Source organism: Myzus persicae, unplaced genomic scaffold, assembly GCF_001856785.1.
Source record: "Myzus persicae strain clone G006 unplaced genomic scaffold, MPER_G0061.0, whole genome shotgun sequence".
Taxonomy (NCBI): domain Eukaryota; kingdom Metazoa; phylum Arthropoda; class Insecta; order Hemiptera; family Aphididae; genus Myzus; species Myzus persicae.
In genome coordinates this window covers 276,872-402,556 of record NW_019100692.1, presented here as the reverse complement: position 1 = coordinate 402,556, position 125,685 = coordinate 276,872, and the positions used below count along the sequence as shown (strand labels likewise).

The window sequence follows — 125,685 nt, the reverse complement described above, 5'->3', positions numbered from 1 at the left end:
GCGACATCTTAAATTCGAATGTGGAGTACAACCAAAATTTAAATGTTATATTTGTGAAAGACAATTTACGTATAATAAAACATTGAAGGAACATTTAGGTTTAGTTCATAACATGATTAATGTACCTATGTATTAATTAAATACATATTTTTAAATTGATATTTTATATGTTTTACTAAAAATCTCAATATATTGGTTTTTTAATGATTATTATCCTAAATATATGTAATTCCTTCGCATATTGATTATCTAATCAAATATTCAAATTTAATATTTGTTTTTATACGATGTTTGAATTAATTGTTTAACAATATCGCTATTTATAAAGTACCTACCTAGTCAACCTTTAAACTTTTAACTGAACTCAATAGACAATCTTAGATCTGCTGACTTCTATATACGAACATATTCAGTTACTTTGGTATGTTTAAAATCTTGGCTCTTAGTAATATATAAAAAATGAAGGAATTTTCTAATTGAAATGTGTAGGATAATCGAAAAGTAAGTAGTGTAACGTAAGCAATGCTTATAAACATGTAACATGCAAATTGCATTACATCTGTGATCTGTACCTATATTATTTTTATGTTAATACAAAAACGATGGCAGCTCTGTGGACGTAGTAAGCAGGTAGTTCCGGCAGCGTTGTCTATAACGCGGAAAAAATGTATTAAATCAGCACCTAAATTGATATTTTTTTAACAATTTGTTATATTAAATTGAAAAACAAATAATCTGATTTTCTGACTTAATTGTGTGATTCAAATTTCCATTTGTATTTCTTTCGATAAGTTTATATAATGTGTGTGTGTTTTGTGTGTGTATGTAATATGTATACACGATAAGTAGTCGAAACAATTGTTTGATCGCCAACTTTAGTATCTTTTCTGGCGGGAAAATGAATCTAGTTTGTACTTTAAAAAGGTCAAAATTGAAAATTCTGAAGTAGTTTTCAAAGGGGTTGAGAAAAACAAAAACAAATTAAGGAAAAACTGGAATTTTTTAGTTTTTTAAAATTATTGTCGATTAAAATATTTGTGTTCTGTCAAATAACTTGAAATTATCTTTCTGGAGGCTGGCTTTAGAATTTAATTTTTGTAATATTATATTTTGTTTTGTATTCTTTCTCGTTTATTGTATTTGTATCTTCTATTAATTGTTGAGCTATAATTGTATTTACAAAAAGCTAAAAAAAAAAAAAAAAAAAAACTTGAAATTATATATATAATGTTCTTATTGTTCATAATACGTGTTGAAATACCAGATTAAAAATATTAATCAAGATAAATATTCCCATTTTTTTTTTATACACATTTAAATTTAAAGTTCAATTTTCACAAAATCCATCAAAATCATGAACATTTGCAAATTACTTTGTAGCTAACAAAACATAGAACGTTTTATTTTTGTAATGAAGAATAAAACATTTTAAACAAGGTTTCTCATAAGTAGTTCTAACTGTAATCCACAGCATATTTTAGTTAATATTTAGTGGGTGGCACGTATATGTAAAAGTGTCTACTAGAGATAATATTATACTCGTAGGTCACCGGTAAAGATGAAACCAACCCTTCAGTCTCAACGTTTTTTTTTCATTGGGGGGGGGGGGCACTTGTACCACGTACTTAGTATGATAAAATATGCCCTGCTGTAACCATACATTAAAAAAAATGTATAAATACAGTTATTTCTGTATAAATATATTGAAGAATTTATTTTAGTTTTTTTTTTGTATATATATTGTATGCGTTTGTATAGCATTGCGCTATTAGTTTACTATTTTATATTATTATTGTAACCTATGCTAGCAAACTATTTTAATTTTAAAAATATACAAACCTAGTATTAATGATATTTTTTTCAGACCAAAATGAATCAAGATTTTTTTGCTCCAACTACTGTGGAAGATCATACAAAAATAAACGCTCGCTTTGGCGACATCTTAAATTTGAATGTGGAGTACAACCAAAATTTAAATGTCTTATTTGCAACAAAAAATTTACTGATAATCAATCGATGAAGAGACATATGATACTGGTTCATAGACATTTGATAGGATAAATAATAATTATCTATAGAATTATAAACTAAATTATCGTTTCACGTTTGTCAGTTATTGAAAATGTTTATAGAATTTAACAATTGTATACTCCAGTAATCATAAAATCAGTGCTTCGGTGCTTGAATTGATGGTGGCTGAAATCACGTTCTTTTTAAAAATATACTTAGAGTAGGCACTCCTTTAAATTAATGTATAAGACATTTCAATCTTCCGGTACGCACATTTATTTTTTATACTTTTGGATAATCGTTCTAAGTTTATTCCAAGCTCAATAACTGATCATATTAAAAGACTTTAAAATACATTAAAACACATGATTTTTTAAATAATATTATATATTAGTACAATTAGTATCTATAAACTGTTTTTACTTTAAAGCAGCAGTTTCCAACCTCAGGTCGTGACCCAAATTATTATGCGGAGGTTTTTATATAGTAGGTTGCGAGCGCATAAATAATTATTCACGTATTTTTTCAGAAAAAAAATTTTAACAAAATAATTGAATACTTAATACAAAAAAATCGTGGAAGAAATTCTTATGAATATTATAAATAATCAGTAAACTTATATGACGTGTTATTTATTTTTTTCATTATTTTTTTATTATAATTTAGTTTTAATATAAAGGAGTTTTTTTTACAATTATTATAATTCTTTTAAGCGTTGCAAAAAGTTGAATTTAAAATGTTATTTTCACGCTCATAAAATGTTGGGAACCACTGCTCTAAAGTAAATTATAATATATGTAGGTACTTGCAATTACAATAAATAATAATAATATATTGTATTGCTATCATAGGAGCCAAGATCTCAATAAATTATTGGGTACTCTATTATATGTGAATAACCCTCTCCGACATTAAAAAAAATAGTATATAAGGCTTTAATATCATCCATTGTTCATAGTTAATAACAGAAATGTTGCCACTCTTATGCTAATTTATATTTTCAGTACCGTCATAACATTGACCATGGACACTACGGCAGTTTATTATTGGTACTTGGCAGTTTCAACTGAGTTAGAATCAGTAATCAAGAAAAAAACTAAGGCAGATAATAATTAGTCAATACTTAATCCTGTATCAAAAACTCCTTACATCTAAATTATCATTGACAATATTTAATCATATTATTAACTTAAACATGAATATTATCTGTTGTTTCATTCATAATATTATCCATAAATCTATGTATTATATAGATACATACAATTGAACATATCCTGACTAACTGACTGATCAAGAACGAAATGAGCCTACGCTATGATAGCTTGAGACTTTAAATTTGTATAATACCTTTTTACCACCATGTAAAGGTGCACTAAGAAAGAATTTTCCAAAATTCCTATTTTAGAGAGGAGCTTCCTCGAAGATTTTGAGATTCATGAATAAAATTGAACATTTTTTGTTTATAAATGTTCGCCGTTATAGTTACTCGGGCAGATGAGGTAAAAGCATGCATCAAATCGTCATGTTTATGGCCTCAAAACAAATATGAAAATGGATTTATAAAATGATTATTCTATAAGTTTATTGCCTATAGGCTATGGTAGTATTGACTCAAAAATAACTGTAGCAATTTTGACGAAAATTTGAGGGATTGCTCATGATTCTTGGATATACTTACCTGGGAAATTTAGAGAGTACTTTAAATTCAGAAATTTACCAAGAGCTTTAACATCTAAACTGAAGTACACTAAAACTGAAATTTCCCGATATAATGCATTTTTCAAATATTAATTCTCATTTTTTCCCGGTCGAAGACAGGTTATACAGCAGCTAGTGTATTATATTTATTCGTTAAAATAAAAACATTTTCGAATTAATTTTTCTTACTTTATATTTTTTACAATATTTGAATCAGTTTTTATGGATTTTTAAACAAATATCAATGGGTGCTCGAGGACTTAGCCACCCTTATTTACATTGCATCTATGGTTGCTAGCTCATTCAACAATCATGATGCATATTGCATAATTGTAATTTGTTTGTACACAGATGATGTCATTGAGCTTAGTTCATAGAATTGAATTATAACAAAACTATGAAGCTAAATGTGAATATTAAATTTATATTTTAAATAAGTATTATAAAATTTTTAAATAAATATAATACGTGTCATCTATACTGAAATTTACAATTGGAAAGCAGTTAAATGAAAAACAAATGTATACATATGTTTCATAACAACATTTTCACGTTTTTATGTCGTAAAAAATTCAAGTGCGGGTGAATACCCCCTCTCCAGTATGCGTGTACACCACTATATAAAATATATTATTATTATTATTATTATAATTGAAAGTCTCAATAAAATTGGTGTATTGGTATTTAATTATTATTTAGATATATTACCTATGTAATTACTAATTATGTATATTTTAAATGTATTATGAAAACTTTACAATTGTATGTATATGTTTTAGACCTTTAACTAAACAAATTGTACAAATAATTTGTAATTTATACGTGATAAAGAGATGGATATAAAATATATTTTTGAAACAATTTAATTATAAAAATAATACATATACATATGTTTCAATTTTGCACCCCACTGCACTCGCTCCCTTATAGCCCTGCCTAGTCGACGGTAAAACATTGTACAGCACTCGAGAATAGCAGCAGGCGCGCGTTTTCTTTGCCGTTTCGCAAACCGTACGGGCAAACGTCGCGAACGCCGAGTGCAGCTCTATAGACTATAATCGAAACACTGCGCCGCGGGAAACCGTTGCCAACGTTGGGACGGATACGGCCGCTTGCGCGCGCGCGCGCGCCCGACCCCAACATCCGTTCGGTTGCACGAATCCATTATGGCGTATTACGCACACACACACACACACACACACACGCACGACGGGCCGCCGACGCTATCCGCGCGCGTGGTGAAACAGCGAACCTGGCGCGCGGAAAGCCGTAAAACAGCGAACCTGGTGTGCTCCGACGCGCGCGCGCGCGCTTGTGCGTCGAGTTCGGTCTCCGTTTTTGTTTTTTTCCACAGCTCCCTCTCCCGTCCGCACCCCTCCCTAACCCGTCGTCGACGCGTTGTTCTTCGCCGCGTGCCCGCGTTACGCACACGCACACAACACACGCGAGCGCGTATTTCCATCGTACGGGTTCCGAATCGGTTTTAAGGTGTGCGTGTGCGTGTGCCTCTGCGAGTGCGCGCGCGTGTGTGTGTGTGTGCGTGTGCTGTCCGTGCGAGAGTGGATTCGCGTGCGTGCGCGTGTGTACGTGTTGTGTTGCCCAAACGGACGAAAATAATAATATCGTCGGCCGTCGTGTAGATCTGCCGCTGTGGTGGTGTCGTAGTAGTCGAAAAAGAAACGCGTCCGTCTCGCCGTCCGCGTACCACACCGGGCGTTTTCGAAAAACGGGTCCGGGCAACAACGGCGACGATAACAACACGACCGACGTTTAATATCTGAACATTGTTATTATTATCATTATTACAATTAAATATAACAATACATATATATATATATATATATATTTAATATTTATATCAGCATTTTAATCGAGCCGACCAGCAGCAGCGCAGCGTACACACACGTCGCGTGTGATAATAACCAATATCATTGTGTGTGTGTGTGTGTGTGTATATAGTATATATATAATAATATTATACACGGTAGGATAATAATAATAATAATAGTAACGATCACAATAATAATATAAATAATATCAACTCGTTTGTACATGCCGCCGCTGTACGCGCAATAAAAAATAGCCGACTTCATAAAATATTTTGTCATTGTGATATTAGATATTTTTTATTCTTTCCTGCACCGAGAACGACGACCGCGACCGACCGACCGACCGACCGACCGACCGAGAACCGTTGTGTGTGGTGTGCATATCGCTATCGGCGCCGCCGTCGAATTTTTCCACTCGTCGCGATGCCGCGGATCCAGTAGAACGGCGCATCGGACGCGTAGATCCAACGCCAGTACAACAGTATCCGGCGTACCGAGTTTCGCGTAGCGGACCGATCGTCGTCGTAGTCACTCCCCGGCGCGGTGCACCCGTACCCATATCATTATCAGTATCACCGCCGTCATCGTCGTCATCATCATCATCACCGCCGCCGACGTCCGATCCCGGCGCCCCGCCGCCCGTCCGTGAAAACGTGTGAAAGACCAAAGGCCGCGGCGCGCACAAACCACCGCCACTACACGTCGTCATGTCCGTCAGCCAACAGTTTTGCCTGCGATGGAACAACCACCAGAGGACACTGATTTCGGTGTTCGACAGTCTCCTGGAAAGCGGCACGCTTGTGGATTGCACGCTGGCCGCCGAGGGACGATACCTGAAAGCTCACAAAGTCGTGTTGTCCGCCTGCAGTCCGTACTTGGGGGTAAGTGCAATATTATGCCTGTGCAATATTCGACGACAGCGATAAAAATGACAATAATAATATGTAATGGCAATAACAATAGCCAGCCCCCCCGGTGTAGCCGGATTACGTGATTTTTAGGCCGATATTTAGGCAATACGGTTGCGACGTGTTATTATTTTTATAATATTGTAAGTCTGCGTTTTTTCCGGCGTTTCCCCTCGATTTTCCCTCGACACTCGAGTCGTATCGTTCGTGAGACGATAAAATTCCGTCCATTTTATTATGATATTATTCATGTATTGATTAGTAATCGCTACCAGGATCTTACGACGGTCGGATTTTAATTATTTTGTGTGTATATATAAAATTTTTTTAGGGCATTTCCGTTTTGTTTTGGCCTACTTACGCGCGTGTGTTTGTAGTACGGTGTCTGCACATGATTTTCACCAAGCGGTATGAAAACCAGTTCCACACCCCTTCACTTTTTTTTCATTCCTTTTTCCTGTCCCGTTATTCGCGCACACAATGCAATGACAAAGGAAATTTCTCTTTTTTTTTCTCTCTTCTTTCGCATAGATCGAATTCTCTACAATTGGCAAATATTTTATTGCCAACGGACTACTACGGCGACGGCGATGATGATAATAATAATAATAATAATAATAATAATAATAACGACGAATTAATACACGCGCGCGCACGCATGTATATATTAATAATTTAAAATCCAATTAATTGAGTATAGGCATGCACAAAATGTATATTTATTTTGTCTAGTAGGCAGGTAGCATACTTTTTTTCATTAATATTCAATTGACACCTTAGAATCGAATGTGGAATAGACACATAAGTAGGTACCTACTTTGTTTTATAGATAATAGGTATGTCTTTACTTTGACTCTAGGTATTGCAGAATTGATAACAAGTCGGTAACTGAGTACTCGCTTGGGGAAAACATTAAATACGGACGTATTGAGATAAAATTTAACATGATTTCCATCAAATTTCATAGCCCTATTGAAAATTGTTCATATTACTATGTATGCAACATAATTTTATCTAGGTTGGTATTGTATGGGGTATTGTATGATAATATACACATTTTTGATGCCTTAACCCTTGCCTAAACCTATTATTATTATATAGGTACATAGGTAATTTAAAATGTACTATCAAAATGTATTTAGTCACGTACAACTTTGAAACATGGTAATTGTATCAATTCAATTAGTTAAGTTTACTTATGCAAATTAGTTGATTGCTCGATACAAGTTAATTAGGTATACCTACTAAATTTGGTATCCATTTAAAATATTTAGGTTGGTTCAATATATTTTTAATGTAAAAGTATCAAATTATTTAAAATAGCTTAAATACTTGTTAACATTCATAATTATTTTTGTAATAAAAATTAAATGATTCAAGTCATATATTGATACTATAGATTTTCTACTATCGAGTTATTTTATTTCCTTGTTGAACATAATATGGTTGATAGTCTTTAATATGTCATAACATTTAAAACGTACCTAATTACATTAAATTGGTTAATATATATTTTGCATAAATTCTTGACAATATGCAATTTTTTTTATATTATATTACATAATCTATTAATACACTACCTATTTGTTCTTATTTTAATTGAATTATCCTCCTTAAAGTATTTTAGAAAATTAATAATTTTAAATTGTTACCTATAGACAGGTAGGTAGTGGAAATGTAAATATAAAAACATTTAAATTAATAAAAAAAAATCATTATTGATCTTTCTTTTTTTAATTCCTCCATAAAATTCCTTTCTCCTTTTTTTAAACTTGCTTCCTAAAATATTTTCAGCAGAGCCCTACCCTTCTAGACATACCTTTCTGATTTCACTTTCTTGAAAGCCCTCCACCATTTCTGCTTTCATATTCATACTAGTACATTCTCTTTGAATAGTTTTATTAAGCGCCTAGTTAAATTTTCCATATGAACCTTCTAAATGTAGTAGTGTACCTATTATTTAAGTAGGATTTTGTATCTTAACGAGTTATAACATTTGGTTATAATTTTTGAGTCATTCAATGTTTATTGGGTTATCTCAACTACAATAATATCATAAATCAGTACCTACTTCCATAATTTTTATAATTTATTAATATAGGTGCCTACATAATCTTATATCTGCATTACCTAACTTAATTTAAAAGATTTTAAGAACCAAATTGTTGACTTAAGTCGAATATATAAGATAATTATAAAATATTATTCTATTAAATCGAAAGTTTTGTATTAATTAAGTATTAGAATAATACCTAATCTAAACAAATAAACATTACCTTAAAATTGAGGTTAGATTAGTATTTATTTATACATAAAATGATTTATGATGATAAATGTGGTAAAAGAAAAACATCTGATATTAAGGCACCCAATCGGTAACCTAACAGAAACACTAAAAAAATAGTCATGTTGCCTTGGTGTGATTATTGCATTAGTTACGATACTCCGGATGAATATCACATGGAAATTAAAATAGTCGTGCTAAGGTTAACCTTGAAGTACCCAATAAATATATCACAATATTTATAAAATAGAATTGCACTTGACTGATTAATTTAAGATCTACACTAAGATTTTTACATTAAATTAATTATTTAGTTCATTTCTATACAATAATTTGAGGCATATAGGTACCTACATTATTACAAATGTTGTTGATTAACTAATTTGACTATATTGTTATCCTAACATAGGTAGACATTTCATTCTATATAAATACACAAAGTGAAAGTTATTCCGAAATAATTAATGATGTACAATTTTAAGTATTAGAAATTCCACAAACACTCAAACTACCTAGCTAAAAAATAATAATGAATTTTTTATTATGATTTCTTAACCAGAGTAAATTAAATTGGAAAACTCTTCAAAATACCTACTCTTTGTTCCTAATAGTTTAGCATAGTTCAGTCTTTACTATTAACTACTGGCATTTTATAAATATTAAATAATATAGATAGCCTAATAATATTGTTTTTTTTTTTAAGGAAATAACTGAAATAATAAGATTTTTGTTCATTAGATTCTCTGTTTAGGTACTTGTTTAAATAATATTTTTCTATTAAAGTTATAACATTTTTAGTTTAAAAGTATATTTCCAAATTACTAATTTTTTTAACTTCTACCTACCTACCTATTGCATTTTCATTATTTGTTTAAAAACATTTGAGCTATCATCTAGGTAACCTGTGTTGTGATCAATTGATTCTAAATATTTCTAATGGCTATCAATTATTTTAGTACCTAATACATTTGTTGATATTACCAAATAGAAAAAATTGTAGATTCTGTATAAAATATTTACTCTATTACCTAGTTGTACATATTTGCCTATGTTGGTTATTACTAGTGGTTAGTTATTATAATATATATTTATCCACTTGATATGAAATTTGTGTCAATACATTTTATTAGTGTGATATAAAAACTATTCTTTTTTATTAGGTACTTTTATAAAAAAATTATTTGATTTTCCAAGGTTTTTGAAACCTCTAACAATATTTATTAGACTTATTTATAAATACTTGTTGTAAATTGTATTTACATAGTATATACCTAAAGTTCCTACCCAATAAATGTTAACATTATTTTTAATTTTTTTTGTTTAAGGTTTTATTAAGTCAACATCAAGAAAAGCATCCAATCTTAATTTTGAAAGATATCAAATTTCAAGAATTAAAGTCAATGTTAGATTATATGTATCGAGGTGAAGTCAATATTTCTCAAGAAGAACTCGGTACATTTTTGAAAGCTGCTGAATCTCTTCAAATCAAAGGTTTGACAGAAAGTGCTGGTATCGGGGTTCGTGATAATTCAGATTTTGAAGACCCAGTATCTAAACGTTTTGACCATAGAAAACAACCACCTTCTTTATCATCAGTTAGTTCTAACTCGCCCACTATTTGGAGCCAAAATGAAACTGTACGTACATATTCAAGACCAAGAGAGGGTAGTTTATCTCCAACCAGCAAGAAACGGAAATTACAACGAACAAATGGATCAGATGATCATCATCCGGATAATGGTGATGATAGTATGACTGAATCTGAACCACAGGGAGTAGAAAAATCGCCAACTAATAATAATAACATCCCTTCTTCAGTGAGTAAGGTAATTAAAGCAGAACCTTACCGTAAATCGTGTTCACCTGACAAAGAAGTGCTTAAGACAACTGAAAATCAGACAATTAAACCAAAAGTAGAATCAATTTCTGGTGACCGACAAGAGTGTTTGACAGAAATGTCATATGACGATAGTGTTGAAGATATGGCTTTAGAAGAGGAGGAAGAAGAATTTGATGAAAATGAATTATCACAGCCTGGAACTTCACAAGGGGACACCAATCACACCGGTAAATAATTTAAAATAAATGATATTTAACTAAAATAATGTATTGAAAACATTTTTTTACTATACATAAGTGATAACTTTATTTGTTTATACGAAACATATAAGATATTGTTACTCTAATTTCTATTAAAATGTATCTGAAGGATACAATTAAGATACATAATTTTGTCTAAGGGTATATTACTCATGTAATTAAATGTACCCATACATTTTTAAATAATAACCTTGTCAGTTTATTTTATACTTACTTATCTTCTGTTGTTTTTATTTATATTTTAGCAGTGCCTCAAACAAATTCGTGGCAATTAGACACAACAAATCAAGATAGCACCAGTACTGTTAATACACCAATGGATTGTAAAGGTAAGATTTGTATTTATATTAATTGTAAAAATAGGCGTACAATAAATAATTAAAATTCAAATGGATAAAATTAAATAATTAATTTTAAAATTAAATGTGTATCCATTATGCATGAATAAGGGACAAAGAAAATGTTTTTGTGGATGAGGTACATGTAAATTTGTATTTTTTTCAAAAGTATCCATTAACAAAAAAATATAAATTTATATAATATACCTAACTCTTAATATAATGACAAAACATTTCTTTGTATTATTTAAAAGTATTTACATTGATTTGAAATTTAATTTAATAAACATTAAATACCTACCTACTTAAAAAAAATATATAAATAATACATTTTAATAGTTATATAATTAAGTTAAGATATTTTTACAAATTGAAAATTAAATTAATTGATTGTAATTTTATATAAAATATCACAAAAAATATTTATACATAAGTATGTTCCCAATAAATTTTTGTTTAGTTTTGTATGTACCCATACTAAAGTAATATTTCATGACCAAAGTATAAGTTTATGTATTTTTGAGAATTTTACATTATACTTTCCAAGTTGGTTAACAAAAAATTTTTCTACTAACACTGTATTACAATTTGCATGATTTTATGAGTACCTATGGTTTATTTTATTTGCATGTATCCAAGCTTGGTTTTGTGGTTGCTTTTTTATATAGAAATATATATATTTGCTTCAATTTATTTATTATTTCTTAGATCATTGTATTTTAGCAAAAAATGAAATTACAGGTAAACATAAGTAAGTTTTTTTTAAAATAATTATATTATATCTTGCGTTCTTCACCATTATATGATAAATGAAGGTTATCTAGCTCGATTATGTATACTACATTAAAATCTGACAATTTATTTTAATAACGATGTGAAGATTTCCTCTGAGAATTTGACCAGATTACTAGCATTTCTTATCTTATACACTGTTTAAATATAGACAAGATTATGATTTAAATTGTATTACAAACAGATCTACTATGTGTGATTAAAGTCCAACTAAATATTAACGACTGATGGATAATAGGTAATAATATCTACTAATGTGTTTTATTTGTTTTATTATTATATAAGATTTAATTTTAGTCACGTGGACTAAAAGTTATAAGATATAATATATTATAAATTGTATTGTTTAATATTACTGTGACTTGTAATGTGAATTTAAAAATACACACTCTATTTTAAACTAAATATGTTTTAATGTATTGGAGCATTTTTTATTCACAACAAACAAACCTATAGCATAATGGAATAATCTTATTCTTTGTAAATTCTATCTAGTTAAAATACAAAAAAAGTCAGAAATCAATATTAAATAATTCTAGATAAAAATTTGTTAAATAGAATTCTTTGTTTTTGTATATATTTTTTTTAATGAGCAACAATGTTTTTTTTCTGACACCACTTGCTGTACAGGATATAATAAAACATTTCTTATCTTTGGCCTTTCTTAGATATCTTTTACAGGTTTATCATTGACCATTTGACTTGCACAAAGTTTGTTTCTTATGACCAATATAAATGTTAGGTACTTAGTGAAATATATTTTACTGCTATTATTACTTGTAGTTTTGAAAAATAAAAATATCTATAGACATCCATGATGAATTATCAGTTCTAATATTTGGAAAGATGATGTAATACATATTCAACATAATTAATTATTATTTTAACGTATTTCTTAATTTGATAAATCTTTCTTGTTTTTCCAAAAGATTAAAACTTACCATTATGTAAACATATATACAGGGTGTTATTGCTGAATCTTGATAATTAACAAAAAATAATTCTTGTTCAATTTAGTTTTTAAATAGTTAATAGAACTAACAATTAGAATATTTAAATAAATGTAAATTTGTATTATTTACCTCTAATATACTTTTATAATTTGTCAGTTTACCAAAATCCTGTAGACATATTTGTTGAACTCTGTTCATTGTGCTTTGGCTCAATTGATGCAATTCTTCAGCTGGAATGTTTGCTACTTGATCTTCAATGTTTCCTATAAGCTCATTTAGATTTTAAGATTTGCAGACTTGTACTTTCTTTTTAAGGTTTTCACACTAATAAATTAAATAGCATTGTTATAATGAATGTTTTTAAATCAATGATTTTTTTACAGAAATTCTACTTTTTGTTTAAAGTTATTATAAAAAAGTTAGATCAACAATAAAAGCATTAGTAATTTTTCATGTCATATTGAATATTATAATTTTTAACAATGATTTGCTTACAAACAGTATATACTTTTCACAAAAATATTCTTTTAGTGAAAAACAATTAATGGTTTTTTTTTACCCAATTACAAACCTAGAACTAATCAATAAAGACTTAAATAAATTTAACACACAAATGAACTGGCGATAGAAATAAAAAAATTAAATACTTATTGTTTTATTTAAAGACGTTTTTATTTTATTAATTAATTCTTCTTTATGTAAGACATTATTTGCCATAATATGTTAACTTTTATTAGTTTTGGTACTTAAATTATTATTATTGATATTTATTGATTATTTATGGTTAACTATATAATTAATTAATTTTATGAAATAGTTCTCTCATTACACATATAAACTTTATTGTGCTTAATAACCACCAAATAATATTTTTTTCACAAATTACATACATTCTTCAAAATGATAGAATAAACTAAATTTTTTTTCCATTTGTTTTTCTCAAGCTTCCACACATAGAATAAAGCCATATACTTTTCAGTAATTCATTCATTGTGTTGTTATTAAAATTGAGGTAGTATTACATACAATAACAATTAAAAAACAAAATTATCTGGTTTTGTCTAAAGTTTTTTTTTAAAATTATAATTATTAGTGAACAACAATTACTTAATCGAAAATAACTTTATTTAAAAATCCAATTACAGTGATTGAAATATGGAGCAAGTTTCTAACTATATTAAACATGTGTAAGATGGGGAAAACCATTATTATACTGGTATACCAGCTTAAATATTTATTTATTTTGATCATGGATACTTCTATATAGGTATTTTTCTTTTCAACCTGCTACTAGCTAAAATATTTTTAGTAAGACTACTTCAATTTAATGGGTTGGTGGTATGTTGTAGATCAATTTAACAGATTGGCAATAGGCTAGATCCAAGATTGGGTCTTCCCAATACTTTGGTGTTGGAGTTGATTATGCTTCATGGACCACTTAATATTCATATAAAATAAAAATAATTTATAATTAATTTTAAAGCTTACATTATCAATGTTATTTACTTATTTCAATACCTAAATAATTAAAATTTGATACAATTTATAAAAAATGAATTTAAATCGTTTTTATTGAAACTTTTTTTATTTAGTTTCCAATTCAATCGAGTAAATGACAAAGTATGATATCTTAAAGACTATTTTGTATATAATTGTATTGTATTACAATAACTGACATGCATAAATATTTATATTTTAAAATTACATATTTTGTACTCAAATTCATACTTTGTCTTAAGTTTGTATGGAATAGCATTTGTTAATTATTCTTTCATGAGTTTTGAAATTTTCTGTGTAGGTAATGAGAATTGTAAACAATGAAATATATAGGTATGCATTTTATAGAAACGTGTAAAGTATATTATTTTGCTTTTGATAAAGTTGTGAATCATGATTAACAATGTATCAAATTTGTTAAGGAAAAGCCTCTGACTTATCAAGTCTAGAAAATGATTTACCATTTATATTTATTTGTCAAGGCTGGGCAATAAATACTCATAACTTGTTTTTAGAATTAACTTAAAATTAATATGATACTTTTATAATGTTCATAACGTTTTAATTTCAAGATTTTTGAATGAATTAAAATGAAAATATATTGCTATCAGACTTGATAAATTTATTTATTTATACTTTTATTTGAGATACTGTACATCATAACAAATTGCAAGACTTTATAAAGGAAAATTTAAAATGTCTAATCGTTAAATATTCATTACCAGTTTGAATTTGTAATTCTCATGCTTATAAATTACGATATAGTTATATAGAGGAAACATTTACAAAAGATGTAAAGATGTAAAATATACCAAATACTGAAGTATAGTTATATAATAAATAACCAAATTACAAAATTTCAAAATTTATCTTTTAACCAAGTCTATAAAGTTAATTTTTTTATCCATTAATCTCTAACTTAATAATAAATAAACTTCGAGTTTATAATTTAACAAACTTTTAAAAAAATCAGGTAACTTTAAAACTTAACTCAACTTAATTTATTTTATTCTATATTACTTAACTTAAAAAATAGTGAAATTGTCCAGCCCTGCTTTTTGTTTACATTGTATGTTATATAATTATCTTGGTGGTTTGTATCTTATATGGGTTTTGTTTATCATTTTTATTCTATTTTTTTTCATTTGATGAAGGGAGATCGCACTATTTTTCTTAATATTTTCTAAGGATAATTCTATTAAAATGAAATAATTAAAAAAATTTAATACATTTATAATAATTTAAAAACTGATCACAGTAATCATTAGCATGTTACTTCATGAGTATTATAAGTAAAGAAAATAAACAAAAAAAGGATAATAAAATATGTACATTTGGTTTCTAAACCACAGTTGAGAATTATATTTTGTATTAGTATTACCTACGCTATTTTTGATTTATATGAAATCATTCATTTTGTATTATTCATTTATTTGTGTAAAAACAAATTCAGAATTACTGTATATATCCTAAATTATTTTTCTAACTAATAATGGGCATGGATGTACTAACTGGGTCCGGTTAGATTACAAACCAATTTTTTTTTATTATTTTTATAATTATTATTATTCTGGAAACTCTATGTGGTATGTGTGTTGTGTGTGCTTTCCTTAGCAATAAGCTGTACAAGGTGCGGCCGTCATTACAAATTGAAGAGCTCATTGTTGAACCACCAGCGCTGGGAGTGCGGTAAAGAGCCGCAATTCAAATGCTACATGTGCTCGTATAAAGCAAAACAGAAAGCTCACTTGTTGACGCACATGAAGTACAGGCATAAAACTGATAACATCAAAACTGAATATTTTTATTAGCATTATATTATGTTTTAAATTTTTAAATTTTCTGTATTCAGGAAAAAATGCTCCAATATTTTTTTTTGGATGGGAATAGGATATAAACTATAATAATATATTAATTGTCATCATTACTATGTTTATTAAAATAGACTGAATTTTCAATAAATAGCAATAAACATTTAATGTACAAATTCTAGACAAGTCTCGTATATATATTATAATATATAAATGTTTATTTCACATTTTATGAACCATACTATTGTCTATCGAATAGGCAATGTAAATTATAAATTTATACCTAATTATATTTTTTCCTTCTATGTTTTATGATTAAAGGGCTGTGTTTTGTAATTTTATTTATAAAATAATAATGTTAATTGTTTTTTACCTTAATTCTAACAATATGTATATTTACTTTAAATATTACATACAACGTAAAATAGTTAAAGTAATATAAAATTTATAAAAACTTAATTTTTATATTTTAATATTGTTAATTATTTGTATGTTTTTAAATGTCATTTTATTAAGTCTTATGGTACTTTTTGATTAAATGTTATTATTTTCGTTTTAATTGTCCGTTTATTAAATAACCATAGTATTATTCTGCTACCTAATGGTATGATTGCAACTCTAAGGAAAATGTGTAATTATTAGCTATTACTCATTAGTTTTATTAGATATAACCTACATTTATTTCTGATGTTCTGTATTTGTCTGTACATGTTACTAAACCATAAAAGGTTAAAATACCATAACATTGTAATTAACAATTCAAAAAGTTAATGTAGGAACACAAGAGAAAGCCTATTCATGCTTTATGAATTTCAATTAGATATAAACTTTCATTGGAAAATGTCCACACATGATAAATACTAAATATAACCATCAAGCATTTTCAGTATCATATTATATATATTATGATTTCCTGTGTTGTTAACTAATTGTTTAGTAAAGAAAAAGAAAATGTTCTAATTTTTTTTAACTATCTACATATTTGGTAATTAACATGTCATTAACATAAATACCTAACTATTATTCAAATTCACTCCAACAATTTGCAACCTGTTGAATAATAATTGTGTTCATAATACTCTTTTACCAAGTGTAACTTAGATAAACCTTATCTTAAACAAACATCACTAAGTCTTATCCTCGTAAGTGTTGGGAGTGTACGTTTCACTTTGTTCATTTGGTTAAATTATTTTTACGTACAACTAGTAAGATCCAAAATGTCATCTTTTGAAATATTTTTAGATCTACGCAAATTAACATTTTATGTATTCATTGTTTTTATATTGGTCTATCACTATTTCATCGTGAAATTTATGTCTGAAGTATGATAGTGCGTAAGTCATGAAAAATATATATTAACTAATATTAATGTTGTTGCGCTTGGATTGGTTTAACATATCTTCTATACTGTCTTCTATTATACTTTTATATAATATGCATATGTATATATATACACACATATAAATTGTTATGTATAAGTGTATATGTATATGTATGTAAATACATAAATTAAATAATTATTAATATTTAATGAATGTTCTATTAGGCTATTGGCTTTTTAAAAATAAATATCATTGCTGTTAGAATGTTTAACGCCACGCCAAAATACTCATATATTAACACATACAAGTAATTAGCATCATGTTAAAACAAATTAATTGTTTTATATTATGTAAGTTAATATTTCTGGTGTCAGTTAATTTATAAACTATTAGGTACGTAATTTTAACTCTTGCAAATATAAGAATTACTTGGACTTTTTATGCTGTTATTCTATTGACTACACCAAATTGGTTAAGAAATATAAAAATCTTACTACATTGAATTTGATTGAAAATATAACTATCTAAATGTATTTAAATAAATAAACATTTAAAAATGTCCATTTTCCATGTATTTCAATCAAGAAAATCATTAAGGGAACATGTCATATATAAAATTAATGTCATCGGAAGCTTTTTTCCCTCCTTTTGATTTATTGTCTAAATTTTTCTGTCATGTTTGTTATTCGGATCCTTTACAGAAATAATAAAAAGATGGCAGGATGGAGGTGAAAACTGGGATGGATATCCTCCTACTCAACGATCCCTTGTGCCGCTTTTCAATTCATTTGGCCCAAATGGCCCAATGTCTGCCATAAATTTCAAATTCACTAACTACTACAACAACTGTAAGTTTGATCCAACTTCACCTAATGACACGTTACAAATCAGTAATGCAAGTTCACCAAGCACGAGTGGTGGAGTAGAATGCCCACGTTGTGGAAGGCATTATAAACTAAAAAGCTCATTACGCAATCATCAAAAATGGGAGTGTGGAAAAGACCCACAATTCCAATGTCCATTTTGCAATTACAGAGCTAAACAAAAAATGCACGTTGCTCGGCATATTGAACGTATGCATAGAGAAAAATGCTCAGAAGAATTTCAAAATATTACTGGACAAACTACGACAGCTGCAACAACGGCAGCAGCTGTAGGAGATATTAACTCATAAGTACAAACTTTATAATCAAACTAAAGTGCCGTAATGTTCACATATTGACTGGTCATATTGTTCAAGTCCGTGTAAATGAAAATAGTTTTTATACATGCGAATATCAAAATATGTTTTTTAATATTTTTTTTAGACCTTAGTATTAAGTGTTAAAAGTGCCAATGAAGTATACAATTGTTTACATTGTGTACACAAATTATTTATTGTATCGTAGTAAATTAAGTTAAGAGTTAGGCGTATAACAACTGGCGATTTTAATTAGTCCAATTGACTTCAATAAGCAATAATTACTATTTACATTTCACTATTGATTTACACTAGATATCCAATTCCCAAATAATCTTTTTGCTACTGTTTGATTTTGTGTATAGTAAATACAAACACATAATATATGTATTTGTGCATTTGTATTTAAACATAAATAATTAATAAATACAATTTGTGTTATTTGTTATACTAATATACATTTTGAGAAATTAAAAATACTTATTTCCACTTTAGCCCTTGATGGGAATATCATTTTTAAATTATTTAATAATAGTACTCCAACTGTGATATGATTCATTTTATTTGTTGGCCTAGTCGATATGTATGTTAGCTTGTTGGATTGTTAAAATCGCCATTAATTATGCTATTATTTTAAATAAGTCATGTTTTGCAACGAATCGTTATTTTGTACATGGTTATATGTTAATGTTATCCTAATTAGTGTCCTTGGCCAATCTCCACTAATGTATTAAGAACATTCTATATGATAATGCCTACCGTAATATATATAAGTGTGATATGTACTCGTATAATGTTAGTTGGACACAATTATACCAAAAATGAAACTGAAATCAATTTATAATCAAAAAATGTTGTATTGCCCAATCAAATTATTTTTTAACCAACTTTAAAAAGTCTGATTTTAAGAATGTTTAAAATATATTTTTGTATTGATCAATGTTGATTGCCAGTCGGCAGAGACAATGTGATAATCGTGCCTTTATGTCTGTACTGTTTTATTTGCATTTATTTTGTTTGTTTTAAAAAAACATTTTTATTTTAGTTTAAGATGCTTAACAAATCTTTTTATTTATATAATCTTCTATTTTCCCCACCAAAAAGTGCCATTTGAAAAAAATACTTCTTGTAGATTATTTAATATTTATTTTCACCTTCCATTTACTTGTTTTGCCATATTATATTAAAAATATTTTTTTATTATTATGATGGAAATATTTTTATTACAAACATGTATAAAACTATTGTTAGTGTATAAATGGATTATTATATATTATTTATTGTAAATAATACAAATTTAAAATCTTAGTCGATGCACATAAAATCAAATATTCGTAATGTGTCATACTAATTTGTTAATAAGTATTATTTATTAAGTTAAGCACTTTGTTTTTTTTTATTTAGTTATTAATTGAATTTATATTTATTTCAATCATTATTATCCTCATTAGATTATATAATTTCATTTTTGTTTCGTATTATTAATTCTTTTATTGTTTCCCTTTAAGCCCCCATATATTATCATGTATTACTTCATTAATTATCACATGAGTATTTATGTTTACATCCATTGCTTTTTATTGTATTATTTTTATTAAAAACAAAAAAAAACATGAAATTTTTAACGAATTTATAAGTTTTTTTTTTTTAGTGTTGATATTAATATTGTAAAAATATTTAGACAACCTTCTTCGCCCTTACGAAAATATATGGTGTATCATTCATTGTTGCTTGCTCTGCTATGGGGTGTTTCAAGTGTTTGGTTTTGTCATGTCCAAAGGGCGATATGTTTATTATCATATTTTTGTAAGTGTCAATGTACTAACTTGGGAATCCATTTATATAAATTTAAATTTCATTTATGCTTTGGATTATTTATATATATGAACATGCGCTTATGTACCTGTAAGTACTGTCACAAAGTAAGTATTTATTTTATTTTATTACCCGTGAAATTATTGAAAAAATGTATTTAATTATTGATGTATACCTACTTAAATATACATAATATAATATTAATAGCAAGATTTTGGGTTGTTCGCGCATGCTTTTGTGGTTGCTCCTAATTAAAAAAATGTTTTAAATATATTCGAGTTGTGCCTGCACTATGGGTCATATTGGACTAACTAATCACGGGGCATAATAAATAAAAAAAAATTGTTCATGTATATATGCGTGTGCGTATATATGTATATTATAGTTTTTGGATTTTCGATCGAAAATGATTTTTCGTGTTGATCATTATTCCTCTTGTTGTGCGAAAAAAATTTTTTTTAATTAGAATAAATTACAGCACGTTTTTAGAGTTAAACAGCCATCGGTGTGAAGCACAGCTCGATCTATATTGTAGGCGTAATTGCAATTTATTATTTCCTACAGACTTCATGTTTGCCATCACCGGCACCACTCTCGATAACTCGACGACTGTGCGTTACGAGTGTCCGAAATGTAGCCGAACATACAAATGGAGGAGCTCGCTTAAGAGTCATCTGCAAAATGAATGCGGCAAAGAACCCCGATGCTTGTGTCCTCATTGCCCCTACAGGTGCAAGGTTCGGTCCAACCTGTTAAAGCACGTGCGCAATTATCACAAACCTCCGACGTCTGTAGTACAAAACTCGGTGTTCGAAGACCAGAAAGTCGTACACCAATAATAGAAGAATGCTCAATTATTATTATTATATTACTATAATAAATATATATATATTATAGGATATATATTTTATTTTTATCTTTTACGATCTTTTAGTGCCAAATTTTACTATTATATTTTAAGTTTGTCTGATACTATGATAATTTGATATTTTGTATGTATAATGTTTATTTTTTGTTATAGTCAACAAATATTACAAATTATCTACTTAATGAATAATCTATTTTTTGGGACTGAACTTAATGATTACGTATCAACAGATCTTACTTTTTTTTATTGCGTGTTATTATGATTTTTAGAGTTTAGATTTTTAGTTTTTTTTAAGCTATAAACTGGGTTGTACAAACTATTTGGCCATATTATATTATATTGGAGTTTTACTTAAGCTTTATACTCATTTATGTTTTGATACTTAAGCGTTGTTCAAAATATACACTATTCAAATATGTTATTTACTCAATAACAGGTACAATTTCTGTAAAACATTTATAGAATACAGTACTCTATCCTCTATTTGCTCAATAAATCTTAAAAACACAAAATTCTAAGGTAAGTATTTGTGTTACTAGATGTTTTGTTTTAGATATTTTTTGTGTTGTACTAGATGAGAAGTTTTTGTGTTCATTTTTAGTTGCGTTTTATTTATTTTTTTTTTTGTATACTTTTATTTTAGTCTAACCATCCGTAGTAAGTACGATTTTATTCCGACTGAATAGGCACGAGTTCAATATTCCAGCACGTAAGTAATACATCGTATTATGACTATACATACTTAAGTCTTCAGTGAAGATATTTAAATTGTTAGAATGTTAGGTAAAATAAAATAAACGTATTTTAATCAAACATATAATATATTATTAAAATATAAAGATCAAATAAAATATTTTTAGATGTAGGAAGTGATAATAATCTCCATTTTATTATAGCTTAACTATTTTATGTATAAAATTCAGTTTAAAAAAGAAATCTATTATTTTTGTAATTTGTAGGTACATAATACATCTACATAATATAATACAGGGCCTAATATATTTTTTTATTTTATGGTAGACTTATATTAAATCATAAGATTGTAGGAATATGGAATATTCCCGATAGTAAATTAATTTTAGGTGTACCTGACCATGGTTTTGCGTATTGTACTTATTAAATTTGGTTAAAGTTGTATTTTATATTACTATAAAATATAAATGTAAATATCATCAAGTCATTCCTTATTTATGAAAACTTTAAAACGGAAAGTAATTTATTCCTATCTAAATCAAAAACTGTTAGGTCACATCCGTATAGGTACTAAGTTGTTTCTTCAGCTTGCAAATGGACAACACGGCAAATTTGTATTCGTTCAAATTTTGTGTCTTAAGTTGTAATATTAGAGTAAATTCATCTATTAAAAAACTTAAAGGAAATTCAGTAATAACATTAGGTCTCTAGCTGTGTTCTCTTGTTGTTTTTTACGATATTTTATTGAATACTTAAGTAAATTATTAAAACTTAAAAATGATCATAACTCAATACACTCAAATACATTTAATCTAACAACACAAAATTGGAACTGCTGAATGTAAATTACACGTAAACTACAACACATACTGCAGGTATTACGATATCTTCTTAATTCGTTGGTCCTATATTCATAAACGACGTTTAATTTTTGGTATCTAATGATTAGAAAAATCTAAGCTTAGTCTCAAAACTCTGTATAAATTACATAATGTTTGGAGGGCCTGAATTAAATATTGAATATGGGCTTAGCCCCTCCAAACGATCAAAACCCCTTCCTTTTAATTGTGCCAATAGATGCCTATATGGCTATTTAATATAACTAGTAAACTAGTGTTATAAATAAATGAAGATTTAAATTATAAAAGTAAATACTGTTTTAACAAATAAACAAAAAATAAAAATTTATTTTGTTATAGACGTTACTGTTTGACTGGTTTACTTTTTAAAAAATATTTCCTACATTTCATACATTGTATAAAAAAGTAATATCAGCGTAGGCAATAGCTGATACAATTTCTATAGTAGGTTAGAGGTACCTACCGATGTTAAAAATAAATATGATTTTCATTTAATATTAAACATAATAAAATCACTATTCTATCTAATTGTATTGTATTCTAGAATATTGAACCTTAAGGATAAATTTAGTTCAAATTTATCTTAAGACAACATGAGTCGAGAGAATGATGACGTGTTTAGGGCAAAATAAATAATTGCTCATCATCCAATTTATTTATATTGACATAGTTGGTTTGAACTCTATGGAGTATGGACTCAATAAATTATTTTATATAATATGTATTTAGTATCCTGTTGATGTTTATTATAAACAATTAACTTAGTAAGTTTATTCTAGCGATATCTATCATGTCGGTGTAAATATTTGTGTTCATGTGATGTAATTTAAAGATGGGACAAATCGTAAAATGGTACCATACGTAAAACAATTAAAGCCAATAAAATAAATAATTAATGTTACATTTTTTGCTTCTAATATTTGTAGTACCTATATGATGCAAAATATTTGCAACAATAATACCTATATTTTATATTACAATAAATTGCATTTTAAAATTATGTCTATAAGGTTAGATAGGTACTTCGATTTACTATATTTGAATAATTGTATCAAGTACATTATTTTCTATACATATTTATTTCTTCAAATCATAATCCATTATTGATTTATATTTTATACATTTAATCTAATATATATCTATACCTATTACCTACGGGTCTACGGCCTACCTAAAATTATATTGACTCATGATACTTATTATTTCATAGTTACCTTATTTATAATTATTTAATCATGTGTAGGAATGAAACGATTGTTTCAATTCAATTTGAACAATTGCTAGAAAACGGTAACTAGTGAATGAACAAAAATATTTAATATAATTATTAATTAATTGGAATACGTAACTCCATTAGAGCCATCTGCATCAAATTTGAAATTATTGAAATATTTAACTTAAAAGTTTTATTGGTAAGATTAGGTCTTCCGGGAAGGTAACTTGAAAATATTCCGTGTTTAGAAGAGTTTGTTGAGGAGGGGGAGGGTGTGCGACTTTGTTATGCGCCAAAGACGGTGTTGTCTGAAATTCCAGAAATATATTGGTGTAGACTTTGCGTATTTACTTGCATTCAGTTGTATTCTTACTTTATCGGACTGAATAAGCTACAAAAATAGCAATGAGGCTCGTTTTGTTATAGTTTAGTGTAAATGTTTGTACTATAATTACGATAATATCGTTTATTTAAAAATGTTAATATAATACATATGTGCCAATATAATAAAACTCATGTTTGGCCGTTGGCCTCGATATTATGACGTGTGAGATTTACCTGACGTACCGATGGTTTCAGATTCAGACCTGCTGGCCGAGAAGTTCGAGTGTAAGCTCTGCGGCAAGGTGTACCAGTGGAAGCAGAGCTTGAAGAGACACATCCGGGAGGACCGCTGCGACAAGGGTCCGCAGCACGCGTGTCCTCGCTGCGGCATGAGCTTCAAGCACACCAGCCGCCTGAACAAGCACGTCATCCTGTGTCCGCACATCCTGTTCGACGACAGCCCTTCGTCCTCGGCGTCCACGTCGTCCACGTCCAACGTGCAGCGCATACTCAAACTGCCGCCGCCGTGTCCGGACGCGTTGCCCATCACCGCCGTGTCCACGTCCACCACCTCGACGTCGTCGCCCTCTCAGACGATACTGGTGTTGCACCTGAAAAACCAGAGTTTGGCCCAAAACTGGAATTCTAAAATCCAGAAACTGGGAAACTAGAACAAAAACGTATTTCGTATTCAAATATTCATTCATGTGTGCTCGCGCGTGTATTTGTCTGTGTGGCCCATCAAATTTGTGTATATTTTATTCAAAAAGTTTTTTTTTTAATTTTTTGATCTTCCACGTATATCATCATAATTTTTATATTATTGACCACACTGATTATAATAATATCGCTGGTCTTACCTTCATCTAAAGGCGCAGATTATTATTATTTATTATTATAATATAACAGAGTATATTATTATATAATACCTATGTGCGTGGGCGAACTCGCTTAGGGATATAAAACAACAACAAAAAACTATTTATATCGTACACAACATAATTTTATTACATAATACAATTATTTTGCTATACGATTATATGTATTATTTTTGCTAGTCAAATATGGAACAACGCAATCTAGTCATTTTTTTTTTCGTTTTTCGTGCAATTCATTCGTGCAAAGAAAATCATATGTTTTATTTTTATTATTCGTAGTGTGTGTGTTTAATGAATACTGATTTTTTTTTTTAATTTTACTTAGTTTTATTGTATAGGTACTCGGGTTATTGTACCTCAGAATGTTTGTAGACATCGAATACATTATATAGTCATTAGATAGTAAGATTGAATGTAAGACTAAAGTTCTCTCCTATCAACAAAATAATATACGGTGAAGAGATATCTTTCTATTTATATCAATATTTTTATTTATACGTTCGTCTGATTTGAAATGTATCTAGTCAAAAATAATTATTTACTTTAATTTAATTTTACATTAATTATATTCGTGTACATAATATTATATTATATCATTCATTTTTATTCTCAAAAAAATACAACAAAACATTTGCCAAACGTATAAACCTATTTTATTGATAGTTGAAACTTGAAACCGCATAACAATAGGTGTAGTCAACAATTGAACAATATTGTATTATAGACATAGTATTATAAAGTGACGTAAGAGAGCACTTTATCATTATAATATTGTTGATGGGTTCGTACAGCACAATATTAAACTTAGATGGTTCGATTTAATACGTTCCATTTGCATTCTATGTTACCAAACATGCCGAGTGAATTTGTATCATAATATTGTCACTGGATCTTATAGGTATATATATTATACCAAAGGCAGACACGAATTTACTTTTTAAGATAATTGTCACATAAATGTAAATTGTATTTTGATTTTTGTTTTTCTATTCTAATTTCAAAAAACGCACAAAACACAAACACAAATATTACATACTGTGGAATATTATGATTATTTTAGGGTTAATGATTTTAAGTTTAATCAACAATATTTTGTGTGCCGTGTGTGAATACGATCATAGGTATATGTTATTTAACAACTATTCTTTCAAGTTTTTTTTTAATATGATAATTTTTTAACGATTAAACAATTATAGGTAATTGGGTAGTGCAAATAAAATTGTTCGTGTATCATATGCAGTTATACCTGTAACCCTGTTCATAAATTGGTATGGTATATGTGTGCGTATCGGAAGGAGGAGTGGGTAACTATTTATAGGCCAGCAGTAACGTTAAATTTCCAACAAACCCCGAGAAGATTGCCCTGTGCGTCGTCCATAATATTCATAATAATAATAATTATATACTCAATATTTATGAGATTACTGTTTGTGAATTCAAAAATCAAAATTCCGTGACAAATGTGTAGATGACGTTAGGTATACCGCAATTACTTTCTGTAGTGGTTTTCGGGTCGATCGTCCGAAGTGGGTGGCCCACTTGTATCGGGGCCGAACACTTTCGGCGGTGGTGCAAAATAAAACTAGACGTTTACGTTTGCGCCACCTAATAGACATATTTATGGTATACGCCGCCGGGTGGGTTTCCTGACGAGTCTCGAAAACGCGGTGACGCGATCGAACGCCTTTCCAAACTCAATACTACACCTTGTTGAGACTATTCGTCGTCGTTTTCTGATGGACAAATAATAGCACCATCTCCCCTTGGATACTTCTATAACATTTTCATTTTTGTTTTTACTCTATTGAAAACTACTACTGTTGTAGTTTTAATATTATAACAAAATTCACACTCAATAATTTGTATGCGACATGATGCGTATATGTGACACTGACACACGACTGTTGTAATATGATAATTTTTTATGTGAAGGATTTCTTTTGTTTTTATAACTAACTCATGTTGTGGATAAAGCATAGTCATTTATTTGTATTTGTATTTTTTTTTTGTTTTTATTTTTAATTATTATTTAGTGCAATGAAATTGAGTTCCTTGATTAGTCATGACCTTTATATAGCAATTACAAAAATAAAACTACTTATATAATTATGTAAGTGTAATACCTCTACTTAACGTGGCGGTCTATGAATCTAGTCAGGTACGAGCACAAAATTAATATTATTAAAATGTATATGATGTGTATTTATAAAAATTATATATGAATGATTAACAAGTTTCCTTATTTCATTTTGTTTTTCTAGTCCATTTTGTCGCTTAATAATAATATTTGTCATCGATACCTATAATATAATATCAATTAAATTATAATAGTATTATTATATAATATACAATATATTTTTTCGTGTGCTGTTCATGTTCCGTTGGACATGCCAATATTATTATTATTATAATTATATTATATCTAAATTATGTGTACATATTATAAAATATTCAATTATTAATTTTATACAATCGTAATAACGCGCATAATATAATATATATAATATACTATGTGTGTATTATATTATATATACGAATATAAAAAACAAACTACATAATAAATACATATATATATGTAGGTGTAAAATATGTAATTATATTCTGATCGACCAATACCAAAATATAATTATATAAGTTCGCATGTTCTACCTAATTTAATTTTGCGTTGGTATAGTTATTTCATTTAAGACTAAAGTATTGATTTTTAAACGCAGGTACCTTGTATTAAAAATGTAACAATCAATATTAATAATATTATATGTTTTGAAAAGAAATAGTCGATCAGTACGAATTATTCCTTACCAGGTATCCTCATTTTGGTAAAGATAGGTAAACGGACCAAAGGAATGGCTGAATTTTCGTCAATTGGGGAAGCAGATATATTTTCATAAGTAAAATTTTATTATGTAGGTGCCTATACTTGGTATTACCTATATTTGGATTTTGGTTTTATTCCTCGAGTTGTGCCGTAACACGAATACGACGTTTGGCCGATCTAACTTAACTCACATTAAATTGCTTGGTCAATTAATACGTATATTATGCTAAGTTATACACTTTCCAATGTAAAGTATTGTAGCGTGGTTTTTCGAGGTGTACGACGCTGTCATTTTGTACGTCGTTATTTCTTATAATGTGTATAGATATTTCTGGAGCTAAAACATGACGCGAAGACAAAACCGGCATATATATACAAATATACAATGAGAAAATTAATTTTCGGTGCGGAAAATTGTCTAACATATTTTATAATATTATAAATGATGTACGGCTGTTCGGCGGGATACCCACTAGACCACGTCACGAAAAAATGCGCCACGGGGAAGTTACAAAAAAACGCTGTTATAACCAAGTCGTCCATCACAACCCGGGCTTGTTCCGTCTCTTATTTATATTACAATACCTACTAATGCTTGTCTTCGGTTGTGACTATATAATTGAATAAATATTGTTTCGGTGGACTCGACACACAAGACCAAACGATGTTTTTACCTTACGCTAATCGCCACCGTGTTTTGTTTCAGGGCGATTGCATCACATTTGGATTTCCAAATGTCCGTACTGCCGGATGGTAATCTGTACGGAGTTGGAAAACCATTTGGGTTCGTGCGGCGTGTTCGGCACGCTTAAGACTTACGTGGCGGCCAGGAGGACACTGCCTTAAGTCACGACCCCGCACCGCAGTCTTCTTTAAATATGTGCAGTTGAACCTCCCCTAACGGACACCTCCGAAAATCAGACGTTTTTTTTGGCAACACACCACTAACTGTACCTTTTGAATAGCGGACAAAATTTCAGTCACCGAGTGTGTCCGGTATTTAGAGGTTTCACTGTTTATAATTAAACCTATTTTTCAGTAGGTACACTGTTCTTTCGTTACATATACCACTATAGTATAGGTATATACTATACCTATATACTTGATGCAGGGTTGAGGATTGCACTGAAATGGGTCAATTATGTGTATATTTACTATTTAGCCATTATTTAGGTACCTTTATTTATGTTGTTTATTTTGCCAGCTTGACGAATACATTACTGTATAGGTAGGTAGGTATGCAATGTATAATATAATGCCGTTATACGCAACGTGATTATATACGTATTACATAGATACCTCCTATCTATTTATTTCTGATGGATATAATATGTAACACACTGATATTATATTTATTAGATTATAAGTCAAATATAGAACTGTATAATATTATATAAAACCCGGTGCAGTATGTGGGTGTCGCAGCTGCAGTTCTTGAATAATTGCTGCAGCTAACTGGTGCAGGTGGGTAAATTAATATTATTGTTATTATTTTGTTGTTTTGTGTATTTTGTCGCTTTTTTTTTAACGATACCGTTGTAGGTATACATTTTATTGTTCGGAGTTTTTTTTATTATTATACTGTTGTTGAGATCATATAATGTTACATTTTTGCTTGATCGTCAATTTCCATTTTCCTACGTTGGCTCAAGTCACCATCACACTATACCTACCTTCTTCTTATAGACTTTTCTCCTCCGCCACTCTCCATCTCTCTTCTGTATAGTCTATACCATGTACCGCATAAATATCATAATACAATGTTTTAACCGTAGGTATTATGAATTATAATAATGACCTGCTCCCTGCAGCTGATGTGGTATGCATATTATAATTTCATTTCGGTTTTTTTCTTTTACAGACGATAAGAATTGGTCGTGCAAAACGTGCAGTAAATGGTACAAGCACAGAGATTCACTGCGTCGGCACATCAGAGACGAGTGCGGAAAGATGCCCCGTCACCAGTGCAACATTTGCCAGGCGTACTTTTACCACAGGCACAACTTGAAGACCCATTCTATGAGCAAACATCACATTTTGATTTGAACGCGTTTAATGATTATCTAAAAATTGTATTATACTCGAAACGTTTATAAAAATATGTTCTCCGTGTACAATTTATACTATACCTCCCAAATTGTGCATACTTAGTAATATCTGTATTCATGGGCGGAAATCCCATACAATTTCATAGGGGCTAATATTTCCAACGTCAACGTGAGCAGGGAGCTTCGATCTCACACAATTATAAAAATGTCTGTTTTTTTGGGTTAATGGGGGTGTTAAGATTTCCGCCTATGTAGGTATGTATTATGGAATTGTAAATAATATTATGTACTCTTATGAATCTACTCGTTAATAATATTGTTTGCGAATCATGTAATATACATAATACCATTTACGTATTATTTAATATTAATATTTAATTACATATACCTATCTCTAGTTATCAGGTATAGCAAGGTTGCTATCTCGTAGTATCATTAATAAAGAGTAAAGACTTATATGGTATATTAATATTGCTTCCGCAGCAGGCTAGTTTACTATATACACCTGTTTATTCCAATTATTAAACTAATTAGTTTCTTTGTAAACGCAATTTAGTATACTTGTCAAAAAAAAAGAGATTTACTATTAACCTACTGACTACTACTAAAGACTATAGATATAGGTAATAGGTACCTATGTTGCTATATAAATTAAGTGATCCCGATTGTTTGCTACCTAGATATTGTTAAGCATATATTTAAATATAGAGACTATAGGTATAATACGATATACCTATTTTAAACATATTTATTATATTTTGTACCTACTCTCGATTGCGATGCTTTTATTTATGTGACTTTAGTGTGCAGTCGCAGCTATTATTATATTATATTATGAAAATAGTTAGCGTTGCATGTGAGCTGCTGCGAACACACACACACACAAACACTTACATAATAACGGATCGAAACTGCGCGGTCCTGGTGCTAATCACTTGTATAATGTTTTCGTTTGTTTTTCTGTTGTCTTTTGTCTTCCCGCCGTCCGCCTTCAGGTGACCCATGCGCCAACCGCGGACGCTCCCTGCATTCGTCCATCAGAATCGAACACCACCTGCCCGTCATCCAGCGCTCGATGTACGCCTGCGCCCGGTGCGGTAACTCGTACGCACGACTCCACAGCCTCAGCCGGCACGTCCGTTTCGAGTGTGGCGTCGATCCGAAGTTCGAGTGTCCCATATGCCACAAAAAGTCCAAGCACAAACACAACTTGTTGTTGCACATGAAGACCCACCTCAAGTGAAACGATCCGTGAAAAAGAAACCACCTGCTGTTCTCTAGCTCCTACCTTCCACCACGTTTACTACATATTATATTTATAATAAATATAGGCACCTGCCTGCCCATTACATTATACGTATCGCATACGCGGTAGTAAATAATATTATATAGTAGCAACGTCGTGCGAAGGCTTTATGATTATTATTTGTCTCTAGTCAATATGTGTATAACATAATATGTATGTACTATTGCAACTCATTGTAAGGACAAATACATTTTCCTATGTAATATTATGATAGTGCATTAATTGTGTTTACAATAATATTGACTTTTATAGGTGCCTCCTTAAACTGTTTATAAACTTTTGTGACACTAATCAGATTTTCTTACAAGAAATCAACATTTGACTGTTTATTTTTTACGATGATTAAAAATAATTTTATATATTATTTGTTCATTTTTTATTTTTACTGTAATATTCAAATTCCTATTTACTAACAAATTTGGTTAAAATTGTGATATAATATTCAACTTAACATGTTTTTTGTTTGTAATATTTGTGAATGTATTATTTATACATCATACTTACTATCATTCAATTTCCAATTCCTCTCTATTTTGGAAATATAAATTTGTTTCTTATTTATAAAAATAATTCTTTCCTGTAAAATGTAATTGGTTCTAGAAATCAGTTCCTTTCCAACTTTGCGCTGCTATTATCAGATTGCTTTTAACCACACTACTATATATTATGAGGTCTATTATTAACATGTAGTAAAGTTGACAACCATTATTGCAATCATCTAGGCATATCGGACTACTTGGATGAAAAATTATTCATGAACCTCAGGCTGGACGAAAAGCATACATGCCCAGACTGTTTGGATACATTTGCCGATCGACTCTCCTTCGTGCACCACAGAAAAGAGGTGTGTGGTCTGGACCTCATGTATGAATGCATTAAATGCCATCGTCGGTTCAAATATAACCACAATCTAAAGGCTCACAGTGCTACGTGTTTGAAACAGAAAAAAAATACACCGGAAAAACCTACATGATACAAGAGATCTTTAATTTTACAGTTGTATATTAAATAATCATATAAATTTTTTTACAGGCATAACAATTTTTTTTCAAATTATTTATCATGTAAAGTAAAAAAAAAAAAAACACTAATGTTATATAATCATGTATTGCGACAAGTTTAAAAACAAATTTGCGATCCTACTAGAATATTGTAACTTATAAATCTGGTCGTACTTTAAATCCAGGACCATAGGGTTCTTCTTTCAATGATGTCAATCCATCCATTGGCTCTGATGCATACCGACTTGATCTATATAGAATTAGAAAATAATATGATTAATAGGTGCTTTCTTAAGGAGACAGCAAGAATTACCTGGGTCCTGGAGTAGGAGTTTTTCCATTCTTCAGGTCATCAATTATGGATTCAACATCCTTTGTAGTCAAATCTTCCTACAAATGGATACAAATTAAGTAAAAATTAAATATTGCATCGTTAATATTAATTTAAGGATCAATAATTTACATAGATAAATGTTTTCTGAAATTTTCTTTGAAAACAATTAAATTCATTGATTTATGCAATGATAAAAAACTTTTATTGAAAACATTTTTATCTATGTTTTTATGATGTAGGTACAATGCTATACTAGATTATTATCTAGATTAACTTACAAAATAATCATCATTGACTTGCATCATTGGAGCATTGACACATGCACCTAAACATTCTACTTCAGACAATGTCCATTGGCCATCCTTGCTGGTTTCTCCTACACCAATATCTAATTTTTTCTTTATACATGACATAACGTCATCTGAACCACGCAACCAGCAAGGAGTTGTTGTGCATACCTGCAAGTGATACTTGCCAGTGGGCTTTCGCATAAACATAGTGTAAAACGTAGCAACTTCGTAAACCCGCATTTTAGGTAAGTCTAATACATCAGCCACCTTGTGCATAGCTGAAATAGGTAACCAACCATGTTGCCTTTGAGCTAAATCCAACAGTGGTATCATAGCTGCTCGCTTATGACCTTCTGGGTATATTGCTAATATGGCATCAATTCTCTATGAAACAAATCGAACAAATTAGATTCATGTAAAGGGTGAGTATATTGAGTACACAGAATAAGGATAAAAATAATTACTTTTTTGTTTTCATCGCTGAACTCAAATTTGATATCCAGATTATCTTCCTTTGTATCCCTATGCTGTAAATATATAAACATAGGTAATTAAATATATTGGTATATAATAATAAAAATACAAGTATTAATAATAAATTAATATTATCTTTAAATGTAGCTAGACTATTATGAAGTTTATAAAATCATTAAAAATGACTATTTGAGGTTTATATTTATCAGTCGAGGTCAATAAAAAAGTAACAATTTTATGTTTAATTAGGGATATCTATTAAATAATTTTTGTGATGTTTAATGGGAAATTTTACATCTGATCAATAAAAATCTGAATATAATATTTGGCGGCTATAAGCTACTCCCTAAAGCTAAACCCCTAAATAGACAACAATAATAAAAAAAAATGAGGATAATAACGATACAGGTATATTCAAGAATCTAGATAAGTCATAAAGAGGGGCATTCATATTACAAATTATAATTTGTAGGTGTTTCATAGAAACTTATTTATTAACACAATCCTTATAATTAGGTGTATAGTTATAAACATAAATTGAACCTATGAAATAAAACACATCGAACAGTAAGAACATTATAAGGAGTTAAATAGGCAATTTCAATAGAATAAAAAAATTATAATTGGATCACTTGTAGGTGTTTATAAATTTGAAAAAAATGTGACTCGATGGTTCTACGGTCTTAGGATTTTAATATATTTTACTACCATGATTTATGTTTAAAGAATATACTTCAAACATTATGGTACGGCTTCCACAACTGTAGGTAGATAACAAAATTAGTTGCATAATATTATAATGTTACCCAAGTATAGTAGCAATATGAAGAAATTCAGGGAGGCACTATAATTTAAAATACACAACAAATAATTAAATACAATTTAAGAAAATTATTAGATACCTACAAATATTGAACTTCAATATCCGTCAAAAATACAAATTGCTTAGTTAATCGTACATACCTACCTATACATATTTTTAATTACATGTCGTTCATATGGACATTGCAAAAAGTGCAAATGTGTGTACTACAACTAAGGTAACTAGGTAGATATTAGAAAATAACAGTTTTGAACTTTCTGTTTAATACAGTTTTCTTGAGCCTAAATAGCGTTCATAAACCAAACTGTCGGCGACAAACTCTTCAATAATATAATGATGAGGCAAATAATAACATAAAATTCTACTCACATTGAACATTGTGTCATGTTTGAGGACTGCAGACGTCTGGAAGGTTCTTGAATTTGACAACTAATAAACAAAATATGCATTAACATTTACCTAGAAGTAAGATGTTACTAACAAATAAAGAACCGTGGGTAAGTACTTACGAGGCATTTTGCAATTTTATTCAGGGATAACATTTTTGGTGAATTAACTACAACAAAACGGTTTTAATGACCAGAAAATTTTTTTCTGAATGATACTTGATAGAGGCAAAGGACTAAATTCATTTAATGCAAAAAAATGTCTTATCGCGTACAATTTGTTTCCTTTTCATATCAGCTGTTTATTTCGGTTTGATAAAAGATAACAAGGTATCATGATTTGTGAGAACAATGAAATAGGGAGTAGGGACTATGGTCTATACTCTATAATTATAAAAAATAGTTAAAACACTTACTAAATACTAACTGTTTTCACTTACTGACTTACCTACCTCCGTAATAAGTTAATTTAATATTTTGATAGTTAATTTTTTTGTACCATGTAAACAGTTTAAAATAATTAAATTCAATAAATTTTTTTCATGAACGCATAGAATTATGGATTCCAGTGGAAAATTAGAAAAGGTAGAAAAGAAGAAATTTTAATAAATACATAGTTTAATAATAAATTAATGAATATTGAAACAGCTTTTGGTATCCCATCAGCTAATCTAACATCGAATTGTCTGAGAAAACTTTTAAAAAAAATTATGTAAATTATTAATGATTTTACAACTTGTTAAATGTATTAAAAATCACTTTTAGGTATTTCTAGAAAAAATCAACTAAACCAATATTGTATTATGCTATTATGCTACTGTTTTATGTTTATACAACTTGTATCAAAGAATCTTACATAATAACATATATTAACAAATTGTTATTAGGAGCGGCAGAATTTAGATGCATTTAAATAACAAGTTCAACGTAATAACCAACTATCAGAAAAAATGGTTGATATCCTTACATCGTTTGAAAACAGACTTGGTAGACTTCAACAAACTATACTGCCGATTTATAATGAAATGGAGAATCTACAGCTGAAAAAGACAAGTATGATCAGAGTTTAGTCATTTTTTGTGAAACAATATAATAATTATTCATTTCTAAGCATTTGTTAATATTTTAGACATTGAAAAAACAATGTTTGCATTGGACAGAGTGATTATGTTCCATGATGTGTGTCCAAGGGTTGAATCGATTATTTTAGGAAGACCAAATGGGTCGGATGGTTTGAATGAGTACTTGGACGCCATGGAAAAACTACGTGAGGCACAAAACTATTTTGAAAAAAATAATCCTCAAAGTGTTGAACTAGAAAATGTGGTATATTAAATTAAATTAAATTTTTATTTATTTTTAACATAATTAAATAAGTCTTATTTGGTTTACTTTAGTCGTCACTGTTTAAGACTGGAGGAGATAGTATCCAGAGAGAGTTCAAAGAGATTCTTTTAAAGCATAGTAGACATGTTCAACCAGCAATTTTGATTGATATTTCTACAAATGATGATGGTTACTAAATTTACTTCTAATAAAATAGTTAATTTGAATTTTTTTTTATTAATTTATAATTCCATAGAGTTGATAACTGATGATTCATCTTCCGTGAGTTCTATAAGCCATTTTTCTGAAACTGTTTCTTCGGATCTAATTCGTTTAGCAGATTGGTTAATCAGTCAATCTCGTGACGAATACATGAATGTGTATGCTAGAGTACGGGCTAACACTCTCACCAAATCAATGACTACTCTTAAGGAATACCAGAAAACTGGAAGTGCTGGAAGCACTAATATGGCCATTGGACAGACTATGGGTTCACCGTCAGTAGTATGTTTCAAATTAACTGTAATAAATATGATTATTTATTGAAGAGTTAAACATATTTTTCCCACTCTAGAAGTCCAAATTTCCTCATAGATCTGAAGTTACTGTCACTAGAAAAACTTCTAAACGGATCCAGCACGTGTAAGTTAATACTTGTATAAAATGTATTTCAGATTGATTAGTTTTATTGTTCTAGATTTGAGAAAAAAGCTAATCGTATGTTTTTGAAAGCATCTCAAACATTAGGACAGTCGACGGGTTTGAATTTAGGGACCAGGAGACCTACACTTATAGGTAATTAGTAATTATTAATTTGTGATTTTGTATAACTTTATCAAAATGTATGTCAAACATCTGTTCAGAAAACCGCGAAGACATTGTTGATGAACAAGAAATGGAAAATTATCTTATTTCTGTAATTGCTCTGCAAAAACTCATGCAAGCAGAGCTGTCACTGATGGTTGGTATAATACCAATCAAACATCATCATCAAGTATTCCAAATAATTATTCAAGAAAGCCTCACTAACATTGTTCATGAAGGAGAGGTATTACATTAATATTAATATTGATATGGTTTTTTATAATGTTTACTATTAACTATATTACAAAACTTAGTCGATACACTATTGTCCTTCTGCAAATGTATAAATATTTTATTTTATTCGTAATAATTAATAATGTGCCTAAATAATATAATATATTGATTGCAGAGCATAGCTACTAGAGCAAAAAGATGTATTCATAGAAAAGAATTTGCCAATTTGTTTGTCATGTTTCCAATTTTAAAACATTTGGCTGCCATGAAGTCTGAATTCGAACGTACCATGGAAGGCTGTGATCCCACCATTAGAGGTCAATATTCAATTATACTCAATACACTTCACTCCACGGTTAGTAATCCTCCTTCTCCGTTCCTCTCTTATTTTGTGATAACTTATAACATTATTATGTTTAATGATTAGGGGGTTAGAACACTAGAAGAAATAGTTGAAAGTGTGAGGACTGACAATTCTATGGGGTTACCACGAGACGGTACCGTTTATCAATTAACTAGTGATGTGCTTGTATTGATGGAACAACTTCTTGACTATATAGACAGTGTGGGTCCTCTTTTAGCTCAAGTGCCCTTATATAACAACATGGTATCACATCATATCACTCCACCAGAAAAATACAAATATCTGTTAGGACTCTATATTAGTAAGTAAATACTAGTTATACATCCAAGAAACGTTCAGTCCTTATAACTATTACATTTTGACAGAGAAAGTGTTGTCTCAGTTGAATCTAATGCTTGTGAATCGTAGTGACTCATACAGCGAACCAGGTGTCAAATATTTATTTCGTTTGAACAATTGTCACTATGTGGTCAAATCATTACAAAGGTCATCTTTATTGGATATAGTTTCTTTGACCGAACCCGAATGTGAAAATACGTATGATGAGATGATTGCATCACATAAAAAGTCGTATCAACAATGGTAATAACATTTATTAGTTGATATTTATATTTGTATCATTTAATTAATAATTGTATTATCAATTTCAGTTGGAATAGAATTCTAGGTTTCATAGTTAATTTGGATGATGTTCAAGTTGTAAATGGCAGACTCAAGGATAAGGACCGCAACATAATAAAAGAGAGGTTTTCTGTAAGTTGTTCAATCCTCACATTTAAATTATATAACGGTCAGATACTTAGAAATTGTATTAATTTTAATATGCATGCATTTTATTACTACCAAATAAAAACTGGTAAGAAAAACATGACGTTCTTTTTTTCTTCACTGTAATGTATGTAGATTTTGTATTGATAAAAATGTTACATGAGTTAATTAAAATGACATTTTATAGCATTTTTAAGAACATTTTTGTATTTTTCACGTTATAAAACAATTATTACAAACATTAAATCTATATTGTTTTGTTATGATTTGTATAGGGTTTTAATAAAGAAATTGAAGAAGTACTTAAGCTTCAAAGAGGTTATACAATACCTGATGTTGAATTACGTGAAGGGTTGAAGCGTGACAACAAGGAATTTGTCTTACCAAAATACAGTGCATTTTATGACAAGTAATAAATTATTATGCATCAATGCATCATCATATGCAATTTAATTTAATTTTAAAAAGTTAATTGAAACAAAATTTATTGAGCAACTCAAATATAAAAATGTGTGTTTACAGATTTTCGCAGTCGTCGTTTACCAAAAACCCAGAAAAATATGTCAAGTACACTCCAGCTCAAGTGTCCGCCATGCTGGATCGATTCTTTGATGTTGCTGCTTAAACCTCAATCTCTATTATAATATTATTTTAAATATTTGTTTATAATGTTCTAATCATCCTCTACTATTATTATTGTTATATATTTATTTAAACATGTTCATTACAAACTAATAACTTATCCAATATGCACCTTTTTTATTCGACTGTAACATCAAGTAATAAGTATTTATTATACATTTATTTTAATATCTTGAACAATTTGAATATTATAAAAAAAATATTTAGTAGCAGACTGATCAAATTGTCGAAATGTTAATTTACAGTGATACTCTAAAGTCTAAAGAATTCATATATTTTATTTGTTCAATATTAATGAAAATTATGTACCGTATCCTTATTAAATTGTGATTGTTATTTATATAATATTAAAATTCATATTTTTATATTATTTTAAAAATATTAAAAATTATTGTTTATAGATACCTAACGTGAATTCTAAAAATGTTTACTCAAGAACCTATAGTTTCTGAACATAAACTTTGAAATAAAATGTGGTGGTACCTGATATAAAAGTGTACAAAGCTGTTTAAAATGTATATGGATCTAAATTTTTAAGCTTTGAAAAATTATATTTCATTGCATCAATATCTTATTTTTAATTATATTACTTTCTTAAATCAAACAATAAAAATATATTTTATGCATGTTTGTGCAACATTCTCCGTGAATATGATAGAGGACTTTGAAATCAACCATGTATTATTGATTACAACTCCTCATTTTTCTTTTTGCAATTTCGTGACTTGTTATGCTTGGTATAATTGCATAATATATTACTTAATATGTTTTAATACTATTCAAACTCAGCATCAACAAAAATTAGAATTTACAAATAATGTTTAATTTTCCATTCATTTTTCTATATTAACCCTACAGATTAGAAAAATTGGTTAGCTACCCAGCTTTGATAAATAAAGCTTAATATTATTCCAATATAGATCATGCTTTATAACTTACATTTCTGAATTCTGATCTTGGATGTTATGCAAACTCATGTAAGCTCTTACATGTCATTAATAATATTTTTTATTTTAAGTACATATAGGTACCGTGAAACACACAACTAAAATGTTTACATATTTCTATAATTACAACATTGATCATAATATGTACTTTATGTAACATGTAACATATACTATGTACAAATTGTAAAATAATAAATTAAAGAAATGTATTCATTTAATATTGGTGTTAAAAGATAATGAATTGAAATTCATATTCAATATCCACAGGAGTTCTGATTTGTGTTTTAGGTATCTGCCCCCAAGAAAATCTAGTAATAAACTAATACAGGCATGATCTGAAGTAGGTGTTTTTAACGCAGTTTATTAAGGAAAAAAATAGAAGTAAAACTAAAAAGATACGAGAATTAGTAAACAGGAAAAATGAACTAAAGTAAAAATTATTTATATTGAATCATATAGAACATATATAATATGATTACATAGCAGTATTTGTCAGTCATAAGACATTTAATTTGACTGAAGAAGTTCACAATGTTTAATTGGATTTGGGCCTAATTAATTAGTAGAACTAAATTGAAATTTTAAGCATTTCAAATGTAAAATATTTGCTTTCACTTCATGTAAATATTATATAATACAATGAACAATGTATTAATTTGTCGATATATTGACTATTGTTACAACATAATTATAAATAAATGTACAATATTTTTTTAGTAATAGTAGTATAGTGTTTTAATTTGTAATGAAAACAATGAAACAAACATACAACTAAATGGGCTCCTCGCCAGCCAACACTATCTGGTGTTACTTGTTCAACGCGGTCATAAAAGAGCTTTTTTAAAAACACGAGTGCAAGGTAAGTAATTATCAACATTGTTCTAATTATTATGATTTACAGTTCAAAACAATTCAACCATAATTTATTGTACAATATTAAGTTAGATTTTAAATTAATTTTAATATTATTTAATCATTATAACATCATATAAAAAATAGAAACACAAACAATTTAAAAATAAAGATCTCGTAACATTGACATAAACTATGTATATACTATATAAGTATTTAAATATAATCAAATTCAAACAATATTTCTCTTCTAAAATTAGCTATTAGTTTCACAAAAATATGTTATGCAATAAAAACTGAACGTAGATATATCAAAAAAATTTAATTTTCGTGAATGTGTACCAGCATAATAATACATAATCACTTAAATCAAGTATGCTTTATTAACCCTGTATAGTTACTATATTTGAACACATTAAATTATACTTTGTAAAGTCTATTTTATTCTGGTTTTTTTCCAACACCATCAGCTATATCGTAAACAGCGGTAGCCACTTCAACAGCAAGTTTATCAGCGTTGGTTTGAGTGTCTGCTTCAGCATAAATTCTCACCAGATCTTCTGTACCAGAAGGTCTACAAGGTAAAAAATTGAAAAACTTTAGTATTTACTACAAAATGGATGTATATTATTTGAATAAAAACAATTATAATTATTGGTCATTGCACAAATAACTGCACAATATGTTTTACATTAAATTATATCATATCTTCCAAGTTAAATATTTGGCTACTTATTATTGCCAACTCCCTCTCAACAAAGAACACATATTAATAACAAACAAAAAGTTATTGTCAACTACTGTAGCTGATAATTTCCAAGTATTAAACTTATTCAATACAATTTTTAAAAATATATCCATTATATACCATAATGTATTTTACCTGACAAAAGATCTGCCCATAGAATACTTTGACACAATAGAATCTATTACTCCTTGAAGGCCTGGTGGTTTGATACAAATTCTCTCAGCGTCACCAGTCTCAAATGTATTTCTGTCCTAATATTTTACATATTATACAATTAATTATTGTCAAACAAATGAATTCCCATACATTACCTTAACAGTAACTTTTGTCAGACGGTTTGGCAAATCAGAGTATGTTTTATACCAATCACTTATGCTCCATCCTCGTTCACAAAGTACAGACTCAACAAGCAGCATATCGGAATAAGCATCACCTACAGTTTCGTTAGTCATATCCATAATGCAAATCAATTTCTTCAGTGCCAGTGACATTGCTCTTAAAATTTAACAACACATTTGATTATTTTAGATCTAATAAATAAAATAAAATAATGTAGGTAGTTTAAACCAAAGTCAAAATATTTAATCTGATCTGCAAACCTCAAACACTTTTTATTCTTAGGCAAAATATATTATTTTAATGTGATGGTAACTTTATTATTTTAAATAAAATATAATAGTGAACATACTCATCTTTTTCAATAGCAGATTGATTTCGAATAAGTTCACGTATAGCGTCTTGGAATAATATAGTACCATGACCATTAGCTTCAAAATAAATGCCAACATCATAGTCATTGGCTTTATGATGAAGATATTTAACACCAGTCGGAACACATGCAACAGGTACTTTCTATAATGTAAACACATAACTACATAAGTTAATTAATCAATAATAAAATTTAAATTGTTTACACAAACTTAATGACAAATTTCTCTACACTTTAATAATTAAGAACTGTTAGAATAATATTTTTTTAGAATACCATTTTATATCAATTATGTTATCTATAAAATAAATGAACAAAAAAAAAATTCATACCAACTTATCAGTTACATATTTTGTAGAATTTCCATTTGAATAAGCAGTTTGTACCAACCCTACGTTGACATCAAGACCAGAAGCGTCGAATAATTCTTTTATATAACCAGCCACTATGGAAAATAGTAATTAAATTAACAAATAACAAAATAAATTGAATATAATTTTAAATAAGTTTTAATGTAGTACCAAGTGTAGCAATTCGATCACCATCTAATAAATAAAATTTGTTGTTTTCATCAATAAAAGAATAAACTATTCTATCTGCATCTCCATCCACGGACACATATTTTGAGTATGGTTTAATAGTCATCCCAGTAGGAGGGCATTGGTTTGATTTCACAAAGTCTGCACCGCACTTAAATAAATTAATGAAAAATTATCCATTCATTTTACTTAAAATAAAAATATATAACCATACTTTGTGATTCAATTTTTCTGTGTTCAATATGTCATCATTATGCATATTAATCACCAATGTTTCCTCTAAATATATGATTGCATCTTTCATTTTTAAAGCACCCACCCCATTAGCACCATCAAATTCTATTACAGGGCTATAATTTTTCAAATCCAAACACTAAGGCAGATATATTGTATTGATAATGACAGCAATAATATTTTCATCAGTTAATTAAGTAGATAAGTTACTTGCCATTTTACGCAAAGTTTTAAAACTGTTTGTTAATTTACTATAGTAAGAATGTTCATTTGGCTGACCGTATAGGCAGTTGGTGTTATAACATCTAACAAAGAAATGTAACATTGGTGTTGTTATTATGCCAAAATCCTCAACATTACTTTTAAAAGCTTTAACACCGCAAAGCACAGCGTCCAATAATCTTTTACCAGAATTTCTAAAAACAAACATATTATAAAATATAATTATTATAAAAATAAATCTGCAAAACATACAAGAATGTTAAAGGGAAGCCACTCACCTAGTATCGCGACCGATGTACACACGAGGTATGTATGATTTGTCAATATTATATTTTTTAGCAATATTTATGAGCGTGGCACATACATCCTGGTTGTTTGGGGCATTAGCCAATTCGGTGGCATACACTTCCCAAGAGCTGTCCAACATTTCTCCTTGAGGGTCAATTAGTTTGATGCCATTATCATCTTGCGGATTGTGCGAGGCTGTTATCATTAGCCCGACTGCTGCCGATTTCAAATGTATTGAGCGCAGAGCGACCAATAGGCCCATTCGATGCTGGACATGGTCCAGGTGTTCAGAACTGAAAAAAGTTAGTATTTAGTCCCTATTACAAAGTTGATTGCACATAGAGTGACCGCCTATCACTATCGCCAAACTCACTTATAACGAATGCCCGACGTGCCGTATTGAAAAACTTTGGTTCCTGGATTTGGATACGAGCCAATGTTCGATTCCAGTTCTACGACGTTCTCGATCCAGTCGTACATGTTCAAGCTGTATATTAATTGAATATTAACGTAAAATCAAAAAAATTATAAAGACGTTCGACAATCGTATATTCGTATTGAAATGACGATAAATCTATATTAAGATACCTCTCAGTCAAGACTGGCAGTTAAGCTATAGCGTAGGTCCAATACTGATGACGTGTTACTTTCATTCGACACATTTCACTGTTGCGTCCACGATAAAAATTCGATCAACATTGGACTCAGGACTGGGCGAAATCCGTTGCATAATAGTTGTATTATTAAATATTACATTTCACCTATTTCATTTTATTACAGTTCGAACGCCGATAGTCTGATAACCGGACAATCTTGTGTGTAAATAGAAAACACGTGTTGCAGCCCATCTGATATCGTGGTGGATACAAAATGATAGTGAGTAAGGACCTGAACTTTAGGAATGATAGGAGCGAACATCTGTTGCACTTGCCAGATGCCAGTTCGGCTCACGGTTAATAGATATCTATTAACCGTGAGCTGTTGTAGTTACTTGCCACTTGCAGAGTTACAACAATTATCGTTCCTCTTTCGATGGGTACCTATTACATTGCTACATTTAGTACCTACATAAGTACATAACTGTAAGATATTGGGGATCGATCTGCTGCGATTCCACAGGTGTCATTATATTAGGTAAATCGTCACTGTAATTATTGCAGTAATGTGCGTGTAATGAATGTGTTAAATTTTAATACAATGATAAATCATTTACACGAGTGGCGTCTGTCAGCCTATGTTTCCAAGCATATTATGTTATTTTCTACTTATTCGTTCATCTCTCCGCCTAAAGTATAGTAAAGGAAAGTCGCAAATACATGCATTTCTCTGAAGTCTGTACAATAAAGCATAAAATATATTTAATATATCTTATAGAATATGGGCCAATAGATAAAAAATATATTATAAAATGATTATTAGATTTTTAATTGTTTTTAAATTAGGTGTATAAAATGTGTACCTATTATCATTGTGACTGTAGATTGGCTATTTGGAGTATACCTATACTTAGCTTGCAGTATGTGGATACCTTTATTATTATTATTAATATAATAATATCTTAATATTAATAATGTTTATTCGAAAAATTAACCATCAAGAATTAATTAGTGTTCATTGCCCATTTTTTTTTCAGAGGTATCATGAAACGTTTGTTGAATTTTTTCAGTTTTCTGAAAAACTCGTTTAAAAAAGCAATTGAACATTTCAAATTACCTTCCCACACAATTTGTCTTTGTACATATTTTTATAATGAATACGTTAATTTTTTGAATGCATTCATCTATTTAATTGTTGATTAAATATAATATAATAAGTTTAACTTTTATTTAGTAGGTATCTATGATTTTTAAAAAAAAAATGCTTAAAAAATATTATTTAAAATATAATAATGTATAGTATACGTGGGTAACCAGTTAAAACCACACCATTAAACGTTATGTATTTTAAATTGGACTAATTCAATACAGTGATCTACCGATCTGTATATTTTTCTGCACCATACATTTCGATTTAAAACGTTCAATTCGACTGAGGTCAAAGCAGTTAAAGAGGGCATATTAATATGGTGTTATACTGTTATGCAATGGTCAAGGCATTTCGAAGGAGCTATAATATACAATAATATTATACTAAAGCTAAATCGTGTTGTGTACTGGATAGTATAATACGTATAAGTTCTATGTTTATTTTTGGTATTATATTTAGATAGACGAATACGAATAGTTGTGATATATTTGTTTTTTCACTTAATTATTTGTGATGGCTTACATTTATTGTATGACAAGTGGATTAAATTAAAAATTGTGTTAATTATAGTAATAAAATGGTAAACGGAGAATTTTCTTTTAAGAGGGCGTTTATTACACACACCCGAAGGCAAATTGTACGTAGATTCACAAGGTCTTTGCCAAATTTGAGGGTTTTACCCGGAGGATGGCATAAAAAAATATTCATCAAAGTAAGTCCTAAATAGTAACGAATATAAGTGTAAGTAACCTATACCTACGGTACCTACCTACTCACTTTATTTAGATTCATCATTTACAAAGGAATAATTCAATAACTGTTTGATTACCGAATAATAGTAGATGATATACAAACAAATACAATTTGTTTATCATCGTTGAATTAAATGAGTGGTGCATGGGTAATAAGGGAATAAGTCAAAATCACAAAACAAATAAACTTCTAGTTTCTGCATCGAACGAATAGGCCATTTCATTTTTTCATGGACAATTTAGTAAAAAAACAATCAAAATCAAATATTTTAATGATTAAAACTACTTTTCTTGAAAATTTTTCCTGTAAGATATTAACCTAAAAATGGTCAAATTGATTTCTTTTCATTTACGGTTTTACCTACGAATTGTTCAACTTTTTAATTTGGAATTTAAAAATCATTATTTTGTCTAGTTTATATTACTTATATATCATATATGTATCTAAACAGTTTAAATTATAATTTAGAATTAAACGCATTACCTGATCATTTAAAAATAATATATAATATTATACTCCGGTTATATCATACGGTTTTCAGGCAACTAATAAATTGAGAAAAATTCATATGATTTGGAAAAATAAAAGATACAAAATCTCACAAGATTTAAAACGCAAAAAACAAATGGAACTGAAAATGCTCGCTGAATATCTTTTTAAAGGTAGTTAATTCAATTTATTCTTAAAAATTCTCTTTAGATTCTTTAGATGATTTTATTTAAACATAATTAATTCTAACGAAAAATAATTATATACCTAATTTCAGACAAAAAATGCAGCTACGAATGTAATACACGTTGTTTGTTTTTGGTCGAACGATTGAATTCATTAGAGAAGTATTTAAAAATGACATTTATGCGCACTCTAAATGAAAAATACCTTGTAAGAATTATGCTAATTAATTATTTATTAAAACTATACAAATAATAATATGCATTAGACAAGTATGTTATGTACACACAATTGGCGCAATATAAGAAGTAAAAATCTATAGTTTTGTTTTTGTATCTTGTAATTTCATGAGTATCTATTTGATAACCGTGTTAGAGCCAATTTGGATTTTTTTTAGTTGGAAACGTGTGATCGACGGTTTAAATATATTTTTTTTTTTTTTATTGATCAATAGACATCGGCATCAAAGGCCATTAGTCGTAGACGTTATAAAAATTACAATTGATAATTAATTAAGAATTACAATATTTTTTTTTTTTATATTAAGTTGTACAAATCATGTTTCCTTAAAAATACTAAGATTTGAAGTGTGGTGTCAATGTTTGGTCCGAGGGCTGCGTCTAAAGTGGTTGGTATGTTCAGCTGATCGAGTTCTTCTCTGTATCGTCGGCATTCTGTTATGATATGGTGTACTGTTAGATCGGTGCCACAGGTTGAGTAAAAGGGTTTTTCATCCTTGGTCATGAGGTAACCGTGGGTTAGACGAGTATGCCCGATACGGAGTCTATTCATGATTACTATTTCTCTTCTTTTTGCGAGGGAATTGGGCCATCTGAATATGGAGTTTTTTATTCTTCTCAGTTTGGTGTCTTGTTCGAGCCAGTGTGATTGCTATTTGGTTCTAGTTAGTTCTTTTATTTGGTTTTTTATGTCTGTAAATGTAGTAATATTTAAAAAGGGGGTATCATTGTACTCTGCTGCTTTCTTAGCTTCTTGATCTGCCTTTTCATTGCCCTCTATGTCGCTGTGCCCCGGGATCCATATTAGTGAAATTTTGATTCCTGCATTATTTGCTAGGTTAATTTTTTGCAGAATAAGTTTTGCTATATCTGTGGTGTTGGAAGGGTTTTTGAGGCTCATGAGTGTTGAAAGTGATTCTGACAGGATTAGATTGCTTTTATGGAAGTTACCATGGCCTTCTTTAAGAAAAATGTGTTCTACTGTTTTGAGAATTGCTATGGCTTCTGCCGTATATATAGAGCAGCTTTTGGGGAGTTTGAATTTGATAGTGAAGTCTTGATTGGTGATTGCGATTCCTACACCTTTTTCTGATTTAGAGGCATCAGTGTAGTAACGATTTGCATTTTTGTGATCCTGGAGTATTTCGTTTAAGGTATTCTTATAGGTCATCGGGAGAGTCAGCTCTTTTTTGAATTTAGTTAATTCCAGGTTTATATCGAAATTGTAGGACCATGGGGGGAAATCTGGGGGATGAATTTTCATTATCGCATTGAAATCTATGCCATGATCTTTGGCGTACTTGTTGATTTCTGTAATACATTTGTTTGCTGGGTTGCTAGAGTATCTTGTGATGCTAGCTGCGTAGAGTAGTGATTTTTCTTTGTGTCTAAGCTTAGAGGGGGGTTCGAGTGCTAGGTTCCGAATGCTTTCGATGGGACTAGATCGGAAAGCTCCAATGGCGAATCTTAAGCTGGCGTTTAAAGAAGTATCTATTATTTTTTTGTGGTGGGGTTTGGCAGATTGATAGATTGTTGCACCGTAGTCCATTTTCGCTCTGATGAGATGTCTGTGAATTTTTATGAGCGTATCTTCGTCTCCTCCCCACGTGGTATGACTTAACATTTTCATGATGTTGAGATTTCTTGTCAGTGATATTTTTAGTTGTTTTAGGTGTTGTAACCAATTGATTTTTTTGTCGAAATGAACTCCGAGAATTTTAATTGTGTTTACGTTTGGGATGTATTTGTTATTTAGCTGGATGTTGATGTGCTTTTGACCTCTTTTGTTGGAAAATATAATACATTGAGATTTTAGGCTGAAGATCTTGAAACCGGTTTGTGTTGACCATTTTGCGATGTTGTTTGCTGTATCTTGTAAGAAGTGAAGTTTAAATATTTATAATTGCACATACATACTATTGTATACTTTTGCGAACTGCAAATGTTGTTAAATTGTTTTGATTTTTTCTATAGTATGGTGTCAAAGTGACAAAATTTGACCGGAAAGGATACAAACGAAGAACTAGACTGTTGATACTGACGAACAAATCTTTATGTTTAAACCAAATACTTAAAAACAAACTAAAACCCAAAGAAAAGATACCGTTGGATTTTATAAATAAATTAGAAGTCACTTCGGGAAGGGATAATTTTCTTCTCATCAAAATTTCACCACAATATAAACACAACAAGGTATAACATTAAAGTATAAACTATTATTATAATGAGTAATGACTAATGAGTATAATACTAATATATGTCTACTATATAATTATATTACTATTATTACCTTAAAAACGTATCACTGTTTAGATACTTACAGTTTTACTATTTTATCCCTTCTATATTAAAGTTCTACTGTATGTATGTAATCTAAATAATAAATAATAGAATTATGTTTATAAATGTGTATATAGAATAATTAAAATATTACTAAAATTATAACAAATAGTAGATTTATCCATATAGTCATATAGACGTCAATTAGTGGTGGCAGGGGAAGCAATATTTCCCTTAAATGATTCCCAATACTATAAATAAGTATTTTATTAACCGTAAAATAGTTTCCGTTCCAAGAATACGGCTAACTGAATAATTTTTCAAACACCCATTGGCCATTAGCGAAGTTGTAAAGGAGAACTGTATGTCTGTATTTAGTTCCTCGAAGAACTCGTGATAGGTTAATATTTTTTTATTTTTCGCTGTTAAAAAAAATATGTTATGTTCAATTGTATGTTTTCTATACTTATTATTGTTTACTTCTCAACAAATGATATACTTTTTATTGAGGAAACAACAATATTTAAAGCATTAACAGAGGGGGTGAGTAATGGGGATGATTAACCATTTACATAAAAAAAGTAAAAAACCCTCTACAATTAAACGAAATTTTTGCCAATATGAGCTATGCTTTCACTTAAATGTAATATTATGGGTATTATGGCCTATGGGTATTATATAAATTGTTTCTTTTTCAGGGTGATATAATTCTTGAAGTTCCATATTTAATAGAATTTGTTACTAAATTTATTAACATCTCTGGCGACTATAAGTTGTTAAATATTAACACACTAGGTGTCAATCAAACGTAAGTATATCTAAATTCTAAATAAAAAGCCAAACTTTTGTAACCTAGCCTAACCTAGCCTGCTTAAACGTATCGTTATATACTGTTAAATCTTTATATAGCCTTTAGTGGGTTAGTATAATCATAAATATTATATTTTTATGCTATTACTATTACAGGTTATTACATGATATAAAAGGTTCCAAAAGTGGCGTTATAAAGTTAAAGGAAAACAATTCCACGCCCAGTATTACTAAAGATAAATACAAGAATTTGATTGTTTGTGGATAAAAATATTAAATACAATTAATATATTTTACGTCCAATACTATATATTATCATCTATATTGTTGTCTGTTATAGTGTTATACTAACATCAAATATTGTCGTAACTTTAATTTACGTTTTACGTAATATAATTAATATACAATAATATTAATAAATTACATTTAATAATGTACATAAAATATATTTATTCTTCAATCTATATATATAATGTAATAATAATATATACTTTAATGACTTGTTTTAATTTTGATTTCCACTATTTTATATTCTTATATAGGAGCGAAAGAGCGGTCATATATGCTTTTTATAATACTATTTTGCAATTATATCGATCATACATCGAATCTAATGGGTTATGGACATTCAGGGTAATATCTAATACAATAAAACCTTAATATGAAAACAATAATAAAGGTAATTATATGCTCAAATAACACAACATTACATTTTGTTAATTCTAACACAAAAATAATTTAATCGACGTGAATATTTCTATAAATAAAAGAAGATAGAATGAATAGCATAATATAAAATACATGTGATTTTGCAATGTATGCATGTTGTTTAGCTTTATAACTAGTTATAATAGTACGTAATAATGCAGACAATGCAGTGCTTGAAAGTTGAAACTGATATTGAATACCGATTAAAACCATTAGAAACCAAAATCGATTACGAATTTGAAAGTGAAATCGAAAAAAAATAAACACCCGTAATCAAAACCAAAATTGAAATCGGAAAAAGTACATACCGACAACCGAAACCGAAATCAAAATCGGAAAAAATATTTTCGATTTTAAGAACTAGTTGCACGTTTTACATTTTGATAGTCACTATTCACTATTCAGTATCTATAAAAAATGATTGTAACTTCTTGATACTGAATAGTAAATACATTTCAATGAAACTGTTAAAATGTATTATGACATTTTCTTTTAAATTACATTTTTATTTTTAGTAATTACTTGATCTTCAGTACCTATAATTTACTTCAGCCTTTCAGAATTACAGGACGGATTATATATTGACTAATAGTTCATATAAGTAATAATTGTACATTAATTTGGGTAGCATACTAGCATAATTAGGCACACTTTAATTATTATTACTTATTAATATTTGTACCTATAATATTACTATATTAGGTATTACATATAATGCATTGTGATTTGTGAGATAAATACAAGAAAAATGAAACACGTCTCTAATGCACCTAAATAGCCTATCCAAAACGCCGTGTAGTCATGATTATTTTAATTACCTATTAAAAAAACACTATTTGAATGATGAGTATAGGTATTGAGTATTGACTATTGCGGTCTATTGATCAAGGGCGCTTATAGAAAGATGCTGGAGGTTTGACCAAGCCCCCGTTATGTTGGTTAATATTAATTGTTTTAATTATTGTAAAAACATAAAAATAGCCTTAGTGCCAGTATCACGTGGAGAAATGTTCACATAGTTGATAATATATAATTTTTTTTTAAGTGGCACCGTTGGTATATGGGGACTGAATTGTTTGCACGTTTCTTGGCCTCCCTAAGTAATAATATATTTAGACTGCTTATTTTCACCAGATAACAGTTATGTCAACTTATCCACTGTACAATATGCATAAAGCCCTAAGTATTTTGTATGATATGTTAACCAAATAATATAACTAGGTAACAGTTTATTTTATTTATTACAAAATAATGTAATTTTAATAATTTTGTTTGTATTGAGTAAAAAATAAAAATTATAACTGATATTAATCAGTTAGTTCCCTAATTTTTATACAATATACTATCAAGCCATTAAGTAACACTGTAACAATTTCACATAGGTACTTGTTTAAATAATACAGCATAAAATCTAATACCTATAACATTAAAATGTCTATATATATTTCATATGTAGGTATATCGAAGATTTAAACTTTACTCATATCATAGAATATGAATACATACATGTGAATAAGACAACAAAAATAATAATAATAACACAGAAGAACCAGAATTTACACCTTTTTTAAGGTTCTTGTGGGAGAGAGGGGGGCAACATTTTTATTCTGTGGTAATCAATCCATTGGTTTATGGACCAATTATTATTGTCGATGATGACAATTTAAAATGTTATAAAAGCTATGTGACAACAAAACAACAATATAAATATATACCTAATGCCAAAATTAAATATAAAAAATATTTTTATAGTTTTTTGGATACCTAATATGCTGTATTTTTTTGAACTAATAAATTTAACTTATTATTACACTTAGAAATTATGAATGTGCAAGTTTAATAATTCATACTCAGTAATTGGCTTACAATTATATCTACCTGTTATATTAACAACCTAAAATAATATCCAAACTGTTGAATGCTTATGAGAAATTCCGATTAAGCGATTTAAATTAAGAGTAAATGGTGCAAAAACTGCAACTATACTTTATTACCATGATAGGGGTGGTGGAGATCTCCTGATCCAATAATAAATTACACAAATTTGGCAACTTAGGAATAATAGGATACTTAGGGCCAGTTGTACCGTCTCCGATTAAAGTTAACTGAAGTTTAATCGGCCGAATTTGGCCAGTTATAAAATCTGTTATTAGCTGATTAAGCGTAATCGAAGTGTACCGTAGACGGTATAACTGGCCCTAAGGATAAATATCAGTAACATACAGCATTTCAGAAACATTTATATATTTTAATCTATATATACAAGAATCTAACTTGATTTTGGAGACAAAGGAAACCGGTTTTGAACCCTCATTATAATAATAATAATAATTAACTAATTACCAATTATTTTCATATATTCACCGATAACGATGTCTGTTTTTTTTTTATTTATTTCATAATCGTTGTATTATTTGTATAGCCAAAAAATAGTCTTATGTTTTTAAATTAAATTTAAAAAAAATAATTCCTTCCGGAGGAAGATCGGGCAGATAGCATTTAATAATTATTATACTTTTTATTGTTAGATATGTGTAAGTTTTCATTATTTATAGTGAATTCAGTGCAGGTCATATATTGGACCAAAAATGAGTCCATAGTTTACATATTGGATTGGTGCCAAAATGGTCGGTAGTCAACATAGTTAAGTATTGTTAAGACTTTTCAATATAACTGATGATGATTGAGTTATATTACAATGTGTTATAGTTAGCATATTAGACAAAGTATAACTATAATCCTTTGAATTTGATTGTCAATATGATATTGTGCCTGAATAGATGTGAAATGTCTATTATCTCATATTTGCATATTATTTATATATATAATATATATATTTTACGGCAATCAGTAGTTAACAATTATGCATATTCAGATAATAACAATTAATAGCAATAAAGCTTGAAATATGTTCACGCTTTGATCAGATCTTTGTATCATATTAATATTGTAAGCAGTCAATATTCACAAATAACTTTAAATGAATTAGTATGTTTTGTCAAATTTAATAAACCAAAACACAAAAATGTTATCAATAATTAATAAGATACTTTATTGTTCAATATAGTGAAAAAAATTGAATTATGTATTTTCAAAATAATTTATATTATACATATTTTAACATAACAAACTTATTTTTGTGTAACCTTAATTTGTTTAGGTTTAGGATCTGTCGAAGCTTGAACTGTTTGTGCAACTTGCTTCTTCTTCTTCGAAAGAAACACTTTCTTGTTATCCATAGCCAATGATCTTAAATCGTCTTCAGCCAATTTGTTAACATTTTTACTTATCATTCGTTTAATTCTCTGACCTTCTTCATACTTATGTTTTTTTGAAGGCATTGGGCATGCTATACAGAATAATGTATACAATTAATGTAATTACACTTCATATAATCACATACACCAATATAATATAGATTAGTAATGAAATCCCTTATGAAATAGTTCAAAGCAAAAATTACCTACCTTTTCTACTTTTGTTTGGTTCGTTCCTCTTTTTCTTCGAAAAAGTAACTTGTGATTTATTTTTGAATTTTCCCTGTGGCATAATGAATAAAATAGGGCACACTTATTGAAATCTTTAATAAATATTATTATGAAGTAAATATGCGTTCAACCACTAAAGTTTTTTAGATTTTTAATTTTTTATAGATAACAATAATTTTTGTTAACAATATTATTGTCAGTAAGTACAACAACAAAAACACGTGAAATATTATCAATTCTCATCCAAAATGATATCAATTTGGTAACAACTAACAACTAACAATAATTTTATGTTTGGTTATAAAATTTAAATTTGAATTTAATAAATTAAATATTATATTTAATGAGAGACCCGATTTATTTATAAAATCGAATTTTTATTTGTATTAATTTTGACGATTTGGTACCCATTACAAGTTTAGGAAAAACCATTAACTATTTGCACGATGGAAGTAAATGTTGACAGTTGTTTAGAACCAGTGGCCAAGAATATTCAAACAAAATGTGAAGAAAAAGTGAATGAACCAGAAATAGTAGAATATCAATCAGAATTAATAGCTGGAGAAATTCAATTAAAATCTGAAGAAAAAGTGAATGAAATCGAACCAGTTAAAAAAGAATATCAATCGGATTCATTAGCCGAAAAAACTCAAATACAATCGAAGGAAAAAGACAGTGAAGTAAGACCAGAAAAAAAAGTAGAACAAACTGAATCAGTGGCAAAAGAAGATCCTTTCGCTTATTTAGATAGGGATGATTTCACTTCTGAAAAGTACAAGATAGAAATAAGAAACCTTCCAAAACATTATGGAATTGCTGTAAGTACCTACCAAAGAACATAATTTATGAAATATCAATATTAATGACTACAATTTGGTTATAAAAATAGACTAATAAATTACTTTTTAAACATTTTCAGGAGTTCAAAAAGTTAATTAATATTAAGTTGGAATTAAATTGTTCTAAAGTTAAGACCCCTAACCGTAATGGTAAGTGGCTCTATATGTGTTTTCGTTCAGAAGAAGACAAAAATACAGCTCTGGGTATTTTAAATGGATATAATTGGAAAAATACAAAATTAGATGCTAGTGTAAGTATCCTATAAATGCATAATTTTCAATTGGTTTTTATTGGTTTTCAAACATCATAGAATGCCAAAGCTGTTCCTGATCCATTAGTAAAAAAACGTAATGAACAATTTGATGAATGTCCAGACGTAAAGAAAGTTAAATTGGACAATGCTGGTGCAGAACAACAGATGATTAGTGCTGTGACACCTTTATATAACATATCTTATCCCGAGCAAGTGAGTGATAATTATACACCTATATTTAATTTGGAAAATAACAAATTGAATGTTACCCAAAGATGTACTAGAAAAATTGCCCAATGTTTGTTGACCTTTTGTACATAACTTTGGTTTTTAGCTATCAAATTTTTTTAGCAAAATTATCCATTTGCTTACTATGAATTAAGTTGTTAATTATTACAATATCAAGGACAAAGTTTAATTTTATTACTTAATTTTGTATATCTTTAAATTTTTAATATGAATTTATCAATATAATAGAATATATTTTCATTGGTTTCAGTTGATCCAAAAAACCAATTCAATTAAAAATGTTCTTATGGATTATAGTAGACGGTTGAAACGAATTAAGGGTGGTCAAAATATACTTGATTGGTTAAAAAAACAACAGGATGTAAATAATGGTCTCCCATGTGAACTTTTGGAAATACGAAGCCTTAAAGACAATCCAGAGAAATGTATTGGTTATAGAAATAAATGCGAATTTACTATAGGTAAAGTATTTGGTGTAATTAAATTATATATAAATAAGATTATTGTCATATTTGTTTGGGTATAATTTTAAAACAAGTTATATTTTACTTGAAAATTTAAATTTTGAGTGAGTAAAGAAAATGTACATTATTTTTTATTGGCTAATTTACTTTTTCTTGGAAATGTATAAAAATAATTTTTGTTTATATTCTTAACTTTATGAAAAATAGAGATAACTATTAACCTTCTTTGAACTATTATTCATTGAGTATAATATCTATATTGTAATTTTAGGTATGGACGTAGAAAATAAAGAACCAGTTGTTGGTTTTCGTGTTGGTGCATATAATCAGGGGAAAACTAGTGTTGCTCCTATTGATAATATTTCAAACGTTCCTCAACGTATGAAAGATGTTGTTAAAGTAAGTTTTTATCTTGAAATAAATCCTATGTATAATTCTAACATAGGAATATGGGAAAATTCTATCATATGTTCATGAAGTGTGTAATATTTATTATACTTTTGTTATTTAGTGTTTTCAAGATTTGGTTAGAGCTTCTAAATTTCCTGTATTTGATCCTGAAAATTATACAGGTCATTGGCGACAGTTAACTGTAAGACTGAGCTTAAAAACTGAACAATTGATGTTAATTTGTGTAGTACACACCGAAAATATGGAAGACTCAGCCCTGAATTCTTTGAAACAATTAATCTTGAATTATTTTACTGAAGGAGCTGGAGCTAATTGTAAAGTAGATTCTCTTTACTTCCAAAAAGCAAAAAAAAGAGCGTAAGAATTAAAATTATTAAGTACATACTTCTGTCTTACATAAAAGATAGCATTGGAAGCAACCCGTTTCTAAAAGTACTGTTATACCTTTCAAGCTAAAAATTAATTAATATATTATTATATAATATTTAAAAGTCCCTATATTACTAACAAATCAGCCCAGTCTGAATATTTTGGAAGCTATAATTCTGATTTACTAAAAAAAAATTAGAATGATTCATAATATTTATTATTTGTTATAAAAATATTTTTTTAGTGCTGGTGAAGGAAATTCATTTCCCTTAGAATTGTTACATGGACAGGGGTATATTGTTGAAGAAGTAAAAGGCCTTAAGTTGCGAATTTCACCTGAATCTTTTTTTCAAATAAATACAGCTGCTTCTGAAATATTGTTTGACGCTGCTAAAGATTTAGCTTCTATTAATTCACAAACTACCGTATTAGATGTATGTTGTGGTTCTGGTACAATAGGCCTGTCTATAGCTAAGGTAATTCAAATATACTATATAGTTAACTGTGAAAATTTATCATTTATAATTTTTTTTTTTTTAAGGACTGTGCTCAAGTAATTGGTGTAGAAATTCAAGAAGAAGCAGTTAATATGGCAAAATTAAATGCCACTGAAAATTGTATCACTAATGCAATATTCTTTGCTGGGAAAGCTGAAGAAGTAATGAACAGACGTGAATTTCAGAACCCAGAGAATGCTAATGATGTAGTTGCTATAGTTGATCCACCCAGAGCAGGACTACGTAAGCAAGCCACTGGCTTCATAATATCTTGCATTGATAACAAACCATTAAATTACTAATTTAACTTAATGCATTATAGATAACAAAGCAATATTGCTTCTACGAAGGATGACCCATTTGAAACGATTAGTTTACATGTCTTGCAACCCTAAAGGGGCGATGCAAAACTTTCTATCTTTGTCCATGGCTGAATCTAAAACTAAACAAGGTGCTCCATTTGTACCAGTGAAAGCTGTACCTGTTGATATGTTTCCTCAAACACCACATTGTGAACTAATTGTGTATTTTGAACGACTATAAGTTAAATATTTTTGTGGGTTAAAGAGCAAATAATATAATTGCTTCGTTTATAAGAAAATGATTAACAAATTTAGCCTTTTTATTTACATATGTTGTTCTACAGCCTGCTGGTTACCAATGCATTTCTTTCTTAATTAATAATTTTATTGTTCTTGAAGAAATATGAAAATTTTTAATTTACTAAAAACTTTTATAGATATTTTTTAAAAATCAAAATAATAGTTTGTGTGCATAATCAATTAGTAATTAATATTTACTTAATTGAAATGAAATTTATATTACTACATACAATGTTGATCAAAACATACTGAGGTTATTAAACTCCTGAAAATTACATTTCCCTAGATAAAAGTAAACATTGGTAATATTATTATGGTTAAGGTTCAGCATAAAATGTTTATGTATAAGACTTAAGTTAATAAATATTTTCATAATTAATTTCAATATGCATTTAGATATAAATATATAACGCATTGTTATTCAATTATTAGGGTTTAATTATTTATTTTCTAGTTTTTAAAAGTTTAAAGTATCTTTACAGAATTTGCAACTGATTAATGTTCATGCCAGTTTTAAACCATTATAATAAATCCATCCTAAGTTTAATGTAAATGTTAATAATACATTATAGAAGTTTTAAAATTGAATCGAACAAAGAGAGGCATTTGATTATGAAAAATGAATAAATGAATACACTAATTTCTATTTAATTAATATACAAACAGCACACATGGAAAATTGAAATGCAGTCTTGTGCCAAAAATAGTTTTGTTAATATTATTTATGCTGTGTAATTTCTACTATGGGGCAGGTGTGCTCAACCCTTTTTTTAAATCCTGGGCCACATTGAACATTTGATATTTTTATACATATTGAAAGTTGTATATCGTATTGTATTTATACTTTGCAGTTTGCGATACGCAGTAAGCACCTCTAATATACCATAACATGATCTCAAATTTTTTATTGGCATACAATTATATTATTATCTATATAAAAGAAACATAATAAGAAACACTTGATTTATACAGACAGTTTAACAGTGTTAATTTGACATTGAAAATTTGGTTCAAGGTACTGTTTAATTGTTAATCATTGTGCTTATATGAAGAAAAAACAATTCTGAGCAAAGACAGTTTAACTTTTCGGTTTGTTTCCAAGCAATTATTTTAATAATAATGTCAAAACTTTAAGACATTTTCATAATTTTTTTTTAGTTTTTCCCAAATATTTTTAAAAATATTGAGAATTTTCTATTTTGACTAATCAAAAATACCAGGTATATTATCAATTTAGTACAAGAAATATCCATTGAGGTGGATAATCAGAGCATTTTTCTACTAAAAAAGTGTCCAAAATAAGTTGTTGTTGTAGTGGAAACTGAAAAAAACATTTCATATTAATTTTTTCATGCATTTGAAGTTATAATTCTGACAATATTTGTCAAAAACAAGAAAATTTGTGTTTTCTGATAAATTCATAAGAATTTTTCTATCTTTATCTAAGATTTAAAAATTGAATTCTCGTAAAATGTCCCACCTTAAACAAAAAAAAATTTAGCTGAAAATCAAATTAATTTTGTATGAGCGTTCAAATTTCTTTGACTTTTGATATTCATCCGTAAACTAACAAATCCTTATCAAACAATTTTTTTATTTTGTGTGTAGATACTTAGTTAAAATCAAATTCCCTCAAATAACATAATATTAGGTAGATTTAGTTAGTACCTATGTTTATTTTCGTAATTTGATTTTAGACTTATGAGATTCTAGAAACAATTTACTATTTTGAGAGGTAGATACCTATTACCCACCAATAAACAATTAACCATTGTACAATAATTGTAAATTTTAGATACAATTTTTATCTTCTACCTACCTACAAATTACAATATAGTAAAATAAGATTAGATTAAAATGTTCGGTAGGTATACCTACCCATCTACGAATGTAGGAAAAGAAGCCACGGAAAAAAATCCACGAAAATAATAAGTCACGGATAAAAGCTAATTTATTTATTTAAAAATTTAGTTACCTATATTAAGTGTTGTTAATTATATTTTGAACTATCTAACATTCTATTCATTTCTATATGCTTGCATATTTAGTGCTTTTTTAGAGCTACAAGTCCTCTGCCCTAGTAATGAATGTATTGATTTTACAATGTGTATTTTTTTTTTTTTATTATAAACTTAATAAATGTAATTATTTAATATTTTTAACTTCTACTTTTCTGGTGGGAAAATAATTAAATACAAATTTTATACTATATAATAATATAATTTAATATTGGTTCATACTGCAACATGTACTTTTGAAAAAAAGCACCCTGTACAAAGTTTATAATAATCAAAAAAATGTAAAACAAGGTTTATAGAGGTATAGTATAACTTAATATTAATTGTAGACTGTAGTTCATACTGCAACAGTGCGGCATGTAGGTACCCATATTTAAAAAAAATCACCTTGTACATAATAGATATGTTAAAAATAACTAGGTGTAAGACATAAATCAATCAATTAATTTCAAGATAATATGTAGTTTATCCACAAAGTATCGTTTTATTTTTGTCCAATTGTGACATGTTGTAAATTTACTGAAGGAAATTCCCTTAAAACCGTTTTTGGGTAAAGATAGATTATATTTGTTATATTGTTTCATAAATTTCTTTCAGTCTCACATTTCCATCTCCAGAGATATCATATGTCTTATTTTTCAATATTTAAATTTAGTACCTATGACCAACCATGTTGAACATTTAAAAATAATTAATTTATAATTATAAAATTTGGCTTTTTTTTCCGTGGCTTTTTTTTCTGACTACCCCAATCTACACAGAATATATAATAATGCTATATACATGACTAGGTAAGTACATCATAATATATCTATGATGTCTATCGTGTTCTTATTCGATTGTCTATTGTAATTTCACTAGACTAGTTATATTCTTATTTTGGAAAATAGAAAATGTTCAGGTTAAGATCGTTAAGCCAATCATGTATAGTAGGCACCTATACCGTGTATACCATTATAGCTGTGTTATAGAATTTTTATATGTGCTTGTGTTCTACATTGAACCAAAAAAATCGAATTCTGGAATCTGGATGACTAATACGCAGTTAAATTGACTGCTTAAAAGTCAGTTCCAGCCCATTGCCAGGATTTATCCCAAAACGGCCAAAACCAATAGTTTGCTTTTGTCATACCACAAACGGGCTTAATGGCTCTACAGTATAATCTGGCACCGATCCAATTTGGATATGTCAAGGCGGCGGACATTTAATGCGTGCTTTTCCATATAAGTATATAACAATAATTCTCTCGGCCATTTCGCCGCGATATAAGGTTTTTTTTTCATAGAACACAGTAGGGACACTTTATTTTAGTGCCTATAGAATGTCCGCCCTTTGAATTGCTTACCCACATTAAAAGACTAACATGTTATGCAAAAGTAAATTATTTTATGCTCCATGTTTTCTGTATTTAGTTTCTAAGAGAAACTAAAATTGAAATTTCCTCTTCTTAGTATAATACTAATATTGATATATTTATTATAATTATTTTTATACTTCGATTTATACTACTTTCGACGTCAACATTTTTTTCTGATAGAAATCTAGTTGGTATATTCGGGAGGTCAAAATAAAAAATTTTCAGTAGTTTTCAAAAGCATCGAAAAAAATGGAATTTTACGCCTTAACAAATTTTCAACAAAATCGATTTTTTTTTTTGGTTTAACTAAAATCTTACTACCTATCGTAGAAACTTTATACTTTTACCAGATATTAATATGGACCATCTTCCAAGCACGATAACATTAAAAAAATATTTTAACTCTTTTTAAACAATTTATATGAGAAATTTTCATTCTTGAATTTTTTTTTAAAACTATTGTTGATGGATAATTTTTTGCTTGAACAAAAAAATTGAAAACATATTACAAGGTTTCACTTCATATAGGTGGTTAATATAAGAAGAAGTAATAGAAGATTTACCACAAGGGTGGTCCACCTTTAACAAAAAAATTAATTATACTGGAATGTAACATTAATTTTATATGAGTGTTTGAATTTCATATATTCACGATGTTTACTCCTCACCGGTAAATTAACGAATTCCCATGAATCGATTTAATAACGAATAACCATGCGTTGACACTTGAAATGTTCATCGAAGTTTATATTAGCATATTCCATACATGATACAATTTTCAAAATATTTGGTTAAATGACAGTAAATTGAATTTAAGTACTGTTCGATTTTTTTCTATTAAATGTTCACTATATACACGGATTTAAAAATGATTATTACATAACCTTAGCATTTTTTCATTATCTAATAAAAAAACAAATGTTTGTATAAAAGCTTTTAATTGTATAATTGAAAATGTTTGAGGGTTCAACTCATCAACACTTTTCAACAAATTAAATTTATGCCTACTACGAAAAAGCCATTCGCAAAGCTGCAAGTCAAGTATGATGGCTAACTGTCGACATCAAAAGATACTAATTTCACCTATGGCAGGCATGGTAAGGTGTACAATGTTAAATTTGTATTTTTATTTATTTCATAATATTTGTTGAATGTAACGACGCTTCAATTTCTCGAATGATTAAATGAGTATAAGTCAAACTCCAAAAATGAAAACATTTTAAATCAGTTTTTTGGATTTCCTTTTTTTCCCATCAAAACATTAAACATGTTTTAGTGTATGAAAATTTGCCCTGCTAACAAAAGCGTATCAATATTTTTGCTTTTATATTCTAAATAATTATAACTCTGAACTCTGAAGATTCACGTTTCCCTTCTCAAATATGGACCGACAGTCTTTGACGAACCATTGATTCAATTTCGTTCAAAATTAAATTCTTTTTATCACCCACATTCATAATCTGCCTCTGCAGGCCTGGAACCAAAAGGTATAAGCGGCCTATTACCGGCTCCTCGTGGTCGAGTACTGCTTGAAACACTCGTTTAGAATTCTGAATTACAATAGATCCTGGTTGGGAATACACCTAGGCTGGATATGACTAATTCTTTCAGTGTCCCGTGAATTGATATGTCCACTTTGGATCTTAACGAATTATAATAAAAAACAATTCGCTGAGGCATACGATGCCTATTTAAAGTTAATTTCGTTAAGTCTGAGTCAAATAGTAGAACCTGATTGATTCGTACATCACTACTTAGCGCATAACATAGTAAATGAAGAAAACTCTTATAATATATACTCTGTCTATAGTTCTAGTTTCTACACTCGTTTTATGATCCAGAAATATAAAAAAGAAACGGAAAAAATGCTCCGTTTATTGTTTGAGTAATATTTAATATTAATAAACAACATAACATGTTATATTATAATCTATGTTATTTTGTTATGTAGGTATAATATAGCAACAATGAAATCAGCAATGTTCTAAGCACAAAAAAAAAAATGTTCAATTGATAAATTAATAACAATAGCTTAGGTTACTTCACTGTATATCCTACGTTATTGTTATAGTTGTTACACACATATATTTTTTCTATAGCAGCTTTATACTACTTCACTAAGAATTAATGCAAATTTATCATCGTTATCGAATTTGCTGATTAGATACAACATTAAATCATAGGTAAAACTTATTTATTTTAAATAATAGGTACATTCACAAATCACATTATTGTGTTAGGAACATACCTAATAGGTAGTTGCTATAAAATCGATAAAATATTTCCTACAGAAATATTCATAACAATTTATTTGTTAACCTAATTAGATAGGTAACCTACATCGTCATTATTGTGATAAAATATTTCCAAGGCAACAAAATACCTAGGTACAAATTATGGGAAGTGAACTAATGAAAAGTTTAAGATTTTCCGGAAATAAGTTAATCAATTTTAATGGTACTAGTTTATTCAATCATATAATAAATGAATAAATAATTATAATATATCATATTTTGCTATACTGGCCAATTTAAATGACATAAATAATATTTTGAAATGTAGGCACCATTCATGACTCGTGTAATCAAATATTCTTATATTTCAACGGATATAATATTTTAACAATATCGCAGTAGGTACACTGATGACTGATTTATAATATTGCGGAAAATAACTTGATATGGAAATATGCAGCGTCAACGAAAATTAATTAGGTAAACCTATTGCGTAGGTGGGTACCAATATATACCCACCAGTGTTCGTTATTTTATCATTTACCTAATATTTGCTGGTTTGTCTGCAAGATATCGTGGTTATTTTATATAACTTGGTGGATTGGCATGAGAAACTCTTCGATCAATAACTGTAAAACGGAATATTATATCCGTTTGTTCAGAACGAATTGAAGTTAGAATTTATAGTCAATAATCACTGCAGATGTTTGCTCAATAATTTAAACATACCTTTGAGATAGGTACTACCTACAGTTGACAACATAACGCAATGCAAACAAAACAATTTCGAGAGCTTCACAATAATATTGAAGTATGAAGATATTGAAAATGATTAATAAAATATCTAAAATAAAAGTAAAAATGTGTAAGATATAAAATATCGGGCATAAATAGTAAATACTGGTTAAACTAACATATTTTTTTTTGCAAAATTCTATGGTTTATTTGTTTTGTTATTGTAACTTTAAAAATAAGGGTTACCTTTTTAAATTAGGCGAATAAATAAATAAAACGGTTTTCGTTTTAAAATTCGTGTTCGTTTGATATATAGAATGTTTTTAAATCAAAGTACTTTTTGCGTTATAAATTTAAATTACGATTCTCCAAATTGAAAAGTAAAAGTTTCATTATACGCACACTCCACTAAACTATCTTCATAAATCGTATTACATTTCCTTTCTTGTAATTCGATAAAGAACTTTTTATTATTTAACTCTAAATATTCGAAACATGTATTTAAATTGAACTACGCTTCTACGCTACTGTCGCTACTACTATTTTCTAGAACTTAAAATATTATTGCTTGCAGTAACTCTTTTCTAGGTTACCTCTTTAGGGAGTTGATATAATAATAAACTTATATCGTGCGTTTTTTTACTCTTGTAAAATAATTTTGTTCGGTGCACCTTAACATACCAGACCTTGTAAGCACACTGCGCAGACACACACACATGTATATACATTAACGCTTATCGCTACAGTTGTATTTCGTTTCTAAATCGTAATTTCAATGGCGAGCAAACTTATTGTCGTTGGAGTAGTTTAAAAGTATAAACTTACTCTGCCCTGCAAGTTGTATAGTCTGTACTCTGTTGTATTACTTGAATTAGTATTTCAAATTCCCAAACTTGTTTTCGGTAAAACTTTTTATACCCGCATCTAATACACATATACTCTGCACCGTATATATTTGCAACACACATTTATATAGTACACAAACAACGCTGCTGTAATAGAACACGATGGTAGTATTATTAAAAATTAAAATCAATAGCCGTTCGAATGGAATTTCTCGTGTTCAGTCATGTGTTGAAGCATGTGTCTGATTTTTGCTCGGTATCGTACCACAGCGTATAATCATGAAAATATACAGTATTATACGATGTAATATTATATATTATATTATTATTGTCTGTCGGACGTTGTTATTAGTCCGATATCTTTCCATGCGCACATTAATAAATCGTAGAAATCTTTCTATATAATGTAGTCAATCATTTTTATCGTTAATTCCAAAAGGAATGTATTTGGGCATACCTGTTTCAGCGTGTCGCAGTGTAATAGTGTGTGCATAAAGTTTTCACGAGTTATACGGTTTATTAGGCCACTAAAAACCAGTTACGCGGCGAATCCATGTTGAGATTAGAAATTATTTTTTAAACTACAACTATATGGTATTCGCTGTTGTTGTTCGTCCCACGTCACGACTCTTGGCTGAAGCATTTTTAATTTCATTCAAATTATTCGGTCGAGGAGTTCAACAGTAGCCGCGGATAGGTATCATGGATGATTTTCACCCAATAGGTCTCATAGATTTGACGCTTAACTACGAGAGATTTTCTCACTCGGCATTAATCGCTGTTGTTGTTTTGAACGTTATCACGGTAAAATAATTTTACTAAAGACAACAATAGTTTAGGACAGTATCGTTGGGTTAGGTATGTACGTGTGCACTGACAATTTATTTCTGTCCGTCGGACGAAATGTCTATCTGCCACGTATATAATATAATTGATTACGAGTGGAGGATTTTATATTATTTCCGTAGAGTCCTAGGACTTAGGAGACCCTCACATGCGAATAAATCGTTGGTTTTTTTTTAGCGTACGTTTTCGAACAGATGAACAATTCTTGAAGCTTATAGGTTATAATGTTTACGGTCGACTTCCCAGTTGGGCAATATGTCATTTTGATGTTGTTTGTTATAAGACTATTAAATTTATGAACACACAGACGCAATTTATTGGTTTATGATTTATTCGCTTAAACTGCACATATATATAGAAAAATAGGCTATGCGTATACTTTGTACCTATAGCTGAAAACACGTAACATTTTATAAAAACCTATAACTCCAAATGTACATAAGACGTACGAGTGTCGTGTATATAATAGTATATGAGGATATATAGAGCCATATTGCGGCCATAAATACGAATTGTGTTTCTCGTACCGGACACATTCCCTATATCCACAAAAGATTATGTGTTATAAATGTATTTGAAAAACATTTCAATTATTATAACTGCAGTGTCATAATACACTGTGATCATCCATGGTTATTTATATATGTATTGTGTAAAAATTATGGCCAGTGGTGTTATTATATTAAATACAACATAATATATAAGCAGGGTGAATCACTATTAGCACGCAACCCCCATTTTTTCATTAATAATGAGTTTAATTCAAATCCTGACCTTCGGAATTTTTAAATTTACTCAAAGACACCACCTTTTTAAAATTCTTGTATTTTTTGCAACACTTAAGGAAATTCAAGGACAAGACGCAAGGGGTGATACAAACTTCTGTTTTTCATATGAGGACCCTTCCTTTTTTTTACCTTAAACAATTTAGTGGATAAATCTTAAACATTTTGATTTACCTGATTCAAAATTCGAGCTCTCAATTTTCTAGTAATTCAAATGGACTACAATCCTTAAAAAAGTTTTAAAAATCTCTAGAAAAGAGGAATTTTCATTTTAAAAACAACATTTTGCATTTCAACAGGACATTCTTTAAGTAGAAACAAACATCTTAAGAATTGGAAGATATGGTATTTTGGTATACTTATTTAAAAATATCAAAAAATCAAATTTTGAATAAATACATTTTGTAGAAAAAGAAGTGCTTTGTGATTCACGCTGTATGTTACTCAATTATAGTAATATATTGGAGATGTTGTAGAGTAAAAATGAATTTGAATTGTTTTTTGAAATTTCTTTTTAGCTACAATTTGAACTGTTTAATATATATGCACTGTATATAAAGCTTTCACAAAAATTCCTCTCGATGTAGGTAACTACCTATAACATAATATTTATATTCACATATTTTACTTGTTTTTGTATAAAATATGTAAATTAATACTAGTAGAGTTGTGGACTTATAGCTATCATTATTATAGTTTAACGACTAACTTAAATATATTAAATTCTGAATTCAAAATTAATGGTATTTGTCACGAATTGCTTTAAACATTTATTTATTGGAAATGCATCGTTCCCACTGCAGAGACTAATCACCAATAACAAATAGTTAGTGCCAATTTTGTTTGATGTTAGATAAATTGTATTGATTAAATAGATTAATCATTTTGTATACACTATTTAAGATACTAAAAAGAGTGAAACAAGTGTATTTATTCATTATAATTTTCAAAACAATAATTTTACTCAATATTAGATATTATTATAGGTATTTACAATTTACAACTCAAATATAAGTATTTGAAATTCTGACTATATACCTAATTCAAATAAGGTGCAATAACATATTATTATTATTTATTATGTTCAAATATTTGTGTAGAGCACGTACCAATATAGCCCTATTACTATATAGCCCCTATGTACTCATGAACTTACCCCTAATTATTATGTTATGACTAAATGTTAAACTTTTTAACTGAGATTTTTTTTTAAATTAGTTGAGTAGGTACACATTTTCTTAATATTGTAATCATTGTATTAAAAAAAAAAAAAAACCCGGAACAATTAATTTTGATGAATCATTAATTTATTACTGCCGCGATATAATATTTCCGTTAGGAATTTTTTTTTCGTAAGCACGCAATGTTCATTTTTAAATTTAATTGCGACACGGTAAAATTCTACTTGACTAGTCTATATTATACCACTATTACACCGGACGTACTTTGACACGTTACACCGCACTCGCTCTTGCCAATATATTATTATATCTGACATTCCAAGCTCCAGTGCAGTTGTAATTTGTAGTCACCATTTTATTTTTTCCATTTTAAACCGACCACAAGGGGCCAAGAGGATCTGTTTGACCATTACAATTTGTAATCACCTTATGCGTGTCAGCACAGCATTGGACTACCGGACATGTTTTAAATGTATGTAGGTACAAACTACATACACAGAATAGAATAATATACAAGTATATGAAGTAATATACGATACATGTTAAGGGAAAAATATTAAAATATGAGATTGCAGATCATTATGCTTTATTTATGTTGAATGTTAATGTACGAATAATTATTAATTTTAATCGGATATTTATTTATTATAATTGATTTAATTAATATATTATATCGTAGAAAACTTCTATAAAAAGTATAACACATTTTTAGACTTTGAGCGGAGTGAAGGTACCTACTATTGTTGTTTACTACTGATTGTGTGATTTTTCCGGTAAACACTTTTCATGTAGTCAATTATGTAATCTAAAAGTTTCACGCAATTGTAATATAATACTATGATATATGCATATTATGTAGAATGTTTAAAATAAATTTCGAATACAAATTAAATATTAGATTAGGCAGAATTATAATTTTCCCTCAGTAATTTAAAAAATGCAATAAAAAACCGTGAAATCTGAGACCTGTTACCAACACTTACATATCTTTAGGTATAGCATTGACTTAATAATGTAGTAGGTATATTATGATTTTTCTATATTATAATATTTTTCTTTTTTATAATCTCATTTGTTTTCTATTTGTGTCATTTTCACGAAAAATTATTAGATCTTGAAAAAAGATTAGTTCTGGCTTATTTTCATTGATTAAAAATTTGTTTTACATATTTATCAGTTATCATTTAAATAAAAATTAATTAGTTACACTCATATAGCTGTATACTTACTTACATGCCGCAATAAATAATTATATTATATACATATAGTTAACAAAAATTATAAATACCATTTATATTTTATGTCTTATAGTGCTGGGTTAATTTAATTTAAATATACTTTTAGGTAAATTATTATTTATTAATCGAATCGAACATAACGATGTTAAAGGTATGATAAATTAAATATTAACATATATCTATATTGATATTATTTGTCTCAATTATTACTTTAAAAAATACCTTAGGAGTTAAGTATATTATTCATAAATCATAATAATTTAAAATGCGCCGGATATAATGATTATAGTTTTAGTTTTTTGGTCTGTATAACGAATTGAGAATAATGTTTGCGTATAATATTATAATTTTATTAATGGAACGTTCGGATTATAATACAGTATTATATAATATAGTAATATATGCGTACAGTACCTAGTCTACTTTAAAACATTAAAAAGAATGTATAATATTATTTGAAGTAGGTACTATATTATAGTATTATTTGTATCGTATGTTAGATACACATAGGGGTCTATAACCTTTATTTTACTGAGATACATTTTAACAACGTGGTCCAAAATCGTTTTTGTGGATATAAACCTATAATAATAACATTGAAAAAGAGACCAACATCCATTTAATACCATTTTATTATTTTGTCTCACCGTAATTTGACCAAATTGTTAAGCAAATAATCGTTTTTTGAATATTGAAGCTTATCTAAATCAAAATTCGAACGACTAGTCCCCAAGTTAAATATCAAGGATAATTATTCATTTTTGATCATTTTTTAATCTAATATAGTAGTTTTTTGTAAATTATTGTTGCATCAATGAAAATTTCAAATTATTACTAGTTTTCGACTAAATTGATTTTGTTTTTGTTGGTGCAACTCGAAAATGAATAACCGTAGATATTTATACAATTTTTGCCAATTTTTTTTTTATATTTTAATATTATCATTAGAATAATTGTTTAGTAATCTTGAAGACCAAAAAGTTAGACTGTCTTCGGTCAGAATCAATTTTTCATTGTATATTAATACTTTACAAATAAACTTATGAGTTTATTTTTATTTTAATAAAAATTCGAGATAGTGTTATTATATATTTGAGAGCATATTTTTGAACACTACGCTTACCGCAAAATATAGGTAGGTACAACATGATATACGACTCCCACTTTAAAGTATGTATGCAATATTATATAGGATGTGGCCCACGATTTCAGAATACCAACTATTGATCCATTTTCCTACCATAAATGATGCTGAAGTATAAAATCGAAGCATTTTTACTGCCCTGAAAAAATAGATAGAAAAAAAACATCATTGTAAAGTCAATACATTTTTCTCTTCGCTTAGAATTTAAAACATATCATGAAATTATATACTTGATAGGGGCTGACAGACGTTACAGAATTGTTTTTAGTATTTAATGATGTATCATTGAGTTCAAATTTAACTTATCCATTATAGTGACCCACACTCGACATCCACCGTACTATTGTAATATAGCAGAGTGGTACCCATTTGCTCACGTTTCTAAAAAAATTAAAATTTATAAGTTTTTATTGGGTTTAGTATTCTTAGGCATGCTTTTGTATTACTTATTTAAAACATTTGTATTCTTTTTTGGCATTTATTTTGCTTAAAATCCGAGCCCCATTAATTAGCTAGAATCTTAGAGTTTAAGATAAAAACAGCAACCAGCTTTGTGTGCAGTTTCAAAAAATTTGTTAGGTTTACGTTTTTTGTGAGGGAATAAAAAAAAAAACCAAAAAAGGGGTACCTATTTCAAAGACAATTATGGTAGGTCTATAAAGAACTCGTTTTTGGATCACTCTGCATGTATGCAAATATGCAATGTTCTGTACAACGGTTTGTATTAATGATTATAAGTTATAACAATGTTATGTTGTTACGAGAAAAAGTATGTATTATAATATAGATGTATACGATATACGTAGTATGTGTAATGTGTACTGCAATTTTAACGTCGTTTATCGTGTATGGTATATTGTCAATGGTGGATTAAGTAAAATATATAATAATGTATTATACAAATACCACGGCGATTATCGATTTTTCGTCGACAATGACACACACACACACACACACACACACACACACACACACACACACACACACACACAAAAACGCTTATTCGACACAGAATATAAAGTATTCTGTGTCGAATAAGCGTGTTTCGATATTATTATATATGCACAGCTATTGCTATACGTTACAACTCAGTCGCGGTATTAATGTTTTATATACCAAAGTATAATGTCGTACCTACATTATTATTATTTAATACCCATCTATATATCTCCCTCTATATGTATGTTTGTACATGTACATAAATGTGTACATTAAAACATCAATACATGTGTTTTTTTTGTGCCTTCAGACGGAAATACATACAATGCGATCGTTAAAGTTAACATTTACATTTTGCTCCCCAAAAAAAAAAAAATTATTGCAATATTATTTCAATAGAAATCGTTTTAAATTAAATACGCGATAGTTTGTGTATATTGTACACCGTACAACGTAGGTGGATGAGGTATACATAATATTAATATATTCATATCCTATAATATTATATTGTAATATTATAAATACGCGAGGGAAATGTTGTTCTCCGCATAAAATATTCCGTTCGGGTTTCCGTAAACCACGTTTACGTGCGTATATATGTGATTGAGTAGGTCTATCCCAAAGTCCCAGAAACACAACATTCATCAAACGCACTATGCAACATACATCAACTTTTTGTGCCGGTCGACTACGACTATAATTCAAACAGAACGAGACATGACTAAAACGAATGTAGTATTATTATAATATAATATATACCCGTTGTATATATCTGTACTAATATACAACGAGTAGAAACGAATGTGTGTTTGTTCGGAGTAATCTCTGCGGAGTGCGGAGCTTCCAAACCGATTTTCAACATTTTTTTACCATAAGAAACCTATATACACTATCCCAAGTATCTATATAGGCGCTATATTTTATCTGGATATAAGTGGCCCTTCATTTTTTTTATTGCTAAATTTGAGAATTGTTCATAGAAATAATTATTACAGTAAATAATAATATACATTTTTGTTTATTGTAGGGTTGCTATTGGTAACAGCATTAAGTATAGATCAATAAGAAGTTGGCGATTGGTTATTGGGAAGGTATCGATTTTAAAAATTGTTTCATCCATTCAAACCTTAGATTTACAAAGGTGAGCGAAAGAATAGTTATTATGATGGAATTTAATTTTAGACCTGTATTTTATATGACTGTGTAAAAAATCTTTAATGGAGATTATGAGATGGGGTGAGTACATGGGAATCTGTCACGGAAAGTTCTGAATACGTCTGTATGTCATCCTGGTATTAAATGACGAATTGAACACAAATGTTCAATCATATAGAGTTGGTATTTTTAACGGACAATGGAGTGCACAGGATCAGCTAGTATTATTATTTATTATATATATATATACATACTTAGCCAACATAACGAATTTTTCATATATTTTTTCTAAAAAAATGAATAAATAATTACTACGGATTTGATTCAGTGGACTCGGGTTATTAATTAAATTTTATACATGACAATATATTTACATTTTTTTTTTTAATGAAAAATATATATTATATTGATTTTAGATACAGCGGTATATACAATATACATACATATAGCCTTTAATATGATGTACATTGAGTATATAGAGAGTACACGCGATTTAAATTCGATTTCTTTTCATCCAATTTTTCATTATGAAAATGTCATAAATAAGTTCCATAATTGAATACACAACGTATGAGAATTATGACCGATTTTTGAGAACTCCTGCAGTATCACGAAGGTAGATATAATAAATAGGTAAGGTATGTATACACTTTGTATGGTGTTAATGGGAATTCTACTTTTTAAATATTTTGAGTAGTTTCTAAACCACATTTTTAAATTAATAAAAATGTTAACAACTATTAAGAATAATTTTGAATACATTAAAAGTATCTAACGAAAACGATATTCTTTGTCTAGTTCTAATTTATTTATCCAGCTGGATCGTATGGGACACGGGTCGGTGAAAATAAACATGTAAATACCTAAGATTGCGATTAATATCAATTATTTTAACCCACCTGTTCTGTACAAATACAATAATAATAATAATAATAATAATAATAATAATAATTACAAGCACAGCATAATAATTAAGTAATTATGAGATCTATGGCGATCAAAGTATCTAATTGTCAACATTCAATCATTAAGAGGCATATAATATCATCGAGTTATTCTAGTTAATATGTACCTACCATCATAGAACGCTGCGGCCGCAACTTAAGATTCCGTTATTTCAGGATATATCGTCGTTATTAAATAATAATACGGTAAACCATATTATTGTTGTGTAACGGTCAGAGCAAATAATAACAATTTAATGACATAATGTAATTGGCTCAATATCGATGTGGAATATATTTAATGTATATAAATAAACATTTATACTTCATGTCCTTTGATTGAAATGCATATACGGCATACCACATATGTATATAATATTATATATTTTATATTCAGCGGTAGTTGTGTGTAGTGACTAGTGATGATTAATTTATTATAAGACCTCCAGAAATATTTCCTTTTATCTTGCAGGTTTTTCTCGAGAAAATACCCGTTCACGCGCATGCGACTGAATTTAATGGCATATTTTATTATACACTTTTTCCCGATACTCGTACGACGAGCACATAATAATATAATATCACGCATCGTACATAGGGGATTTTCACGTGTAATATTATGTCATATTATAATATATACTATTACGTAAAATATCTTCCCGTGATGTGCATGTACAAAATATAGGTAATGTGCTTTTACGGCTGGCAATTGTAAATATTGCAAATTGCCTATACTGCACACACAGGTATATGAAGCGGAATATAATGATAAAATATAATGACAATGTAGTGCAACAATTCATATAATATCATGAAGTTTAGACGTATAAGTAAAACGTGTAATATATATAGGTACAGGATGTTTACCAAGCATGCTCATCCTCTTTTTTTCCAAAAAATGTAGGGTTATTCAAAATCTGATGTTCGGAATTTTGAAATATACTTAAATAGGTAGTTAAATATTATAATTATAAATTATTTTCAAATTTTACAGATTTTTTTCACTATGTTGAGAATTTGAGACAACCTCCCCCCCCCCTTTAACTGAAAATGATTTAAGGTATATGTTTAATCAACATTAGAACGATTAGTTTCCGAGTTATTTAACTTAGTGTACTAAGGATAATATAGCTGTTTGTGATAATGGGTTTCGAAGATATTATGTGGGCTATATGGTGAGTGGAAAAATGGAGTAAATAATATTAATCTATTAACGTTTATAATTTGGAAAAGTGGTTCAAGAATAATAAATGTACAATATTACATCAATTTTATATTTTTGTTAAACCGTTTTTAAGGCCTATTATCCTTCGTATAAACATTTTGACGACCGAGAAACTTCTAGTTCAAATTTCGAATTGAGTACATCAGCATTCTCAAGAAAATTAACCACTGTAAATAATATTTATTACCAAAAAATGGGAAATCGTATTTGCAGAACATGAATTTTGTATCGCCACATAATAATGGTATTCGCCTCATTACTAATACAAAAAAAATCTCAAGAATTTTAAAATAGCTGTGGACTATATATATGTATTAAGCAAATTTAAAATGTCCACAAACAATTCGAATATGAATAAATCCATCATTATTGGGAAAACTAGTGGGGGGGGGAGGAGGAGGGTGAGAATGCTCGCTCAATCACACTGTAGGTATATATTAATATAAATATAATACACCTATATACTCTATAGGTATGCGACCGCGCGAGAGAATGAATAAAAACGATCTACCGTTACGATCGGGTCATAGATCTACATGACTATATCATACATGTTATTGTATAGGTATTTCGTGTAAGACCAACACAAGTCATCTTATTAGTTATTAGTAATACCTCGGCTAGTGCATTATTGCGAAGATACCCACACCTATATTATCGTCCATATAATATACACAGTTTTATGTGCACACACGCATATACGTGAGAAACCAGTTGTGGATGATTTAAATTTTAGTGACGTCTCGACAAATTAGTGAGATAAATAAAACGCGCGTTTTACATAATTATTTCAGCGAGTCCATTTTTACGCGTGATTAATAATTTATCCAGTTGTATTATGATAGAACAGCCATTTGCATTAAAAAAAAAAATATATTTAATCGAATTACAACCATAATTACGATGTGTGCTTATACCTATAAAGTAGGTATTATATTATTACCTGTATGAATACACATTAATCAAACAGCTATAATAATTGTGTTTGACGTGTTTATGTACGTCATGTACTCTGCAGTACACCTATGAGTAGCGCTTTGTCCTGCGTACTGCAGGTAATACCTACTTGATAATGTGAAAATTATTATGCCGTCGACTGCGAAATCGTATCAGTTTTAATTGAAAATTAAAAAGAAAATCAACATAACGTCGTACGTTTTAGAACGGTATGACTCTTCGACCCGCAAGAGCGAAGCATTTATACGTCATGTGCGGACGGCAGTTTAAAGTTATTGCTTATTGCCTACTTATAGTGATGTGCACACTGCACGCTGTAAAGGTTATCGTTTTTAATGACTGTATATGTACAATATAAAGTAATAATCCGATTAAGCGAAAAGCGAAAGCCCGGCAGTGAACTAATAACGGGAAAGCCTTTCAAGAACTTAGAAAATGAAATACATATAATGGCCATTGTTATGTCTATTGTAAAGTTTTAAATCATGCACGTATTCTATTGATTTTGATTTATTTCAGCTTTGAAATTAAAACTTAATCGATAGATTAGTATAATAATATTAATAAGCCTATACATTAAATAGGTACAACCTGTAGCAAAAATATTATGTACTATTTATGCATAATAGGTAAGTAACTATATAGCTTAAATACGTTTATGTTTTTAGAGCGTGGCCGTGGAATTATATTTTTATTATACGTCAAATGTGTTTATCTGCAGATGAGAGAAAATTAGTAGGTAATTCTTAACATTTAAAATTGAAAATATGTATTGAATTATTTTTTTTCTCTTTGTATAGGCGAATTTTTGTATAAGATGCAATAACAGACAACGGTATAACGATATCATACCATCATTCATTTAAACGCGTATCAGTTCATAATAATATGTAAAAAAAAAAATACGTTGGAAAATTTGGAATGTGTTCAGGTAAGTAGTGAATTTGTTATACCATTGATGATATAGGAAGTTATAGAGATATGAAGATAACATAAATATTATAAAAGCAGTATAAATACCAAAAAATAATATTAAAAAAAAAAAGAATCGTTATAAATCTAACAAAATAATGTTTTATTGCAATATTTTAAATCATAATATTAGGTTTATCATACGCCTTATTATTAATATTATTATTATTATTATTATTGTTATCAGATTTCCGAGTGTTCGCTTTTGAAATTTTAATGAGTTTTTCCGTGCCGAGCGTGCGGTGACTGGAAAATACCATCTCGACGGAGCGTCGCGGTCTCACAGCATTTTCTATCGAAATACTTACAGCGATTACGCGTTCTTCGTTTTGAAAATGCGTGCCTCCCGGCCACCCACAAGTACGTGTCCTGTCAGTGTATATGTAAACCACACACACACACACATTAAATATAAATTTCAGCTACTGATGCAGCGCCGACAGACATGCTTGTGTTTGACAGGAAGTTCTAAGAAGGAAGCGCAAAGAAGAGGCAAATATGCGCTGCAGGTAACTTTTAAATATATTTTCGAGTATAAAAAATAAAAAATTCTACGTTGTCGGGTAAAATTAAAATGTTTACCCCTTTGATAATTTGTACATTGTGGTGTAAGGATAACAAAAATACAAATATGTACTCAGCACGATAGGCACTCACAATTATCTGTTGTAAAACGTAAATAAAATACAAGTTATTTATCACATAAGTAAGTGGTAAAGTGAGTATCAAAGTGTATATCATTGCAACAATACATATTACACGACTCTTTGGTACGATTGCAAGAAAGCAAACTGAAGAGTGGTAATAGATTATCGTATTGTTAATAAATATAATATAAAAAGTTAAAAATAAAACGAGAATTTAACTAAACAACAAAAGTTTTTTTTTGTTTTCCAAAGATATCGTGGAACTTTTCTTACATTATTATGATATCCCTGTGCTCAAATAAAAATATTCTTGTAAAGAATAATGGTATTTATAATAAAAAGAAAAATAATCTGACAAAAGTTAGTATTATAATAGCCGAATGATTTAAAATTAAATACGCCAGTATAAAAATATTAACATTTCGTAACAACTTTTTATAATAATTTATTAAAAATGTGTATATAAGAGAGAAAAACAATATAAATAGGTAAATTTACGAATTCTTCTATCTTTAAGTTGGTTTCAAAAAGTTATAACATCACAACTAAAAACATCAATATAGCAGATATTCAAAAACTTTCAGTTTTACTAAGAAGTCACATTGTATATATATGGTAAAAATAATATATCATAACTTGTTAACACACATGCTTTACTCTTATTCTAAAGACATTTCAAATGATGTATACTTTCTAACAACTCTGGACAATCGACAAAATTATTTATTAGCTTAAACAAAAAACTTAAATTCGTAAGTCTAACAGCTAAAGAATCCAACAATTGCAACTGTCTGTAAGCTGGCTGCTGTCCAAATAAGTTAATCCAAATAACCGTAATCAAGTTCAGAATCAAAACCAACAAAATAATTATATATACAGTGCTTTTAAGACATAGGAAACACAGAAATCGATTTGAATTCGATTGATGAAAATAAATTCTTTACCTAACTATTATAGGTAAGATATTTGATTATTTAAAACTTCATTAGATGTAGGTTCAATGTTTAATATATGTCATACAAACAAGAACGAAATAAAGTGTCGAGCCCATTTCGACTACTGCGTACGTCATGGTTTTTAAAAATAGGTTTTATCGGTTTAAATCCAAACAATTTATGTCTTAAATCTAAATCATTTATAACACACTTCGCAGCATCATTCATATTAAAATTTAATAATTAAAATTTAAAATTTTTAAGTATAATTTATGACTCATAAAGCGAATGTGATATGTTTACATTTGTTAATGTTAGAATTAAAGGGCATGCCATTGTTTCTACTACACCAGGCAGCAAAGAGATTAATATATCATCTTGTAGTTAAATGCCGGCATAAAGCGATTTAACATTTTTTTAATTTTAATTTCAGCGTCATCAGTGAACTAAAGAAGTTTGGAGTGTTTTAAAACTAAACCTGCATCATTAATATAAAGGGTGATAAATTATCATTCAAAAAATCCGGGTGAATAATATAAGGACCAAACGCAGAAATAGAATATGTAAATGCTTCTTTCAGATAGACACTGAACCGGAGTAATATTAGATCAATAAAATCTATGATTTTAATTTTTGAATAAGATATTATCAAAAATGTTGGTATCAAAATCGCCAATATTGCAGGAATCAGTTAATAAATAATAATCTGTTAAGGGAATATTTACCATCGTAATATTTTTTTATAAATTAAGATAGATATTGCCAATGCGATAGATTAAAAGGTATAACATCATAGAAAATACATTATATTTTAGAAGTTCCAAAAACTTAAAATCCATTATCTCTCTCTTAATTCACTCTATTTTTTTCGGGTCGTTACCCGAAATCAATAAAACATGTAAACCTACCTATATAGTATGTTGATGCGTGTAATCCTTTGACGTCAAAAACTACAAAGTTCAAAGCAAACGTTGAATTTATTGTTTTCATTTTTTTTTATAGGAAATATTTCAAAACTTTCAAAATATATAATATTATGTTACAATATTTGTTTGCATTATATTATATCGATGATTATTGTATATTGACTTATAGCTTTTAAGTTTTAATAATTAAAAATATAGATGGTAGGAGGAGTAATGTGAAAAACTGTTGAGACTTGAGAGAGTAAAAACGTGTAATTGATAAACTAAGTGGTCTTGATTTCGCTTTGAGTTTAAAATAATTGAATATTTGAAAAAGAAAGCATATTATATGTGCATAAAGAGGACGACCACGCACGGTATTCTTAACATAAAAATTAAAACTTTCCTAAGTATAGTATATACACCTAGCTATTAGCTAGTGGCTAGTACCTACCCATATTTTTATAATAATATTCATTTAATAATTTTTACGACAGTAAAACAACTAGAATTTAAAACACTTATTTTAGTGTTGGGTGTTAAAATTGAAAATTATTATTATTATCATCGTTATTTAAATTATTAATAAATAATAATGCTCAACTGTTATTATTTATTATTCGAGGAAAGTGCAACAAATTATAAAATAACTGTCAAAACATTTTGACATTTACAATATAATAGTTTGTTTACAGGGCAGTAGTCCGTCTGTAGAATTTTAGACAAGGTTAATATAACATTTAATTTTGGTCGTCGAGTTCAAAACTGCACACTAAACAAATAAAAATACAAAAACTTTTTTTACAAATCATAAACTTGAAGATACACAAGGAAACCTTAAAATATATCTGAGTTGTGATACATTAAAATGTAATATATTTTTATTATTATTTAATTAACTGGAGACTGATGTCTGATCGTCCCACTCTATTTTTGTTTTTTAACTTTATCGTAATTGTAACTATATTTGATTTGCCGAGTTTTACTTCGTCAACCGGAATCGATCCGAGATTCGGAAGTCGTTTGCGATTTTACAACAATTGCGAAACTTTGAAGTCTTTTTAGAATAGGTAACCAATGACCGCAAATCGTGGAGTTCAAAACTTTTTATATAAAAATATAAATATCGTTGTCCTGCAATAGGGACAGTGTTTGGACATATATTATAGATTTAACTTTAAAGCAATAAGTAGAATTTACAGTTATATTAGAAACGGTTGTAAAATAGCTTCAGTTGTAGGTACACAGAACATTTTTCGTGAATATCAACGGACAATATTTTTTACTTATAAAATTAGCTTGAAAATATCTTAAAAATACATAGAATTTCAATTGAATGGTAAAAATGATCGTTTACTAGTAGTGGTAATAACCAATAATTAATATATATATAATAAATATCCTAACATCTCTATAGTAATATAATATATTATATGAGCGAAAATACAAATCAATTATACATTTTTCATGATATAAGTCAACTGCAATTGACTTTCTGTGAAATGTAAAATACTTTAAACCTTAAAGTCCTTCTAAAAGTGGTTTTCAAGCACTTGCATATTTTATGTTTTATTTAATGCATATAAAGTACATATAAGCCCCCTAAAAATGTTTATCTTAATTGTGCCTACACGGTTTGGCTTTCAGCCTACCCCGGTCTTCACTGACTTTTTTTTATAAATCTTCGGTCGGGTGAGATTAAAATTAGATTGTTGTAAACAGAATCGTCACAGTTGTTCTTCCAAGTGTAATGCACTGGTTTAGCTACGCGAGGAAAAAGGATGTTTTTTAAGTTTAATTTGTGTAATGTAAACATTTGGAATTCGTTTTTTTTCGAGGTTTGGAATTCATTTGCAGTACCTAAAGAAAAGTAAAATATCATCTCAGCTTGAAAAATAAACTTTGAAACGTAGTTGCTTAACAATTTCTATGACATTGGAGAAATACATTACAAGCATAATATTTTTAAAAGACTGTAGTTTCGTATATAATCAAAATGTTTTATTAAATAAATTCCTTATACTACTTAGGAATTTGTAGTATTTCGTTTTTGCTTGGTCAAATTATATTTTAATTGCGTTTAAAAATAGTCTGAATTGTGTTTAAAACGATTGGCAAATTATCATACCAAAGTATATCCTTATCGTTATCTTCATATAATTAAATTAAAACTAATTTCCATCACATTACAGCTTTAACAATAAGTTTATAGCATTGAAAACTATATTATAGGTATTAAGGTATTTAATGTAACTTATACTTTATAATTATAATAGCCTAGACTTGATGTGAAAGTATTACGTCTTTCACTTTTTTGTTTAAGCTTTTAAAAAGTCTTCTTAAGGGCAAATGCAAATTAATATGCTACATATTTTAACAAGTGCTGCTATTAAATTAAAATATTTCGAAACAATTTAATTCATCAATAAATATTTATCCAAAGAAAACCCTAATAAGTCATTTTTACAATCGCTATTGTATTATTATTATTATTAGAAACCAATGAAAAGAAAATGCTGTCAGTTATTTTTTTTTACTGATATTTACCATGTAGTTAATAATTATTTTAATATTTTTGTTTTTAATAATCAAACGGTACACAAATTCTGATTATTTTTTATTGTATATACCTAGTATGTTAGAGTAATTAATCTATAGTATTTTTGGAAATTAAATGCTCAAATAACAAAAAAAAAAAAAACATTTTAGAAATATTTGAAATCATTGTGCAATTGTATCTATAGCTTAAATTAATTTTTTCGTCAAAGAAATTTGTTGAGATATTTGTTTTGTACTTTTCAATATGGCGGCCTACAGTTATAGAATGCATATATATATTGATTTTAAAGCAAGAATATTTATTATAGCCTATAGATACAGGTATGCATTAAGTGCGAAAAGTTACTGTACATAAATAAAACTCTTTGGTATTATTGTAATTCAATTTCGATTGTTTTTTAATTTTTTAAATTATAATTTAGAGACATTTTAAATAACCACAAATAATTTGAGGAATGATGTTTTTACAATATTATATTTTGTGAAAACCCGAGTGGTAGCCGCCTGCGATGCACCTGCTATTCTTCACCTGACGGCTGACATAAATATACAAGTACCTATATATTATATGAAAACGTAAACAAATCATTTTTCAAAAATCATTATAAACACATTTAAATTAGTGAAATCCACTAATAGCATGACAGGTATTAGTGCGTTAGAGATCAATTACGTGTAGGTATGTACGAGGCATACAAAACAACTATTCAACGAAAATAGGTAATAATTGATTTTTAGTCGGCCGACATAAAAATTTGTTTATTATTACGCGCGATCGCGTTACAATAATAACCACGACCGTACGGAATTATATTTTATAAATACCGTATTACGACAATTTACTGCATAAAGTAGTATATTACACTCTCTACGAAGCCGGTCTGGAATTTTTTAATTTTATTTTTTCGTCCAACACGCATCGTCGTACACCATCACACACGACAATACAGTCCCTACTCTTGTTTGATTCTTTTAAAATTAAAATATATTCACACCTGCAGTAGGTATATTTTATGCGACGAGGCCGACGACGGTTCGCCGTTCGCGCGTGTGATTTTTAGGCGAGTTGCACCTATACCCACCGAGGTTTTACCGTTTTTCTTCTTCTCTACTTAGACGTCTGATCGTATTTCGTCCCACGTGCTACGTGCGGCAGTGCCGCCCGTTGACAGCTATCATTATATTGTCGTCAATTGAATCGTAAACTATAATATACTATACATTATACTACGCATTATAACTTCATGTGTGTGTGTGTGTGTGTGTGTGTGTGTGTGTGTGTGTGTGTGTGTGTGTGTGTGTGTGTATTTAGCGACTTACACGGCAGGATATTACTTTCTTCAGCATCCATAACACAATTACGGTGGTTATAATATATCATTCACGTGCCGAAACAGAATAGAAAATCGAAATCCGAAACCAGTTATTTTTTATATACATATTAGATACATCTTCGGCTTGTGTGTGTGTGTGTGTGTGTGTGTGTGTGTGTGTGTGCGAGTGTGTGTGCTTGTGTGTGCTTGTGTAGACACGTATCGCATTCCGACCCACTGACACACTTCGAGGCGACTCTCTGCGGCAATGAAACGAAGGAAAAAAAAAAAAGGTCTGTGACTCCACCCGGGGCGGTACCGGCGGAAACGGCTCCAAAGCAGCTCCGTCGCGTCTATCGCGGCATCGCGCTCGCGCGAGTATAGGCAGGTATCATGATAATGTAGAAACGATTCGCTTTTTTCCACACGCTGACTCATGTGCACCGCCGCCGCCGCCGCCTTCGGAAAAAAAAAGTGAAATCCACCGAGCACCGCTGGAACGCCAAAAACCCTTGGGGCTTTTCGGGGCCATAAAAATTCCCGCATAACATTAACGGTGCCCGCGTATACAATAATATAATAATATATTATAATAATAATAATAACGACGACGGACTGCAGCCTGGACCGAACGATTTTCCGTTTGTAGGCCGGATAACAACAATAATAATAATAATAATAATAATATATTATAATCGGTCGTGGAATATTCGGCGCCGACGAGTTTTATCGATCTGATGTGCATCAGGCCACGGCGGCGATGGCCGGCGGTGGTGATGGTCGACGGCTGCAAGTTTATGCCGCCGCGCCGTTGGTTCCAAGTTTATTGAAACAACACATACCACCTATACGACCATAGCCATACATGTTATTATCTCGTCGTTATTGTGCTATTCGCCGATACTGCAGACACGTAAAAAAAACATCATTATCATTCAAAAGCCAGATTTACTATACACATATCATAATATGTATATAATAATATGGTCGCTATTCGTTTAAACTATATTTTGGATTAAAAACTCATTTGATCCTCTGATATTATAGAAAAATTAAGAACGGATGACGAAAAAGTGTACGCACTAGGTACGAAAAATGTACACTGTTAATTCGATTATAACGAGCGCATTATAAATCTGCGGTGTAATTTCACTGCATTAATTACGTCTAAATCACAACTAGCGTGTCTGCTGCATACCAGTGGTGACGCACACACGGGGGGGAGGGGGGGTTAAGGGGTCACGAAATGTCTTCCTTCATTAAAATATATTTCTACAAAATACACCTCTCCACTATATATCATCTTTATATGTATAATGTATATGTAATTTTGTGATTATTATAACTAACACAGCCCTCTCATAGAACAATTTTTTGTGCGCTAGGTACTGCTGAAGTATGATATAGCCGACACGGCACCGCTAAAAAATAACCCCATTTGAGATTTTGCAAGATTTTGCAAATTAATCTAAATATCAATATTATGTATCGAGTATAATAACATTTATAACATACATAATACATAATATGTACAATTTTTATGTCCTCACAGATAATGTTAAATTTGGATTAAATGATAAATTGTTGTATTTCTACGATAAAAACGATTCGGAGTACGATTATGCCACGGTCTGTCATATCGATCAGATATATAATTACTACAGATATATTATAATGGATAAGAAAGGTACAAAAAACTTTATCTTTAATGTTCTGATATTGTTGTATAGAAGTGGTAGTTTGTAAGATTTGTCAAGTTCTGTGTGAATGTGTGTGTGTAATGTGAGTTCATTTCATTGTATTCGGTACTACTACAGAGATGTACCACAGTATGCTTCGTAAAAACATTTCGTTTTGTATTCATTTTAATTTCTGTTTGAATAGTTATGGATAGTCTAGATATTTTTGAGAGCCAAAAGGGCAAAGAAAAATTAGCATTTTAAGGTTATATACACTTATATGTATCTGGTACTCAGAGATTGTTTGAATTTTATAAGGCGGAAATTCTGCAAAAAAATAGCCCAAAATGTCCATGGAATTAAAATAATTTCGTGGATAAAAAAAACCTTTTATTAAAATTGATCATGAACATAATCATCTTCCGTGTCAAAATTAAATTGATGCCTCAAAAATTAAAATGCAAATTAAAAACTACCTAAGCTAAAGTATCAAAATGTACGCCTGCACAGTTATTTTCAGAAGCTGTAACGGTTCTTTCAGAAAGTATTCTTGAAGAACTTCCCAAAGAAAATCAATAGTAAAAAGCATTCAAAATCAAAGAACTCAGAGTTTCCCAAGAGTACCTGATAATCTAAAAGATTTGAAAATAGAATTCACTTTTAATTAAATTTAAAAGTAAGAAAATAGCGAGAATTTTTACGCAAAAGTAATTTTTAAACATTATGTGAACGGTTAAATACTAATCAAATGACCCATTAAAAAAAAAAAAAATGTTCTTCAATTTAAGAAAACGATTATAAAATAGGTATTAATAGGTATTCTATATAATTTTTTTTCCGTTTTTTAATTGACATTTAATATAAATACATTCAATTTTTTTACATAATGGTATTATTGACATTTCAAAACAAACACGTTTATTGTGATTTTTTTTTTAATTTCAAACAAATTTACAGTGATTGAATAAATTCACTATTTTTTTTTATATTTATAAATTATTGACATAGTATTATACATTTATAATGAGGTAGATTTAGAGGTGGTTGGAATTTCAGGGATTAAGTTTCCGGGGTTATTTATTAGGCAAATCGTTATCTGTATTTACCCATTATTAATAATTGTGCGTCTAGTATTGATTTGTAATATTAGGGTACTTTGTAAAAATATGTATACTGCCTTTAAATATTATTTTATGTAAAATAATTAGTAACTTTAAACCTCAATAGGTCATGATTACCTAAGCTCTAAGTTCACCTTCAGATTAAAAATTATGCCCAAATAGTCCAAAAATAAAATTGTGAAGTCTTAAATAAATATTATACATACTTGTGGCTGCAACTATTATTATATATTATGTATAAACATTGTACAGGATCATTCATAAAGTATGCTAACATCATTATTTGCTTCAATTCTGTTTTTATTTAAATTATGATTTGAAATATTTTAGTTTTTTATATTTTTAATTATTTAGATTTGTCTTGTTATTTAAGGGGTACCTACCTATATGTGAGGAATAAGACTTATTTTCAAATGACGATCACTCTTTTCATAGTACATTTATTAGTAGAATTTTTTTTATTGTTGATTTAAATATTACATTATCTAAATAATTTAAATCTATTCACTTTTTAAAATTTGTAAAAATTTTCTGAGCTTAATAAATATTAAAATCAACATAACAACTTACTATTTTATGTTTTACGTAAATAATTGTAAAAGTATAATTATCCATTATAAGGACTTTAATTTTAAATTTCTACTAACTTTATAAACAATTCAAAGTAATTAAAAATGTTGTCCTTAAGTATAGATATTTAAAAAATCCAAATTTAAATAAATGCTATATTAAAGGAAAAAAATAGTCAATAGGGTGAGCTTGCTTTGTGAATTACCTTGTACTTACATATATATATATATATAGATATAAGTAATTATAATAAACACAGTTATGTAAATAATATTGTAATACAAAAATACAACAGGATACGATAAGACTATGTAATAGTGTGTGAATACGTTTTGTTTCACCTCACTCACCTCAATGCCACACGATGGAGAAGTGGTGTATTATTATTTTAAATTTAAAAGCAATAATAAATCATCGCATTCCGAAAAATAATCTACAGAGCGGAACCTTGTGAAAGATATAATGTTTTGTTTTAAAATTTAAGGTACTAAAATAATAATTATATAAGTAGGTATGATATAATGTATTGCTGTAATCTGTAGACTGTAAGTAATTTGAACTGATCGAAAATAATATTGAGTTAAAAACAATATTTTGATTCTTTTTTCTATTGTATATAGGTATTAGAAAAAAGTATTGAAAATAGTTTTTGTTGCTTTGAATTTCCACCGATCGAGCTCACATATTTCAAACAAAATTTAATATAAGAGGTATACGTTTGGTGATAGTTTATGGCATTTTCTAGTACCTAATCCCCATTTAATTTCGAAAAAATGTGAAATACTAACGATAATAATGTATAAAAAAAAACTATTTTACAACACGAATGCATAGTACATTTAAACAAATAAATACAAAAATAATACAAATACGATAATTTCTATAGAGCTCGGTAATTATGTTTTTAGTATTAATAAAATAAACTAATACATTTCATATAATTATAATTTATTATTATACTATTTACCATACATTCAATGTTTTTGAAAACCATTATGTAGGTATAGGAACATGTAATTTTAGGGTATATTATATAGTTATTAATTTATATGATTCAGTCTAAACTTGTATGGGATTTTTTTTTCTTATTGTATAAACATTCGTAGAGAAAGCATTTATTATTTTCATAAATAAAACAGTATAATATAGGTAGGTACCAATATTATGAGCCACGGTCAATATCGATACATCTGCAGGGTTATTGGTTGTATACATAAATGTATGTTAATTACTATATTATATTATTGTAACAGAATTCATAATAATTATCGGTGTTGGCATAGGGATATTCAAGGAACAGTCAAGTGCGTCGAACGAGACTTTGATAATAAATATGTCGCAGGAAGTGGTGAAACCACTTGTTTGGTTTATATTGTAATATTGTAATATCGTAATAATGTAAAGGCAAAAAACCACGAACCTTCGTCTAAGGTTCTTCACTCAAGTACTCAGACTGCGACTCGTTGAAGGATAATATACGGCAACTTTGTGTGCGGTATAGTAATTTTGAGTCATAACTAGAGAATTTCATAAAATTTCGATTAACTCTCTCCGACCGACGTCAATCAACAGATGCAACACGGGGGTCTCTGCGCTGCAGACAACAGACGCATATATTATATTATTTTCTAGAAATAGGCCTCTTGAACGTGTACGCAGTACGACCAACGATATTAAAAAACGAAATAAACGATTTTAATTTCCCAGAGTTCCCCTTTTATGTTATGCCTCTTAAACATTTTATGTGCTCCGCAACAAATCTATTTTCTTTTCGACGTGCACGTATACGAACGTCGACTGTTCAGACGACGACAAAGAATACAAAACTAAATCGGCAACAGAACGAAAACGCCATTACGGCACATGTGGTGATGATGGTTAATGGTAAAAATAAAAAAAATAAAACACAATAAAATGTTACATTGTCATAATAATATTATACACTTACCGTTAAATTTGATTTCTAGCTTTTCGAGACCGACTTCGAGTTCAGCTCACCATGCGTAGTCGTTTAAATTGTTCCATTCAATCGATAATATATACGCAATAGCAATTATTATTATACGCGTGGGCCATCTACAGACCGTCCACGATTTAATATTATTATACTTTTTTACGAACATCAAAGAGCCATAATATAGCGGCTTGGTGTAAAATCTCCGTAATTATTACGCACACAGCTGGTATGGTACCTTCGTAAGTATTATTCCGTATTCGTAAGTATTTTATTATTATTTATTACCATCATGTACACAATTGGTAAATTCTTTCTCTCGAGCAATAATCTTGAATCTTGATTATGAATGCTGTTTAAAAACAGTATTTTTTGGCGTTTCATAGACAAATTTAAAGACTGTCAAAAATCGTGCGTATTGTATCCGATGACATGTTACCGCCTCTCTGGACCTTAATTACCTGGTATATAGTCTTATAGGTAATCATTATCAGTACACACATGTCCCCTAATGGAGCATAGAAATACCACCCATTGACGGTAATTTGTTCAAACCAATAATTATCAATCCAACGAATGTGTAATTTTTTTTCGGTTTCCCGTCAAATGTAGCCATCAGCGTTTCATTTGACAGTCTTAACGTCGGGAAAATGTGAAGAGAATAAAAATGTGTTTTTTAGGTTGCTTAAAAACTCCTCCCTTCGTGTATATATTATATTCCTTTGTAGGTATATAATACCTACAATCTACATATATAGGTACCTTTAATATATAAATCGTGACTACGTCACTGATGTTTCCCATAAATTATTCAAACCAAACAAATCATTTTGTGGGCACTATAATGGGTGTAATATATTATTAGAAAATATTAAAAACGCATTACGCTGTAGGTCATAATTGCCAATTGCCAAGAACATTTCTAGAATAAAAAATGAATTCGCATTAAATTAGATCCAAACGTGTTTTCTATCGCATTTTAAAATACATGTAAGACCAATAGTGTTTAGAGGTAGGTACTTATTGTATTTATTACATTTCTTTACTTGCACTGGAAACGAAATCACTTCTATTTCGATTACACTACTGTGATAATATGATAATTTTATCGCAGGGCATTTCAAAAGAGGGTGCATTTTTTATTTATAGAAACATTTTCACGATTGTCATAAATTCTTTCAGGGAAATGTATATACATTTTTGCAAAGAAAAACTTTTCATCACTTTGTTGGACTGAGAAGTATTTTTAACGAAATTGTTTTGTAAAAAACTAACCTAAAAGGGGTATAACACTGTCGGTTACTTTTGGTACATTCAATAGATACACCTAACACTATATATATATTTTTTCTTTGTATTTTTATTTCGGATAATATTATACAACTTACCTTAGATCTTTTAATTTCTGATTTGAAGTGAGTGAGAAATTATTTATTTTATTATATTCATTTTTTGGACTGATAAAGCTCCAAAAGTTGTGTTGCGTTTGTATTCTTGCAGTAGTATACATAGTACACGATTGCAATAAGCTGTGAAATTTAAATTAGATTGCTATTAACTCATCCAAATTATTCTTTTTTTTTAAATACAAAACGTTAAATAATATGTTGTTGTTATTGTATACATATTATATTATATTACATTTAATTTAAAATTATGTATTTATTATTTGAAGGTATTTTTTTTTAGTTATTATGGGATATACTAGTTTAATAAAAGTAAAGTTACGATTATAAATAATGTAAATACAAATTGAGTATTTATAATATTATGTAAATTTGGTTATACGTTATACAAAATTAATTAAATAATGTTAGTTTGGATTTTTGTAACTAAAATATAACTGCTAATAAAATCTTGTTATACATTGATGTTTTATTGTATGCGATAATAATAGTTTTGCTCCATTTAAAACAACAGTCTACCCAATGTTAAAAGAATGTCCACTTATTTTTTAATAGCTTATACGAGTTATCTTTTATGGTCATTTTGACACAAAATGTTTATATTGTACTTTAATCCCCAGTTTTTTTTTTATGGGAACTGAAATTTGGTTCATGGAGACGAAATGTCACGAATTAACGAATTGTATCGAACGTCGAATACACAAAGATACGTTATAATAAGTATCCGGTATTTATAATAATAACAACAAAAAAATAACATCGTTTTTTTATCATAGTAATAATTATTAGTATCGATCTAATCCTGGGAAAATATTTTTCAAATAAAATAATATTATTATATAATGACCGTGGCATTTCCTCCGTTAACACATCATCATCATAATATATCATAATATACATACATTACATGTATTATTATTATATGGTAGGTAGCTGTTTAATGATGAGAATTTTTATACCACACACACAATCTCATTAGGAAATGAATTATTTTATTTGGCACCGGAACTTTAACGCTGTTTACTGTTTAGTGTTTCGTCATTTTTTACTACACGGCAATCATAACACTAAACATCTTTATGACGTATCATATAAAGACCCGACGTCTGATTATAAGTAAAGTCTCCTCTGCAGTTTATATACGTGGAATCGTCAAATCATCCCCAGACGATTAAATGTACGTTACATATTATAGTATGTTGTTTGTTTTACCGTCTGAAGGCAAATTGGATTGTTTGTACTTACACATCGCGAACATAACATACTACAAGCACCCGTGTGCTAAAGTGGGATTTTATTGCGTACAGACGATATACATGTGTGGCACGCTAAGCGCATAGGTATAATATATAATAATACACTTACGCAATGGATGATCCTAAATTTTAGACTTATTAGACCGTCGTAGCGTTTCGGCTGGAAAATTGAACATCATTGGCAATCCGCCGCCGCATTATCGTTATCGTTAATTCATTAATAATTACAATATTAAATAAAGACCTTGATTAGGATGATTTACATACATACACATATATATATATATATATAAATATATTATGTATATATAGAACGCGCACCTTTGTATTTATGCGTTTATATTGCAACGAGCGATGATTCAACAATGATGATGTTATAGATATAAAAGTATTTAATATATTCACATTTTGTGTTCATTATACAATCGTCAACAATGGCTGAGTGGTATTGCAGCGTAATGAATAATGAAATAATAGAGAATGGATTATACATTCGAAGAGCGTTGATATTATTATCACATTTTTAAAAATTATGTTCAATAACGTATTTAAAAATAGATAAATACTATCAACATTTTTTGTAAAGGCGAAATGACGTAATAACAATATCATTATATTTCAGATTTTTCATATGGTACGACTGAGAAGAAAAAGCCAAAAAGGGGACAGCCATTGTATTTATATACACGTACACCGTATTGTAAGAGTACTAAGCTAATTGTTCAAGTATTGACATGTTAGTATTTTACATTATGGTACATAATAATCGTACATTATATTGTAAATATTAATCATTTTATGAATAGAAAATGTACAGATGAAAAATATTTTTGGTACCTATCTATCTAAGGATTATTAAGGATAAAAGTATTAAATATAATAAAAAAATACACTTTTTATTTGTCTACAACATGTTATGTTTTGCCATTAACTTTAACATGAAAGATTATACGCAGTTAACTCAAAGTAAGTACCTAGAAAATGCTTTGTGGGACAATAAATATGTACATTACACAAAGTACGTGATGTTTGGAAAATACAATTTGAAAACTTTCTTTTGTAGTGAAATGCACTAACATCAATCGACACTCATATACCTACTTAATAATTATAAATAAATATAACTCATTTATAGTTACACACCAGTACATTATATTTGATGTGTTTTTTTTTAATCGATTAAATGTAATTATGTACTCAAGATCTTAAATTATCTTACCTACTAACTCACTTTGTTACTAAAAAAATAAAAATTTTTTTGCTAATAAACAAGAATAATAGTTGTAAGATTAGTATTTAAGTTAAAGAAAAACTCCACGCTATATATATATGCACTATAATAACCATACTATAATAATATGTCTGATTTGGGCACCTTTTTAAAAACATTTAAAGTCTTCAAAATATAAAGTAATTTAACAAACAATTTTCATAGAATATTATTCTATATTTCAAATCTAAAAAAATAATATAGTACCCAAGCATATTTTATTTTGGTTTAGTATTTACTTAAGCTGTTTTAATACTACTGCACTTGATTAAAACTTCTAAGGTCAAAAATGATTTGAAATGCAATAACAACGATGATTGTAATATATTTCGAATAATATGAATAGGTACATTTATAAAATGTGTTTTGCAGAAAAGTTTTGTAGTACACTGGTATATGTACTTAAAACCGAAATTCTTTTTAATTTGCTAAGTAATGATAGTATTTAATGATAGAAATGATAGGCTATATGTTATTAATAGATTATAAAAACGATCAATTGGAATATACATTTCATAATTGTGAACGAACTATTTTACCCACAATGTAGAACATACAAATTAATAATAATAAAAATAATAATAAAGACGTGCGAATGATTTAATGGAGTTAAAAGTATTTGTATTGTGTTTCCTTTTGTGTGTTAAAAAGAATCTTAACGTGGCGTGGCCGAGTTAATGTGGGTATAGAACATTGCTGGAAGGGCTAAAGACGATGGTATAGTCCTATTTAGCAGATGTCATATTATGCAATTATATTTTAAGGAGGAGATACTCTTAGATCATAACGCATGCAAACAATAGATATTATATTCTAACAAATAATAATCTTGCATCTGATTTTTTTTTTGGAAATCGCATTCAGTTATCGACAAACATTAAAAATTTTTTTTTGTTTACTTTCCGTAAAAACAAAATTACGATCTAGGTACACAGTTTTCGCACTCACTTCGCCAATTTTTATAACGATTTGGTGTTATTATTTCTCATTGGATTCCTAGTTTATAATCACTGCACAACAAAAGAAACCATTTATATGATAGTTACCTGTACAAATAATAATTTAAATTTGATATAGGTTAGCTGTGCGTAAAGAATTTTACCATAGCATCATTAGAGCACTAATTTAAGGCTAATACCCATACGTATTAAATGTTTTATACGCCACTATCTAAAGGATCGTAACAAATTACAAATAATGAAATCGAAAAAAAGTTTTAATTTAATTAAAATCATTAAATTTTACTAAGCATCCCAACTTCCTTATTTTAAAACGGCTAATGGCTAATGTTAAAATGAAGAATCTTTCTTCGTTTCAAGGTATCAATACATAATACATTAAACAAGTTTCAACTCTTAATTACCAACGAAAAATTAAGAATTCTTGTGTTTAAGGTATATATAGTTGCACACAGGAGCTTAATTAGCATTGAGATAAGAAACTTATGTTTTGTTAGTCCAAATTATTATTTAATATTATGTAAGATAGAAAAATAAAAAAAAGCGTACACAAAACACGAGGATAATTTAATTTTCCTAAATAACAGTTTATTGTACCTAGTGAAGTTTATATTCCTTAACCGTTGTATTTCATTTTTATTTGAAAAGTACGAGAATAATATTATATTAATTATTAAAAAAAAAAAGAAAATGAAATTAACAAAGTTTTCTATCCATTTGATATATTATAAAATCTTACAGTTAATGGAACGTCTTAAATGTTTCGGTGAACTTCAACAATATTAAAATATTATAATATATACCACTATATCCGTATAATAAAGTTTAGATATTTTCTGCGCTGTTGTTTAACAACAACAGCATATTTTGATTATTAATCGTCGCCTATATTATATAATACATAACAAATGAGATATTTTCGCTAAAACCACGGAAAATTTTGAAAAACTGTGTTTTGTAACCTTTACTTAAAAGTGTACCGCGTCGGTCAAAAGATTACATTTATGATAATACTCATATAGCTATATAGGTACTACGTACATATATGTTGTGACTACTGTAAAGAGAATAATAACCAAGAAACTTGACCTGACCCTTGAGCCATAATTTTCAAGATGGGGGATTGGGTACTGTGTATATAGTGCACGGTTATCTGCACATAACCGTGGTATAGTACACTATACAATTTCCTGTATACTGGGACTACTTCGCGCTGTATACATATACACTGCACGTTCGTCCGTTACACGTTTATAATAACACAATATGTTATTGCGTCTTGGGTACTCAAGATGCACGCGTTTACGGTAAACCGCGATAACGCCACGGACGTGAAAATTCGTCGGGACCCCGGGATACGGTAATGCAGTGAGGCACGTCGGTGGATGTCATCGCAGGCCGACAAGTCGTGTAAACGAACACAGTTTTCTCCCACGAGAGGAGAGTCATTATAACCGGCTCCGCGCGCGTACCCGAGACCGGCTCTTCAAACACCCAGTCTCCGGAGAGTCTCTCACCTGACCAGTTTCGCCAGCGTGACCAGCCGTGCACGTCGTCGTCAGCTGCCGCAGTGCGTCTCACCACACACAACACGAACCACCGAGTTTGACCACGTTTAACCGCGTCCGCCTTTCGTATATTATATACCTAAACTTGTGATAACGCGATACTATACTTATACACCTACTGCTCTTATTTCATCGAACGTGTTGCGCGTTTATTCATTTTTTTAACCCGTTTGAAAAGTCCGATTATCCACACGGACGTTCCACCGCGGTTTTTCGTCGCGACGTTATAGTTTCCGGCCGCCGCCTACACCGAGTGTTCCGGCTGAACTCCGGATATCCGGAGTGTTATGCGCGACGCGACATGAACAGATACTACGAGGCGTACCCGAAAAGCGGCGGAACCATGCTGACCCTGCCACCGCCACCGCTGTCCGACCCGTCGGCTACGTGGAACTCGTACAGCTCGGAACCGGTCAAAGGGCTCGGCAACCGGATCAAGCCGGACAGGAACCGTCAAGCGGTTAACGTGCAGAAGTTGCAGTGGCGTAACTCCAACTGGGTGGATGGATTCCCGGAGCTGGTGGGCTCGATGACCATTGCGGACGTCAGCCCGAGGTTCGCGGTTAAGCGCATCCTGCTGCTGTACGAGAACGCCCAGTACAGGGAGGCGGCGAATTTCGTGAACCGGCTCAGCCACAATACGTTCAAGGCGATCCTCGACCAGCTGCCAATCGACCTGTTCGTCGAGGCCATGCCGCACAGCCTGTCCATACTGGAGGCTCTCTATGCCAAGGTATTTCTGTCGTCCGACTGCGGCGTCAAGGTGCTTCGGCCCGACCACGTGCTCATGCGACTGGTCAAGCTGTTCACCGGCACCGCAGCGGGTGGCGCTGATCGGTGGCTGGGCAGCACGCGCAAGCTGCTCAAGGTGATCGTGCTGTCCGAGCCCAAGCTCCGGAAGGCACTGCAGGTGCGCCGCAGGGCGCTTGACAAGGCGGTCGAGGGCCTCGGCCAGCACGGGCTGGTGGGCACCAGTGACGAGACGCTCACCAACCTGCACGACGCGCTCAAGGTGGAGTTCCAGAAGCTGGTGGACACGTACAAGGCGGCTCTTCTCAAGCTGGAAGAGCTCAGCTTGTCCGGCAAGCGGGACGGCGTGAGCAAGGGCCCAGCGCCGGTGCAGGCGTCGCACCAGCGGCAACTGTCCCTGCAGCAGTCCGACATCCAGGAGCGGCTCATCAAGAACAAGACGCTGCTGAACGTCGTCGAACCCGTACTGGAGAACAAATCGATGGCCATACTATTGACCATACTCAAGCGACGGGTCGAGTACGATAAGGACGCTCTGTTCCAGTTCACTCAGCTCCGTAAGGAGCTCAAAGTCGAATCTGAACACGTGGTGGCGCCTCTGCTCATGAGATACTCGCACGCTTGCGAACAGGTGAGAAACTGAGAACTATACATATTTTAATATCATACAGTGATTGAGGGTTTAATACCACTGTAGTTATGTACCAGTAAGTCCAAAATTCTCACATCACCCTGGGACCTATTTTTTTTTTTGTGAGACCATGATACATTATTATGTTTTAATGCCGTTTCTTTTAACATTAATCAATAAAAAATCAAATTCAATGGTATACATTGCTTTTCGATTACCTATCTACTGTCAAAGAAATACATTTATATTTATAATTAGGATGATATATGAGACTTTTGAGACACATTGTTTATGGTCGTGCAGGACGTGGCGTGACGTGACGGTTTTTGCGTGTGGTTATATTTTGGGGGTCCTATATAGCTATATATGTAAATTTATTGTTTTAATTACCTTAAGCCCAGGGTATTTTTGTTAAACGATCAATAGCCTTTGTAAATACTGTTATTCACACGATGAGTTTATAAATTAATGATACATAATATATGAATTATATATATATACGTGTGTCGTGTATATATGATTATATTTTGGATAGTAGCTAGTGGTTGTTCCTCCAAGGAGTTATAGTCCCTTAGCACCAGGTCACAAGACTGACTTTTTTTTAGGGAGGGAGGAGAGGGTAGGTTGTAGCCCTGGTATTTTTTCCTAATAAATTTACATTATATTTATCCAGTATAATTCACTAAGCATGCATCCCCCCTCCAATTGTTTTCAAATAATGTATTTATTTCAAATTCTAATTATTGGAATTTATAAAAAAACTTAAGGATCAAATTTTCAATTATTTAGATTAAGTGCAAAATCAGCTTGATAAATGTAAATAAAAATGTGATTCTCATTTGAAAAAAGAAATTTGTATCGTCACAGACACTCATTAAAATATATAACAAATCTAAGCATTTTCCAAATTTGAGAAACTGTCTTGCTAGTTGCCGCATATTCGTTTCTAGCTGATTTACACCCCATCGAAGGAAACATTTTTCGTGACTTACCAGTTATTACCATCCAGTTTATTTTTGAGGATCAATGTGCCCCTTCTCTAAGCCGCTTCCGAGTTGTTCTCATGCTAAAATGTATACCTACGGGCTACGGCTTAAGGCGTTTGGATTTCTTGATGTCTTGCGAATCATCGAGAAGTTGTTTAGCAGCTGCTAATTAGTGCAATACAACTCTATATATATGTAGTCAGCTATTCGCCTGCTTGTTGGAAAAATTCTTGGACATCCTCAGATCGCGATGGATAACGTCGTAGTCATTCCTGTCGAACCGGTATGCTGCCACTGTACAATATGTGTAGTAATTAGTATTATAGGTGCCGTAAGGCATTATATTTTGACAACTTTGAGCCACTAAAGTTTTGAGTTTTTTGGAAAGCTACCCTTCGAGTCGTAACTCGTACATCCAAATAGCTAGTTGGACGATATACTATAAGTATACCTACGGCGACGTCGATCGGAGACGATTGGAGCAGTTTGCCGGTGCAGGGGCCTTCATATTATTAGTATGTGTCCTCGGTCTCCAAACAGAGGAACGTATCACAATAGTGTCATCCCATATATACATACCTAGGTACCTAGAGTTCGAGCCGACTCCGAGCGAAGTCGTTGACGAAAATATATTAATCGTCTCCGTCTCCGTCGGCGTAGCGACGGTCATGTGTGCGGTCGCAAAGATCTGCAGCAGATGTGTCGCGATGTGTACCTCTATAATACGCGTGTGATGAGATCAATGACCGTGGACAAGTCGACTCTCCGACCGGCGCTGGCTATTATCGAGGGAACCAGTCGCACACACACACACACACGCGCGCACATCCGTTTTTCTCACATATTCATCTTTTTCCATTATGTTCGCGTTTTAAACGCTAACGCGCTGTGTGAACGAACTGACATCCATGATAAAAATTTTTTGTAAATTGTATACATACCATATTATATATACCTTATACCTATATTATCTAACTGTAAAACCAGCGAGTATATTATATGAACACGCGAGACCGTACTATACATACCTATACATACAAATATATACATATATATATGTGTATGTGGAGTAACGCATATCCAAGGACACCGTATAATTATTTCAATTTAATACACTTAGCTCATATAAAATATACGAGTTCCTATGTAGTGTTCTATACCGGGCAGGTTCACGTGTTTACTGTACGCAAATCGTGCTCGGTGTGTGTACACTGTACACATTACGTGTATTATTATACGTCATGCAGGGCTCGGATTTTGTAGCAAAATAGATCGTTAAAAGAGCATTTATAATTGCAAAAAAAACATTTATTTAATTTAAGCTTGAAAAATACAAAAATTAAATTATTGTTTCTCTTTACAAATGTCAAAACGGCCGCTATTATAAAACCACAGTTTTTATTTTATCGGCTACCTATTAATTATAATGTTATGTACCCCGATAACAAACAAAATAATTTCGACGACGAAACACGAACGTTTTACATATTTCTGGCTATAGTAGGTATAACTACGTAACTAATATACGATTACAGAAATGTATGATATTTTCGTGAAATTTAATCATAAATTAGCAACGATGTACACTGAGGGGGTGAAGCAAAATAAAGTTTACTTCATTGCAACGAGAATGAAACGAAACGAATTTATCTATAAAAAATACCTTTTATCACACCCTCCAGAAAATAATGCAGCCGTTTGCCTCATTTTTAACAAAAGTTATATCAATATGTTTGTTGGGACTTGGACTCTGTGTTAACAATAATATTTGTTGTTCATTTTTGCGGCCGAAGGCACACTTATATTATTTAAACTGGCTTAGCCGATTTACACACGAAGTCATCCCGTGTACACATTTAAACCGAATTAAACCGAGCGGCGAGAGCTGTATTTTATAATTGATCATTTTTTTTCCGGCCGAAGTCCCGGGTAATGCAGCAATGTAATATATATATATATATATGCCTGTATTATGTGTTTACCACTTACCGTGTATATAGTGTATCACTCACTGTGTATGTGACATCCCACCTATACGCTCAAAAAGCGATTGCGTGCTGGCGACACCGAATTTGTCGAAGCAGTGTATAACGTAGAAGCGCGACGTGCTATAACAGCACGTCCACTATAGTTGGTTATTAGCATCACAATAGGGCGACCACCGACGAATGTTTTAGACGGCTGTCTTAATTATTAGAAGTTTAGTATGAACAGCTGATTGACGATTGGGCACCATTGCATTGCTCGGTAGGTACCACGAATTAAGATTTTTTTATTAAATTAATTAAAATCTTAATCCGTGGTAGGTGCTCACCGGGTACGCAGTTATTGTCTTCGTCTTATCACAATAATAATAATCTTACTGAACTGGATATTTTTCAAATAAAACCGAACTTGAACGCTATACGAGTTGTATCTAATAATACATATTCTAAATCTGTAGAATATAACAAGAACATTATTCCAATTTAGGAAAGAGGTGCAAACCTGTATAAAGTTTGGAGCATTGCATTTGCATGTCGATTTTCAACACAAAATAGACCGGTGTTTTTTTTAATTTCTCGAAAGGTCATTTAACTATGGGCTTGAATACAATAATAATAATGTCTCTATTCAAAGGAAATTACAAATTATGATTTCAAATGTTTAACGTATGAGAATATGATATAGTTATATGTTCTATAATGTAATTTAATCTATAAGTCTATTACCGATCGCATATACCAACTTATTTCACTATATTATATACCTATTATATTCAATAGTATTGATATAAAATATAAATATAGTAAAATATATTAATAACAATTACGTGGTTTAATGAACGTATTGTATTTATTGTGATATTATACGTCAATACCAGACAATACTTCCAAAAACCACATTGATTATATTTATTTTGGCGAAAAAAATAATTCGAAGTCATTAGTCATTGCATAACATGATATGTGTGCTATATAATAATTTATAGTGATACAAAAATGACAAACGGTACCGCAATAAAAATAATATATTGAATTACTTAATCAATAATAAAATATATTTTATAATTTTTTTTAGTAATCAAATGATATATTTCTTCTATACACATCACACATATTAAAATAGGATATTATAAATTATAATGTATTACAATAATTTACAAACATTTTACAGAATTTATTTGATCTAATACCTAAACTTAATAGTAAAACAAATAAATTTATTTATGTGAAATTTTTGTCAATATTTGATTCACATGCTCTAAAACTTTAATAAAATAAATAATTATATTTTTTGTTTTCATTTTTCTGTGCTCTGTTAAAATGTAAAATAGTATTATTTTAATTTCAATAAGATTGTGCAACATTTTATATCAAACTTTTTTAAATTTAAAAACACATAAATCTATTATTACATTTTTAATTTCCCACGAGAAAGTATATATAGTTATATAAGTATAGTAAAAAATATAATCATAAAAAATTAAGAAAGGTAATACATTTGTAATTTGTTACCATCTTTTGTTTTTTTAAATCCTCATTATATAACAATGTATTATCTATAACTTTATAAAACTCCTATAGGATATAATTATAGGAATTCTGCGACAAAGAGGAAGTAATTATAGTTTAGATGTGAAATAATAAATTGAAAACATCTTCTAATAAGATAATAATAATAGGTCATACAAGAACTCTGTATTTTTTTTTATTTTTTATAAATATATAATATTTGATAAACTTTTTTCCCCTTTATGACATGTTTTTTTTATACTTCTTTCGATATATTTTCAACGTACAAAATATTATTACAAAATATATTATGTGTAGACGATTGGAACACAAATTAATGACAACATTTATTTTAGGCTTTTAAATAATGTGAAAATGCCTTAATTAAGCTATATTAATGCTTATGGTACCTATATGGCTATAATCAATTTGAAGAGCATATACAAATATCATATCTGTAGGTAGTTCAGCTAAAATATGATTTAAATTATCAATAATATTTTTTTAAAGTTAAACAGTAATGTTTTCTCTTATAAAATGATGACTGTTATTATATTATGTTAATACGTGTAGTATTTATATATACATAGGTACCACATATAATTAACATAACTCCATAAAACAAATCCAGATGGCACACAAACATACACTTAAACTTATATAAGTACTTATATTCATTGAAGAAAAACATAAAATAATATAACGGCAGTATTGGAAAAATCATTTGAACATAAACTCTTTGATAGTATTAAATTCGAAAAGGCTTACAAAGGAGTCAATGAGGTATCTATAAACAAAATTAAATTTCGCTTTTGACTGCATTTTTTTACGCGAGCACTTATATATGAAAATGAGAATTTGTTATTTTTATCTCGACCAACTGTATTATTTTATGCATATACCGGTGTTCAATACATACTCTTATGCACATTTAACGTATTTTATCAGAGCGATCAGAAAAATATAATTACGATTAACGGTTTCTATTTGACGTGTTCCCATCCAGTTTCTCGCCATAATATGTAATTCAAAATTACCAAGTCATTCATAATATATGTAGATTTACTAGGTATTTGAAAACTGTTGTCCAGATAATGATATTTATAGAATTTCGGAACTCAAGGTTAACTCTGAACACCCCGGGGTATCGAATATATTAGTCTACTGACACACTGCACCGAAGTACTGTTGTGATCTCAAACGAGTTAACGATGAGTAGTTGTTTTGCATCATAAATATACAACGTTTGTATTATAGCCTTTCTAACCGGTATTTTTCGAACATGTGCAGTAGGTACCTACCACTGCAGGAGATAATACGTTATTTCTCCCTAGTATGGGTATAACTCGGATCGCGATTAACCCAATGATATTTGGCAAGACATTTTTGAATAAATAAACCCACGGAGAGTAATATGCTTCCGTAATTCGTATGGTTTTTTTTTTTTGCGTCTGTATGATATTTTGTACGCATTTTACACGCTTTCGATAAGGAAAAACAAAATACAACAAGCGGTTTGTGACATTAGACGACAAAGGATCACCGTTACGACGCTCTCCGAGTTAAGACGACGTGATGAATGGATTTGTGTGGCGATAAAATGGGTTTAAAATACACACATACAAGAATGAGATTACTTTTTTTCCACATGGAAATCATTTATGATGAAACAGAATATTATTTAACATTAAACACCTTCCCGTATTATTTTCCTCAAAATATGAGATACCGTTATCCTCCACAGATTTGATTTTGAACTAGAATCATGTAGGTACGTTTACTTTCCTCAGAATATGAATGTCGTACTTTAATTTTTTAAATATTAAATTATTTATTTCATTTGTATTATTATATATTGTACACACGTAACACTCTTAATTGATACCATTTTATATTATATTTAAAATTGAAATTATTATAAAACAAATTTTATTTTCCTATATTCTATTACGATGGTGTTTAATTTTAATTTATTTCATATTTATTTTGATATCTATGCCCGTACATAAAATATAAAAATATAAAGAACAATATTCTAGGCAAGAAAACGATATAGGACCTTGTACCTATGTACCTTCTGCACCTATTCATATTAACAAGAGTGTGATCATTTTTTATTTTATTAAAGGAGGAGGAGGAGGAAAATGGACAGAAAAGAAAACTGTATCTCATTTTTGGAGGAAAATGGCTAAAGCCACCTATACCCACATTCCTTGTCTGGTTACCTATCTACCTCCTAACCTAATACAAGGTAACATTATCGTTTACGTAGTGTTTGCTTGAAAGGTTTGAATTTTCGCTGGGTAGAAATTATACGGTTTTTATTTTTTTTAACGACCGAAATTCGAGCGCTGAGCCCTGGGCAGTTGCGCCGCCTGTGCGCCCACTTACTGCGCGAGTGCTGGTGAATGTTGGCTGTTTTATTATACACCGGAGCATCGTATTATGTACATGTATTAGTGTAAGTCGTTGTAGTGGGTTTATGATGTGTACACTATGAACGAAATTCAGGATGTTATTACACTCACGATGGCAATTATTATTATTAACTAGCTATAGCCTTCGTTCGAGGGTTGGTTGAATTTTCACTAACGACCTTCAACCTTTGCGGTCGGTTATAATTGGATCGAATTCCACTGTTATCAGTAACGTAAACATAGGTAGGTACACGTATGTATAAAATGTTTATTTCCCGCACATAATTATCGTCGAAATGTTGACGATGGGAGAGAAAGTATAGTAGTAGGTATTGATTCGATTCACAAAACAAATAAATCGAGATGCGAATCGTTCTGCGGTGCTGACAAATAGATTTGAATTTTGCTCAATAATCCACGGTTCGTATGCGTGCGCGAACCCTAAAAACGATACTTTCTAATGATATAGATGATTGCCCGTGTATTTTATGTACGAACGGGGATCATACTTACGATAATTCGGGCGATGGTCACGAAGCGAATGATATACTAATTAGTAATTTATGATTTTCGTTTTAAAGGTTTTGGAATTTATGAAGGAAGTAGCGGAGGACGAAGATTCCAGCGACATATCTGGCTATCACTCGGATTCGGACAGTGCCATAATGATGTCGGGGAATTCACCGTATGTCACCAAGAGAGCCAGACACAATTTCATTTCACGATCAGGTAACTTATAGAGACTGTACATTAATTTAAAAAATTAAAATTATGGATAATTTCAATATGTATTCAAATTTTCATTTTGGTTTATTGCACAAAAAGCACGGTGAACAAATAACATTTTAAACATATTTTTCTGCTTTATTATTAAGTTATAAAATTAAATAATTTTAATAATAAACCATGTGCCGTATTAACCTTATGTTTGTTTGATTCATAAAATCATATTGGTAGGTATGTGAAAAAATTACATTCAGTTAATTTATACAATTTTATTTACTTAAAAAATTGATTGCAGTTTCAACAATTCGAACTTAATTAAAAGGAATATTTCACATACTAAATACTTCATTACCGAAAAAATATATATTTGAAAAATATTAAATACCAAATACAAATATTTTTAATTAAAACGTTCTTTCGATTTCAACGTCATTGACTTTTAAACCCTAAAAATGAGTTTCAAATATTTGTTGAGAGTTGATTAATAAAAACTGCTCACATGGATGGAAAAAATATTAAAAATATTTTTTCACTTAATGGTGTGTGTAAATTATTTTTGTGTTATAAATTTTAATCAAATAAACGAACTCATTACATTTATACATACATATAGACAGGTGACCGTGTATTTATATATTCGAAACAATATTACAGCGTATGTGTGTATAATATACCATTTAGTTATTACCATTCACTATTACATTTTCCGACTTCCCCTTAAGATTATGGATTATGGATAAAATGACAAAAAAATATAAATAATAACGATGACAATATTGATACATAAATTGAGTAATAATTAATTAATTACTAAGAACATACTTTTAAAATACTACAAGGTATGGGGGTTGGTGGTCGCCCGCTTCTCCCCCCCTCCCTGAAAACGCCACTATCGTCGTACTGTGCGTATTGCCTACTTACTTATGTTAGGATGAGGCTACAATAATAAATTGTACCTACACACACAGACATTATACTATATTTTACCTGCACGACATTTGTTTAAAATACATTCATTCGCCATCGGTGCGTAAAACAAATCACGAACATTAACAGAAAAAAACCACGTGTCGTGAAAATCAAACGAATAAGCGTTCCGTTCACAAAATGTGTCGATGATGCGAAGTCACAATATTGCGCCCAAATCTACGTCGTTTTCACACCACAGATGGGTATGCGCCACAGTCTCGCGGTGTCTGTGCAACCCATCTCACCCATGACCCCTCACGATCGTGCGATGCCATGCGCATATTGTAATGTGACGTACGTCATAATCCGATATATTATAATATTACGTTGCACCTCGGCGACAACGACCACAACGCGTATATTATTATTATTATTATTATTATTATTATAACTGTACGCGAAACGTCCACGACTGTAACGTAGCGGAAGCGTATATATTATAATATAATAATGATATTATTGCGATACACAATAATAATCTGACGCACAATCGAGCCCCGTGACTTTCGCGTTTATGTAGGTGTTATTATTATTATTATTATTATTATTATTATGGTCCCTTCTCGTTCTGATAATTAATTATTGTACGCATGTCGTACGCGCTCGCGGGACAGGTGTAATACAATATAATAATATTGCACCTCGACCTTTTCGGTATACACGCGTACGTCGTGTACGTCGTCTACGATGTGTTGTACCCGCCAGTCGCGGCGGGCGGCTGTTTATGGCGTCGGATAAATACCGTCGAACATAATATGTGTTCGCGGGCGTGTGGACACCTGTGCACGGACACCCGGCTACCTCTGTACACGGGTGCAACGAATGGCATGTGCGTATTGTACATTTCACGCGAACGCATCCTGTGAGTGTTGTGAGACTCGTCGGAGAAAGCGGGTCCGCGAGTATTCGAATCGCCATTATACGTTCGTGTATACAGGTAGACGCGCGTAGTTATTCGGTCCATCTTGCTCGCCCGAGAGAATCGCTCGTGTATTATTATAATACGTTCGATGATTATATTATTATAATATCATGCCGTGTATACGTACCGAACGTATATTATAATCACGAGCCTGGGTAGGTATATAATGGCTATAATATGATGTTATGATGAGAATACCTGTATATAATATACGCTCGGAACGTGTGTTGTTCCGTCCGCGTACTGCAATCGAGCGTGTGTGCGCGCGTGTATAATAATATATGTATATACAAAGTACAAACTATAATATTACTATAATACGCGTATATGACATATTATACAGGTAGAGACATAGGTTGATAAAGTTTGAGCGCTCGTTCTTATAATAATACCTACATTTACGTTCCGACGTTATCGAGGTGAAACGACTTCGCTGATGATGATGTGCGGCGGCGGCGGATCTAGTCCAGTGGCGTACTCAGCTTTTTATTGAAACGCGTGGCGGGTGGAGTATGAACTGTCGTCTAATTTCGGACCACATTAAACCGTAAAAAAATGTGTTTTCTTGAGTCATATCCAGGGCGCTGGTTAATTGTAATAATACCATGATTATATTATATAGTCGACAATCGTGTGTATAAGGAAAATTTGTATAATATGTTGTTAGGTGCCTATGTATAATACACCTTATGTACATTATCACCAATGACTCATTAGTAGGTTTTTAACATCTTCAAACGTAATTCACCTTTGTCGGATGTCGGAATCAATAAAACACGTTCAACACCCCGCGAGCACGTTTCTGCAGAGATCTACTTACGGGCATAGGCGGTTGGGATTTGAAATTAATTGAACGGGCTAAGCCAATGACTGTTATATTATTGTAATATGTACACGGGTTGGTATACCGCGATAGTGAGAAGTGACGATCATTATATGGGTTAGCCGGTTAGGTATTAGCTGCAGTTCAGCAGTTGTTGAAATATCATATAATTGTACTACATGATTTATGATATTTGAGCGGCGAACGGAAATCGTAATGCCGTCATGCTGCGTGTGCGTTTGTACGAATCAAATTTAGTTTCTACCGTGCGTGTGTTACATTATTATACGTTATTTTTGATTTCCAAAAATACCTGTTCGAAAGAGTTTAATACTTGCACGCAGAACGTCATAGAAATGTACTGTACTGTGCGAATACGACAAATATTTCCCGGGATGAATGGTATATTTATATTTTATTTTTTTATATATATATATATATATATATAGTATGGGTGCGAGAAATTCGTATTTAATCGAAACTGTACGGCAATAATCGTTCATTTTTCAAATTATCCGAGTTCCTATATCTTTTATACCTAGTATATTATAACAATATATGGGTTACAATTATCCTTACTCCATAGCCATTTGTGCTTTAGTATACATACAATTAATTATCTCCTAACCTAAACTGCATGTTGGTATTTCGATTCATGTAACATAAAAAAAAAAACTAATAATTGCTGTGAAAAAGAATTATTGCCATTAGCAAGGAAATTTGAATCCTCAAATCGCATGAAAAATCTTAAGTACTTAAAAATTCTAAAAATCAGAATTTAAATACATGCGGGGGACAATGCTTGATGAAACACCCAATTTATAAATATGTATTTTATTCATTTGCATAGTGCTTATATTACATGTATAGGTATCTATAATGTATAATGTATATATAGCTAATTAATTAGTGTTAGATTAAAATCTCTATTACTTTTCTTATAGCAGCTGCAATTGAGATATTTTTTCTTCCGAAATTATAATTTGTCGATTGTTGAGATTTACCGGGACTATTCGTGTGTGCACAGTGCACACACAAAACTGCCATTGTAGCTCCATTTCCGACTAAGGGAAGAATCGTCATTCCCTTGACGACGAGTTTAAATTTAGATTTTCTACGTTTTGTCGTTTCCTACGAAATTCTAATCAAACGTTCCGGAATTCAATATTTCTGACATCTGTATGTATTGAAGAGGGAGTAGTCATTTCCATCGGTGACAAAGTAATAAACTTTTATCAAATTGCGCAATAATAAGTGCCAATAATCAAACTGTCGGAATTGCTAATTTCATCGTAGAACTTATAATCAATAATATAAGTATATACTGTGTAGGTAGGAAAAAACGACGATATTTTTTTTGTAAAATACGAAACTAATAGGTAATTGCACGCTACCCCGGTTTTTTCAAATTACACGCATCTATGGTTACATTATTTTATTTACCAAAGAAAAATGTGTCATAATTGACGTTCCCTTCGGAAAAACTTTAACATCATCTCAGATAAATAATACTGCTACCTAGATCAGGAACTCGCACAACACCGAAGTATAAAATTGTTAGTTTCCTCAGATTCGTTTCATTATGCATAATATTATAAAATACAAATACTAATTATAATAGTTGAGTTGAACGTGTCACATCATACCAAAAATGTACTCATGGCATTCAATTTCAAACCAAAACATTTACTTATACGAAGCAAATAATTCGAGAACGATTTTCTAAGACTTCAATGGTGGTGTATTGGCGTATTATATAATGTGTGCATTTCCGACTGTGGTGTACAAATTATATTATATAATATGTATAGTGTATTTTATTATAATTTAATGTGCACTTATACACATCGTTTATATAGTAATGTACTAATGTGTATATGGGTAGGCTGTATAATAATATGCACTCGCGTGCCGTGTACAATAATATGTATAATTTATTCTCGTATAGTTATTTTTATTTGTAACGGTCCACAACAATGTGTTTTCAATTAAATCTTTTTTTTTTTTTTTTACAGTGCGGTCGAGCAGCAACCACAGCACTCGCACTAGATTAGTAATGAGCACTGGATCGAGTTCGGCGAGTCCCCCGGACGGCGGAGAATCGTCTACGACAGGTAACAATGATGTATAATTATTATCACCATTATTGTTACCATTGATCATAATATATAATATACGTCTCTCGTGTAAAACGCGCAGCACCACTCTTTTCAGGATTAATTGTGCAAACGTGTGGGCGCAGTGGGTATCATTAACGCGTGTATGCGCGTATTGTATTATTGCTGACCACAATATATAGCATTTGATATTCACGTATGCAGAGATAATATTATGTATTATGAGCGTGGAAAATGACCCACGGTTGGAGGTTTATTTAAGCGACTGTAAAACCTCGACCGGCACAGCCAGCCGCTGTAGACGAAAATCGATATTTTAATCACACTCAATTTCCGTGTATACACAGTCCATTTAATTTGATCGGATCGATTTTAGGTTTCACGGACATTAGTAATAATAATTTTGTGTTAGTATATATAGGTACCCTGCAGTATGTATTGTATAGTCGACTGCGAATTAGATAAAATTGGGACACGGGAAGTAATTTGGGCGAGCAATTTGGTTTTGTTTTTATACTGCAGGCACAATTGACCTAAACTAGCTCATACTTATATTTATTACTACTTTTATTTTTATATAATATATAAATACATATTGTATATAATGTATAATATATATTTTGTTCTTTGGTTCAGCGACACCGAATTGGGAATGGTCAACCGAGAAATCGATGAATACGTTGACCTGTTGTCGTAAGTGTGGACCACCGACTGCTTTGCAATTGCAGACCGTTAACGATGATCGAGAGAAGTTGGCCTTGCAGACGGAGCTCGAAACCACAAAAGCCGAACTAGAAAGGACTAAAGCCAAACTCGAGTCTTTAAACAAGGCTGCTAAACAGGCACAGTCTTCGAAGTGAGTTTTAAAAAATATATATTATAATATATTTTACATAAAAAATTATTTGTATTTACATATTTGTTATTAAATATTTTAAAAATTAGGGTGCTTCTATTTGGGTAGTGATAAAGCTTAAGCTTTGCATTTAAATTACATGCTCAATGGAATTGTCTGTAATATATTATGGAAAAATAAATTAAACGTTAAATTAACGTATGAGACTAAAAGTTCCTTAATATTTTGATTTGATCAAAAAAATGTTTAAACAAAGTATAGACTAGAATGTCCACTACGGCATCAGATAAAGTTTCGCCAAAAATTAGATAACGCGGATTTACTGTATACCGAAGTTATTTACAGGCTATCTAAAGCAAAAAAAAACAGTCAACATTATAAAACCATTAGATTGTCATCTTCGAAAAGAATCTAAAAATACGTTGTTAAATAATAATAATAATAATAATAATAATGAATTTTTTAGTTGATCTTACTTTTAATTAAACTTCATAGTAAAATATATTTACCCAAAGATTTTGAGTAATAATATATCCTTATATAGCTACCTATGATCGTTAGTATTTTTTTATCTATAAAAATACTATTAAAATGTGACTAACATAAAAACTATTGTATGAAACGGTTTTAACTAAATGGAATAACATTGTATTATGTTTATTATTATTGAAATAATGAAGTTAGATGATAATGAGTAGGTTTAATTTCAAAATATTTAAATTATATAAGAAAACACATATTTATGTAGCTGCCATGATATTGTAACCAACCAATCAGAGAAAAAATACTTATGACTTTTTAACAATCATATTTTCAATCAAAATAAAAACACATTATATAATTTTTCTTCAAATCGTATAGATGGCACCTAAAGATTTTACGTAATTACAATAATAAATAATAATAGACATGCAAATCCAACAATTTTTTTTAAATCTAACAAAACTACACAATTGACGATTGTATAATAACAATTTCATAACAATGTGTACAAATAATTCATAACTTACAAGATAGTTATCAATATTTTAACTATTGGTTTTAAAATTATTTTCGAAAGATCAATTTCACTGAAACTGTTTGCATATATTTTGCTGTAAGATAAAAAAAAAACCTTATAATTTATAATAACTACTGCAAAAATGCTATTTCGTTATTCTTGGTAATTTAGTATTCACTCTAAACCGCGGGATTTCGTAGTCTATCAGAGCCGTATACCTAAAAGAAAAGACGTAGATAAAAATTGCTAAAATGAGTTATACTTTATTGAGTCAAGCTTAAAAGTATATAAATTGTTTTAAATATAATATTCATTCTCACCATGTGAAACAGATCTATAGTAATAATAATAATAATAATAATAATAATAATAATAATAATAATAATAATAATAACAACAATAATATAATAGCGAGTAATTACTAAATGACGGTACAAGCGATAGGGCAAGAAAAACATTCATTGTTTTATTTTTTAATTTTTAGATAACATTATTTGAAAATTCCAAGTATGTTCCTGATACACGAGATCACGACATTTTTTCGGTCGTAGAGCATATAATATATTATTGTAGTGAGCTGTATACAGAGCACGAATAGTTTCTCGGTTGCCATTCCATTTATTTTGTACACTATTTTATGCAGCCTAATTTAGCTGCTTCATTACGTACGGCTTTTGACTGAATTATATATTACACTCAGTTTGTGCTTGTTTCATTAGCAATGACACTCGTATACTCGTACGGATCGTAGGATCAAACCGAGTCTGTTGGGAGTTTCTAATTTATTTATTTTTTCACTAATGTCTGCTCGACTGAGGAAATTCAAACGTAAACGCGTATTTTCAATTATTTCGAAACTTTCTATAGAGTTTTGTTTTGAAATTCACTGAATTTAGGTAATATGCGTGATTCCATCATATCATATCGTATATATTCAGCTATATGGTGTAATATACAGTCCATTATTGGTCATAATTCATTTTTAATATCAGTACGAATATTGATAAATATAACATATTAAAATAAACATTTATATTCGAATTATTCAAATACGCTGTTTAAGTTTATAGGTGTAAGAAAAAAAAAGATGCCTATCGCCAATCGAATATTTTCCTTTTCAGGACATTTCACTTGTAGTTATAGTGGATTTCTAGAATTCGATAAAATACGTTTTGTACACTGTAAGTAGGTTGTACAAAATTATAATAGTTTAGACTGCCTTGTAAAATTGTGTAAGTCTACAACACGCGTGTATAAATTATATAGTATTATACCGAATGGCGAATACCGATTGATAACATAATATAGGTTAACGAATGTTAAAAACTCTCTGTAAATGGGACAACTCGAGATCGATTTTTATTGATTTTTAATTAAAACGTAACGAGACGGGATAGTGCCAATCGATTTAAATATTTTGAATAAAACTTATGTTTTTTTATTTATTTATAACATCCAATGTATTCATCAAATACATTTAAACCGTATACCTACGGTTACGTATGTCATATAAATACATGGAGTTAAAATAATTACACTTTTATGTCTCGGGATCCGCGAGCTCTTATAGCAGCTAATCGGCGTCCGTTAGTTGAAAAATCCTCTCCGGCTGTTTGGTATAATATGAGACGAATATGTTTAACATAATCAACAGAAGAAAACCTAACTATGACTAACGTGACTTCGGTAGTTGTTTTAAAGATTAGTGATATAAGGACGAGTCATATTTACGTAGTAAAATTACATTATACACTCGTCAAGGAATAGGATTTCAGGGAAAGATAAGTAAACCATATAGTGTAGTGGATATGTATTTTGAAGTAACATTTTACAGATGTTCGCCGCAATGTTAAACTTTACATGCTAATTGATCATCCAGATAGGACGTAATTATTTTGCCATAGTTTACTCGGATGAAAGAGAATAATTGTAGAAAGTTTCCCCATATTATAATGGACGAATATATGCGAATGCGAGAACAGAGTTTTAAATAAATTAATAGCTTCTTCTTCTTTTTTTTTTTTTTTTTTGTCGAGAAGTTCGCACAACAACTTGTGTTGTATATATAATGAAACGGCGGCTGGGAGCTTTTCGCAGCGGGGTTTATAGTTAATATACATATAATTTCCTTTTCACTATACAACGGAAAGGATTCGGTAGTCTACATTATTACCTACGTGTGCGCATGCATGTATAATATATTTAGTCATTAGAAAGGATTCGTTTTGGACATATTTTGACTCCGTTTAATAAATGCATTATAAATTATAATATAGTATGGCGTGTGCGAAAATAAGGGTTTTACATAATACCTACACGAAACGGTCATTACTCAAAGTAAATATAATATAGTTGTCGATGCGTGTAATATGGTAGTGTTTTCGCCTTATAGGTAGGTACCATATAACTTATCGAAGGTATCAAGTTTCGGACGAGGAACGTATTTCGATTTTCATATTTTCGCTCTTTAGCTATCGATACTAGGCAGGTAAATTTTTCTGCAAAACAGAGTTTTGCAAGTTTAAAATATTTCATTTCCGATTTTATTTTCCATCGAACATATGGCTGCAGACAAACTGCAATCAGGTTTTGCTCGTCTTACACACTGTGATAAGTGATAACAAACCAATGTATCGCACAGTGCGCGAAAGATGACAACTCTCAAGACTCTTCGCTACCAGCTGTCTGGCATTTTTGATCTTATTTATTCGGATAACTGTGTATGACGAAGCGGTTAACAACGAGTCAGACATTGAGAGAGAAATAGAGAAAGAAAAATATTCGAGTATATCTCGTATAAACGCCGTTTGTCCAAGATAATACTGCAGCGCCCTCCTAATGAAATATATACGACTTTGGGGAATATTTTTTGCAATTAAACCGTTGTTGATGAACGGCTATACGGTTTACTTAAGCCACCACGGTCGAAATCCGCGTGTATCCGTCGTACACATAGCAGGCTCTGCCATGGATATTTTATGTCTTGGTGGAACCGTCGTGTATTTAAACTGCATCTGTTTCGGTTTTCGGCTTATAATCTGCTGTTAAATTTATATGGCAGCTATGTAGTTTATAAGTACACTGCTGCACAGTTGAATCGGGTATAGTGGGGTGATTCAAAAAGATAATGGAGATTTTACCAACAGACCGCCACTAGTCGCGGTTTAGACAGTTGTTGCGGTGAATTTATATTTATATATTATTATTATTATTATTATATCGTATATATATCGTACATATATATATATAGGGTATACTGCAACCCACGTATAATATGTAATACTATTATGTCGGAATGGGAATTTTACGTGAAATCGCTGATATATATTTTCACAATTTTAATAGATATTGGCTTACAAATAATACAATACGCCACGTCCATCGTAAAGCACTGTACCACACCATTATTCGCTTATTACAACAGTATATTATCGACGTATCGTATATAAAAATAATAATAATATTATGTAGGTCACTTCGGCGATTGTATCGACAAAATTAAATTATACACAGCAACTGCAGCTTTGGTTAGCTGTGTAGCTGTTTATTTTTTTTTTAAATGTTTAAATTGTTGAACTCTACGCGGGTGGAATCCAATTAGCATTTGTAATGCGTTTAAAATCCGTAATTGAGTTTGCACGAGTAATAGGAAATACAAGGTTCGGGGTCGTGAGGGTCCGACTACACGGCTGCAACAATTTTACTTGTGTAGGTATATGTATATACGCTTACGACTTTTTACTGTTTAGACTGCACTGTCGCTGGTTTAATTGTATTACGAATAATTATAATTTGTTTGAACTCACTTCCGGTGGAAGAAATATACGTGATGATGATTGATGATGATGAGAAAATATTGAAACACCAATTTATAAACATTTTAAATCACATTTGTAATTAGGTATTAAGAATTTTAAATAATATCATTATATTTTATGTAACGTAATCGTAAGTTGTAGCAATATTAAACATTTCTTTTTATTTGAATAATAATTTTGTGTTTAATAACAATATGATTGATTACGTATATAAATACATTTTTCTCGACGAATTACGAGTTTAAGAATAATTGACACTTTGGATATTAAAATATTCAATACACGTAGACTATAGACATATGCCCAGCCATGTACCTGCAAATGATAAACATCTAAAAGTGAATATGAATTAAAATTACAACCAATGTGACATATTCGTTGTTTTTGATTCAATCCATTGAATGAAGCATTTATACAGCAATTAATATTAATTCAAATTAAGTACAAATAAATATTTAATATAAAACCATAAAATTTAATGATCCGAACTTTTATTGCCGTTTTAAAATATCATTATTTTGTATAATACCCAATATGAATCATGATAAATTAATTCGCTCGTTTAACAATATGTTTATTGTGAACGAGTTTATTAAACCGAATGTGCTCGAATGCGAGATTATCGTGTGTTAAATAGAAAAAAAAACTACAACGAGTAACGACAATTAATTACATAGTAATATAATATAAAGTTCTTTTAATTCTCGTTGCCCGACGTAATAGTATACCTATAACTATCATGGTCAACGGAAATTCAAATGGAGATCACCATTATTATTATTCTAATTATTATTATTATTATTATTTGATCCTTCAGAGAGCTGAGTGGACCTAGGTTGGTCAGATGCTACGGTAACCTGTATTCGCAAGCCCGTGTCGATGCTCTCGAAAAACTAGACGTGTTGCCTCAGCTCGCCGACGCCACGGAACTGAAATCGAAAATCCTCTTCTCCGTTGTCGTCGTGAGTATTATATTCCGACAAAAATATTTTGCTAACGTCGTCCCTTGCCAACTTGTAACGGCTGTCTTACGAAATTAATTGAATTTTTACATTTTTCAGTTGGCGTTCAGGTCGACCCAAGCCATGTTGAACCTGAAAAAAGAACAGGTGAAACGGCTGCTGTTCTATCCGACGCCGTCCGGTTCGGCACACGTAGAATTGGAGGCTTCTATCTGTTCCTATTTGAGGAGGACAGTAGACACGTTCGATTTAACCCAGTGCATCGAGGTAAACGTTTTGCGAAATATTTATATTTATCACGTCCTCTGCTGTTTATTTCAGATTAATATAATACGCACGAGCGAACGTCGTTTAACATAATATTATAATCATAGTCACCTAGCTGCTATGTAGGGCTTTGCATTTATAATGATCAACGTTAATATTTAATACATTTAATAATATCAATGAATTCCACTCAGAAATATCAAAATAAGCAATTTTATTCAAATTTTATTCAAGTCAAAATGTAATTTTATTTTGCATATTTTATATAAGTACGTTATAATCCATATAAAATCCATACAAATGCAAATAACTGATTTTTTTTCATGTTTCTATTGCACTTTTGTTATTTTTATGTAACCTTATCTATAAGACTATAAAGCCCTCGATAAATGTACAATAATGATTTTCAAAAATTAGGATTAGCAGTATTGCAGGTCCACGAGATAACTCATGACATTTTTATAGTCTGGAAACATTGTTTATAATACACATTTATTATTGACTTTATTATAATACCTAACAGAAGGATTACATTTTAGTATATTGAAAAATATCTCATTGATTATAGCAATACAATAACTATACACCTATAATACTAATACTATTGCGTTGTATTAACAGGAAGTGAGCACTCAGCTGTGGGCGACATTATACGACTACCCGTGTCTAAAAACGTGTGCTGGACTTCATCAATACATTTGTGACGCAGTACGCTTAGCTTGGGCTCTAGTAAATCAGGTGAGAATATATATAATATGACACGTGTGCTTGTACGTGTGCTGTAATGCGTTGTAGGTAGTTAAATTTACGCATCGAGTTGGATAGGAATTGATCAGTAAAATGTAACGAGTTTTTTTCATTTTTATTTTCACTCTTCTTGTATTACGCAGTTCATTTTATTTTCCTAAACATATTTTATGTTATTGAATGGTTGTATTTATATTATGTTACGACGACCTATTAGTAAAAAATACTGTTAAATTTTTGGTGTCCCCTCACTTTGGAATGTTCTTAGATAATAATTCATATTTATGAGCGTCGGAAAAACAATCCCTACTGTAGACATACAATCCATAAATCTCTGCAGTTTTGTGTAATAAAATCAATAAAAAAATCCAAAATATAGTAATTAAATATTTTATTTTCTTATAAATAAATGCTCAGAAAAACTCGTTTGGAGGCCCAAGTAAAATATTATTACATACTTACATACATATTATATAAACAATCAAAAATAAATCACATACAATGTTGGAATACAAAACAAAATATAAATATAAATGATAAAGAAAACTGTTTAACTTATATGTATTATACGTTTATATCTATATTTTTATTTTTTTAACAGATAAACCAGATAAACCCATACTTTTTTGCACGAATTTTTAGCATATCTATTCTAGGATAGGTAAATTTTTAAAAATATTTTGAAACTTTTTGAGCTATTTATTAACATTTGAAATTTACAACTTTTATTTGACTTCTGTAGTATAATAACATTTTTATGATAATAAAATGTTATTATTATATAATAAAACAGTTTGAAAATGTAGTACAAAGTTCCTCACAAGTTTTTCTTACAGGAATTAAAAAACACCAAAAATATATAATCACAATTTTTTTTTTGTTTATCGCAAACGTCTATGTAAATAGATATAATTAAAAATGTACATAATTAAACGTTGTACAATTAGGAAGTGAAAATTCCAATAATTTTGTAGACATAATATCACCAGTATCTGGTTGTAATAGTTTTTTTTTGTCGTAAATGCTTACAAGGGTTTATCATTAAAATCATCGGTACTTATGATATCCATTGCTGCTATGAGTTACTCGGTAACGAAGTACACTATTGATATTATGTCATTTTTTATATTATATAGCAAAAATATTTCCAAATTTTTCAATTTGAATTTTAAAACATTTTGTATATTATTGTATTTATCAACAACTCTAGTGTATACGGTGCACTGCAGTTCTAATACCAATAAAATATGTAACATAATAAGTAACGTAAATTATTATTACTATACTAAATCATTGAACTATTTATTTTTTTTGCAAAACAGACGCCTAGCTTTGTACTGGAATACGAACAGAGATCATTTAAGAGGGACCTGCACGTGAGATATCATTCTTCAGATTTGGAGAGCAATCAAGTTCGGACTTACCTGTGGCCTGCACTGCTCGAAGGACAAGCTGGACCGTGTGTACACAAAGCAGTAGTACTTACTTAGATCATGCTTTTATACTTTTTAAGAACATGTTGTTAAATTATTTACTATAAGTATGTACATATCATTGAATGTATTTAGTTATTTACAATCCCCGTTTATACATTGCGAAGCTAGTAGTTATAGTAGTTAATGTTTTGTGTAAGCCCACAATATATATTTACTTACATATAATATATATATTTTTTTATACGACATAATTGTATAATTATACGACTGAGTAGGTATCTTCTAAACTAGATTATGATTTAACATTAAATGTGGCATAGTGTACTTCAACATTTTAACATGTATGTTGTATACCTATTTTTTTGTATTATCATTATGACTCGCTTAAGGAACAAATTTAAGTATATATAATTTTATTTATTATCGTACATTTAAATTTTTCTATTCGACGACTATAATATACATATCGCCAATTTATTGCTCAGTTTATTAATGTTTATTAATTAGAAGTAAAATACATTATAACATGTATTAGACATTTATTTATGTGTATCTGTGCGAATGTGCACATTAACATACGCAGGCTACATTACTTTGTAATGTTATTTTAATTAATAAAAATCATTTTTAAAGTGAATACTATATAAACTTTACATTGATAAAAATATATATTTAATAATATTATATATATATAACACCTATAAGTTAAGTAACTGCATACTTGTTATCATCTTGTGTTTGATCAAACGATAACTGTTACTTATTAAGTTTCTATATAGGTACCTGGGGTTTTCAGTTTCAATAGAAAACTGCAAATCATTGGCGAAAACTTCATTTGCGCCTTTAATTTATGCTTCAAAAATGTGCCCGTACCTATATCAGTCATTTAAAAACCAAGTATTTTCCAGTTTTCCACCATACCGCGCGTAGTTGTACTTACACGCACGTAAATGATAAATCAAGAGTGTTCGAATGAATTTCCACAACACATGCACCCACTCGTACAATCATCACTAATGAAAATTAAATGCGTTTAGCAACGATCGTTAAAAGGCAATACCTTTTTTAATGTTCACTTAATCGGTAAATCGATTGTGTTCTCGCGTGTTATACTGCCGCAGCTGTTGTCGCTGTGGACTAGTATATGCGCAGAAGTATGCGGTTATATATGTACAGCCGTGCATAGAATCGAAACGACTAAAACGCCGAGGGATGAAAAAAAAAAATTCTAGTCGTCGACATTATTTAGATGTTTCAGAAGACGTGATATATGTATACGTGTCAGTGTTTAAGTGCAAAATACGTTTTATGGGGTGTTGAAGTTTACATCGCTTGGAGTTATCGCTAGATTATAATTTATACTGACACTGTTATGACACTGCTGTACACATTGTTACGTTTCCATTTTCCATTTTTTTTTTTTCTAAATTCCGTGTACTTTATCGATTTTATTATTTGCAGGTTACACTCCACCCCGACAAAATAGATCGAAATTCTTCTGATAATATTTCGCCATGGGTTTAATGTATAGTCTTGGCAGCACGTTTGCTTCAAAGCGAATTTTGCGAGTACAGCAACTTCGATAATATCGTCTAGAGTATAATATTAAATGTATTATGTGATGAAACTGTGGGACAAGAATGAAAATATAATATGATCATCGGCCGAGGTTAAAATATCAAGCCAAACGCGTGTATATGACTGTTTATAACATATAAAGGTACTCTATATAACTGTTCTAATTTTGTGTGCGTCTTATAGATATTTATTTATTTATTTATAAACGCCCGAAAGCTTAGTATCACAAAAGAGATCGTGGCATACATCAATAGGCGTAATATATAAAAGAAATAAAAAGAAGAATAAAATGTACAAAACAGAACATAACAAACAAGTTTGTATAACAATAGATTAAAGAGATAACAACGATACCTATGCTGAATAATATTCAAAATTAGTATAAAATTACTTAAAGGCAAGGATGGATTTTTGTTGTAGACAAGTCAGGTATCTACAAAAATATCAAACTTAGCATTGTTCCACGATGAAAGGGAAAGTGTTTGCCTAAATCTGTTCGATGCAATTTAAAAAAAATATATATATATATTGTACCTGGACGTTGATAAAACGAGGGGACGCCAATTTTGATTAGAGAGAAAAGTTATTACCATCATCAATATTACCATTTAGTCGATTATCGGTAAACGTCATACCAAAAACTAACTGTCTATATTTTAATGCAGGAATATTAAAAATAAGAACTTAATGACTTATGATTTTGGTTTATAATATCATTAATATCAGACGGGAAAAGTTTCGATCCTTAATGTGGAAACTGATTTTGAACATTCAAATTGTATACACCACTCATATATGATTATAGATAATAATCTAACATAATATTTGTAGGTGTAGCAGTAGTTTAATAAATACCAAACATTTATAAAAATATTTATTTTGCCAAAATATACCTAATCGTTCTGTTTTTTTATTTCGGGATTTCAGTTTATGCATACCATATTATAAACTTATAAGCTATTAAGTTTCTGCATTATAGCTTATAAGTACAATATTGTAAGTACCAATTCTGGACTCTGGACTATATTAATAATGAATGCACATTATGTTAAATCTTAAATATATCCGTATTTCAAAATACCGATATTAAACGAAATAAACATTTAACGCCGTCCAAGACTCCAAGTATTGAAGTATGAATTATTTTAACATTACCATGACGTAAAAGATGACGTAACCACGACATTGTCTACAACAAACTGCATGCAGAAAAACATCAATGTGAAACTGGGAAGTGTCTCTGTTCAAAAATAATATTTATATACGACTATTTGAGTGTGATCTGTGCAGACTATTATCAATATCAATATTACAGGATAAATTGTTGCAATAAATACCCGAAGAGTAAAACATATAATTTCCTCGAAAGCGTGTATTTTTAATTCAAAATTATTTTTTTCTAATCTATCTGGTTTTAATCCGTTTAATTAGTTTAACATATTTTATATGGTTTAAAAAATATGTTCAAAATTATTCAGCCACTATATTTTCGACAATATTGTACAATTGTCCAATTTAAAATATTTTATTCGATTTTCATTATGTGCATAATTAATTTCAATTACAACCGTATAAAATGTCAAATGATTTTATACCCATGGCTAGAATTTTACAATTTATTTATTTTAAATTCAATAGAAATAATGAAACTTCTATTGAATTATTGCTGTATAGATAATGGCTACATTATTAGTACTTATCATATGTTATAGATAATGTATTTAAACAATTTCCCTATTTTACTAAACAACTGCGACACAATATGCTTACATTTACGTCATATTAATTATATAATGCACATGTACTTATTATTGTTACACGTTCAATTTTATAAATATAATTGAGTGTAATCTCTTAAAATAAATCGATCGATTATTCTATTAGTGGAAATGAATTCAATTAACTTAAAACACAGTGGTACAAAAAATTATAGTTTGAATAATTTTTAACATTAGGCTAATGATTATAATTTATAGGACTACTATTTATAGAAGTCAAGTCGTCAAGAAAATGTTACATCACAAAACATGACTACAGCTATAAATGCTTACAAATAACACTCATGCACGTATAGTATACCATATATTATATACCTACAGACCAATTATATTGTATAATATTTAGTTTCTGCTACTCGTGTTAAACTCAGTTGACATGACAAATTGTATTAGTAATTATTAACGCGTATTAACGAATAAAACGACATTATACAATTACATAGTTACGAAACGCTTAGTTATCTATTACATATTTATATATTTGACATTTTACGCTGCAGATTTCATGCGATTGTAGAAGAAATATCAAAGAAAATACTTAAATACACATCAGAATAATGTTAAAACATGGTGTAGGTGATTCAATTATCGTTATAATGAAATTAGTGTGAAAATTCTGCAAATGTAACCATTAACTATTGCCAAAATATCAGTAGTCATGACTTCAAACTATAGGCAGGTACACTCGGCAATAAGTTAAAAAAATAAATAAATTTGTTTGTTTTGTTATACACTGACTAGTGAGTACTACTTAAAAACCAAAAACGTTGGTATTAGGTTCGGGTTATAAATGCAGTGAATATTTACTATAAACAAGGATTTCGAAAAAAATATTCTTTCATTTTATAGTTGTATATTTTCTTATAAATTATTACAACGATTAAAATACTAAGTGCGTTGAAGTAATAATTATTAGTAGACACGGTACCTTTTTCAAAATTATTTGTCGTTGAAAAAAGTAACTTTTCACTCAACTCGGTCACGGGTAGCGTATTTTTCTGATAAACTTTTAACTTAATTTGGTCAGTTTTTTTTCGAAGTCGACTATCAACTATATAACTAATTAAAAAAGTCGATTAACTTGTCCTGCTACACTTGTGTATAGTAAATATACTGCAGTATACACATTTACTATAATATGTCGTTTTTATTTATGCCTTATCAAAGTCAAATAAACATACACGTGCATTAATCAAATTATGTACCGACATTGTATGGTGTGTGTGTGTGTGTGTGTGTGTGTGTGTGTGTGTGTGTGTATATATATTATAATAGGCTACGAGACTTTATTTTTTACAAAATTCTACTCTGCGCATAACAAAAAACTATTACAAAACGGTAATAATTTTACGTTAAGTTATGGCATTTTTTTTCCACGAAAATCCATAAAGGCATGCAGTACTATGTACTATGTAGGTACATTTATTTTAAATTCATTGTCTACGCTTTTGTATTATAATAATATGCATTTTCTTCTATGGCACACATTCGGGGTGGGTTTTGATTATACAACAGTAGGTGTATAATAATACAATTGCTACAATACATAAATGATTATAATTAACTCGACATTGATTCGTATAATATTCAGTAAAATTACATTTTTTAACTGTTTTAAATTTTCAATCAGTTGAACACTGAACAGTAACATGTTACGTATTATGATTCCTATTATAATTATATTTACATAGTATGAAATGTTATGTTCATATATAGACGATTTAATTATGAAAACTTCCCATAGATGTTTTGTTGTATTTGTCTGTGGCACTTTGACAAGTTTCACTTGAATAGTCGGGTCTGTTGTCAAATTTTAATTATTTATCATAATAATTATTTTGTAAGTGATTTTAGAACAGTAGATATCTTTTTAAAATTAGGTAAAACAATTTGTTAACTGACTTTTTTGCTCATTCAAGAGCTTTCCGCATTTTAAAGCAGCAACAATTATGATATTATTAAATTATATTCAAAACAAATTTCTTCCAAGCGATGAAATAAATCACAAAAAAGATAGTTTTGTTTCCTTAATCAATGTTCTTAATGTAGGGTGAACCACTAGGTAATTATAAAATAACTTTCTAATAATATATTATTCATAGGTAAATACTATAGCTACGATTATAATACTGATCTAATCGTGTGAAATTGTTTTTACTATACCAAAACGTGTGATACCAAAGGTGGGTAGGTATATCAAATCTTAGCTCACATATTAAACTACGCCTCCATATGAGTTATAAGTACGGCGTTCGGTAGTACACTGGGGCTGCGCAGATTGCAAAAACACCACTGGATTTCTGGAATATAAATTGTGCTGAAATGCCAAGAGAAGATATAGTTAATGTAGCGCACTAAAGAAAGAACAGAGTTCTCCGTAAAACCCCAAAGCCGCGTAAGAAGCCTATAAAAAACTATTTTTCATTTAGCATGTATTTTTCTAATACCCAATTTATTAAAAATGTGTACGAGTTATAGTTGATTATTTTTTAAAATACTTTAAATAACCGTTTATTGGACGTTAAGAAATTAGGCCCGCTAAGATTTACTAGGTACTTTGAAGTGGTGGAAATACGAATAATAAAACAATGTCCAACGCGTCTGTATAGTATTTTGAGGTAAACCCGTATCCTCTAAAAACTATAACACGCGCCGTTGCTATTTAATAACATGTCATATACGTAAACTGGACTTTAATTGTGTTTTAGATTAAAATTGATAAGCCACAATTTGTTTTGGTGATGAATATAGAATAAATAAATATAATTTTACACTTAAATAAAATTGTAGGCTGCGGGATGAGGTGACCGAGTGGTCTGACGCGTCTGCTGCGACGCAGCCGGTCGCGGTTCGATCCTCGGCTACCGGGCGGCATTTTTCTCCGGACAAGTCGCGGTGACCGGAGAACAATTGCTGCCATCCCCCACCCCCGGGGCATGGCAGAAACCTACGGGTGCCCCATTCGAAATTCTGCCAAAAACAAACACACACGTGTTCCCCCCTACCGTTCCAAAAAATATACAATACAAACTACAATACAAATCCTACTACAGCTAATGGCCTCAGTTGCCGAAGCTTAAGTTCAATAAAAAAAAAAAAAAAAAATTGTAGGCATATAATACGATGTACGTATACCGTATGGTTTAACCTCCTTAAAGGCGGGCTTACATAATCGAAAAATGTTATATTTTTCGACTTAGAGCAGTATAAACTGTTCATTTTTATTTGTATTATGTACATTTATAATAATATATTTATTATGTTTAAATTCACTTGTAATGATTTTATGTTTGGGATTAAAAATCATATCACCTGTAGGGAATTTCAAAACTATCATATACGTGTTTGATATATGCGCGGTTTAATATTTTACTATTATTATGAAAAGAAACTTGATGCCAGTTGTTTTTTTCATCACAATTCACGTGCTATTTTTTTTTTTTAATGATTTCAATTTGACATAAATGATATTACATCGTAGGTATACGATAATTATGGATGAAAATATTCATCATGCACAGTTGTTTGTACGATTGTTCGCAATTATTTTCAACGGTGAAGATTTCGCGTGTAACTCTTTTAAACACGTCGCTGGACGAGAACGTAACCAATAAAGGGTATAATTATAATGTTTGGTAACAACAGAAAAAAAAGTAGGCCCGTCCCAGAATTAGAAGGTGGGCTTGTATGGTTTGAGTCGACAGGTCGAGGCTGATATATTATTACAGCCAAGGTGAATTAATTATTTAATGTACACAGAAATTAGGTCCGCGGTGAGTTATTGAAATATTGATTATTTAATGAAAACTAAAAGAATACTAATAAATAATAATAACGATATAACCGCAAAAGTTTTATTCGAGTTATATCTATACACCTATAATCACAATATAAAACAAAAGTTAAAAAAACCCGTAGTTTGTAGTCGTTGAATTTGTTGTATTCATTAATCATGTATAAATATTCGTTTAAACTAATGACTTTCATAAAATGTGTATTTAATTTTTAATATAGTATACAAGTGCAGGCTAATTGCAGTAGCGCTGCAGCAGTATCTAGTTAAATGTACCCACTCGGCTACTCGTAATATTTAAACATTTTAAACTTCAAATAGGAGGTACTACTTATCATAATATTATAATGCTATAATAACAGTATAATGTGTGTACGAACATACTTGTATACAGGAATAATAATATAAATTATATCCCGTTAATAACTGAAATTTGTTATGCGTTAGAAATTAAAATGTTAAATGTTATGTTCTTTTTATCCAAGTTATAAAACATTACTTAAAACTGTATTCGTTTTGAAATTTGAATACATCTAGCCATCTAGGTCATATTAATATTGTGAAACATTAATTATAGAATCATAACATTTTCAAATGTGTACGTAGGCTGGGTTAGCATTAGTGCATTACTAACAATTGTTATAATATTACACGTACCTACTGTTGTATAATATGTCGTAATTAATAACAATACATACAATTTTACATAAAACTACGCGGATTCGTTTTAAAACATCCACAACTGATTAGAACATTTTTACGTAACCAATAACGGCAATAACCGTAGAAATAATAATTTCAGATCTAAATAAGGAGATGTTTACAAGCCCCCCGCCTCATTGCCATATGCCCATGGCCGATCGTGGGATTTCTGAACACCCCACACAACCCTTGTTTGCCATGATCAGTACAGGACAAGTATTTTCTATTAAGTTATTGATTACATTAATAATTATACATTGAAGAGTCGAGAATTGACTTGACAT

The 125,685-nt window shown here is 29.7% G+C and overlaps 8 protein-coding genes and 1 long non-coding RNA gene across 20 annotated transcripts; 6 read left to right on the top strand and 3 right to left on the bottom strand.

Annotated features, from left to right (window-relative positions):
* The first annotated feature begins 4,968 nt into the window (after positions 1-4,968).
* Positions 4,969-31,626, top strand: LOC111042307 (longitudinals lacking protein, isoforms A/B/D/L-like). 10 transcript variants are annotated; one of them, XM_022326899.1, is made up of 4 exons: positions 4,969-6,418; positions 10,055-10,796; positions 11,078-11,158; positions 24,751-27,607. In XM_022326899.1, exons 1-4 carry the CDS (start codon positions 6,245-6,247, stop codon positions 25,164-25,166), a joined length of 1,413 nt encoding a protein of 470 aa, XP_022182591.1. In that variant the 5' UTR covers positions 4,969-6,244; the 3' UTR covers positions 25,167-27,607. The 10 variants fall into 10 exon arrangements, with proteins under 10 accessions (XP_022182591.1, XP_022182604.1, XP_022182614.1 ...); XM_022326912.1 differs by lacking the exon at positions 24,751-27,607 and adding an exon at positions 21,102-21,436 and having other exon boundaries at positions 4,984-6,418; XM_022326922.1 differs by lacking the exon at positions 24,751-27,607 and adding an exon at positions 16,024-16,288 and having other exon boundaries at positions 4,986-6,418.
* A 1,007-nt stretch (positions 31,627-32,633) lies between these two features.
* Positions 32,634-35,119, bottom strand: LOC111042294 (probable NADH dehydrogenase [ubiquinone] flavoprotein 2, mitochondrial). Its single transcript, XM_022326856.1, has 6 exons — positions 34,977-35,119; positions 34,837-34,896; positions 33,635-33,697; positions 33,159-33,554; positions 32,860-32,936; positions 32,634-32,796 (listed from the first exon to the last, which is right to left on the bottom strand). The coding sequence occupies exons 1-6, from the start codon at positions 35,007-35,009 to the stop codon at positions 32,703-32,705; spliced, it is 723 nt and encodes a 240-aa protein (XP_022182548.1). The 5' UTR covers positions 35,010-35,119; the 3' UTR covers positions 32,634-32,702.
* Positions 35,120-35,215: 96 nt separating this feature from the next.
* On the top strand, positions 35,216-39,233 carry LOC111042272 (exocyst complex component 7). Its single transcript, XM_022326822.1, has 14 exons — positions 35,216-35,438; positions 35,741-35,906; positions 35,983-36,179; positions 36,251-36,368; positions 36,436-36,683; positions 36,754-36,821; positions 36,877-36,974; positions 37,043-37,227; positions 37,393-37,572; positions 37,645-37,882; positions 37,947-38,163; positions 38,232-38,334; positions 38,625-38,758; positions 38,872-39,233. Exons 2-14 carry the CDS (start codon positions 35,804-35,806, stop codon positions 38,972-38,974), a joined length of 1,992 nt encoding a protein of 663 aa, XP_022182514.1. The 5' UTR covers positions 35,216-35,438; positions 35,741-35,803; the 3' UTR covers positions 38,975-39,233.
* A 1,126-nt stretch (positions 39,234-40,359) lies between these two features.
* On the bottom strand, positions 40,360-44,376 carry LOC111042282 (phosphoacetylglucosamine mutase). Of its 2 annotated transcripts, XM_022326834.1 has the most exons (11): positions 44,119-44,376; positions 43,904-44,017; positions 43,521-43,823; positions 43,235-43,436; positions 43,001-43,159; positions 42,769-42,937; positions 42,580-42,692; positions 42,227-42,390; positions 41,850-42,033; positions 41,674-41,789; positions 40,360-41,364 (listed from the first exon to the last, which is right to left on the bottom strand). In XM_022326834.1, the coding sequence occupies exons 2-11, from the start codon at positions 44,008-44,010 to the stop codon at positions 41,232-41,234; spliced, it is 1,650 nt and encodes a 549-aa protein (XP_022182526.1). In that variant the 5' UTR covers positions 44,011-44,017; positions 44,119-44,376; the 3' UTR covers positions 40,360-41,231. The 2 variants fall into 2 exon arrangements, with proteins under 2 accessions (XP_022182526.1, XP_022182535.1); XM_022326843.1 differs by lacking the exon at positions 44,119-44,376 and having other exon boundaries at positions 43,904-44,112.
* Positions 44,377-45,427: 1,051 nt separating this feature from the next.
* On the top strand, positions 45,428-50,439 carry LOC111042494 (myosin-IB-like). The gene is made up of 6 exons (XM_022327118.1): positions 45,428-45,988; positions 46,571-46,691; positions 46,796-46,911; positions 48,915-49,133; positions 49,919-50,028; positions 50,187-50,439. The coding sequence occupies exons 1-6, from the start codon at positions 45,854-45,856 to the stop codon at positions 50,296-50,298; spliced, it is 813 nt and encodes a 270-aa protein (XP_022182810.1). The 5' UTR covers positions 45,428-45,853; the 3' UTR covers positions 50,299-50,439.
* A 3,363-nt stretch (positions 50,440-53,802) lies between these two features.
* On the bottom strand, positions 53,803-54,419 carry LOC111042431. The gene is made up of 2 exons (XM_022327045.1): positions 54,206-54,419; positions 53,803-54,087 (listed from the first exon to the last, which is right to left on the bottom strand). Exons 1-2 carry the CDS (start codon positions 54,285-54,287, stop codon positions 53,870-53,872), a joined length of 300 nt encoding a protein of 99 aa, XP_022182737.1. The 5' UTR covers positions 54,288-54,419; the 3' UTR covers positions 53,803-53,869.
* Positions 54,420-54,514: 95 nt separating this feature from the next.
* LOC111042427 (tRNA (uracil-5-)-methyltransferase homolog A-like) lies at positions 54,515-57,921 on the top strand. Its single transcript, XM_022327030.1, has 9 exons — positions 54,515-55,044; positions 55,146-55,316; positions 55,377-55,532; positions 55,819-56,029; positions 56,304-56,431; positions 56,544-56,800; positions 57,057-57,288; positions 57,354-57,552; positions 57,632-57,921. The coding sequence occupies exons 1-9, from the start codon at positions 54,673-54,675 to the stop codon at positions 57,850-57,852; spliced, it is 1,947 nt and encodes a 648-aa protein (XP_022182722.1). The 5' UTR covers positions 54,515-54,672; the 3' UTR covers positions 57,853-57,921.
* Positions 57,922-76,321: 18,400 nt separating this feature from the next.
* Positions 76,322-92,145, top strand: LOC111042493. 2 transcript variants are annotated; one of them, XR_002605443.1, is made up of 4 exons: positions 76,322-76,446; positions 76,675-76,847; positions 76,910-76,996; positions 91,455-92,145. It is a non-coding gene; the product is annotated as an uncharacterized LOC111042493 (long non-coding RNA). The 2 variants fall into 2 exon arrangements; XR_002605444.1 differs by lacking the exons at positions 76,322-76,446; positions 76,675-76,847; positions 76,910-76,996 and adding exons at positions 87,317-88,100; positions 88,184-88,412.
* A 2,391-nt stretch (positions 92,146-94,536) lies between these two features.
* LOC111042358 lies at positions 94,537-117,878 on the top strand. The gene is made up of 8 exons (XM_022326948.1): positions 94,537-96,010; positions 103,489-103,636; positions 108,363-108,461; positions 109,101-109,320; positions 114,956-115,100; positions 115,200-115,367; positions 115,989-116,105; positions 117,437-117,878. The coding sequence occupies exons 1-8, from the start codon at positions 94,931-94,933 to the stop codon at positions 117,602-117,604; spliced, it is 2,145 nt and encodes a 714-aa protein (XP_022182640.1). The 5' UTR covers positions 94,537-94,930; the 3' UTR covers positions 117,605-117,878.
* Positions 117,879-125,685: the final 7,807 nt, after the last annotated feature.

Excerpts from the sequence above, each read along its gene's own strand:
- LOC111042307 (XM_022326876.1), top strand. The coding sequence starts at position 6,245 with ATGTCCGTCAGCCAACAGTTTTGCCTGCGATGGAACAACCACCAGAGG. Across the intron at positions 6,419-10,054 it reads CCTGCAGTCCGTACTTGGGG|GTTTTATTAAGTCAACATCA; the intron begins GTAAGTGCAATA and ends TTTTTGTTTAAG. Across the intron at positions 11,159-18,243 it reads TACACCAATGGATTGTAAAG|AAATAATAAAAAGATGGCAG; the intron begins GTAAGATTTGTA and ends GATCCTTTACAG.
- LOC111042294 (XM_022326856.1), bottom strand. The coding sequence starts at position 35,009 with ATGTTATCCCTGAATAAAATTGCAAAATGCCTC. Across the intron at positions 34,897-34,976 it reads ATAAAATTGCAAAATGCCTC|TTGTCAAATTCAAGAACCTT; the intron begins GTAAGTACTTAC and ends TTTGTTTATTAG. Across the intron at positions 32,797-32,859 it reads ACTCCTACTCCAGGACCCAG|ATCAAGTCGGTATGCATCAG; the intron begins GTAATTCTTGCT and ends AATTCTATATAG.
- LOC111042272 (XM_022326822.1), top strand. The coding sequence starts at position 35,804 with ATGGTTGATATCCTTACATCGTTTGAAAACAGACTTGGTAGACTTCAA. Across the intron at positions 36,975-37,042 it reads CAGGAGACCTACACTTATAG|AAAACCGCGAAGACATTGTT; the intron begins GTAATTAGTAAT and ends ACATCTGTTCAG. Across the intron at positions 37,883-37,946 it reads TCTGTTAGGACTCTATATTA|AGAAAGTGTTGTCTCAGTTG; the intron begins GTAAGTAAATAC and ends ACATTTTGACAG.
- LOC111042282 (XM_022326834.1), bottom strand. The coding sequence starts at position 44,010 with ATGTACGACTGGATCGAGAACGTCGTAGAACTGGAATCGAACATTGGC. Across the intron at positions 42,938-43,000 it reads CAGAAAAATTGAATCACAAA|TGCGGTGCAGACTTTGTGAA; the intron begins GTATGGTTATAT and ends AATTTATTTAAG. Across the intron at positions 42,034-42,226 it reads TCTGCTATTGAAAAAGATGA|AGCAATGTCACTGGCACTGA; the intron begins GTATGTTCACTA and ends TTAAATTTTAAG.
- LOC111042494 (XM_022327118.1), top strand. The coding sequence starts at position 45,854 with ATGGTAAACGGAGAATTTTCTTTTAAGAGGGCGTTTATTACACACACC. Across the intron at positions 45,989-46,570 it reads ATAAAAAAATATTCATCAAA|GCAACTAATAAATTGAGAAA; the intron begins GTAAGTCCTAAA and ends TACGGTTTTCAG. Across the intron at positions 50,029-50,186 it reads ACACTAGGTGTCAATCAAAC|GTTATTACATGATATAAAAG; the intron begins GTAAGTATATCT and ends TTACTATTACAG.
- LOC111042431 (XM_022327045.1), bottom strand. The coding sequence starts at position 54,287 with ATGCCACAGGGAAAATTCAAAAATAAATCACAAGTTACTTTTTCGAAG. Across the intron at positions 54,088-54,205 it reads ACCAAACAAAAGTAGAAAAG|CATGCCCAATGCCTTCAAAA; the intron begins GTAGGTAATTTT and ends TATTCTGTATAG.
- LOC111042427 (XM_022327030.1), top strand. The coding sequence starts at position 54,673 with ATGGAAGTAAATGTTGACAGTTGTTTAGAACCAGTGGCCAAGAATATT. Across the intron at positions 55,045-55,145 it reads CAAAACATTATGGAATTGCT|GAGTTCAAAAAGTTAATTAA; the intron begins GTAAGTACCTAC and ends AAACATTTTCAG. Across the intron at positions 56,030-56,303 it reads TAAATGCGAATTTACTATAG|GTATGGACGTAGAAAATAAA; the intron begins GTAAAGTATTTG and ends TTGTAATTTTAG.
- LOC111042358 (XM_022326948.1), top strand. The coding sequence starts at position 94,931 with ATGAACAGATACTACGAGGCGTACCCGAAAAGCGGCGGAACCATGCTG. Across the intron at positions 96,011-103,488 it reads ACTCGCACGCTTGCGAACAG|GTTTTGGAATTTATGAAGGA; the intron begins GTGAGAAACTGA and ends TTCGTTTTAAAG. Across the intron at positions 109,321-114,955 it reads AAACAGGCACAGTCTTCGAA|AGAGCTGAGTGGACCTAGGT; the intron begins GTGAGTTTTAAA and ends TTGATCCTTCAG.